Source organism: Muscardinus avellanarius, assembly GCF_963383645.1.
Source record: "Muscardinus avellanarius genome assembly, chromosome: 9".
Taxonomy (NCBI): Eukaryota; Metazoa; Chordata; class Mammalia; order Rodentia; family Gliridae; genus Muscardinus; species Muscardinus avellanarius.
In genome coordinates, this window is record NC_137795.1 from 46,399,973 (window position 1) to 46,544,151 (window position 144,179).

Below are 144,179 nucleotides of genomic sequence, written 5' to 3' on the forward strand. Positions count from 1 at the left end.
AAGACTTGTCATATGTACAATGCTATATACCAAATGAAAAAAGTTGTAAGCAATTATATACGCAAGAGAAATGCAGTATTTACAGTTTGTCAGGAGACATTAGAAATCATCTATACATTAAATTACATTTTGCTTGCAAATAACTGATAAAACAATGAAGCCATGTCCACACCAAACTATAAAAATCTGTATTGCATTTTATACCTAAGATGCACTCACAGAACTGCTGACCAAAAAAGGGGGAAAAAAATTCTCATAGTGCCATTACTTAGCTGTGTGTATTTAATGCATATGTATAAAATATAGAAAACATTCACTAAATGAATTTAACTGCAACAATAAAATTTAAAGGTTGTTTAGAATGAAGTCTACTGCCAGAAAAACAGCTGGAATGTTTACTTATAAAATAAAGATACCTACTACTGGCTTAGCACATTTTTTTAAGGAATTTTTAAAAGCAAAAATGGGAAAAATACAATGAAAGAGCACTGGTGTTTTTTTTATACAAAGTTTCATGTACAAGCTTTAAAAAGTACCCTCATAGGTACATATGAAATATACAGTTTATCTTACAGAACATTTTAAAAAATGTTTTTGGAGTCCATTTTAATGCCACCCTGAACCATGGTAATTGTTCTGAAACGTTGGTGGCACCTGTGCTCTGTGAATTGGAATCTGTCCAGGCACTGGAGATGCCTGCTGAGGTCCCTGCACCCCATGTGGCAGGGCCACAGAGCCAGGATGAGGACAGAACCCTGAAGCAGTAGGTGTTGGAATACTGTTTGGTCCTTGGGGCTGGAGATGAGGACCTGCAACAGGTAATGGACAGTGTGGCCCTGTTCCAGAAGGCTGGTGTTGGGGTCCCGGTCCCAAAGTGGTATGATGTGTAGCTTGTGAGGGATACGGTGGCACAGCTGGGTGAGCACTTGCAGGAAAAAGTGGAGGTCCTTGATGAGGTGGGTGATGTAAGGCTTGACTTGACGTTGTAAGATGCCCAGAAGCCAAAACACTGGAGGGAGGTGGAGGTGGTGGCGGGGGAGGAGGCGGGGGTGCTGAATTGACAACATGCTGGTGTTGTGCTTGTAGACCTTGGAGTCCTGTGGAAGGGTGGGGCGGTGGGTGGTGATGAGGGGCAGGACCAGGAGGTGGAGGTGGTGGTGGTAAATGGTGTCCAGCAGTCTGAGAATGAATATGTGACCCTGGGGTAACAGCGTGAACTGGCCCTACTACGTGTGCTACAGAGTGAGGTTGGTGAGAGTTCGGCTGTTGCACAAGGTGTGGTCCTGGAGCAGGTGGTGGTGGAGGCGGGGGTGGGACGACGACGGCGGCAGCAGTTTGGTGAATGGTAGGGTTCTGAGAGGACAAAAAATGCCCTGGAGTAACATGGTGTCCTGGAACTGATTGCTGGCTTGCTGTGCCAGGAAGTGCTTGATTTGGTCCTGATGTAAACACAGTTTGTTGGGAAAGACTACTTTTGAGCTGATTATAATTCTGAAAGTTTGCAGAGGGCTGCTGGTTCTGATAATAAGATGAAGAAGGGGGCGGAGGGGGAGGAGGGGGTGGTGCCGTGCTGTTCACACTTTGTTGGTTAAACTGACTGTATGTTGCTGAAGATTGTCCTGAGGGTGTCTGTGTAAATAATGCTCCAGAAGTTGCCTGCTGAGTATTGGCTTGAAGGTTCTGTGCTGCTGGATAAAAATTTCGCTGCAGCTCTCGCTGAGTCACTTGAGGTGACTGTGAATGATGAGGCCTGTAGGGGGATCCTAACTGCTGCGCAGGCGGCTTTGGTGAGAGATAACCATGCTGTGCGGGGGTGTGCGGCGTGGATGGCTTCGGAGGGTTCTCTATGTGAGGTGATGGAGGACAGTGCAACTTGGTTGGTGCAGAAGGCAGCTTTTGTGAAAGTTGCTCTGATGAACTGCGGACATGGGACTGTGGAGGGTGGTTCTTTACGAGAGCTTGGGTAGTGGTTGACAGCTGTTTCTGTTGGAGCTCTGTTTTTAGGAGAACACCATTCTCAGCTTCTGATGCAATAACTGTTGCCTCCCAATGGGGATCTGGTTTTGTGAGTATTTTCCCATGTGGTTGGGCAGGAATTCCAGGTCCTGGTGAACCAGGCTGTGAAGACAAAACAAATTGTACAAACTTGATACACTAACAAACAGTTTAGGTACTCCGAGGTTTGGCATTTAATGTTTAATTTTTTTCAAGTTAAAGGAAACAAGTTTTACTAAGTAATTTTTAATATCAGAAAATAAAACTTATGATTCCGGTTTACAGCAAATATGTGTCAGTGCTTTGGCCAACTTAAAATATATGATCTTAAACTTCCCTATGACTTTCCTACATATACGTATATTTAAGGGGTACAGGGAATAACTCATGTTTGATTTTAACTGAATGTCTCAATGTTTACATTTAGAGAATTAACTGAGTATTTCATGAAAAAATACAAATTTCCTAGAAAAATGGAATGTTTGGTCAAAGTTGTCTGACACAGGTCAGTGTAAGAGAACAAATAAAATAGTAAATACAATTGAGTACATTTTACAGGAAGTATACAGTAATCATAGATACTTGATATAGGAGGAAAAATATGCATAGTACCATCAGCTTTTCTGATTGGCCACATTTAAAGGCCCATGCTCTTACCTTGTTCACTTTTGAAGGGCTTTTACAAGTGGTTTGGGAAGTATCTGGGGATGAACATTCATTTATAGGAGTGGGTTCTGGGTTTTCAGAATCAGGGTCTGTAAAGCAGAAGAAACCTAGAGTAAATGTAAAATTACATGGTAAATATTGCCTTTTATTGATATTCAAACCAACTTTTTATAAAAGCTCTCTTTTTTTCTCACTTAAGGGGTTTAAAACAATAGCCATGATAGGTCATCTGCTTACTGACCTTCTATAAGTTCACTGAAAGAAGGGGCTAGGCCTTTAGCTTGCAACTGGGGAATGTGATTTGAATGAGATGAAGGTGAAGACTGAACATGACTCGGTGAGCATGGGACACAAGGTGACTCTCCCCCTAGAGATGAAGCAGAGCAGTAACCAAAGAGAGTATTAGCGCTTTCAACCAGTGTGTGGGATTAGCCAGCTCCACTTATTAATAAAGGAATAAGCTTACTTACCACTGTCTTTATCTTTTCGGTGATCACTGAGAAGCAAAGCTCTCTGATAACTTCTTTCTCTCACTTGTTCCACTGAAGTGGAGGCAGTCCTTTAAAAATATTATTTCAGTTTCAATTCAGAGAACCTACTGACAGCTAGATTATTCTTTGTCTGTTGATGAATATGTTCTCTCAGACCAAGGAATTTCCTCTACTGAGAAAATACTTTGATGGTGAAACTTTGAAAAATAGCTCATCTCTTCTTCTGCTAGCTGTTCCCAAACAGATTTTTATCCCTGTTTATTCGAAGATCTCAGACTAAATTCCTTTGCATCCAGCAATTTCTTGGTAACAGTGTGTTAATATTCAGAATGTCCCTTTAAGTAAACACAGGAACCAAAATATGCCCTATAATTGCTTCGTTTCAGGGTTAGAATGAGACCAAGTAGCAGTGGCTGTGGCTTCTGGCCTCTTTGCCGAGACCCATCTTAAATGCAGCTGCCTATATCCCTACTGAAGAAACACTATTCCTGGCTATTCTCTCCAGGTAAACTGGCCAGGGTTGTAAAGAAACTGCAGGATGCTGACTGTGATAAAAAGTTCTTTGAAAGCCAGGTATGGCTTTTAAATTACACTTGTAATTCCAGCATTTGGGAGGCTGAGCCAGGAGGATTGCGGTTTACAAACAGCCTCAGCTACTTAGACCCTGTTTCAAAATACAGAATAAAAAATGGAGCTGGATTTGTAGCGCGGAGGTGGAATGCCCCAGGGTTCTATCCCAAGTACTGCTCCCCCCAAAAAAAGTTCTTTGAAGAGTAAACTTTGAGTGCAATTATTAAGGAATAAGCAAAATGGGCCCTTAGTGCAGGCAAATAAAGATAGTTTAGAAGCTGACCAACAAAGATCTTTCAAAATTATAACCACAAATCACTATCTCCTCAGTTTGGGGAGAACTAAAGAAAGAAGACAAAAAATAGTTCACTGATAAAAAGCTTTTCTTTCTTGAGTAGAATATTTCAAAACAGGCTTACCATTGAACTTCTGGTTCATTCTTCTCACTGGCAGTAGCTTCTGTAGCAGGACAGTTATTGCTGGTTTCCTCAGGAGGAGCGTTGTAAACTGTAGCTGGAGTTGGCAGAGGCAGGCTCGCGGTGCTTTCTGCCTGCTCCCCACTGTCACTGCTGTGGACACACCCGTCACCACTGTTGCTGCCCAGGCTTACGCTTGCATGAGGCGACACACTAACCACAGGGAAATTTTCTGCCTTAGAACCACTTTTCCTAGCTTCGCGTTGTCTCTTTCGGTATTCTAATAAAGAAACCTTGAACAAAAGAGAAAAAGCAAATTCTTCATTCTTGCTTTACATAGTTGAAATTAATATATTTTTTTCTTTTTCTAAGAAACAGAATTACTATATTTACATTAGGAAAATTATGCAAAATGACTTCTCAAATAATTAAGTTATCAAATGCCTGCTGTATGTCAGGCATCATACTTAAGATGATTTTAACACATTATCTCATTTAATCCTCACAACAATCCTATAAAATAGGTATATCATCATCCCCATTTTACAGATGAGGAAATTGAGTAACTCACTCACTCAAGGTCACACAGCTGGTGAGTGTTGGAGCCGGGATTCGAACCTAGGTCTTACTTGAAAGCCCGTGCTCTTTCCACTATACTACATTGCTTCCCACAAAGTTGCCAACTGGACTCTGTTATAAAAATTAAAAGCACACATCACTAAAATTCTTTGACTTGTAAAGCAATAAGCCTATTAACAAATTAAGTGCTGTAGTTTCTCTCATTCCACTGAAATAAGGCATTCTAATTGTTGCAATATGTCTGCCTACAAAATATATTTGGTAAGTACTTATATTTATCTATTAATATACTTTACAGAGTACTTAAATCCATGGCCTAACTACTATAGGTATTAAGCAATGATAAAAAGGGCATGTATTCGATTCAAGGCTGCCTGTTTAATTTAAAAGAAGGGTAATAACACAAATATTATTGACCTCGTTTTTGGATGGCAGGTGGTGATACTTCAAAGTTACTCATTTGGAAAAGTCATCTGGAGGTTTCTATCTCTGAATGTGGTTTCATATTCAGTCCTTAAAAGGACTTTCCACATTACTAGACCAAGAAAATTCAGCATTTACAAAAGGTTTCAGAATATGTACATTTTAACTTGAATAACTAAATTACAGAATGCCTTACATAATATTTATTATACTACCAATTATCCTCGTTAGTAATAGTTTAAACAAAAACTTATTAAAAGGACTAAAAATTGTTAAATTTGTAACCTTTTTCTTTTGTGGAGGATTCTGGGGTGTGCAATTCCCGTCGATCAAATTGTCATTAACAGTCCGTCCGAAACCAGAGACAAGCCCATCTTCAGTACAAAACACAGCTGTTTCCATAAACATGCCTCTAGTATCATCCTGCATCAGGCACTTTGACTCACTTATTCGGAAGCCTCCTCCAACCTCCAACTGATGTGAGGGTGTCAGGTCCCTCAAGTTGGAGTTCACTGAGAAGTTAACTCCTGTTCTGTCAGGGCTCTTTACCCAGGAAGAATACATTGTGCCCCGTCCAGAGTGAGTCGAGTCCAGCTGGGTGTTAGGCTCAGTCCTGTCATGTGCAGGCGTTTCCATGGTTTTATTTAAGGCAGTTGGCTCAACTGCGTCAAGTCCCAGTTGAAGGTCTGACCCAGGTTCCTTTTCTCCAGGACACTGCCTGTTGACTTCAGTCCTACTCCTGGGGCTAGTATAACCAATCGTTTTTATTTCTTGCAGACCCAGCTCAGTTAAATTGGAATTTCTAAAAGGCCCCAATGTTAGAACGGTTGAAGATCTGTCATATCCCTGGTTTATAGAATTAAAAAAGACAAATAAGGACATCTCAGGACTGTTTATAAGTAAAATAATAGTGTTACAAAAGGAAAATTGGTAACTATTTACCTCTTGACTATAAGTGCGTCTCTTTGTTTCTGGAGAACTTTCTGGGGAAGAAATGTTCTATATAAAAGGAATAATCAGAATTGAAAATTAGAATATAAACCTAAATCCACATTTTTAGAACTAAAAACTCAGAAATTACTATACAGATTAGTTTCACATTTTGTTTCCTATTTCTCTTCCCCAAATACGTACTTTTAAGTTAATTTGATAAGCAGTCATTTAGTCTGCTGTGTATATTAACAAGATGAGTTATGCTTATTTTAGTACAAAAAAATGTCTAAATTCATATAAATGGCCCCAATTATCTTTTAGTTTCTCAAAGCACACTAGTTGTTAAAGGGGGAAAAGATCTCTTAAGTCCCATCCCCAAGAGTTGAAAATTTTTTCATTGAAATTTCTCACCTCAAAGTGCATGGTATTTCCTGGTGTGCCAGGAGTCACTGGGGTAACTGGTGAGTAGATGGGCTTATAACCATTTCTGCAAGTTTCGTCATCTGATTTAACTCGTGGAGGAGTGGCAAATGATGAGTCCAGAGGAGTCATATCTGTATGCGTTGGTGTAGCATATGGTGAAGGAGTAGGTGTGGAGGTTTCTGAGTAAACAGAATCTAATAACTGATAAAGTCTTCGTTTTTTTAGTGGTGTAGTTAAATCTGTTGGTGAAATAATAATCTATAAGAAATTACACTGCTATTTGCTATAAAACAAAATATCAACCATAATAATTTTGATGACTTTCACTCCAAAATTAAACTACCCAGTTTTAGAGAAAATTGTACTATCATATCACTCCAAAATTAAACTACCCAGTTTTAGAGAAAATTGTACTATCATAAAATAAACCTCACTCCCAAAAAAGTTACACTATGAGCAAGCATTGTTTTGCCTGAATACTTATAGGCCTAGAGGTTTAAAAAAAAATCTAATGACTGGTGTGGTAGCACACACTTGTAATCCCAGTATTTGGGAGGCTGAGACAGGAGGATCACAGGTTCGCAGCCAGCCTCAGCTACTTAGTGCAGCCCTCTACAACTTATTGAGACTCATTTTTTAGTATGGGATTGTAGCTCGAAGGTAGAATGCCCCTGGGTTCAATCTCTACTACCACAAAGAAAAAAAAAATCTTATAAATACTATTTAAAATTAGCTAACCTCAAAGCCCAAAGTAATATGATAAATTCAACCACAGCTGGGCATGGCAGTACACATTTGTAATCTGAATACTTGGGAGATGTGAGAAAGGAGAATCATAGGTTTGAGACCAACCACCGCAACTGTGAGACAGTTTCAGAAGTTGAGGTTGTAGCTCAGAGGAACAATGTTTCTGGGTTACATCCCCAGTACAACAAAAAATAATGATAATAAAAAAAGAAATTCAACTATAAACTTCAATCTTACAATGGTTTAGATAACATATGTATATATAACTGTGATTGTCTTGCAAGGTGCCCAGCAGTAATTTACACTATGTCTGTTACAAAGCTATATACAACCTGCCACATTCCTCACATTAAAATATTATAAAGACGACCTACCTGGAAGAGAAAAACTATCATTTAATAGTAGTGGACTTTTATTTTCACCATTCACTGTAGGACTTCTGGATCTTTCTTGACAAGGTGAATTAAACCTATGTAAAATTGCTGAATTTTCTTCTTCCAGAGCTTGTTTCAGCCATCGCTGAAAGAGAAAGAAAATAAATAAAGAGGAACCTCTTCTTAGATGTTTATATTGCCTAGAAGTAGTCCAGAGCCAATTTCAAAAGCATTTCACTACCAGGAATGCTAGTTAATGAAACTGGCCGTTTGGCTCATCTAGATTTTTATATCTAAAGACTTTACCTTTTTGCATGAGCCAGAAATGTTTTCAGTAGCTTCTTTTCTTCTCCTTTTTTCTGAAAGGAATGGTGAAGTAAATCTAATATAATGCTTAGGAGTAGAGTACACATGAGGACTGTACGTGAGCCCTGGTAAAGAATTAAGCTGTGTAGCTAACACTTCTGGGTCTGTAGTTATGCGCAGAGGCCTTTCTGAAAGGCTGTCTGAAGGTCTCCCCGTCTTCTCACTCTTCTCACTTAACCATTCATTCACCAAGTGCTAGAAAAAGAAAAATTTGGGTCACAATTTAACTGCACAAATTCTGCTTTAGAATACTATAAATTAGAAGGTTATGATATATTAGTCATTCATAGATGATATCCAAAAGGTCACTATGCCATTCTACATTCCATTACTTATTTACTGTTAACTCTGAAATTTTTCTTCTGGGTGTGTGTGTTTAACTGGGGATTGAACCCAGGGGCACTCTACCTCTGAACTACATCCCTAGCCCTATTTTATTTTTTATTTTGAAACAGGGTCTAAATTGCTAGCTAAACTTGCAATCTTCCTGTCTCAGCTTTCAAGTACTGAGATTACAAGTGTTCTGAAATTTTATAAATGGTATTTTGTAGGAACAAAATATATTAAAGACACTAATCCCTTTTAATATAGCAAAAACTAGGTGACATTACTATAGAGCACTAAATTTAGGTTTGTTGCCCCCTCTATTATATGTATAAAATGTTCAGTTTTTAGAAAGATCAGATTTATGCGTTGCTTTTCTATCTGAGGTACTTAACCACAATCTCGTAGCAATTCCGTGAGTGCATATACTTTTTTTTGTTTGCCCCTTGGTTCAATCTCCAGTATCAAAACAACCTATTTGCAATAGCTATAAGCCCCACCTCTTTTTATTTTTGGAAAGTGGGTGGTCATGCTGAATTGTTGAGGCTGGCCTTGAACTTGCAGTTCTCAAGTACTTAGGATTACAGGCATATGCCAACTGTACCTGGCTACATTGAAAAAAAAAAAAAAAAACCGGTCATCATTGGCAACTCCTGATTTAAGTGCTTTGAAATACTTCTTAAAAGTGGGGTGTGGCCGGGTATGGTGACGCATGCTTATAATCCCACGCTTGGGAGGCAGAGACAGGAGGATCCACGCAGGTTCAAAGCCAGCCTCACTGGCTTAAGAGACCTTGTTTCCAAATAAAAATATAAAAAAATAGGTCTGGGAGTGTAGCCCAGTGGTAAAAGGGTTTCCAGGAACCCCAGTACCACACACACACAAAAAAGCTGGGTGTGGTTGCACATGCTCGTAATCTCAGCATTTGGGAGGCTGAGACAGGAGGATCACAGGATCACTGCTAGCTTGAGCTGCTTAGTGAGGCCCTATTTCAAAATAAAATAAAAGGTAAAAAAGCTGAGAATGTAGCTTGTAGGTAGAATGCCCCTGGGTTCCATCTCCAGTACCTCTCCTGCAACACCCCCCCCCCAGAACTCTTAAAATTCCCATTCTTTGAAATTTACATGGTCTTTTTTTTTTTAACGGGGGTGGGGGAACTTTGGATTAAACTCAGAAGTACTCTAAACTGAGCTACATCCCCAGTCCTGTTTTATTTTGAAACAGGGTCTTGCCAAGTTGCTCAGGCTAGCCTGAATTAATAATTCTCCTGCTAGTCTCCCAAATCACTGGATTCTAAGTGTATGCCAGGGTGCTTGGTTTACATGATTCTTTTCTAAATTAATTGTTTGTTCTTTGATCTAAAATGTATATATCCCCCCCCCCCCCTTTGTGGGTTTGGGGATGGAACCCGGGGACATTCAGCCTATGAGCTACATCCTCTGCCCTATTTTTTATTCTTTATTTTTGAAACTGGGTCTCACTGAGTTGCAGAGGGCCTCACTAAGTAGCTGAGGCTGTCCACGAACCGCGATCCTCTGGTCTCAGCCTCCCGAATGCTGGGATTACAAGAGTGCGCCACCACGCCTGGCATATTACCCCATTTTTACTGGTTATATGAATAAACCTGATCCTGAGCCAGGCATGGTGGTGCTCGCTTGCAATCCCAGTACTTGGGAGGCGGAGACAGGAGGATCATAGGTTCTAATCTAGCCTCAGTAGCTTAGTGAGGTTCTCAGCAACTTAGACCCTGTTTCCAAATAAAATATAAAAATAGGTCTGGAGGTGTAGCATGGGGGTAGAAGGACCCTGGGTTACATTCCCAGTAAAACACACACACACACACACACACACACACATACACACACTCTCCTGATCCTAACGATGATTACTTTAAAGGGCATTTATATATTTATTATCACTAATCCTTTCATCTCATAAATGTAGATTGTAAGAAATTAGTTTATATATGTGCATTTGCATATGCAAATATATTACATAAAAAAGCATTCACTTTTAGCCGGGCGTGGTGGCGCACGCTTGTAATCCCTGTGCTTGGGAGGCTGAGACAGGAGGATCGCACAGGTTGGAAGCCAGCCTCAGCCACTTAGTGAGGCTTTCAGCAACTTAGTGAGACCCTGTTTCCAAATAAAATATAAAAAAGGTCTGGGAGTATAGCCTGGAGGTAGAAAGCCTCTGGGTTCCACCCCCAGTACCACACACACACACACAAAAAGCATTCACTTAAAAAAAAAATAACCTACCCATCCTCTCTTCCATGGGTAACCACAATAAGCCTTTTGATATCTTCCCCCACCCAGCACTTTTTCTGTATGTATAGAATGGTCTTTGTAGGACAAGCAGTATAGAATGTAGTGGCTAAAGGACACTGGAAGTGTGAAGCCAGACTGTTGGAGGATGGATCCTGGCTTGCCAGTTATACAATGACTGTGAGCTCTGAGCTAATTGTGTGACTTTCACACATCTCTCATTTTCCCCCCTTTTTGGTGACGGGGATTGATCCCAGGGCCATTTTCCTGAAGTATATTCCCAAGCCCTATTTTACTTTTGGACACAGGGTCTTACTAGATTGCTAAAAATGTTGTTAAATTGCTGAGTCTATAGCCAAACCTGTTATTCCTCCTGTGTCAGCCAAGTCCTAGGATTATAGGCGTGAGCCACCATGCCTGTACTTAATTTGTAAAAGGAGGCTAATAATATAACCCAACTTTACAAACAGTGTTGAGAATTAAAAGTTTAAAATATGTATAGAAAGAGGGAGCCAGGCATGGTGGTGCACACTTGAAATCCCAGCATTTGGGAGGCTGACACAGGAGGATCTGGATTTGTGGCCAGCCTCAGCTACAGGCCCTCTGCAACTTAGTGAGACCCTGTTTCAAAATAAAGAATAAAAAATAGGGCTGGGGGTGTAGCTCGGAGGTAGAATGTCCCCTGGGTTCAATCCCCAGTAAAAAAAGAACATGCATGCTCCTCAAATAGTATCTGGCACAGAATAAATGCTATATATTACTAAACTGAATGGGCCTTTTAAGGGCTATCAAATAATGATAGTTTGGCACAGTGATCCTCATACATATAGAAGACATTTTTAAGAGAACTGAATAGGATATAGGAACGCACATATGACACACCAGAGGGTTTGAGGCACCTCTAATCTCAGACAAGAGGTTTAAATACATACTATTATGCTGGGCTTGGAGGTGCATGTCTGTAATCTCAATATACTTGGAAGCTGAGAAAGGAGGTTTGCTAGTTCAAGGACACTTTCTCACTAGCAAACTAGTGAGACCCTGTTTCAAAATGAAAAATAGAAAGGAGCTGGAGTGTAGTTTAGAGAATGCCTTTGGGTTCGACCCTAGAATCACTAAAAAAATAAATACATTGTACTCTAACAACTTAGTCATTTAATAATTATATTTATAATCAAGAAAGTAGTTTCAGATTTTTTTTTTTTTTTGGTGGTACTGGGGATTGGACCTAGAGGTATTCTACCTCTGAGCTACACCCCCAGTCCTATCTTATTTTTATTTTGAAACAGAGTTGTGGAAAGCTTCAGTAAATTCTGGAGGCTGGCCACAAACTTGTGACCTTCATGTTTCAGGCTCCCAAGTACTGGAATTATAGGAGTCTGCCATCACACCTGGCTTTTTCTTTTTACTTTACAAGGAAAAGTTGGAGTTACTTGGGTTAAAATTATTTAAATTAATTAAAATTAGTATGTGTTTGTATGGGAGATTATACATATAAAACCAATGTCAGGAAATGTGAATTTTGTAAATATAAGGCAGGCAAATTTAAATCATGTTAAAATAATGTTCACATTATTGTGAAGATACACAATAATGTGAATATTAGACTTTAAGGTTTTGTACTTCTCGTTCTTAGTTAAAAAAAAAAATCTGCATGTGTAAAAATGCCTTAGCCTAGCATGGTAGCACATATCTGTCCCAGTGCTTTGGGAGGCTGAGAAAGGAGGAAATAGGGCTGGGGGTTTAGCTCAGAAGTAGAATGTTCTTTGGTTCGATCCCCAGTGCCACAATAAATGAGTTGCAAGTGTGTATCACAAGGTGGGGGTTAGGGGGAGCCCTGGGGATTGAACACAGGGCCATTCTATCTCCAAACTATACTCCCAGCCCTCTTTATTTTTTATTTTGAAACAGGGTCTCACCAAGTTGCTGGATTCCTAAATTGCTGAAGCTGGCCAAGAACCTGCAATTCTCCTGTCCTAGCCTCCCAAGGACTGGGATGATAGGCATGCACCACCACACCCAGCTTTGATGGATTAAATTTGTTTTTAGAAGTAGGGATGGAACACTGTTCATTGATCAGCATCCCCAGCCAGCCCTTTTTCCATTTTGTGAGTGTGTGATGTTGGCGCTTGAACCCAGACACTTTCTACCCAGATTTATTTTAAAATAGGGTCTCACTAAGTTGCTGAGGACCTTATTAAATTGGTGAGAGTGGCATCACACCTGTGATGTTTTTGTCAACCTGTATCATATGCTCCACTAAGGAAAGTGGTCTATTTTTTATTTTTTTGCAGTGCCAGAAGTTGAACACATGCTAGAGAAGTGCTGTACTACCCATCTACATACCCCAACCCTTCTTTTGTTATTTTGAAATAGGGTCTTGATAAGTTGGTGAGTGTTATACTCAGTTGCTAAGACTGCCCTAAAACTCACGATCCTCCTTTCTCAGCCTCCCAAACAGTGGGTTTACAGTGGCCTGGCTTCAGATTAAAATTTTAACACACAAATATAACTTTTTGTATATGTTTGTTACAGGGGATTATTACTATTAAAAGGCATTCTATTAAAAGGACATTCTATCTCTGAGCTGCAACCCCAAGCCCTGTATATCTTTTATTTTGAAACAAGATCTCACTAAACTGTGGAGGGCCTTGGTAAATTGCTGAGGCTGGCTGCAAACCTACAATCTTCCAGTCTCAGCCTCCCAAGCACTGGGCTTATGTGTGTGAGCCACCATGCCCAGCTCCAATATAACTACTTAATATTGTTAGACACTTAGTAAGAAACAGTTCTTAGATTCATTAAGAATCATACCTTCTTTGTTTTGGGATACTTTGTAGGACATTTATTAAGTGCTGGAACTTCAGTTTCAGTAATTATTTCTGCTATTGCAGTTTCAGTTTCTGGCTCTATTGTAAGTACATTACTTTCAATTTCATTTTGTTGTGATGTAACTTCTATATCAGGAGAAGATGGCTGAATATCTGAGCACATGCTGACAGTTCTGTGTCTCCGACGCTGCTGTCCAATATGAGTCCTACTGCGAGAAAAACTTTTCCTCTGTTTAGTTCTATTCACTTTGGCAGGAGGTGGCTTGTTAGCAGTTTCTTCTTTTGCTTGTTCCTAGTTTAAAATACAACACAATGGAACTTAAGTAACGTTACAAAATCTATTTATGAGTTCTTAGAACAGATTAACTTGAGTTTTTTCTTAATGACAAAAACACTGTTTTTGTTATGAAATGTAAAGACTATTACATTTCAAGTCTAAATTTCCCATAGGATTTGAAAAACTATTAAAAGGCATAATTTAAAGATCTTTATAGATGTATCTAAGCTGTAGGTTGAGATTATATTTAAATACGAAAATAAAACAAGACCTGACAATACCTGAATAACATCAGCCTCACTGACGTTTGGTGCATCTTTACATTCTGCTTTCACTTCAGTTTTGGCTGTGCTGATCCTTTCCAAAGCTTGTTCTCTTCTCTTCTCTCTTTTTTCAAGTCTGGCAAAAGCTTGTAAAATCGCTTCCATTTTCCTTTCTTCTCTTGTCTACAAAATTTAAAGTGACTTAGTATTAGAAGTAAAAATTAAAATGACAAATGTTCATGGAAAATTTTAAAATACTTGCTATGATACTGTTAGCAAAAAAGTCTGTTATTTGTCGTGGGGGGAAAAACAACTTAAATTCATTCAAGATCTGTAAGAATCCCAAATGTCATCTCAGTAGCCCTGTTACTCGTGACAGGAACACCTGGATGACTGTTGATGATGAATGTGAAGTTAAGCCTCATAAACTACCTTGCTTTATGCCGAATTGAAAGTATCTTTTTTTCTTAATATAGAAGCCAGCCTTTAAAAAAATTCAAAATTACTTAAGGTAATAATAATGTTGAAAAGGTAAATTTTATATGCACTTAAGGAGTCAATGCATTACTATGTTGTAGTAGGTTGTTGTGGGGTAAAGTTTTGGATTCAAGCCATGACTCTAACAGTAGTTTAATAAAGATCTCTGTGACCCTAAACAAATTAATCTTTCTGAGGCTGTAAAATGTGGACAATAATATAATACTTCCACTCCACTGAATTGTTAACTTACTTCAAATAGGAAATGTCTGAGCTTTTTAAACAGTACTTGGAAAATGGTAGGCATTCCGTAAGTGTTAACTATTATTTCTACTTTAGCCCTCTTGCCCTCCATTATAATTCTTATAAGACATTCCTCTACCTTCTGCTCTTCCTTTCTTACACTGACACTTCATGACAGGGACTGAGGGAACAGCAAGAGTTCCTTTGAGCATCAGTTCTCTTTGGATAGAGAACATTAAGAGTAAGACCAGAGCCTTGACCAGAGGGCCTGGCAAATGCTTCAGCTCTCAACCAGAACCAGGAAGCACGTCCATCAACTGTCCAGTTCTCCAAATGAAAAGAACCAGGTCCTGAGGCTCAGATCCATTTGTCTTTCCTCCTTCATTGTCATCGATGTGGGGGAAGAAAGAAAGAAAGATCAGAAACTCAAGGTCTGGCTGCCAACGTGTTGTCAACATTGGCGCTTTAGTTCCAGTAATTAATCAACAGAGATTCAAACATTAAGGCGCCTACACTCTGGAAACTACTATTTACTCTTTCCTGTAGTTTTGTTACAGGAACAAAGTTAAGATGTCAAACAAACCTCATTTAATAATACTTTTAATTCTAATTAATTACAGGAAACGGTCATCCTGGAAATATGACACAAAATGTTATCCTCACATTCTTTATTATTATTATTATTATTATTATTATTATTATTATACTTATTTATTTTTTGTAGTACTGGGAGTGGAACCCAGGGACTTTCTACCTCTGGGCTATACTCTCTCAGACCTATTTTATACTTTATTTGGAAACAGGGTCTCACTAAGTTGCTGAGAGCCTCACTAAGTAGCTGAGGCTGGCTTTGAACTTGTGCGATCCTTCTGTCTCAGCCTCCCAAGCGCGGGGATTACAAGCATGCGCCACCACACCGGGCTCATGCTCTTTATTTATCAGGCAAAGAAACTGAGGTCCAAAGCGGTAAGATTACTTGTTTATGGATACAAATCTGCATCTTAGTTCTCCTGGTCTGGGATAGGTAAATGAACACTAAAAAATTAAAAATTAACACTGGTGAAAGTATTCACAGGGAACAAGAAGCTTTTTGTTTTGTGGGACTGGGGATTAAACCCAGGGGCATTCTTCCTCCAAGCCACACCCTTAGCCCTGTCCCTTTTTCTTTTTTTAAAAAATGTGAAAGTCTCCCTGAGTTGCTGAGGCTGGCCTTGAATCTGAAATCCTCCTGTCTCGGATACTTTCAAGTATTGGGATTACAGGTGTACAACACTCTACCTAGATGGTCTTTTAAATTAGCTTACCACCCTTTTTTCATATGGCTTTTTTTTGTGTGTGTGTGGTACTGGGGGTGGAACCCAGGGGCTTTTCTACCTCTAGGCGGTACTCTCAGACCTATTTTATAATTTATTTAGAAACAGGGTCTCATTAAGTTGATGAGAGCCTCACCAAGTAGCTGAACCTGGCTTGGAAACTATGAGATCCTCCTGTCTCAGCCTTCCAAGTGCTAAGATTACAAGCGTGTGCCCCCACGCCCGGCTCATATGGCTCTCTGTAAAAGCCCTGGCATTTATTTATTTATTTACTTGCAGTATGGGGGATTGAACCAAGGAACATTCTACTTCCAAGCTATACCTCCAGCCCTTTATAATTCTTTATTTTTTGAAACAGCATCTCACTAAGTTGCAGGAGGCCTCACTAAGTAGCTGAGGCTAGCCTCAAACCTGCAATCCTCCTATCTCAACCTCCCAGGAACTGAGATTACAAGTGTATGCCACCACATCTGGCTAAAAAGCCCGGACTTTACATATTCATGTAAAGGTTTTTCCAAACCCCTAAATTAAAAAATCTAGAGTACCATAAAAAACTCTCAGAACTGCCTACCTGTTGAACCTGTTGGCCGGGGTGGTGGTGGTGGTAGGGAGATTAATTGCTGTGGTTGGTTTTCTTTAAAGATTCTAAAACTGAGAAAAGTATTTTCTCAAAGAAACAAACCTGTCTTAGCAAGTATGAAAGAAAAACTTACCCATAGGTAGGCACCCAAGAAAATTTTTTTAATTTTGTGGGTCTGGGAATAGAACCCAGGGTCATTCAATCTCCAAGCTACACCCCCTGCCCTATTTTTTATTCTCTATTTTGAAGCAGGGCCTCACTGAGTTGCGGAGGCTGTCCGTGAACCTTAATCTTCCAGTTTTGGCCTCCCAAATGCTGCGGGGATTACAAGTGCACCACCACGCCGAGCTGAACACAAGAACACTCTACCAACGAGCTACATCCCCAGCCTTTTTGTTTTTTTATTTTGAAACAAGGTCTTGCCAAGTACCCCAGCCTCTAAGTAGGTGGGATCACAGGCTCACTACATTATGCCTGACATATTTTTTAAAGATAGTTATTAATTTATGCCAAAGATATTTCTTTGGCATAGTCTGATGTTCCCTTGGTTTGCGTATTGGGAGTGATGATCTGGGATAAAATTACATAAAGATCCAAATTTGTTCAATTAAAAATAAAACTTGTAAACTGTACAACTAACTGATAATGCAAAATCTTTTATTTAGAGATGGTTCATCCACTTTTCGTGCTGGTTAACAGTTTTAAAAATAATGTATTATTCTGCTGAGGAAACCAAACTCCATGTGTGTTATGCGACTCAGTCAGAGTCCTTGCATAATTATTACTCATTTCCTGGTTCCTAATTTATTCTCCTTTCTAGTTAACAGTCATTGACCACATAAAGCAAAATAATTACAACTGTTAAATACGTAGGAATAAAGCTGAAAGCACTCTTTCCTAATAGCTTTATAAAACTTTATCTTAAAATTTACAAGTGTATGAAATGTAAATATGTCTAATTGTTTGTGTGGGTAAAGTCATTAGTATATGGATGTACTTTTAAATTCCTTTAAAGTTTAGGTTTATGTGTTATTCTGTTTGTATAATTACTATTTCCTCCAATGCATCCTCTGACACAGACCCAGGTATACATTAGCCTCAATGTCTGAAAATTTGCCATCCATTAGAGATGTATCTGAAAAATAAGTGCTATCAAGCTTGAGGAAGTTACAGTTGATAATGAGGGAGATTAAAGGTTGTAAGTTATATACATAGTTAGATTTAAAAGGTTACTACTATAACATGCATATTCTTTAATTCATTTCAAACAATGGCTCTGTGCTGAGCTCAAAGTTATTTTACTCTGAAATTGAAAACAAATAGATTATAATGTGTTTATCACCACACCCTTGTGTGTGTGTGTGTGTGTGTTTCTGTGTGTGTGTGTGTGTGTGTGTGTGTGGTACTGGGGTTTGAACTGAGGAGCATTCTATCTCTGAACTACACCACCTGCAGCCCTATTTTTTACTGAAACCCAGGTACAATCTACCCCCGAGCTATACCCTCAGCTCTATTTTTTATTCTTTATTTTGAAATAGGGTGTCACTGTGTTGCAAAGGGCCTCACTAAGCAGCCAAGGCTGTCTGCGAACCCAGTTCTTCTGTCTCAGTCTCCCAAATGCTGGGATTGCAAACATGCGCCACCACGCCTGGCTCTTATTTTTAAATTTGAAACAGGGTCTTACTAAGTTGCAGAGGGCCTCACAAAGGCATGGCACTGCATGCCTGTAATCCCAGTGCTTGACAGGCAAAAGGATTGCCAGATTCCAGGCCCATATGCAATGATTTAGCAAGGTCTCGTTTTGAAATAAAAAATAACAAGGGCTGGGGGCCTAGTTCAGAGGTAAAATAATCCTGGGTTTAGTCCCCAAGACCAAAAACAAGGGAAAGGGTATATATGATATAAAGCACCTATCACTATTATGTGAAGGCATTTGGGGAATTTTAAATTTATTATAAGAGAGCTAACCCAAAATGGATTCACTCTGCTTGGAAAGAATACCTATAGAAATAAACTGATCCCCTCTTACTATTCAGTAACACCAAGTAACACTTATCTTAGGAAACATAATTCCTAAATTCTTATGATGACAGAAACTTAATTTTCTAATTATACTATGAAGAGAGAACAGTGATAAGATGCTGTCCATCACAGTGTCATCACATGACCTTACCTTCCCCTTGTATCTTATGCATCCCAATTTTTAAATCTCACTTTATAGGGATTAGTGGTAACAGCATAGATTCTGAATAATTGGTTTTACCATAGTGTTTATTCCACTGAATAAAAACCATTGGGTTGCTGAGCATGGTAGCAGATGCTTGTAATCCTAGTACTTGGGAGGCAGACACAAAAGGATCACAGGTTTGTGGCCAGCCTCAGCTACTTAGTGAGGCCCTCTGCAATTTAATTCTTAATTTTTTTAATTCTTTATTTTGAGACAAAGTCGGGTGTGGTAGCACGTTTGTAATCCCAGCATTTGGAGGTCGAGACAGGAGAGGAGGATAGCGGCTTGTGGCCAGCCTCAGCTACGTAATGAGGCCCTTAGCAGTGGTATGTGGCTCGGAGGTAGAATGCTCCTGCGTTCGATCCCAGCACACACACACTTAAAAATAAAGAATAAAAATAAAATAGAGCTGGACGTGTAGCTCGGAGTTATAGTGACCTTGAGCTCAACCCCAGTTCAGGAAAAAATCTGAGATGTCAAAGGTATTACCAAAAACAACAACAAAAGTTGAAAATAGGCCGGGCGTGGTGGCGCGCACTGCAATCCCAGCTCTTGGCAGGCTGAGACAGGTGGATCGCACAGGTTTGAAGCCAGCCTTACCTACTAAGTGAGTCTCTTAGCAACTTAGGCCCTATTTCCAAATAAAATATAAAATAAGTCTGGGAGTATAGCCTGGAGGTAGAAAAGCCCCTGGGTTCCACCCCCAGTACCACACAAAACAAAACAAATAGGAATTTTGGAAATGCTGATCCAGATAAATTCTCAAAAAATTTATTTTTATATTTTTGGTATTGAGGATTGATCCTAGGGTATCCAACAACCAAGCTATGCTCCTACTCGTTTTATTTTGGAAAAGGATTTCACTAAGTTGCTGAGGCTGGCTTCAGAGTTTCAATCTTCCTGCTTTAACCTCCCAAGTACTTGAATTACAGGTGTGTGCCACCATGCCTGTCTCTACTGAAATCTTTGGAACCATCACATATGCTGGGAATCTCAAAGTTTGGGGATAATGGTATATAGTATAATTTTACTGAGCATCTACTTTTTCCAAAAGACAGGCATTTTCTCCCCTAAAGCTGGGGCTATGACAATGAATAAGACTACAAATTCTTCCCCTCAGATTGCACATTCCAGTGATAGGCAAGTAATGCTAGACTATTCTAGCTAATTGGCAAGTCCAATGGTCTTATACCGGGTGATTACACTTTAATATTCCTTCATAGTTCTTATACTTCTGTCCTTTATAAAAAAATGTAAGGACCATTCTCAACCAGTTTCCTTAGAATACTTTGTGCAATCTGACTATAATAAACTAAAAAGTATTGCCAAGGCTGTATTCCCAAATCATATTAAGATGACTGTGGAAGATTATTTCAGTAACACACTAAATACACAATTGGAAAAGAAGATTCTTCTCAGCATTATAAATGTTAAGAATATCTTATTTAAATCTCTACTATCACTTGTTGAATTAAAGGCACACTTTAGTATGTATGTAATTCTGTTTCCATGTGCTCTAAGGAGACTCTGGCTGTCTAACTCTACCTTAACTACTGTGGACAAAGAGGACTGAGTCTCCTCAGTAGTGCCCTGGTTTTGGAATCAGAGGAGTATACAGGATACTAATCCTTCGAAAACAATTCAAAATTCCTGTCAAAGAAGTATCTCATACTAAGTGCAAAGTACACTAACCATCCACTCTGTTTATGCAATTTAGCCAACCTGTTTGCTTTTCTAGGCTTGTAACAACTTGGAGTGAAGACAAAATATAATGGGTGGAAAAAATAAAATGTTATCAAGAGGAAAGGGGAGGGATCTAAGAATTGAAAGGTTTATCTATCCTGACCACCTAATGATTTAAGTATTTTTTCATAAAATCTTTATCAGTGCACATTAACACCTGAAGGCCTTCTCCTGTCCAAAAGGCATATAATCCCAGCCAAGTAGGATTTATCATTACTCTCTCCAGGATATTTCTCCTAGAGAAATAATTCTATACAATTTCCTAATCTATACTTATTATACTACACTCAATAGGTCCTTCATCCCCCCTTCAGGTATCTTTCATATTTATATTTCTTTTACCACTTCTTGACTTTTATTTTTGTAAGTAATCAGAAAGGCAGAAACAGTGTCTTCTTTCACATTCCCATAAAAAAGAATGGAAGCTAGGTGGGTGTGGTGGCAATTCCAGTGCTTGGGAGGCTGAGACAGGAGATCACAAGTTTTGAGGCCAGCTTCAGTAATTTAGCAAGGATACTTTTCAGCCATTTAGCAAGACCTGTTTCAAAATAAAATAAGACTGGCTCAGAAGTAGACTGACTCTGGTTCAATGCCCAGAACCATATAAAAGAAGCCAATAACCAAAAGACACCAATCTATTAATGAAATATTTGGAAAATTAGTAAGATATTAGGTAGTATATGAAATTGTCATTTATATGGGTAAAAACATCAATAATTCTAACATTTAAGCTATACTACAAAAGGAAAGGCTGAAATACATTTGAATTTGAAGATTATGTCCATCTATTTGGGAGTGTTTATTAATCCCAATAGTTTGCAAGCAAGTTTGTCTTGTTACAAGTGAAAATTTATCATCAATCTGACATAAATTTTCATAGGGATAATATGGTGGCCATGCTTTATTTTGTCTGGTTTTAGATCCTTTTTTAAAAAACATTACTGTTTTTTTTTCCCCCTTCTCTTTTTTTTTTTGAAACAGGGTCTCACTAAGTAGCTAAGGCGGTCTCTGAATCCAGAGCCTCCTGTCCCTGCCTCCCAAATGCTGGGGTTACCAGGGTGCACCACCACGCCCAACTTAACGTTGCCGCTTTTTGACTTGAATGGCAAAGACTAGAAAAATAAAGAATGATTCATACCAAAATTTCTCAAAACCTAATACTAATACTTATTTATTTATTTATTTATTTATTTATTTATTTATTTATTTACGGTGGTACTGGGGGTGGAACCCAGAGGCTTTCTACCTCTCAGCTATACTCCCAGACGTATTTTATATTTTATTTGGAAACGGTCTCACTAAGTTGCTGAGAGCCTCACTAAGTAGCTGAGGATGGCTTCGAACCTGTGTGATCCTCCTGTCTCAGCCTCTCAAACGCGGGGATTACAAGCAAGTGGGGATTACAAGTAACACTTTAGGAATAATAAAAAAAAAAAAAACATGCTAAATTGTTAGGAATTCTAGGATGTATGTTCTGTTTATTTGAATATATCCACAACTCTATAATCCAAATATTATAGCAAATGGACCAATTAGCAATAAAATTGAAATGACTTTGAGGACTATGGGGCAAGGAGCCAAAGAAAATATTTGTGAAGTTTTATAAACTTGCAAAAATACCAAATTTTATACATGTAGCCTGTTAACAGTTTCCTTATTTTTCCCCCATGAATAAAATTTGCAGCTTCACATTCATCCTAGTAGTTATTAGGATAAATATGTTAAGATGGATATGAACAAGCAAAATCAGTAGTAAAAATGGATCCCAAATAAGCTTAAAATAGTGTGCACACAAGTGCACACACACAACTGTGTTAACTGCATCAAAAGGGTAACATTTTCTTCTGGGATCTCGAAATTAGGATGTTCTTAGTCCCACACTCTCAGCAAAGATAGAGGAATTTTTAAAATATTTAGAAAGTAGTTCAGAGTCATAAATAACTTTTCAGCTGAATGAAATTATTGCAGGAACATAGGGGATTTTTTAAAAAATAAAACTTGTTTTCTTTTTTCAAAGTAGTTGCTATAGTCCTTACAGTCAGTTGTAAAAGAGGTTCCCTCCTACCTGATACCTGCCTTTTATAAAAACCAGTGATACTTTAAGTTTCCTTTTGCTCCTATGGAAATAATGTGAATATAAGACTGTACCAGCAAAAAACCCTCAGAATAGTAAATGAGGGAGTTTACAAAATAAAGGAAATGGGGAAAATCTACAATAAGTTTATCACGAGATTTGTCATTTTGCAATCTTAAGGCACTCAAAGTAAACACAATATGGGATGCTTATTAGGAGGACATTTCTTGTCCTAGTTTTTTATATTGACAAAACAACTGCAAATAATTTGTATGAGTGATAGAAATCCTAAATTTGTTTTAATGAAAACTTTTGGTACTAGGGATTGAACCCAGACAGGAGCATTCTACCTCCAAACTACATCTCCAGAGTATTTTATTTTTATTTTGAAACAAGGTTTAACTAGGTTGAGAGTCTCACTACTTGCAGAAGGTGCCCTGGAACCTCCAATCCTACTGTTTTAGTTTCCCAAGTACTGGGATTACAGGTGTGCACCACCACTCCCAGTTTGAAAGTTTATTTCATAACAACAGTATAAGAACATGGAAATAATAGCTACCAAATACTGGTGGGTCTATTGTTTTAGCTTTGCCTAAGTTATTTATTTGGTACTATTATAGGGCTTTTAAAGTTTCATTTTTAGCTGAGCATGGTGATGCATGCTTGTAATCCCAGTACTTGGGAGACTGAGATAGGAAGATTACAGGTTTGCAGCCAGTCTCAGCAACTTAGACCGTTTCAAAATAAAAGAATAAAATATTGTTGGGGATGTTGCTCAGAGGTTGAATACCCCATCCCCAATAGCACACACACACAAAAAGATCCATTTTTGTTATACATGAGGACATGTTTTACATAAAGAAAAACAGGGTCTTTCTTTAGGGTGTTTATTTAGCTAATAAAAGACATTTTGAATAGTCATTGTGGTATTAAAATTTATTAACAGATCTTGGCCTCAAAAATTAAAATTATTTCCAAAATGTCATACATTCTTAAATGTCTAATGAACACCAACATAAAATACAAAAGATTCATGGAATTTATTTAAATAATAATGTCAAAGCCAAATAAAATTGTTCAATGGCACATCATATGCCCCATATTTGCTAACTTCAAAGAAAAGTATAAGAAGTCATGTAGAGACGGCAATAGTTAACTGGGAAGAGCAGCTGTCACTAAGGCAGAGTGACAGCACACAGCAACCACTGACTTCCCAACTTACCATTTTCCTTTTCCGTTCTGCAATCTGCTCTTCTGATTCCATTTCTACTTCATTGCTAATTGGATTTTTTTCTTCTATATCATCAATAAAATCTGGTTCCTGAAAGATGGAAATTGCTCCTTTATAGAAACTGTTACTCCTACATACTAGTAGCATCTAACTAAGCCGGGCATGGTGGCCCATGCTTGTAATCCCAGCATTCGGGAGGCTGAGACTGGAGGATCTCAATTCGCGGACAGCCTCAGCTACTTAGTGAGACCTCTGCAACTCAGTGAGACCCAGTTTCAAAATTAAAACATAGGGCAGGAGGTGTAGCTCGGAGTTAGAATGCCCCTGGGTTCCACACCCAGACCCAGAGGAAAAAAAAAACCTATTTATTTATTTATTTTATTTATTTATTTTGCAGGTCTGGGGATGGAACCCAGGGGCATTTGACCTCCAAGCTATACCTCCTGCCGTATTTTTTATTCTTTATTTTGAAACCGGGTTTCACTGAGTTGCAGAGGACCTCATTAAGTAGCTGAGGCTGTCCGCTATCCTCCGGGTCTCAGCCTCCCGAATACTGGGATTACAAGCGTGCACCACCACGCCTGGCTATATCAAACTATTTAAAATCCTTTAACCACAACTAATTCAACATAGAAAAATTACCAGCCTACTTAAAAATGATTTCCTTTTCCAAAGAAAAAATGCAACTGAAAAATACCTTTGCTTTCTAATGTTCTAGTCAATAAAGTTCTTACTAAGGAAGGAGCTTACTGTCAAATAACAGTAGCATGGCACTGTGTTTATATTCATTTCCCAAACATATATATTTTTCATAGACCTGCAAACATAAAATGTTCAATAGATTTTCAACTTAAAATCTAAGGGAAATTATTCTTAGAAGATAATATTAGCAAAACATTACCTTTTTTTTGGGGGGGGTACCCGGGATGAAACCCAGGGGCATTCTACCTCTGAGCTACACCCCCAGCCCTATTTTTTATTCTTTATTTTGAAAGAGGGTCTCACTGATTTGCAAAGGGCCTCAGTAGGTGAGGCTGGCTGCAAACCTCCTTTCTCAGCCTCCCAAATGTGGGATTACAAGCTTGCGCCACCACACCTGGCTTTATTTTCACATTGTAATGGTCTTTCCTAACTTATATTTGTTTGGAGGCCATGTAGTTATTTCCTGGTGTGGCAAAGTACAGGCAAGACTCAACCCCCAAAATTACCTTATGTGGTGTTGAATTTTGTCTCAAAAATTTTAATTGCTATTGATCATGGCACTCTTCTAGAATTGATATGGTTGCTTCTGTCTAAATATTTAATGTAAGAAAATTTTATGGCTTCAGACTTCAAATAATAATTATGAGCATAAGGAGAGTGCTATCTGGACCCTTTTTTAGTTACCCAGTCTTAGGAAAATTTCATCAATTCCACAAGGATTTGTTACTTGAGTTGCTTGATAATTTAAAAAATGAACGTAGGCTAACAATGTGTATTTACCTGTAAATACTTCATTAAATAAGAAAATGCACCCTGAAAACTGTTAAATAATTTTACGTTACATAAAAGAAGTTAAATATGATAAATTATTTTCCTTAATTCTATTTCATTAAGAATCAGTAGAGCTCAATACCTGATTATTTGACACTGATAGTCTCAGTGGAGAAAGCTTTCTCTGTTTTGTTTCTGGGCTCTTTATTTTGTTGGTTGTTCCTTCACAATCCAAAGTAATATTCTGATTTTGTGTATCTTTTTCTTTTGAAATATCTTTGTCTTTTTTTCCTTTTTTTCTTCTGGTTTCATAACCACTATTGATGTTTTCCGTGGACTCAGAACTACGTTTTAGAACAGGGCACTCTGGATTGTCTTTGAGGCATGCACAGTCCACCTTGTACTTACTGGAACAATAACCAGATAAATACTTACTCAAGCTATAAAACAAAACTATGCAATTTATAATCAATTTTAAGCTGTAACTCTAGAACAATTATATGTAATTACTGATTATAAGTAATCCTTGATCTGAACATGGTGATGCACACCTATAATCCCAGTACTTGGGAAGCTGAGGCAGAAGGATCACAGGTTTGAAGCTAGCCTCAGTAATTTAGCAGTGCTCTGAGTGACTTAGACCCTGTTTCCAAATAAAAAATAGGGCAGAGGGTGTAGCTCAGAGGCAGAGCATTCTTAGGTTCAATCCTAGCTACACACACACGTAATCCTTTTTACTAGTTTGCACTTTTTTTTTTTTTTTTTTTTGGTGGTACGGGGGGTGGAACACAGAGGATTTCTACCTCCGGGCCACACTCCCAGACCTATTTTTACATTTTTTTTTGGAAACAGGGTCTCACTAAGTTGCTGAGAGCCTCACTAAGTAGCTGAGGCTGGCTTTGAACCTGTGCGGTCCTCCTGTCTCAGCCTCCCAAGTGCAAGGATTACAAGTGTGCGCCACCACGCCCAGCTAGTTTTCACTTCTGATAACTGTCATAAAATGTTATTTTCTCATAAATACAAAATAATGATTTCTGATCACAAATTTGATCTTAGGATGAATAGGAATATGTCATGAAGAAAAAATGAATAAAGCTTTGAATCTTTAAGTTAAAATGATAACACTGCTTAAACAAAATTACATTAAGGCAAAAACCATCATTTCTTCAGTGATTCCGATCCCAGTGTATGCATTACAAAATACTGACCTGCAATTTCACCTATAGAGAAAAATGCTAGGTATAACCAATGTCAAACTTTAACTAGTTTGTATTATACTTTAACGAATTATTTAACCACGTTTCTCTTTCTTTTTCTTTCCCCCCAGTACTGGGCATGGAACTCAGGGGTGTTTTACTGTCGAGCTATACCCGCAGTCCTATTTTTATTCTTTTTTTTTTTTTGGTGGTACTGGGGTTCCTGGAAGCCCTTCTACCTCCGGGCTACACTCCCAGATCTATTTTATTTTTGGAAACAGGGTCTCCTAAGCCAGCACGGCTGGCTTTGAACCTGTGCAATCCTTCTGTCTCCGCCTCCCAAGCGTGGGGATTACAGGCGTGCGCCACGATGCCCGGCTAATTATTTATTTTTTAAACAGAGTCTCACTGAGTTGCAAAGGGCCCCATTAAGTAGCTGAGGCTGGCCGCGAACCGTAATCCTCTTGTCTCAGTCTCCCAAATGCTGGCATTTAAATCGTGTGCCACCACACCCGGCTTAACCATATTTCTTTAGAAAGCAAACTGAAAATTTCCAATGTGTCTTTTTGTCCCTCTTTCAAATGGTAGCCTGAAAAATAACTGCACTCTCATTCTCACAGTAATTATTATCTAGCATTACCCATTTTACAGATGAAATCAAAGTGCACTGATGGTGAGTATCTTGTTCTAACTCACAGTAAGTGTTAGGAGATGGCATTTAGATAAAGCCTATGACTTTAGATGTATTCTTTGCTTTTAGAATTAAAGATCTGCAAATAATAATGACAGCAATAGTTTGTTTTTTAAGCATTTGTGCTAGGAATTATTCCAAACAGTTCAAGTGTGCCAACTCACTAAATCTTCAAAATTTTCCTATTAGGTAATGGTGGTAAGATTCTCATACTCAGGACAATGAGGCAGAAAGAGATGAAATTAGTCTAAGGTTACATAGCTCAAAAGGGACCAAGATAGGATTTGAAATCAGCCAAATTATTAAAGGCATAATTTTTCACCTCAAGTATTTATTTAGGCCCTCTGCAATTTAGTGAAACCCTGTTTTAAAATAAAATATAAGCCGGGCGTGGTGGCGCATGCTTGTAATCCCTGCGCTTGGGAGGCAGAGACAGGAGGATCGCGCAGGTTCGAGGCCAGTCGCGCTGGCTTAAGAGACCCTGTCCCCCCCCCTTCCCCCCCAAAAAAAAAGATCTGGGAGTGTAGCCCAAAGGTAGAAGGGCTTTCAGGAACCCCAGTACCACCAAATAAATAAATAAATAAATAAATAAATAAATAAATAAATAAATAAATAAAATATTAAAAAATAGGGCTGGGGATGTAGCTTGGAGGTAGAATGCTCCTGGGTTCAATTCCCAGTATCACACACATACACAAAATAACACAAAAACAAAAAACATATTTTCGTAAATATGTATGTATTTTGCATAGGGGAGGTATCCTGGAGATTTAATCCAGGGACATTTTACCTCTGAGATAGACCCAATCTCTTTTTCTTATTTTGCAACTTAGCTAAGTTGCTAAGGCTAGCCTCAAACCTGTGATCCCCACTGCCTAGGTTTCCCAAGTACAGGCCACCATACCTGGCTAAAAAGCTTATATTAATTTCTTTGGGATGCAGTCTCCCAAAGCAGTGAACAGAGATCCATTATGCTAAATTTTCTACTGTGTAAGTAGAAAACGGACTTAAAATGGAAAAACTTAAATTCTTATGATAAATCGTGAGGGGTGGCAGGGGTTACTGGGGATTAAACCCAGAAGCATTCTACCTCCAGTACCAGCCCCAGACCTATTTTTTGTTTTTGAAATAGGGTCTCACTAGATTGCTGACAGTCTAAGTTGCTGAGGCTACTCTCAAATCTGCAATCCTCCTCTCTGAACCACTCAAGTACGGAGACTGCAGGTATGAGCCGCCCTGCCTGGCTTATGACTCTGAGAATTATTAAGACAAACATGCTGCAAGGAAAGGGATTTCACACTAAGAAAACATAATATACATTTAGAAAAATAACTTTTGTGTGGTACTGGGGATTAAATCCTGGGGCATTCTACCTTTGAGCTAAACCACCAGCTCTTTTTATTTTGAAAGAGGGTCTCACTAAGTTGCTGAGACTGTCCTTGAATCTGTGTTCCTCCTGTCTCACTCTTTCAATTACGGGGATTACAGGCATGTGCAATAAAAAAAAACAAAATTGAAGTAAAATACAGGAAAAAATAAACTGAAATTCTTATAATCCAAATGACTACAAAATAAAAGCAACTCACCAAATAATAAATATACAAGATCCTGGGAGGCTGGGGCATGATAGTTCAGTGATAGAGCCCACTCCATGTTAGGACCCTGGCACTAGCCAAAAAAAAATCTTTTGGCTCATAAATAAGGAAAATGGTACGGACTAGTATCAATTTTTAAAATATCAACATTAAAAGATTAGAGAAAAGAACTACATTGCTTGGGGATGTAAACCAGTAGCAAGTTCTTTTGGAGAGTAGTTTACCTTTTGTAAAAAGCTGAGTCTGCACATTGTTTTGTTTTGTTTGCAGTACTGGGGATGGAACCCAAGGACTTTCTACCTCCGGGCTATACTCCCAAGACCTATTTTTATCTTTTATTTGGAAGCAGGGTCTCACTAATGAGAGCCTCACTAAGTAGCTGAGGCTGGCTTCAAACCTGTGCGATCCTCCTGTCTCAGCCTCCCAAGCACAGGGATTACAAGTGTGTGCCACCACGCCCAGTAACTGCACATTTTAAAACCCAGTAATTCTACTCCTATGTCCCTACCATGAACAGAACATTCACACATGCAAACATGCTTGAAAAGCTATAGGAACGTATTTTGTTAAGTAGAAAGAGGTATTAATAGTAGAAAAGGTAATTTGCTGTGAAAATAAATGAACTGGAGCTTCACAAAACAATAGTTTCAACAAATATAATGAGAAAAGATGAACACAAATCTTTTTTGTGTGTGTGTGTGGTACTAGTAGTGGAATCCAGGGGCTTGTCTACCTCCAGGCTATATTCCCAGGCCTATTTTAAACTTTATTTGGAAACAGGGTCTCACTTAGTTGCTGAGAGCCTCACTCAGTAGCTGAGGCTGGCTTTGAACCTGTGTGATCCTCCTGTCTCAGCCTCCCAAGTGCTGGGATTACAAATGTGCACCACCACGCCCGGTGAACACAACTTATAGGTCATGTGTAGACATACAGACACAGTGAAATGTAAAACGTACCAAATTATCCGGGCATCGTGGCACACGCTTGTAATCCCAGAATTTAGGAGGGAGAGACCGGAGGATCGTGGTTTGCGGATGGCCTCAACTACTTGATGAGGTCCTTTGAAACTCATTTGAGACCCTATTTCAAAAATAAACAGACTAAAAAATAGGGCTGGGGGTGTAGTTTGGAGGTACAGTGCCCCTATGTTTCATCACCGGTACCGGAAAAAAAAGGTACCAAATTAAAGAGGAGATAGTGAAGTATGGAAGGGTGATGCAGTGTGACTGCTTCATATAAGGGCTTTAAAGGAGAATGCATAATTTCTTAATTTGGGAAATACATGAACATTTTAACAATTTAAATAATAAGTAGAGCCTGGACACGGTGGCGCACGCTTGTAATCCCAGCATTTGTGAGGCTGAGACCTGAGGATCGCGGTTCGTGGCCAGCCTCAGCTACTTAGTGAGGCCCTCTGTAACTCAGTGAGAACCTGTTTCAAAATAAAGGATAAAAAATAGGGGCAGGGGGTGTAGCTTGGAGGTCGAATGCCCCTGGGTTCCATCCCCTGTACTGCATAAATAAACAGGAAGTCGATTTTTTTGTTTATTTATTTTGGTACTAGGGACTGCTATTTTCGTACTAGGGACTGCAACCTAAGGTATTCTGCCTCCGAACTACACTTCAGTCCTCTTTAATTTTTATTTGGAAAACATGGTTTCAGCTGCCCACATACTGGGATTACAGGCATGCACTATCAAATCCAGTAGAGTAGTTTTTATACTGAGATCATTTCCTCCCCTGGTGTTTCAGAATAATAGTCCTCACAGGTTCAGAATCTCAAAAAAAAAAAAGCCCTTTTACTTTATATGTCAATGAAAATTTGCTTAAGGGGCAAAAAGGAAACTATTCACTCCACTGCTTAACAAAATAAATTGCATAACTAAAATACAAGAAATTGAAGAAAAAAATCCCCATAACAAGGTCAGTTTTGTATGTCTGAATTAACATTACTAATGATATGATATGAACATTTATATTATAATAATTAAGGAAAGTTTAGAAAATATGCATTAGTGATGTAATGGGATCTCATAACAAAATGTTTGTTTACAAAGAACTTTGTCTCATGATGAACAAAATCTAAAAACAATAAAAGGACATGATGGAACTACTTGAAAATAATATATTTACAGACTTGAACTTACCAATTTCCATAGTCAAAATCAAAGGCAATAGTAATTTCAGTACCCTTTGGAATACTTTGTATAGAATAAATGTAAAGATGTATGGTTCCATCTTCAATTTCATGCCTCACCTGTTAGTTAAAATAATAATTTAACTTTTTATCTTTAAAAGCATTTTACCTTACAATTTGGAAAAATATTTTAAAAGTACTTCATGTACCATTAATTATAAAACTTTTAACAATAAATCAGTGATTATCAACTGGAAAGGGTTTTCAAATATACACTGCAGATCATTACTGATCCCCATCCCCATAAACCACCATGTGGTGGTATCCAAAAACACCCCTGGTACTTCATAAATTCTATTTTTTCATCTTTTAGCATCTCTTAAATTAGGCTATGATTAAACTGCTTAGACTTATATCTTAAATTGCTAAGGCTGTCTTACAAGTGATTGTATCCTAGGTTTAAGAACTGCAATGATGGCTGGGCGTGGTGGTGCACGCTTGTAATCCCCGCGCTTGGGAGGCAGAGACAGGAGGATCGTGCAGTTTTGAAGCCAGCCGCGCGCGCTGGCTTAGGAGACCCTGTTTCCAAATAAAAAAGTATAAAAAAATAGGTCTGGGAGTGTAGCCTGGAGGTAGAAGGGCTTCCAGGAACCCCAGTACCACCAAAAAAAAAAAAAAGAAAGAAAGAAAAAAAGAAAAGAAAAAAGAACTGCAATGATGGTACAGCTAACAGTGTAATCTGTGTGACAGACACTGTTATATACATACATTAAATGAAACTCTTTTAGTTCTTAATATTAGCATTTTGCAAATAAAACTGAGGCATAGATAAGGTTACAAAACTAGTGATTCACAGAGTAGAGGTGTAGTAGTGTATCTCCAAAAGCTACACTATTAGCTGCAATGTCATAAATTTTAAAATTTTATTTTGACATATACTCCACACTAAAATATAATTTTATTAAAAATTTAATAGTTGCAACTGGGCATGGAACCACACACTTTTAATCCCAGTTCATGGAAAGCTGAGACAGGCAGATCACAGGTTTGCTACTTAGTAAGACCCTCTTTCAAAATAAAGAATAAAAAATTGGGATGGGGGATAGCACGGAGGTAGAAAGTCCCTGGGTTTCATCCCCAGTAGCACCAAAAAAAAAAAAAAAAAAAAGGCTGGGGGTAAGGCTCAGAGGTAGAATTTCCCTGGGTTCAATCCTCAGTACCACCAAAATAAATAAATAAATAAATGAATAAATAAATTTATCACTGAATATATAAAATCTATTTTATTTTTCTGTTGTTTTGTGATACTGTTTAACCAGTGGTATTTTTATTCTGAGCTACACCTTAGCCCTATTTTATTTTTATTTTGAAACAGAGTCCTACTAGGTTGGTGAGAGTCTTGCTACATTGCCAAGGCTGTCCTCAAGCCTGTAATCCTCCTGTCCATGCCTCCCAAGTACTGAGAACTACAGGTGTGTGCCACCATGTCCAGCAGAAATCTACTTTAGCATTTAGCTTTACCTAACTGATCCACATCATAGCACATAAAGCAGGGCATGGTGGCACACAATGATAATGCCTTGGGGGACTGAAAAAGAAGTTGTAGGTTTGAGGACAGCCTCAACAATTCATCGAGACTCTCAGCAATGTATATCAACTGTTTCAAAATGAAAAGGGGCTGCAGGTATTAAGAGACAGAATGCTTCTGGTTCAATCTCCAGTATTTACACACACACATAAACACACATATCATAACACATATTTGACCCATAGAGTTTACAATGTAAAACAAAAGAATATTCTCACATTTAAAAGGAACATTTCAATTTCTTCAATGTATAAAGTAAGTTTTAAGACCTCACAGACAGTATTACCTAAATTTTTAGATCAGAGAGATGCTGGGCAATATACAACACATCAGCAGTTGAAGAGTGTTTTAAACTACCAGACTTATGTACTAAATACTCAGACTCCCGCAGTAAATCCACTTTTCCAACAAATCTAACAAGCTTACCTCTGCATTGGGTGTACAAGAACGCCTGATGAATCGAGCTTCATTCCCAAAGGTCCTTGCATCAACGCACATTTCTAGCCCATGAAATTTAGAGTAGAATAAAACAAAAGGGTATGGTCTACAAAAAAATAAATATAAGCTCTTAACACTTTAGGTTTTTTTTCAGAGGCAAATTTTAAGAAAAGTTTAAAATATTTCTAAAGAGATTTCACAGTAAGAAATGAAGCATTAAACTGGACGTGGTGGTGCATGCTTGTAATCCCAGCATTCGAGAGGTTTAAGACAGGAGGATTATGGTTCGCAGATAGTCTCAGCTACTTCTTGAGGCTCTTTGCAACTCAGCTAGACCCTGTTTCAAAATAAAAAATAGAGCTGGCTGGGGGTGTAGCTTAGAGGTAGAATGCCCCTGAGTTCCATCCCAGTACCACATAAATAAATAAGTAAGTAAGTAAGTAAGTAAGTAAATAAATAAATAAAAAATAAAAGAGAAATGAAGGATTAGCCAGGCGTGATGGCACACACTTGTAATCCCAGTACTTGGGAGGCTGAGACAGGAGGATTGCAGGTTCTCAGGCAGCTTCAGCTACTTAGTGAGGCCCTCTGCAACTCAGAGATATCCTGTTTCAAAATAAGAATAAAAAATAGTGCTGAGGGTATAGCTTGGAGGTAGAATGCCCCTGGGTTCCATCCATAGTGCCACCAAAAGGAAAAAAAAGTGAAGGTCTGAATATGGGCAGTTTTGACTATAAAACCCACCCTTAAATTACTTTATGCTAATGAGATTTTTTACCTTCCCTTATAACCTTTTCTAAGTCAAAAGGTTCAAAGTCATTAATTTTAGATACTCTAGAGAGATTAAAAAGAATGAACAATGACTTTACAGAAAGATGCTAACTCAGTGTTTTTAATGTCCATATTTCCTGGTGTATTTAAATCCTGGCATATCTCTATTTTTTATCAAATCTACCATATAAATAGGAAAGATCCTTTAGCCATCTTTTAAAACGCAAGTTGTAAATTAGAAAATTGTGTGTGTGTATGTATGTGTGTGTCATTCTACCTCTGAGCTATACCCTCAGCCCTATTTTATTCTTTACTTTGAAACAAGATCTCACTAAATTGCAGGGAACCTCACAAATTGCTGAGGTTGGCTGCACACCTGCGGTCCTCCTGTCTTACCCTCCCAAGTACTGGGATTACAAACCTGCAACACCAGACCTGGATGAAATGTTTTTTCACACACACTGGAAATACTATCCCCCTAAATGTGGGAATATATTTCTAAACCCCAGGCAATGATGGCTATTTGGAGATACCAATTCTCCACAAGAATCCCAAACCAAAGAGGCCTGCAAAGCCCTATCAACAGAGTTGAGAGTGTTGGCAATAAAGTAGGAACAAATCTAATACTTTTTTTTTTTTTTTTGCGGTACTGGGAATGAAATCCAGGGGTATTCTACCTATGAGCTACACCACTAGCCCTATTGTTTATTTTTTATTTTGAAACAGTGTCTGAGTTGCAAAGGTCCTCACTAAGTAGCTGAGGCTGGTCGTGAATGTGGATCCTCTTGTCTCAGCCTCCCAAATGCTGGGATTACAAGCGATTGCCACCACACCCAGCTTCTGATACTTTCTAATAAAGACAAAGGGGGTTTGCCTGTGGCCACATGATCTTTCCAGATGCTAGCATTAATGTTACAAGGAATTAGCACAGGTCCAGAATGAAAAAGGTTTCTGGTAATCTCAGGTAACTGCAATTCCTGCCTGATAGAATGTATATTCAACCTTTATTGCTACTGACTTATGTTTGAGTATATGTGTGGGAGTGGGCTACCTACTGGAGAGTGAACCCAGGGCATTCTATATCTGAACCACATCTCCTGCCCTTTGTATGTACTTATTTGTTTTGGAAACAAGAATCTCTCTAGGTTGACCATAACCTCACTATGCTGCTGCTGCTGCTGTCCTTGAACCTGTAATCCTCCTGTCTCAGCCTCCCAAGTACTAAATTATAGGCATGCAACACCATATCTAGCATGACTTAACTTTGAAGTGGATTATTTTAATATTTTCCACATGACATAAATGAGCAAGAGACTAAGGAATATGCCTTTCCTTCCTTTTGGTTGATGTTATCATAGTCCAAAAATTATCATTAGTAGTTGGTCAACCAAACGCACTTAAATACTGAAATAATCATGTCCACAAGAAGCACATGAAATCACAGCACCCAGGTAAAATATTAATAAATTTATTATTTAACTACTGAACATGAATAAAGGAAAATAAAGTAACATACCTTTTAAAGAAGTATCCATTTGCTTCAAACTGTTCTCTCAGCATAAACTTCCCTCTATATTCAATGATAAGTGCATCAGGAGGCAAATCTTTGGCAGACTTCAGAATTTTTTTATTCTTTTGTATATGGCTCTACAGTAAGAAGAAATGCTTACATTAATTAAACTTGGCTGCTTTAAGATTAAAGGTACACAATATAACAAATGTGTTATTTTATAATCATTTTTGGCATACTTACCTCAACAGGAGGTTTGAAGAGCACATTGTTAGTATTCAATTCCGATTTATTTGGGTCTTTTTTGTCATTTCCATTGCCTAATCGCAGAGCTATTCTTTGTGCCTCCCTCTGAACACCTTCACTGTACTGGTTATTATTTGCCTCTTCATATCGATCCATCCACGCTTTGATTTTTGTCTCCCATCCAAAATTTGAACCATCAGATGAAGGATCAATTTCTGGAGCTGAACCCTAAAATTACAGCAAAGCAAACATTATTATTTGAAATGAAGTACAACACACACACACACACACACACACACACACGTTAATGGTAACTTATGTAAAAGAACATAATATAAACTGGAAATAGTATTTGGCTTTACATGTTGACTCTACTACTTTTTTTTTTTTTTTTTTTTTTTCCAGTACTGGGAATGAAACCCAGGGACATTCTACCTCCATTCTATACCCCTATCCCTAATTTTTATTCTTTATTTTGAAGCAGGGTCTCACTGATTTGCAAAGGGCCTCACTTAATAGTAACTGAAGCTCTCCTTGAACCGCAATCCTCTCTCTAAGCCTCCCAAATGCTGGGATTACTAGTGTGTGCCTGATATATATACTCACAGTTCTTTTAAACTAGAATAGACCACTAATTATATGAATTACATGTTAGGTAAAAATTTATTTCTGATAGATAATTCTTATTATGTTTCATAATGAAACTAATTTGCTACCTTCATCCAGTGAAATACCAAGATATATAATAATTTTTCAAGACGAATTCAGCTGTAAATGCTGTTCATATTTCCTTTGTTTGCTTAATTGCCCAAGCTGGGCTCACACTAGAGATCCTCCTGCCTTTGCCTCCCAAGTAAATCACAGGTGGGATCACAGGTGGGTAGCACAACATTCAGCTGTTCATAAGTTCTTTCTATACTGAACATCTTGATGACAAAACAAATTATTTCCACATGTACAATCAACATTTGAAATTTTAATATCATATACAGATTAAGATTTTCACACATATTAGATATGTGCATAAAAATCACTGCACCATGTAATAAAATATTAGCTATAATAAGCTACTCAATTACTTAATGGGAATAGCCTCATTTTGCCAATTGATATTTTTATGTATACATATTCTACATTATAATGACCAGATGATAAGAGTTTTAAGTGGTACTAGGAATTGAAATAGCCCTATTTTATTTTTTATTTTGAAACAGGGTTTCATGGTTTCATTAAGTTGCAGAGGACCTCGCTAAACTGCTGAAGCTGGCTGTGAACCTGCAATCCTCCTGCCTCAGCTTCCCCAAGTATTGGGATTACAGGCACACACCATCACACCTGGCTGAAGAAGAGATTTTATGAGCCACTACTTCATCTTAAGGGTTTCCTCTGCTTTACTGGAGTTGTGATAATTTTAAAGAGCTATCTTCAAGTTAAAGAAGTGTATTTTTAAGATGCACAAAGAATTTTTTGCATCCCTAAGTCCCTCTTTATAATAGTATTTCAGTTAAGTAAAAGATGTTCCTTCCTCATGAATCCCAGTATTGAGGCTATGCTTAGATAAATTGGGAAGAAAGGAAGAAGGCTGGAGTGTTAATAATAATTCCAATAACTTAGCCGGGCGTGGTGGCGCACGCTTGTAATCCCCGCGCTTGGGAGGCTGAGACAGGAGGCTCGCACAGGTTCGAAGCCAGCCTCAGCTACTTAGTGAGGCTCTTAGCAACTTAGTGAGACCCTGTTTCCAAATAAAATATAAAATAGGTCTGGGAGTATAGCCCGTAGGTAGAAAGCCTCTGGGTTCCACCCCCAGTACCACCAAAAAAAAAAAAAAAAAAATAATAATTCCAATAACTTAAAAACCTCTTTGTGCCGGGCATGGTGGCGCACGCTTGTGATCCCCACCCCCCCCCCCCCCCCGCTTGGGAGGTGGAGACAGGAGGATCGTGCAGGTTCGAAGCCAGCTGGCTTAAGAGACCCTGTTTCCAAATTTTAAAAAGTATAAAATAGGTCTCGGTGTGTAGCCCAGAGGTAGAAGGGCTTCCAGGAACCGCAGTACCACCACCACCACCACCAAAAAAAAAAACCTCTTTGTGTCAAATTTTATAAGTCCAACTTAGCATAGTAATGATAAAACTACCAACTTTACATATAAAGATGATTTATGAAACTGGACTCGCAGTATGCTGAATGGCACCATGCAGTAACCTTGAGAAAGAATTTCAAAACTATGCAAGAATAATCTGGAGTGCTGGTTAATGGTTTGTTTTCCAAAAATATGGCTTAATTATTATGCTTTATACTATAGAGATAAAAATATACTATGAAAACCCTCTTCCTAGCCTATTTAATGTCTGACAGGGTCTCACAAAGTTGCGGGCCTCACTAAGTAGCTGAGGCTGTCCACGAACTGCAATCCTCCGGTCTCAGCCTCCCAAATGCTGGGATTACAAGCATGCGCCACCATATCTGGCTAATGTCTGACAATTTAAGAAATTTATTTAAAAATTTTATATTCTCTAAACACCTAACACAGAGAGCTATAATAACACTATCCAGGTACCTCTATGACCCAGTATAAATCACTGGTTTAGGAAAGAGAGGTGGAGAGCATTTGTTCTCAGCAATTATACCATCTAAAAATTGAGGATGTTTCAGTTAATTCAAGCTAAAAGTAACTAGTTTTTACATAGTGAGTCTGTGGTGATATAACAGTACTACTGACAACTACTACTGAGGGTCACAAGTGTACGGCTAGCCTCAGCTACTTAGTGAGGTCCTCCACAACTCAGTGAGACACTGTCTCAAAATAAAGACTAAAAATATGGTTGGGGTTATAGCTCAGAGGTAGAATGCTCCTGGGTTCAATTCCTAGTACTGCAAAATGGGAGGAGGGTCAGGGGTATAGTTCAGAAGTAGAATGACCCTATGTTCAATCCTCAATAACACACACACACACACACACACACACACACACACACACACACACACATTAATTAATTAATATGATTCTGTATTCATGTGTATAGGATAATAATATAAAGTGTTGTCAGAGCCAGGTGTGGTGGTACACATTTGTAATTCCAGCAATTGGGAGGTTTGACAAGAGGATCAAAACCAGCCTCAGCAACTTAGTGAGGCCCTCTGCAACTTAGACACTGTTTCAAAATAAAATAAAAAGCTGGGCCTGGTGATGCATGCTTGTTATCCCAGCATTTGGGAGGCTGAGACAGGAGGATCACAGTTCATGGACAGACTCGGCTACTACTTAGTGAGGCCATTCGCAACGCTCTGAGATCCTGTTTGAAAATAAAGAATAAAAAATAGGGCTGAGGGTATAGCTTGGAGGTAGAATGCCCCTGGGTTCTATCCCCAGTACCATAAAATAATAAAATAAATAGGGCTGAGGCTATAGCTCAGAGGTAAAAAGCCCCTGTGTCAGAGACACTGAATGTAGTGATAAAGTTCTAATTACCACAGCTTTAACATTAGAAATTGTTTATTCACCTCCTCTTTTAATATTTTAATACTGTTAATAAACTATAAGACTTACAAATCCAAGTAGAATGCTAAGCTCCCAGTTCTTGTAAAGATAATAAGCAATGGCACACAAGAGAGCATAAGATGTGGAGAATCAGACACACAGTAAGCTCCTTAATGTATTTACCTTAACTCTTGATGACTTCCTAGATCCTTCACGGAAGGCCTAAAATAAGCATGGAATTCTGAGTTAGTTGTTTTAAATGCTAAAAAATCAATTCATTCATTGAAGCTTTTTAATCAAGTTTCATAAAAAAAACTGATAACCACTAAGGCTCAAACTAGTGGAATATGAATAAAGGTATCTACTACAATATGCTTCTTTAAAACATAGACACTTAATATGAAAGTATGTACATAATATGATGCAAAGAGAAAATTTTCCAGACATATAATGCAAAGACTAAACTTTCTAGATAATCTATGTGTTGAATATTACAACCATAACTCTTATACAGTACAACTACGGACAGCAATTATGTACTATATATTAAAAGTTAGAAGAGAAGATTTTTAAGTTATTACCACAAAGAAGTTAAAAATGTTTGAGGAGAGCTGGGTGTGGTGGTGCACACTTGTAATCCCAGCACTTGGGAGGCGGAGACAGGAGGATCACACAGGTTCGAAGCCAGCCTCAGCTACTGAGTGAGGCTCTCAGCAACTTAGTGAGACCCTATTTCCAAATAAAATATAAAATATGTCTGGGAGTATAACCTGGAGGTAGGAAAGCCCCTGGTTTCCATCCCCAGTACCACAAAAAAAAAAAAAGAAAAAAAAAGTATTTATTGAATTGACACTAATCTTAAGATCCACAGACTTAATGTTTATCACCTTACTTCCCTTCAAAGTGTAAACAGAGAGAGAGAGATAGAAATACAGATCCAAGCTGGGTGTGGTGGTGCACACTTATAATCCCCGTGCTTGGGAGGCAGAGACAGGAGGATCACGTACGTTCGAAGCCAGCCTCACTGGTTTAAGAGACCCTGCTTCGAAATAAAAATATAAAAAAATAGGTGTCTGGGAGTGTAGCCCAGAGGTAGAAGGGTTTCCAGAAACCCCAGTACCACCCCCCCCCAAAAAAAAAGGAGAAGAAGAAAAAGAAATACAGTTCCAAACATCGTTAAGTTCTAAATTTGTGTCCAGATGATATATTAAAAGATAGTAAGCTCTAACCTGGAGTTAGAATGCCCTTGGGCCCAACCCCCAGTACCACACACAAATTAATTAATTAGTTAATTAGTTAAATGCACTATTGTTTAAGAAATTTCTTAAATATTTCTGGTTTTTGCTGTCTTAAATACATCCAATGAGTGTTTATCTCCAAATATCTGCTTTCAGTATGATTTTATCACTTGAGTAATCACAATAAACAGTTTAAAATAGGTGAATAAAAAAGACAGTAAGCTCTTTTTTTCTTAAGGGAAGAAAAGAATATTTAGGTAAAATGGGGTGAAAACTAGGAGGACTTTGGAGACTGTATATCCAGTTAAGACAAATGAAAGGGATCTTGGGAGTACAAAGAACTATGAAAGAATGCATGAAACAAAGTATGTCAAATTCAAGGAATGTACCACTGCTTATACCTTTATATTTACAGGATATCCAAATTCAGAATGGATTGAAGAGGAAAGACTTGATAAGATAGAGCAAAGATAAATAGATAAATACTGGGTTACTATGAGGTAAGGAGGACTTAGGTTAATTTTATAGCAGTCAAAAGAGGAAAATAATGTGAGAGACATTTCAAAGAAAAAAATCAATAAAGCTTGAGAATAAATCTGGTGTCACAAAAAATTATTTAAAGACTTTAGAGCCTTGGAGATTGGCCGTACTGATGAAATGGAGACGGGGGGGTGGGGGGTTGTGACAAATTTGGTATACAGAAAGAAAATGGTACTTGTTGATTATGCCTTATGCCAAAATGCATGAGACCAGGAGTTTTTCAGACCAGAGTTATTTGGGGATATTTGCAAAAACTGTAAATTGAGAGTTGAACATCCTAATCTGAAATCCTCTAAGATATGAAACTTTTTGAGTATCATTTTAGATATCATTTAAGATATCAAGATTTCAAACTGAGCCGGGCGTGGTGGCGCATGCTCGTAATCCCAGCATTTCGGAGGCTGAGACTAGAGCATTGCGATTCGTGGCCAGCCTCAGCTACTTAGTGAGGTCCCTTGCAACTCGGTGAGACCCTGTCTCAAAATAAAGAAGAAAAAAAAGTAGGGCTGGAGCTGGAGCTCGGAGGTATAATGCCCCTGGGTTCCATACCCACTGCCAAAAAAAAAAAAAGATTTCAAACTGTAAAAGTACATTTATAAGTAATATTTGCTGAAAATAGTTTTGTGAGCTAAAATAATAAAATTAATTATTAATTTATTGGAACTGAGGATTGAATCCAAGGGCATTCTACCTCTGGGCTGTACCCCCAGCCCTTCTCGTTTTTTATTTTGAAAGAGAGTCTCACTAAGATGCTGAAGGTCTGCTAAGTTTCTAAGGCAGGCCTCAAACCTATGATACTCCTGTCTCACTCTCCAAAGTACTGGTATTACAAGTACACACAAGCCCTTTTTCCTTTCCTTTCTTTTCTTTGTGATACTGGGGATTGAGCCTAGGGTATTCTACCTCCAAGCTACACCCTAAGCTCAGCCCTGTTTTTATTTTAAAACAGGGTCTTACTAATTAGCTGAGGCTGATGCAAACCTGTGATCCTCCTATCTCAGCCTCCCAAGTTCAGGGATTACAAGCATATACCACCACACCTGGCTGTGCTCTCTCTTTTTATACTTTATTTTGCCTTATTAATAATTAATGTCAAAGCCATGAATTGCTAAAACACTAAGAATATCTTTTTTTTTTTTTTTTTTTTTGCGGGTCTAGGGATAGAACCCAGGGGCATTCAACCTACGAGCTACACCCCCTGCCCTGTTTTTTTTTTCTTTATTTTGAAACAGGGTCTCACTAAGTTACAGAGGGCTTAAGTAGCTGAGTCTGTCCGCGAACCGCGATCCTCCAGTCTCAGCCTCCTGAATGCTGGGATTACAAGCATGTGCCACCACACCCAGCTAAAGAATATCTTAATAAGATTTCATGAATATTTAAAAACTGTCATCTGTCCAAAATACTTGCAGTTGGCAAAGGAGTAGGCTAATTAAAAAGCAAAAATCTCTCCTTCTACTATATATTTTATATTACATATTGCCTCCCTAATAATAATGAAAATTTAACAAAAGAACAAACCAGTTATATTATACGCCCAATTTCTGGATTCTAATATCTGTTAAGTATTACAAACTTATGTCTGAGAAAAAGCTCTTCCCTTTTAAATACACAATGATATTCTGAAATAAGTATGACACAATAGAGACCTATGGTTCATTCATTCCTCCTAGAGAAAATGCATAATCTATGCTTTATTCAAACCAAATGATGTAAACAAATAAATATACAAGAATCAAACTTCCAAGTAACTTTTACACAATAAAAAAGAAATAATCTGAAAGCAACAAACAAAAAGTCAACATTTATACATGTTTTAAGCTGTAAAAGCATTTAACTTCTCTGTGCAAATTTTAAACTATAAGAGAGATGAAGAAAAATTACTCAAGGAATGCCTTTGTTTTGAAGCTTTGAGTTCATATCTATGTAGTTTTACTCTAACAGTATGGTCATTGTGAAAAGCATTTTTTACTCTATATGACAAAGAATCTTACTACTAATCAAAGTCACATCTTATTTAATGACAAGGATTCATTTTGATAAATGGATCACCGAAATATTTCGTCTTTTCCACAAACATCATAGTGTGCTTGTATAACCTATGAGACATGACATTCTACAAACCTACATTATATGGTATGGCCCACTGATCCTATGCTACAAACCAGCATGCCATGTTCCTCTAGGCCACTGCAACATAATGGTAAGTATTTATCTAAACATAGAAAATGTATAGTAAAAAGACCAAGTGATGGGAAGTTTTTAACTTATATTCTTAAGACACTACTTCTCATGTTTGGTTTTACTCTCAAATTTCATTAACAAATTCAATTTAAAAAAAAAAAAACTTGCTAATAGTTTTCTCCCATCATCTCCTAGGGATAATTTACCAAACACAATTTCAGTGAAAAAAATTTATGTGATAAGAAATTCAACAATTAGGAAGCATTATTAAAATGATCAGGCTGGGCATGGTGATACACACCTGTAATCCCAGTAGTTGGGAGGTTGAGACAGGAGGATCACAAGAGGATCACAGGGGTGAGAACAGCCTCAGTAACTTAATGAGACCCTGCTTAAAAATTAAAAAACAAGAGTTGGACGTGAAGGTTCAAGCTTGTAATCCCAGCATTTGGGAGGCTGAGACAGGAATATCACAGTTGGCGGAGAGCCTCAGTTACTACTTAGTGAAGCCCTGTGCAACTTAGTGAGACCCTGTTTCAAAATAAAGAATAAAAAACCAGGCTCGGGGTATAGCTTGGAGATAGAATGACCCTGGGTTCCATCCCCAGTACTACAAAAAATGAAAAATAAAAAATAAGGCTGGGTATTATGGGACACACTTATAATGCCAGCATGTGGGAGGCTGAGACAGGAGGATTCCAGGTTCACAGCTGGCCTCAGGAACTTATGCCCTCCGCAACTTAGTGAGACCCTGTTTCGAAATAAAAGAATAAAAGAGGGTTGGGAGTGTAGCTCAGAGGTAGATGCCCCTACAGTTTCATCCTCAGTATCACAAAAAAATAAAATTGGGCTGGAAGTATAGCTCAGAGGTAGAATATCTTGTATTCAATCCCCAGCACCACACATACATCATGAAAATTTTTAAATAAAATGATTAAATATTCAAGCAGAGAATAGCTATAAACATCAATTATATGCTGTTACCTATTAATGAATTATTAAAAATTTAGGAATGTTATTTTTATTTTCTAAATTAGCATTCTTTTCTCTTTCAGATTTTACATTTCTATCACAAGTCTCACAGCAACAACTTCAAAGCAGTTTGCAAAGTTTCTTTTCTACACATTAAAATTTTGAAATAAGTTTAAAATTAAAAAGAAAAAACGCTTTTTGTTAGATCCCAATATCTGTTTAGCTACTATGCACTACTCGCACTCTCCTGGCCTTACCCATAAAACTTCTCTATCTACTATCTTATCTACTTATTTTAAATTAAGCAAAAACGTACTTTTTTACATTTTGAAATGTTTTGTTCTTTCTCCCCACTTTTTTTCCTTCTTTTGTCATTAACCTTGGAAACTCTTGAAGCAGTTAAAGTGATAGAAGTTGGAGTATGCTGAAACGCAGTGTATAATTCCACAGGAACTTCATCACCACTCTCAGTTGCACTGGTATCACCATCTTCAAATGCAAAATGAAATGATTCCACATTTAATACTTCTATTTCAAACAGAAAAAAACAGCATTCCACATCACAATGTATTGTTACCTCCTTCTTTTTAAAGAATAAGCATACTTTTTTGCTTCTTCAATCACCTCACTCATAAATTACACTTAAATGTGAACTACAATGTCATTTCTCACACAATAAACAGCAAAGGATGCAAAAGTCTGGGAATGAAACTGGTATAGTAACTGTGGGAAACAGGCACTATCATACATAACTGGCAAAATTCAAAATTCCCTATGGAGAAGAATTTAGCCATTGTTAATAAAATTATATATGCAGTTCCTCTTTGACCTAGCCATCCCATTTCCAGAGATCTAGCCAAAAATGAAATAGCAAAGTATAAAAAGACTTATGCAAAAGATTTCACTAAAGGTACTATTTGTAGTAACGAAAATAAAATTAACATACTGGAAACAATCTAAAATGTCCATCAAAGAGAAATGATTGAATAAACTATGAATATTTATTGATTGATTGATTGATTGATTGATTGTACTGGGGGTGGAACCCAGAGGCTTTCTACGTCCAGGCTATACTCCCATACCTATTTTTTTATGTTTTATTTGGAAACAGGGTCTCACTAAGTTGCTGAGAGCCTCACTAAGTAGCTGAGGCTGGCTTTGAACCTGTGCGATCCTCCCATCTCAGCCTCCCAAGTGCGGGTATTACAAGCGTGTGCCACCACACCTGGCTAAAATATGAATATTTAAAACCAGGTGTATTAGTTTTAAGCCAAGATGAAAGCTGTGGTATATCTTACATAGCATTTAGAACATTCTGCCTCTAAAAATGAATGAAATACGATTGCACATGATAAACTAATGAATTGGCATCTTTCTGAAGAATGTATTTTGCTTTAAATTATAAGTACATACTTATTCTATAATCCATTAAGAATATTTAAAATCTATCACAGATTATAAAACAATAAATACAATGAAAATTCATCTACAGAGTTTTTACCTCGAAGTAAAACTACAGGACACTTAGTTTCTTGATCATACTAATCTTAATATACTGTAGGTCCTTTTTAACATACCTGACATGTTTTCTCTTTTCCGGCGTTGTAGTAGCACTGCCCTTTCTTTATCCAAACTCCTACATTAAAAATTAATAGTTATTATCAAACTTTCATAAACCCAGGTCTGAAGCAAATCTATCTTAAATATAATGAACTTTATAATTTCTTTAATATTCTTCGTGAAAAACAATATAAAATATATAGAACATCCCCCGTGGCTTGACCTTAAGATATGATCTAGTTTTATAGCAGTAGATACCAGTCCAGTTACTCCATTTCTATTTAGAAAATAAATCTTTACCTAGGAAATGAACACTTTTTTTTCCAAATTCAATATTATGGCAAAAAGAGAAACCTCTGAAAAAAACCATAATGCTACCATTAGAATTTAAATCTCAAATTTCTCAAAGCAAATGTATGATACTGAATTAGTATCTACTGAACATTCCAGTATGCCTCAAATTATGTTCACCTGTGAAATAATAAACTCTAGACATTTACAATGTGTCATTAAACTCCCTAGACTCCACTTGTGAAGTATATCATCCACAGTAATTATACTTTTCCCAACTTTTTCATTGTATATACTTACTAAAGACCAAATAATCATTCTTAAATGAAAGAACAAAGACCCTAAACTAAAATGCCTACAACTCAGTAACATACTTGACTTCATGTCTACTAGGACATGTAATTATCATCCTAGCTTTAAAGATAGCACCATTACCAAAGAATGATAATTTCTCAGTTGACTGCCCTCATAATGGTCAGTTTTTAACCAACTCTCAACTGAATTCATCAATGGACATTTATTCCATCAAAAACTGTCTAGCAAGCCCGGGTGTGGCACTTGTAATTCCAGCATTTGCTTGTAATCCCAGCATTCAGGAGGGTAAGACCAGAGGATCACGGTTCACAGACCAGCCTCAGCTACTTAGTGAGGCCCTTTGCAACTTAGTGAGACCCTGTTTCAAAATAAAGAATAAAAAATGGGCAGGAGGAGTAGCCTGGTGGTCAAATGTTCCATCCCCAGACCCCCCACACACACACACAAAAAAATAACTAGCAAAAGATTCATAACTATCATAATGTAAAACCAAAAGAAAAAAATAGAAAAATCTGACTGAAAGTAAGAGAAATGCAGTTTTGGAGGGAGGGGTTACTGGAAGCTGAATCCAAGGGCAGCTTTGAGCTCCAGCTGTAGCCCTATTTTTTATTTTGAAAGAGGGTCCAGTTAAATTAATGAGGCTGGCCTTGAACCTGTGATCCTTCTGCCTAAGCCTCCCAGGTATTGGGATTATATATGAGCACTACCACATCTGGTTAAAAAATGCAATTTTAACTATAGCAAGATTACTATTTCTCATTTTATTAAACTGGCAACCCCAAGTCTGCCAAATACAGTATTGTGAGGCTTGAGAAAACAGGCATCCGTATCCACTGCTGGTGGGAATAAAAACTGCACAGCTCCTACTGTAGATAGATCTGGCAAAATCTTATATACATATGTCCACCCAAAAGGGACAGGATGAATAAACCCTGGTACATGGAAAGAAGTTACAGAAAGTAGTATTATAGATCTATAAGATGATCCTCTGTGTGTGTGTGTGTGTTGCTGGAGAATGAATCTAGAACTTGGGTGTACCCCAACCTTATTTAGTTTTTATTTTTTGTTTGTTTTTTTTTTGTTTTGTTTTATATTTTTGGTGTGGTACTGAGGACCCCAGGGCATTCTACCTCCTACCTACACCCCCAGCCCTATTTTATTATTTATTTTGTAGCAGGTACTAAGTTGATGGGGTTGGCCTTAAACCTGAGATTCTCTTGTCTCAACCTCCCAAATACTAGGATTATAAATTTACACCACCACTCCAAGTCTTGGGAAATAATTTTTTTTAAATCCTTATTCAAATAAACCTTTGTGTATCACCATATCCAGCTCAGCATATCTTTTTAGGAGACAAAAAAATAAATGTGACAAGTAGTCCATATAACATGCTCTGCATACTTAAAGAGGGGAATATAAATATACAGGTACATATTTGTGTATAAGAAAATAGCAATACAGCCAGGCATGGTGGCTATAATTCCAGTAAATGAGAGACTGAGAAAAGAGGATAACAGGTTGAAGCCCAGCATCAGCACGTTGCCAAGACCCTCAGCAACTTAGACCTTGTTTCAAAATGAAAAATAAAATATGGCTGGGAGTGTAGCTCAGACTGTACCTGGATTCCATCCATAGTACCACAGAAAGAAAGGCAAAAAAAACCAATTTTTTTTAAAGTTATTCCTGGGATATATGGAACAAGGATAGAAGCTAGACTTATTTGAGAACACTCTTATATTTTACTTTAGAATGTCAGAAGTACTTCTCATTTAATTATAAAATATAGGCCGGGTGTGGTGGTGCACACTTGTAATCCCCGCGCTTTGAAGGTGGAGACAGGAGGATTGTGCAGGTTTGAAGCCAGCCGTGCTGGCTTAAGAGACCCTGTTTCCAAAAATTAAAAAATAGGTCTGGGAGTGTAGCCCGGATATAGAAAGGCTTCCTGGAACCCCAGTACCACCACCAAAAAAATAATAATTATTATAAAATATATAATTATTAAAATAAAAATTAAAAAGGTTTTAAATTTAAAAAACAACTGGATGGTACATATATTTATGCTAGGACTATAAAGCAGTACTTAGAGCTACTACAGAAAATCATTTCCTCCCCAAGAAACCCAAGTGATTGCATTGTATTAATATGAAAAATAATTTTACAATTTCCTATAACACTTAACATGCAGCTACTGTCCATCTGAGCTATCATACTCTTGGGCATGAATCTCAGAGGAAGAAACAAATAGGCTCACATAAAAACCTGTATATGAATGTTCATAGCAATTTATTTGTAATAGTCAACAAACTAGAAACAACCCAAATGTCCCTCCGTGGGTCAATGGTTCAACAAACTGTGGTACATATATACCATGGAATACTACTTAGCAATAAAAAAAAAGAATGCAATGGTGAGACAGGCAACAAATGTAATGGCTCTTCAAGGAATTGTGCTAAACGAAAAAGTCAATCCCAAAAGGGCACACATTGGGTCATATACTACATTATTTCATTGAGGTAACATTCTTGAAATGACAAAATTAAAGAAATGGAAGACAGATTAGTGGGTGCCAAAGGTTACAGATGAGAGGAGCAAAGAGCAGAGGTGGCTATATGAATTATGTGCAGCTGGGAGTGGTGGCGCACGCTTGTAATCCCCGCGTTTGGGAGGCAGAGACAGGAGGATCGCGCAGGTTCCAAGCCAGCCGCGCATGCTGGCTTAGGAGACCCTGTTTCCAAATTTTAAAAAATGTAAATATAGGTCTGGGAGTGTATCCCGGAGGTAGAAGGGCTTCCAGGAACCCCAGTACCACCAAAAAAAAAAAAAAAGTATTATGTGCAAGGGGTCCTTGCAAAGACAGAAGTGTTCTATACTTTTATTCCTTGGCTGTATCAATGTCAAAATCCTAATTATAAAATTGTATTAATAATTTATATAGCTATTACCATGAGGAGAAAATAGGTAAGGATACGTAAAGTTTCTATTATTTTAAAACTGCATGTGAATCTACCATACCATTAACTCAAAAAGCTTAACTTATAAAAATAAAACCAATAATCTAAACATAAGTGTATTATGGTTGGTGTTATAACCACATAGTGAAATCCTTTCAAGAGACTTTATTTTTTCATTTTTTGGTGGTACTGGGGGTGGAACCCAGGGGCTTTCTACCTCTGGGCTATACTTCCAGACCTACTTTTTATATTTTATTTGGAAACAGGGTCTCACTAAATTGCTGAGAGCCTCACTAAGTAGCTGAGGCTGGCTTTGAACCTCTGTGGTCCTCCTGTCTCAGCCTCCCAAGCACGGGGATTACAAGTGTGCACCATTACACCTGGCTCAAGAGACTTTAAACAGTGAACTGACTTTACAAGCGGGGCATGGTGGCACACACCTGTAATCCCAAGAGTTGGGAGGCTGAGGCTGCTGGATTGCAGGTCTGAAGCCAGCCAACTCAGTAGCTTAGTGAGACCCTATTTCAAAATGAAAAAGTAAAAAGAACTGGAGTGAATATAGCTTAGAGGTAGAATAATCCTGGATTCAACCCCCAGTACCAAAAATAAAAAGTTGACTCTATATCTGTTATGGTCTGTACCCTTACTAAGGGGGAAAAAGTTCTAAACTACATTACATAATCCTACCAATGATACTAGTGTTTCTATTACTTTGAGATGGTGCTAGTGTTGGTGGTTTTAAATTGAGACTGTTGTATTCTTCTGTAAGATTAAGCAATTAATTAATTATGTGATTCTCATTACATTGTTCTATGATAAAGGAGATAACGGATGCAATATAAAAAGGTTGAATAAGAAATTGTATTTCTAAATTTGAACTACAATTATAAGTATAAATTCATATATTTTCATTTTAAAACTAAACAAATAAAAGTTGTTAATAATAATTGAAGGTGATGAAAATGTGAATTCAATATTTTTATACAGGTTTTATTTACTTTTATATAGGTTTAAGATGCCCACTATAAAATTTAAAAACAAGAAAAAATGGGGAGGGACCCCTCTCCATTTTTGGAATGACAGACCTACCAAATTCTGTATGAAACCAAGGGAGTGTTGTAGTAACTTTTTTTTTTTTTTTTGGTACAGGGGATGGAACCCAGGGCCATTCTACCTCTGAGTTACACCTCCAGCCCTATTTTTGATTCTTTATTTTTTTTGAAACAGGGTCTAAGTTGCGGAGGGCCTCACTAAAGTAGCTGAGCCTGTCCACAATCCTCCTTTCTCAGCCTCTCAAATGATGGGATTACAAGCCTGCGCCACCACACCTGGCTTGTAGTAACTCTTTAACATAGTATATTACAGTGAAAAACGATGCCAACACTTAGAAGATGCACTATTATTCCATATATCACTAATAAGGTAAAATTTCTACAAAGTAAACCATGATATATTCTCAGTGGAAAAAAATCTTCCTGATTTTAGAAGTGTCCAGACACTAAATAATAACAAACATTAAAATGAAAAAGTACATCTTAAAATTTTATTTTATTTAATTAATTAATTTTTTGATGGTTTGGTACTGGGGATTGAGCTCAGGGACATTCTACCTGGCATTTACACTCCCAAGCCCCTTTTATTTTTATTTTAAAGGAGGGTCATGTTGGAAGATCCTCATGTCTCAGCCTCCCAAGTACTGGAATCACCATGCCCAGATTCATTAATTAATTTAGAATTCATAAATAAATTACTATTATTTTCTCAATAAAATTTCTGGAAATATTATCAGGTATGTGTAACTTACCTAGGCTGACAACGTTCACATAGATATGTATCAGGAATATGCTGCCTGTCAATCCCCATGCAATCAATATGCTGCCAAACACTTTAAAAAGGGGGAAAAAAGAACATGTGAAATATTAAAACTATCCATATATTAATATTTAATGTTCTGTTTAATACCATTTAACGAACACCACCTTTGAGTACAGCACTCTAAAAGGTGCTATGACAAATTCATAGAAATGTTACCTAAGGGAGATAAGATTTTAAAGTCTAAAATCAAGAGGGCAAATAAAGTATACATAAAATAAACCTGTAAAGCACAGTTTTCAAATGTAAAAGGCAAAAGGTTACAAATATTAGAAATCACAAAGTAGAGCTGTCCACACTTCTTGGAGTTAATAGGGAAAGTACTCTGGAGAATAATGGGTGTAAACACAACCTCATTTTGGTAAACAGAAAAAAAGGGAATCATTGTAGTATTAATCAATTAACAGAGAAGGTGGCTGGATGGTGGCCAATATATATAAAAAGGACTATTCATTCCTGTAAAAAGGAGGGGAGGGGTTAAGACTGGATTCATGTAATACAGCCAAATTAAAAAGGACTTGGAATGCTGGGATATCTATAGATTTCCTTTGTCAATATATAACAATTTTAGTGGCATACAGTATTAATTAAAGAAGCTAAGTAAATGGAAGCAGAAATACCAATTAAGAGGCTTTTCCAACATTTTAGACTTGAGTTTCAAAAGGACTGAACTAGCATAATGGTAAAGAAAAATTAAAGAATCCAAAAGGGATTTGGGAAGAAAAATTAAACCTAATTACTTTTTTTTTTTTTGATGGTACTGGGGTTCCTGGAAGCCCTTCTACCTCCGGGCTACACTCCTAGACCTATTTTTACATTTTTATTTGGAAACTGGGTCTCCTAAGCCAGCGCGCGCGGCTGGCTTTGAACCTGCGCCATCCTCCTGTCTCTGCCTCCCAAGCGCGGGGATTACAAACGTGCGCCACCACGCCCGGCTCAAACCTAATTACTTTTAATGGAATATCTGGACTACCTTGAGACAAACTTCTCAATTTGTTGTTATAATCATAATTTACTGCTAAAATTTCAATTGTCTGAAGTCAGTCTATATGTTTATTAAAAAAATAAAGCCTTAGCTATTCTTTACACAATAATTAGCCACTTCCAAACTAACGTTTTTCTTTGCTTCTCAATTGAGAATGTTGGGACAAGAACTGGTAGAATATGGAGATATACTTATAAAAGAAGTAAGATGAAAAGCAGGGCAAATGACAAGAAATGTTAGAATAAAAAATTATATTTCAGAAAAAAGTAATGATACCTTGCAGATAAAAGAAAAGAAAAGAAGCTAGAAAAATGAAAAAATGCCGGGCGTGGTGGCTCACACTTGTAATCCCTGAGCTTGGGAAGCGGAGACAGGAGGATCGCGCTGGTTCGAAGCCAGCGTGTTTCCAAATTTTAAAAAAAGTATAAAATAGGTCTGGGAGTGTAGCCCAGAGGTAGAAGGGCTTCCAGGAACCCCTGTACCACCAAAAAAAAAAAAAAAAAAAAAAAAGAAGAAGAAGAAGAAAAAGAAAAAAAGAAAAAAAAAGATCAAAGAGATGAGTATGGGCAGAAAGAACATTGAAAAAATGGTAATGTATAGAAAAGAGGTTAAAAGATTATATTTTGGGCTGGGGATGTAGCCAAGTGGTAGAGCACTTGCCTAACACGCAAAGGGCTCTAGGTTTGATCTCCAAGATCATAAAAGGGGAGAAAAAAAGAGAGATTGAGATTAATTCATGCAGTACCGCTACATGATGAACAACAAAAAATAACAAGCAGAGAGAGATTGACTCGTGACATAAGAAGCAATCACTGGAGAAGCAAATACCTTGAATAATTCAAAACTGTAAAGTGGTTCTTCCAGAATATGTAAATGGATATAACAATTTCACTATCTCTAGCAGAGATAGATGTATAACATTTATAGATCATTATAATTAGAGCAAAAGAAGAAACTACTACATAGGTTATGCACTAAAAACACTGTCAAATGGTATAATATGTGTCACATTAGACAAATTCAGTCAAGAAAAAGCTTTTATATAACAATGGGTTACAATGAGAATTGATACTAATGTAAGGAAAGCAAAGTCACTACAGTTATTTTTTGTTTTTAAATTTACCACAAGAATGATTTTACTGAGGTCATTTACTCATGGTAATGATATATGCAATAAGTAAGGAGAATTTATTTTTAAACTTGAAAAGATATTATAGTACATTTTTCTTATTAAAATAAACTCAGAGAATTCATATTCAACCTTAAATAAACAGTATCAACTTTCACATTCTAATACACTTTAATTTCCCACTTTTTGTCAAAAATAGAGATTTTAAGAATATAACCTTAACTACTAAATCAATAATATGCAACTCCTTAATCTACTAGGCAGGAACAATATTATAAGTAATATAAACTAGTTTGTATTTTGGCTCTAGGATGCATTTTTATACTCACATTCAAGCTCAAAGCCAAGTAATAAAGCTATACAAGGACCTATAAATTCTATAAAGCTACCAAACTTTCTTGACCTGAACAATGTACTACTTAAATGTGTAGGGGATGGACTCAGTAACTTTTAAGGCTGAACTCCTACTGTTCCCTCTCCATCCTCCCCAAATCCCTCCCACATAAGTAAAAAACAAAAAAAAGTCCCTAAACAAAAGATGAAACAAAACCCCACTTTCTGTCCCAATCACACCTTCTCTAGGGGAGGAGGCCTTTCTTGGTGGCTGAACCAGGATTGGGGGAGGGGACACTGTGGTTCTGGTACAAGAAGACTCCAGAGTGCTGCAAGGTTCAAGTCAAAAGGAGGTGAGAGTCAGGTCAAATAAACATCAATCAAAATGTTTAATTCCCCCAAACTGGAAAATCACAGTTGGCTACACAGCACAAATGATTCCAAAGGAAATACAAAAGACTAAGTTCTCCTCTATCTTGTCTTCTCCTATATATGTACTTGCATTACTATTGAACTAAGTAAAAAGAGATGATCCTACATAAATATAGTTCAGAATTGATTAATACTCAATTCACAATAAGGGTTTCTAATAAACTCAAAGATAGCTTTTTGTGATGGGGCTTTTTCTGGGAACAAAACAGATTGCATTAATAGTATTAGAAGTTTCAGTTAAAAATATTTTCATCAATTCCTTAAAAAATGACTTAGTCATCCCTTCCAAATTAATAGTCAAAGGTTAGAAGCATTCAAAAAAATATAAACTAATGGTGTAAAATAGTTTACCTGCATTTGTCACAACAGATCATGTATCCATCATCATGTGTAAAACCACATATGCACCTAGTTACATCAGTACCATAACTTCCATCCTCAGAAGTGCTGATTGTAGTAGCACTGGAAGTTTCATCAAAATTGGGAGTGGTAAATATGCCTACTTCATTTTTGCTAATAAGAACTGATGGAGGAGGAGAAGCTGGAGGTGTTGGAGGAGGACGAGCACCATAATTATGGTCCTGAATAATGGAACACAAATAGAGCACAATGTAATTTCAACAATATAAACTAAGCAACTTAAAAAAAATTCAATACTTAATACTCGAGATAGCTGGCATGGTGGTGAAGGATTGTAATCCTAGTACTTGGGAGGCTGAGACAGGAGGATGGTGGGTTGGAAGCCGGTCTTAGCAATTTAGTAAGGCTGTCAGCAACTTAGTGAGATCCTATTTCCAAATACTAAAATTTTAAAAATTAAAAATAATTAAGTAAATAAAAGGCTGGGGCTGTATCTCAGAGGTAGAATGCCCCTGAGTTCAATCCCTAGTATTTTCCCCTCCCCCCTATACAAAGTACTGAAGAGATATTAAAATTGACCCATTTAATTCCTTACTATCTTTAAAATATTGACTTGATGAATCTAGATATTAAAACAGTCATAGCTGGGCATGGCAGTGCATTCCTGTAATTCTAATACTTAGAAGGCTGAGATAGGAGGATTACAGGTGTGAGGATAACCTCAGGAACTTAGTGATACTCTCAGCAACCTAGTGAGGCCTTGTTTAAAAATTTAAAAATGAAACAAAATAGGGCTGGGGGTATAGCTCAGAGGTAGAACGCCCCTGGGTTTAATTCCGAGCAACACAAAAATAAATAAAGCACAGTAGTAAGTGAATATAGTTATCTATGAGGTGAGGGTGATCCTCTTCAAATCAATGTCATCCCCACCCTCCAAATCATAGTTCTCTGTCACACAGCTTCACCTTTAAGATGAAAACAGGTGCATACTGTGAGAGTTAAAGAAAAACCCTCAGGAACACAGAGACTAAAAAAAAAAAAACAACAACAAAGAACAGAAGATAGCTATCACTGTAAAAGTATGTAATATGGGATTTTTAAAAATTTGGTAATCTTTATTCTGGTCCAAATAATAAAATCTCTGATAAATGTACTTTCATAGTATCACAAACAGTACTGAAACTGTTTGGATCTAATATCTACCTCTTAGTGAGGTATGCAATACTCAGTAAATCAACTTAGATAAGCTTTCATTTTCTCAGTTACCAAAGAGGGATCCAAACTATATCTTATAAGGTTATTTTTGAGGATTAAGTGAAATACTCTGTGTAAAAATGCTTAGCATAAAAAGTCTGACACATAATAATTATTCAATAAATGATAATTATATAATTCACTATATAATTTGGAATTAATAGTAGCACAATACAAAGTCATCCATAGTTGAGAGGGCAAAGAAATATAACATTAAACTATTGTGGAGGTAGGGTACTGAGGACTGAACCCAGGGGCATCTACTTCTGAGATACACCCCCAGCCCTTTTCATTTTTTATTTTGAAACAGGGTCCCACTAAATTGCTGAGGCTGGTTTCAAACTTGCGATCTTCCTGTCTCAGCCTCCCAATTACTGGGATTACAGGTGCATGCCTCCCCATCTGGCAAACATCAAACTATCAGTTGCATAAATTGTAAAATAATAATAACAAAGCCTCTGGAGAGTTCTTCTTATAGGATTTTAATTCCTTAGTTAATATGATTAAACTATATATTATATATATTTAGATAACATGAAACAACTGTGCTTTTAAGATATTCAGTTTAAAGCACAAAACCACAAACATCTAAATTTTAGAAGTCTCTAAATTTTAAAAATATCTTTCCAGAGAAATGTTTGACACTTACCGCATAGGGCAAACCAATGTAACTGTGTGAATGATGTGAGCTGCTGGTATATAACTGGTGGGGATAACTGTTGGATTTCTCAACTACCACAGGGCTAGCTTCTACGGATTCTGGTCTGGAGAAAAAAAGTTGCATCAATGAGAAGTCTATTTTTTTCTTTTAATCAATTTAGAATGGTAAGTACTTAAATATTCACAATACAAATACAATGTCTACATAGTAGGTAGATACCTTATGATAAGATCTATGCTATATAGATTCTATGTCCTAAACAAAAATCTTGTTTAAGTAAATAATTGTCCCACTTCATGCGGAAATAATGATCCTATCATTAAAAAAAAATACTAGTGGGGAATGGTGGTGCACACCTGTAATCCCAGTACTTACGAGGCTAAAACAGGAGGAACCCAGGTTCAATGACAGCCTCAGCAAGTAGTGAGATTCTCATCAACCTAGCAAGACTCTGTTTCAAAGTAAAAAATTTAAAAATAGGACTGAGGGTATAGCTTTAACGTAGAACACCTCTGGGTTCACTCCCCGGTACCACAAAACAAACAAACAAACAAAAAAAAACTAGAGACCAAAGATTATGTAATATATCCATTGGTAGCCATGATGCATACTTAGAATACTAACAACTTGAGAGGCAATGGCAGAAGTATTACAAATTCAGCTACAGCCTTGGCAATACGACTTAGTGACTATCTCAAAAATTTAAAAATAGGGTGATGGAAATGTGGTAAAGTGACTCTGGGTTCAATTCCCAGATCTTCTCTGGCCCCCCACAAAAAAACCCAAAGCTCCCCCCCACCCCACACACACACACACTGAACACACCAAGCACATGGGTGGAGAGAAGCAGTAGAGCTCAAGACACTGGATCTCTAAACCTTGGCCTGCAAGGGTCAATCATATCAGCATGTTCAAAACTACGTATGTATTGAGGAAGCGGAGACAGACAAAGCCTTGCAAATGTCAGTAGAGCTCGAAAGCATAATCGGAAAGCACTATGCCCTGGATTTAATCTCCAATACCAAAATAAAAAGCACAATGCAGTAAATATATAAACCAGTGACATTCATTTGTCAAATATTATGTATCAAACATATGTGCTATACTTTTATATGACTGGCAGTGTGGTAAGTTTGTTCACACAAGATCACCACAAACCCAGAAGCAATACATTGTAATGATGTTGCTAAGCATTAGGAATTTTTCACCTCCATTATAATCTTATGAGATCACCTCTGTATATGGTTGTATATGTAATCAGTCATTGACCAAAACATCATCGTTATATGGCACCTAACAGTATAGTACATTACTATAGAGTTTTTTATTTTTTATTATTTTTTGCGGGTCTAGGGATGGAACCCAGGGGCATTCGACCTCCAAGCTACACCCCCACCCCTATTTTTTTATTATTTTGAAACAGGTCTTACTAAATTGCTGAGGGCCTCACTAAGTAGCTGAGGCTGACCATGAACCTGTGATCCTCCTGCCTCCCAAGTACTGGGATTACAAGAATGTGCCACTACGCCTGGCTTACTATATAGTGTTTTGTTTTGTTTTGTTTTGTGGTACTGGGGATGGAACTCAGGGGCATTCTACCTCCAAGCTACATGCCCAGCCCTATTTTTTTACTATTTATTTTGAAACAGGGTCTCACTGAGTTGCAGAGGACCTCATTAAGTAGCTAAGGCTGTCGGTGAACCATATCCTCCTGTCTCAGCCTCCCGAATGCTGGGATTACAAGTATGCGCCACCATGCCTGGCTTACTATGTGTGTGTGTGTGGGGGGGGGAGGGGGGTGCTGGGGATTGAACCCAGGAGCATTCTATCACCAAGCAACATCCCCAGCCCCATTTCTTTTAAAATTCTTTATTTTGAAACAGGGTCTTACTAAGTTGCAGAGAGCCTCAGTAAGTAGCTGAGGCTGGCCACGAACCTGCAATCTTCCTGGTCTCAGACTCCCAAATACTGGGATTACAAGTGTGTGCCACCGCGCCTGGCTACTACAGAGTTTGGATAGAGGGATTTTTGGTACTGGGGATTGAACCCAAGGGCATTGTACCTCTGAGCTATACCCTCAGCTCTTTTTTATTTTGAAATAGGGCCTAAGTTGCTGAGGGCCTCAATAAATTGTTGAGGTTAGCCTTAAATCTTCAATCGTCCTGTCTCAGACTCTTAAATCCTGGGATTAAAGAGGAATGCCATCATGTCCAGTTGAAGAGATCTTTATAAAAACTATAGAGAAGATAAAATAAAATGTAAAACTTTTCCATTTTGAGACAGTCTCACTAAGTGGTTTAGGCTTACCCTGAATCTAAAATTCTCAAGCCGGGCGTGGTGCCGCACGCTTGTAATCCCAGCATTCGGGAGGCTGAGACTGGAGGATCGTGGTTCACGGACAGCCTCAGCTACTTAGTGAGGCCCTCTGCAACTCAGTGAGACCCAATTTCAAAATAAAGAATAAAAAATAGGGCAGGGGGTGTAGCTTGGAGGTTGAATGCCCCTGGGTTCCATCCCTAGACCTGCAAAAAAATAAAAATAAAATAATCCTGCCTTAGGTTCCCCAAAAGCTAGGATTATAGATATGTACCACCCCACCTGGCGTTAAAACCTTTCACAGAGAATTAATATCCTCTCTCCCTCCTTCTGCATCCTATATATCCTACTATGATAAGAACACAGTCAGATCATTTTTTTTCCAGCGCTAGGGATTGAACTCTCGGGCATTTGACCTCCAAGCTATACCCTGAGTCCTATTTTTTTTTTAATTATTCTTTTTTTTGTATGTGTGTGTGTGGTACTGAGGGCGGAACCCAGGGGTTTTCCTACCTCCAGGATATATTCCCAGATCTAATTTTTTAAATATATTTTATTTGGAAACAAAGTCTCACTAAGTACCTGAGGCTGGCTTCGCACCTGTGCAATCCTCCTATATCAGCCTCCCAAGCACTAGGATTACAAAAGTGTGCCACCACGCTGGCACATTATTTGTTATTTTAAAACAGGGTCTCACTAAATTGTGGAGGGCCTCACTAAGTAGCTGAGATTAGTCTCAAACCCACGATCCTCCTGTCTCAGCATCCTAAGTACCGGGATTACAAGTGTGCAACCACACTCGACCAGTGAGATGATTTAAATAGTAAATTCAATCTCCCTCTAGTGGCTATTTTAATTGTTAGTTTCCTAATGCCTTTCAATATTTTATAGTTTCCCAAAATAGATACTAACCAAATCTGCTATATTAGCAATCTGTAGCATTTAATACAATTTCATAAAGTTTTTATATACAAAAGACTTTTGAGTGTATATGTGTGGTACTGGAGATTGAATCCAGAGGCATTCTACCTCTGAACTATACCACCAGACCTATTTTTATCCTTTTTTTTATTTTGAAAGAGGGTCTAAGTTGCAGAGGGCTTCACTAAGTAGCTGAGGCTGGCCTTGAACCCAAGTCCTCCTGTCTCAGTCTCCCAAGTACTGGGATTACAAGCATGTACCACCACACCCAGATTACAAAGGACTTTTTTTTTTATCTATAGCCCCTTTCATTCTACAATTAAAAAATGAAATATTTCTAGGTTTAGTTCCTTCTCTTCTTAAAAATGAGCATGCTTAGCCGAGCATGGTGGTGCATGCTTGTAATTCCAGCATTCAGGAGGCTGAGACCGAAGGACCATGGTTCTCAGACAGCCTCAGCTATTTAGGCCTCCCACAACCCAGTGAGACTGTTTCAAAATACCGCAAAAAATGACCATATTATACTTTTAGAAAATTTAGCAAATTACCATTTACACCATATTTAATATTCCAGTCCAGATATTGCATTTTATTTATGTGCTTTTATTGGTACATTATAATCCAACATCATAATAGAAATTTTATTTTATTTTTTGTGGTATTGGGGATGGAACCCAGGGACATCTGAACTATACCCCCAACCCTACTTTTTATTCTTTTTATTTTGAAACAGGATCTAAGCTGGGTGTTTTATGTATGCTTGTAATCTCAGCGCTTGGGAGGCTGAGACAGGAGGATCACACAGGTTCGAAGCCAGCCTCAGCTACTTAGTGAGACCCTGTTTCCATATAAAGTATAAAAATAGGTCTGGGAGTATAGCCCAGAGGTAGAAAAGCCTTTGTACCCCAGTACTCCCAGTACCACCAAAATAAATAAATAAATAAATAAATGGAACAGGGTCTAACTGAGCTGCAATAGGCCCAAGTAGCTGAAGCTGTCTGTGAACCGTGATCCTCCTGTCTCAGCCTCCCGAATGCTGGGATTACAAGTGTGTTACCACCATGCCCGGCTAGCCTAGAAATTTTATTAATATGGTACTGGAGATTAAATCCAGGAGCATTATGCCTCTAAGCTACACTCCATCCCTTTTTATGCTTTTGTTTTGAAACAGGGACTCACTAGCTTACTAAGGCTGGTCTTGAACCTGCAATCCTTTTCTCAGCCTCCCAAATACTGGGATTACTGGTGTGAAACCTAGGGGCCTACTATCTTCAGACTGTATCTCCAGATGTGTGTGTATGTGTGTGTGGTACTGGGGATGGAACACAGGGGCATTCTACCCCTGAGCTACACCTCCAGCCCTATTTTTAGCTCTTTACTTTGAAACATGGTCTCATTGAGTTGAAAAGGGCCTCACTAAGTAGCTGAGGCTGGCCATGAACTGGGATCCTCCTGTCTCAGCCTCCCAAAATGTTGGGATTACAAGCATGTGCCACCACACCTGGTTTTTTTTTGTTGTTGTTTGTTTGGAAACAAGGTCTCATTAAGTTGTTAAAACCCTCACTAAATAGCTGGGGCTGGATTGAACCTACAATCCTCCATCCTCCTGTCTCAGCCTTCCAAGTAGTGGGGTTACAAGCATGTACCACCATGCCCTGGGTCAGGCAAGTTTTTATGAGAAATTCATACCACTGTCTCAGGTAAAACTTCTAAACTGGGGATGGTACCACTACCTATAATCCCAATAATTAGGGGGTTAAAATAGGAGAATTGTAGGCTTGGGACCAGACTCGACAATTTAGTGAGACTCTCAGCAACCTAGCAATATTTTGTTTCAAACCAAAATAAAAAGGAGTGAGGATGTAGCTTGGAAGCTGAGTGATCCTGGGCTCAGTCCTCAGTAGGAAAAGAAAAACTGAAGAAAAAAAAAGACCCAAACCTCAAAATTTCCTTTTCAGTATTAAAATGGTCAATAATACATACTGAAGGCTAAGACAAGAGGATCACAGGTTCAAGGTCAGCCTCCCCAGCTTAGCAAGGTCCCTCCCCTACGAACTGAGACCCTATTTCAAAATAAAAAATAAGCCAGGCATGGTGGCACAGGGCTGTAATTTCAGCACTTGGGAAGCTGAGACAGAAAGACAGCAGGTTTAAGGACAGTCTCAGCAAGTAGTAATACTCTCAGTAACCTAGTGGGATCCCGTTTCAAAATAAAAATAAAATAGGGCTGGGGGTGTAGCTCAGAGGTAAAATGCCAAGTTCAATCTCAAGTATCAAAAAAAGTAAATAAGTAAATAAAAATAAAGTAGGGCTAGGGTGTAGAGCTTGGTAGTAGAATACCTCCGTTGTACCTAATAATAATAATAATAATAATAATAATAATAATAATATACATTGGGTATCAGTAGTGGCACATTGATTACACTAATTATTGAATTTGTAATTGTTGTAAGCCGGGCATGGTGGCGCACACTTGTAATCCCTGCGCTTGGGAGGCAGAGACAGGAGGATCATGTCGGTTCGAAGCCAGCCACACTGGCTTAAGAAACCCTGTTTCCAAAAACAAAAAAATAGGTCTGGGAGTGTAGCCCGGAGGTAGAAGGGCTTCCAGGAACCCCAGTACCACACACACACAAAAAAAAATGTAATTTTTTTTGTAATGACTCTAAAATATTTCTAAGTGTTCTTGATATGGTCCTGATAAAAACTTGTCCATTTCTTTCATCCCTGTTATAACCTATTGTTTTAAAAAGACATACTAAAATTATATACATTATAATTTGATACAAGAAATTTGAAGTGGAGAATAGTTTGTTATGACAAGGGTCCTCAACTTATTATGTGGCATTTTATTTCACTTAACTCATTCATTTAAAAAAAAAAAAACAAAAAAACAGCACGTCTCACCAATGTGGTAGCATTGATCTAGGGCTATATAGCCCAAAGTTCAACCTAGCTACTTTGTATTAATTATATGGCCATAAGTATATTTGTTAATCTCCTTTTTTCTTCTCCACCCCCCTCTCTCCCCAGTATGGCGGATGGAACCCAGGGGCCCTTCACTTGAGCACTGTGCTACATCCCCATCTCTTACTTGTTATTTTCAGACAGGGTCTTGCTAAGTTGCCAAGACCAGCCTCAAACTTGTGATCCTTCTGCCTCAGCCTCCTGAGTCTTGGGGTTACAAGCAAGTTCCAGTATAGCTGGCTTTCTGCATCTCCTGGAGTGGTATTTCTTTTGTAAAATGGAAATAATGGCTACCTGCTATTTTGCTTTGATGGTTAAGAGATAGCTTATACAAAAAGACCTTGTTCAAAAGAGAGCTACTTAACACTGTATTACTAATAGTTGTACAGATACAGAACTTTACGCAATACCACAAGTAAAAAATACTAGAAAAAACTGTGTTTACAGTAAAGTAAGAAATAAATTAAAAACTCGGCATCATTCTAAGAATTTTTTGTTTACTTCTTTTGTTGGTTTTTTTTTTTCTTGTACTGGGAATAAACCCCAAGTGGCAAACTACCACTGATCTATATCCCTAGCCCTTTATAGGTGTGTGTGCACACACACATGTGCATACAAGCACAAACACAATACTATAGCCTCAGCCTCCTGAGTCACTGGGACTACCAAACCCAGCTCTAAGAGTTCTAAGCAATAATTAGGATAGTACTTTGAAAGAGGCTTTTGAATATTAAAAAACAACACATACACACTTAAATGAAAGCACTTCCAAATAAGAATAAGCAAATCAACATTCACTTTAAGAGCAGCAGCAAATATTAGTTTCTTGATACTGGAATAACTATAAAGAAATCGTAAGAAAGTTAAGCACTAGTGGAAAACAGACAAGTATAAAGATACTAAAAACATTTCATTAGCCGGGCGTGGTGGCGCACACTTGTAATCCCCGCGCTTGGGAGGCAGAGACAGGAGGATCGCGCAGGTTCGAAGCCAGCCGCGCGCGCTGGCTTAGGAGACCCTGTTTCCAAATAAAAATGTAAAAATAGGTCTGGGAGTGTAGCCCGGAGGTAGAAGGGCTTCCAGGAACCCCAGTACCACCAAAAAAAAAAAAAAAAAAAGAAAAAAAAAAAAGAAAAAAACATTTCATTAAATAAAAAACACCTTAGCATCTTCAGCTATACAATTCAAATTAAAAATACACAAACAATTAATGAATTTTATCAGCATGTGTCTCTAGCAACACTGAAATAACAATATCATATACTGCAGCAAAGTATATGAGGTAAAATACAGTTAAAAATAAGTACTATCAGCCAGGCGTGGTGGTGCACACTTGTAATCCCAGCATTTGGGAGGCTGAGACAGGAGGATCACAGTTCGTGGACAGTCTCAGCTACTTAGTGAGGCCCTTTGCAACTCAGCGAGACCCTGTTTCAAAATAAAGAATAAAAAAGAAGGGCTGGGGGTGTTGCTCAGAGGTAGAATGCCCCTGGGTTCCATCCCCAGTACCGCAAAAATAAATAAATAAATAAATAAATAAATAAATAGTCATATGAGCTGAGTGTGGTGACACATGCTTGTAATCCCAGTACTTGGGAAGCTGATACAAGAGGATTGCACAAGTTCGAAGCCAGCCTCAGCTACTTACTAAGGTGCTTAGCAACTTAGTGAGATCTTGTTTCCAAATAAAATAGAAAATACATCTGGGAGTATAGCCCAGAAGTAGAAAGCCCGTGGGTTCCACAAAAACAAAACAAAAGGAAAAAAAAAACAGTCATATCTATACTTCAAACCTTTCCAAGTGAAGATGGAATTTTCCTCTAAAACAACTCATTTATAACTCATTTGTCACACTTGGTAATCTATTTACTTCATCCAAAAATATGAATAACTACATAATAGCTCAATAGTATGTGTGTGTGTGTGCGCGCGCGTGCACGTCACGTGTGTGTGTGTGTGTGTGTGTGTGTGTGTGTGTGTGTTTATTGGTAATTGAAAGAGGGGTGTTCTACTTTCAAGCTAAACTCATTTCCAGGCTTTTTTTTTTATTCTGAAACAAAGTCTTACTATTATGGAAGGCCTCACTAAGTTTCTGAAGTTGGCCACAAACCTGTGATCCTCCAGTCTCAGCCTCCCAAGTACTGGGTTTCCAGGCATGTGCAACCGCACCTGGCCCTTAATCACCCACTATAATGATTTCTGGTGGTACTAAGGAAATTTGGTAATAATAATTCATGCTTCCAGTATCTGAGAATGAAAAGCAACTTGGCATTTTTTCCACTTGTACCTCTTCCTTGTCTCCTATTTTTCAACTCCCAGTAGAGTTTTTTAGTTTTTGTTTTGGCTTAGGTAATTAATCTAGGATTTGGATGGTTGAGATGATATAGACAGAAGATTAAAAAAAAAGGAATACAAGTTCTTCTTTTTTTTTTAAGGTACTGAGAATGGAACCCAGGGGCATTCTACTTCCAAGCAACATGCCCAGCCCTATTTTTTTATTTTGAAACAGGGCCTCACTGAGTTGCAAAGGACCTCACTAAATAGCTGAGGCTGGCCGCAAACTAAGATCCTCCTTTCTCGGCCTCCTGAATGCTGGAATTACAAGCACGCGCCACCACACCCAGTTAGAGGTTCTATTATGATAAAAACATAATTCTAACAACTGAATTCTGGCTCCGTTTTCCTATCTAACTAATGATAACAGGGTCTAGGTTCTTTCCTTTTACATTTTCTTATCCTTGGCAAAGCCCTGAGACTTCCTTTGTTGAATGCAGTCATATATTAATTTCCTGCCACTAAACTTAAGCTACTACTTACATGAACTGTGTGCCCAAAAAGTAGTTATATTATAAAAATCATTTTTCTAATATTACTAAGGTGTTGTGACAGAAAAAGCCTAAATTCGACACATGACTAAGGTTCTACTCTGGCCTTTATTTGACTTCAGTTTCCTTATTCTATAAAATGAGAAGAGCTACCTTATATTTACTCCCTTGTAGAACGTACGTGTGTGTGTGTGTGTGTGTGTGTGTGTGTGTCTGTGTGTTACTAGGGATTGAACTACCTCTGAGCTATATCAGCACCTCCAGCACTGTTTTGTATTTTGAAACAGGGTCTCCCTAAGTTACCCTGCACTGACTTGAACCTGAAATCTTCAGTCTCCCAAGTACTGAGTAGCAGAGACTACAAGTACCACCATACCCAATAATCTCTTGTATCTAATAAAATTTAAGTATATTTTGATTTTGTATTGAGAGTAAAAAGGAAGCAACATGCCATATCAAAATATCTTATAAAAAGATATTTCTAAAAGTTTATGTGTCTACAGAAAGGGAGAATATAACTTGAAGGTCTTTTTAAACTTTACAGGTCTTATACTTAAAAAGGAAACTATTTGAATATTAAGAAAAAAAATTGCGATGGTTGTCCCATGACAAACTTGGCACCATCTACACTTTGTGTCTTCTGAGTATACAAATTATGCCTGAGGGACATATGCCATTATGAGCAACAATAAAAAGGTCATTTCTTTTTTTTTTTTTAATGTGGTACTAGCAACTGAAGCAGGTGGTGCTCTACCTGCTGAAGTGGTGCTCTACCACTGAAATATATTCCCAGCCCTTTTTATTTTTTTATTTTGAAACAGGGTCAAAATAAGTTGAAATGGTTGGGCTTGAACTTCTGTTCCTCCTGTCTCGGCCTCCTGAACCGCTGAGTGCCACTGTGTCTAAGAAAAAATTAATTTCTTGAAATAGAAGTACTTCCTAAAGATTTGACTCCGCACTATTAGTTATCCTATAAATATTCTGTACATGCATTAAACAATGAAAAGAAGCAGATACTACCCCCTCTACTACCTTCTTTCAGTAGGTTATTCATTTCTTTTCTTTTCTTTTTTTTTTTTTTTTTGGTGCTGGGGTTTGAGCCCAGGGGCATTGTGCCTCTAAAAGCTACTTCCAGGTCTTTTCTTTCTTTCTTTCTTTCTTTCCTTCCTTCCTTCCTTCTTTCTTTCTTTTTTCGGGTCTGGAGATGGAACACAGGGGCATTTGACCTCCTAGTTACACACCCTGCCCTAGTTTTTATTCTTTATTTTGAAACCGGGTCTCACTGAGTTGCAGAGGGCCTCACTAAGTAGCTGAGGCTGCCGACAAACTGCGATCCTCCAGGTCTCAGCCTCCCGAATGCTGGGATTACAAGCGTGCACCACCACGCCCGGCTCAGGTCTTTTATTTCTAATTTAGAAACAGGGTTTCATCCCTGCTAATCACTGCTTCTAGGTTTCCTTTCATTAGTAGTGCCCATATTTGGACAGAATTAGTGGAAGTCAAGTAACTTGTTTGGGAATCTATTATTTTACCAAAAACAAAACAAAACATAAAACAGTACAAAGGAAGTATCTATTTCATTTATCTTTATGAAATTAAGTTGTGTTGTTTTGTTACACCTTGCTATGAGACTTATAATGGCTTTTAAAAAACCATGTAGTAGAGCAGAGTGCAGCTAGGCATTCAAGCACATGCTTTTAATCCCAGTACAGGGAGACTGAGACAGGAGGATGTCAGGTTTGAGGACAGCCTCAGCAAAGTAGTGAGACTCTCATCCTAGCAAGACCCCATTTTAAAATTTAAAAAAGTGTGTGTGTGTGTGTGTGTGTGTGTGTGTGTGTGTGTATATATACATATGTGTATATATATTTGGGGTGTGTGTGTGTGTGTGTGTGTGTATTGACTGTGTGGGATATTACCCGAATATTAAAGAGTATCTCTGGGTCTTTCCTAATTACTGACACAGGAGTAGAATGAAATGTCAACAAAGAATAACAGCGTTTTCTTGCTTCCTCTATGGCAGTTTCTGGAGTTCTAAAATAAATAATTTTTCCCTTTTTTTAATTTAAATTTCATTAGGTTCAGCTTTCTGGCTGATGAAAGTCCCATAAAATACAAGTATAAGCCAGGCACGGTGGCACACGCTTGTAATCCGAGCATTCAGGAGGCAGAGACCAGACGATCGTGGTTCATAGACAGCCTCTGCTCCTCAGCAAGGCCCTTCCTACTCAAGCACCTCAAAGGGAAAAAAAATTAAAAGTTTCAAAAAATAAAAAATAAAAATAAAAAATTAGGGAGCTGGGCATGGTGGCGCACGCATGTAATCCCAGCATTCAGGAGGTAAAGACCAGAGGATCGCAGTGCATGGACAACCTCAGCTACTTAGCAAGGCCCTCTGCCATTCAGTGAGACCCCATTTCAAAAAAAAAAAAAAAAAAAAAAGACTAAAGATACATGTATACACTGAACCAGAGAACAAAAATGCTTAGAAAAAACATATTTAACTTTATCCCTCAGCTTCAATACTTAATTGAACTGAAATTTCCAAAAACAATCTTAACAGCAAAAACTTATGTCACAAACGTGGCTGGTGGTTCAAAAACAAAAAATAATTAAATCTATCCACACAAGTGCCTTGTCCAAACATTCTAGAGGCAAGGTAAAAATCTTTCACTAAGTCCATCAGAATGACTTCAAATAAAAACAAAAGTTGTCAGAAGAATCATCTAGCAAGAACTATTCCCTCTATTTAAAAATAGATTATTTTTCAACTCAAATTTCTTTTTTAAAAAGCAAATTCTGAGCCAGGCATGGTTGTGCATGCCTGTAGTCCTAGTACATACATGAGAGAATGAGACAGGAGAACAGCCTCGTCGCCAGTGGCAATTTAGTGAGACCTTCCACAACTTTGTGAGACCCTATTTCAATATAAGAAATAAAATCAAGCTGGAGGTGTAGGTCAGAGACTGAATCTCCTTGGTTTCAATCCCCAGTACCACATACATGTTACATACAAAAAAAGCAAATTCTGTACCGGGTGTGGTGGCACACACTTGTAATCCCAGCATTTGGGAGGCTGAGACAGAAGGATAGCGGTTCATGGCCAAACTCAGCTGCTCAGTGAGGCCCTTTTCAACTTAGTGAGACCCTGTTTCAAAATAGAGTATAAAAAAAAAAATAGGGCTGGGGGTGTAGCTCGGAGGTAGAATGCCCCTGGGTTCCATCCCCAGTACAAAAAAAAAAAAAAAAAAAAAAAAAAATCTGTGCTTAAATAAATATTATAATATAGCCTTATATTGTCAGGATTAAAATTTAAAAGGCAGGGCTGGGGGTGCTCAGTGGTAGAATACTTGACACTTATCTAGCATGTGGAAAGCCCAGGGTTTGATTCCCTAGCACCTCAAGGGAAAAAAAAATTAAAAGTTAGTTCAGATTAACATTTAAAACCAAATTACTTTCCAATTTAAACACAATCTTACGCTAAAAACAATAGCCTATTATCTCCTTTTGTTGTGGTGGTGGTACTGAGAATTAAACATGGGCACTTTACTACTAAGCTACATTTGCAACTCTTATTTATTTGTGTGTGTTTCACGTGTGTGTGTTTCACGTGTGTGTGTGTGTGTGTGTGTGTGTGTGTGTGTGTGTGTGTTTCACTTGGGATTGAACTCAGAAGAATTCTACCTCAGAGCTACCCCAACCTTTTTAAATTTTTGCTTTGAAACATGGTTTTGCTAGACTGCTGAGAGTTTCACTAAGTTGCTGAGGCTGTTCTCCAACTTCTGATCCTCCTGTCTCAGCCTCATAAGAACTGGAAATTACAGGCATGGGCCCAGCTTTAATTTTTTTATTTTAAGGCAAGGTTCTCTTTAAGTTGCCCTATCTGGCCTTGAACTTCTTATCCTCCAGACTTTCAGCCTCCTAAATAGCTGGGATTACAGGTATATGCTACCTCAACCAACATTTTGGCTCAAAAGTTATTTATGAAAGTAATCTTGATTGGGAATGGTGGCACACATCTATAATCACAGTGCTTGGGAGGCTGAGACAGGGATCATAGGTTCAAGACCAGTGTCAGCAATGTAGCAAAACTCAGCAACCTAGGGAGACCCCATTTCAAAATAAAAACATAAAAAGGGCTGAGGATGTAGCTTGGAGGTAGCATGCCCCTGGGCTCAATCACTAATACCATCACACACACACAAAAAAAGCAATCTTAGACAGGGCATAGTGGCACACGCTTGTAAATCCCAGCATCTAAAAGGCTGAGACAGGAGGATCATGGTTCCCGGACAGCCTCAGCTACTTCTTAGTGACGCCCTTTGCAACTCAGGGAGACCCTATTTCAAAATAAAGAATAAAAAGTAGGGCTGGGGTTGAAGCTCAGAGGTAGAATGTCCCTGGGTTCCATCCACAGTACTGAAAAAAAAAAGTAATCTTGGGTAATGGAACTTCTGCTTTTAAATTTCTGATTTTTAGCCGGGCGTGTTGGCGCACGCTTATAATCCCCGCACTTGGGAGGCGGAGACAGGAGGATCGCGCAGGTTCAAAGCCAGCCCCGCTGGCTTAAGAGACCCTGTTTCCAAAAAATAAAATAGGTCTGGGAGTGTAGCCCAGAGATAGAAGGGCTTCCAGGAACCCCAGTACCACACACACACACACACACACAAAAAAAAAATTCTTATTTTTAGCCAGGCAAGGTAATGCATGCCTGTAATCCCAATACTTTGGTGCTGGAACAGGAGAATTGAAGGTGAGATAGATGTACGGTAACTTAGCAACACCCTAATTCAAAATAAAAAATAAAAAGGGCTGGGCATGTAGTTCACTGGTAGAATGCCCCTTGTTTTAAACCTCAGTACCCGCCCCCACATACACTTCTGATATTTTAGTCAAGAGTCCAAAATGAAAAAATATATAAATGCGAATTAAGCACTAGTTGGTTGTGCTAAAATAACAAAGAAATATTTCACCCATGCTGTGGCTGTGAATGTACCTGAGTAACACTTGCCTGGTGTTCACGAGGCCCTGGGTTTGATCCTCAGCACAACTAACTAAATAAATAAAAATAAAAAGGGCTAGGGATGTAGCTCAGTGGTAGAGTACTTGCCAGCATGCTTAAATTCCTGGGTTCAATGTCCAGTACAGCATGAAAAAAAAAAAAGTATTACACTCTTCCCTATACAAAACACCTTTCACTTAAATACTTACTCTGAGCCTGCAGCCATTTCCAAGTATGACGTTTCTGCTGTATCAACCCCCAACGGGATCGCTATGCTCATGACGTTCGCCTCTGGTAAATTCGATTACTATGGAGTCCTATGCATTGGTATCCAAAACACTGGGGCATGCCAGCCACAGTGCTCATTGCAAACATCTAAGTGCATCCACAAACCCTGCATAAAAGAAACAGGAAAGCAGTTAAGAACCATCTTTAATCAGCAACAATCATGCTATAATAGCACTAAGTAAAATACATGAAGAAAGCATTCTTCATTGCAATCTCAATATAAATGAAAATGTCCTCGGAGTATCTATTTCATTTATTTTCCTGAATTTAAGTTATATGATTATTGCCATACATGGTGGCATTCAAAGTCAGCCTCAGCAACTTACAATGAGGCCCTCTGTAACTGTTTCAAAATTTAAAATCTAAAATAGGGCTGGGGGTGTAGCTCAGACATAGAATGTCCCTGCATTCAATCCTCAGTACCAAGGAAGAAAGAAAGAAAGAAAGAAAGAGAAAGGAAGGAAGGAAGGAAGGAAGGGAAGGAAAGAAAGAAAGAAAAGTAGAGAAAAGAAAAGAAAAAATAAGGGCTGGTGGTATAGCTCCAAGGTAAAATGCCCTGAGTTCAATTCCCAGCACAGGGAAAATAAAAAATTAGCACCATAAAAAACTTTTGTATGAATGATCTATTTAATATAATTCTGAGGTGTAGGTACCTCCATTTTACCACTAAAGAGCACAAAACTAAGAAAGGCTAAACCAGGTGTGATAGCACACGCTTGTAATCCCAGCGCTTGGGAAGCTGAGACAGGAGGATCACACAGGTTCAAAGCCAGCCTCAGCTACTTAGTGAGGCTCTCAGCAACTTAGTGAGACCCTGTTTCCAAATAAAGTATAAAACAGGTCTGGGAGTATAGCCCAGAGGTAGAAAAGCTCCTGGGTTCCACCCCCAGTACCACACACACACACAAAACAATAAAACTCTTCAAAGAAAATTTGGAGAACACATTTTATGATCATTAGATAAGGAATAAACATAATTAAAAAGCACAATTCATGAAAGAAAGGATTGATCAACCTGATATAAAAAATTAAAATTTCCATATGATTAAAAGAACCCCATAAACAAAATAGAAAACAAACAAACAAACAAAAAAGAAAGGCTAAATAACTGCCAGGTGTGGTGGAATACAGTTGTAATCCCTGTACTTCCAAGGATGGGACATGAGGATCACAGGTTCAAGGACAGTCTCAGCAAGTAATGAAACTCTCAACAACCTAGCCAGACCATTTCAAAATAAAAATAAGGGGCTAGGGTATAGCTGAGTGGTAGAGCACTTGTCTAGCATTCATGAGGCCCAAAATTCAAACCCCAACATTGCCAAAATAAACTATATATATATATATGTATATATATATATATACACATACATATACACAGACACATACACACATATATATACACACATATGTGTGTATATATACATATAAAATTATGCATACATATGCTGAGCATGATGACATATATAACACGTTATATATATATATATATATATATATATATATATATATTATATATAAATATATTTATTTATGCTGAGCATGGTAGCGCATACCTGTAATCCCGATACTTGGGAGGCTGAGAGGAGGCTCACAGTGTCAAGGCCTTAGCAACTTATTGAGACCATATTCGAAAAATATTTTAAATTTATAAAATGGGTTGGGGGTGTAGCTCAGGCATAGAATGTCCCTTGGTCCAATCCCCAGTACCAAAATAAATATAAAACAACTAGTTAAAAAGCTAATACACAGTTTTTTTAACAAGTGTGATAGTAAATGAAGGATATTCAACTTTAGTATTAATTTAATAACCTAAATTCATTTTATAACATTTGCCAAATGTTATAAAATGTCTACTTGAAAGGTGTGTGTGTGTGTGTGTGTGTGTGTGTGTGTTACTGGAGACTGAACTTCATTCTATATCTGAGCTACTCCTCCAGCACTTTTTTATTTTTATTTTGAAACAGGGTCCCCCTAAGTTGCACAGGGCCTTTTAAGTTGCTAGGGCTGGCCTCAAACCTGTGATTCTCCTGTCTCAGCCTCCTCAAGTATTGAGATTACAAGTGTGTGCCACCATACCCGGCTTTGAAGTCTTTTTAATAATGATATTAATACAATTTAGGAACAAAACAGATATAGATAATCCTATAAACCAGAAAACAGCAATAGCCAATACTGTCCCTATCCTTATTTGAGTATTACTCAAATAAGTAAGATAATAATAAATAAATATAAAGATAAAATATAAATAAATAATAATAAATAAATATAAAAATATAAAAAATAAATATAAAGATAAAATATAAATAAATATAAAGATAAAAATAAATAAGTAAGAGCAATATTTCTTTAAATAGTAGTTCTTATATTTACCTTCTATTTTAACAGTTAAACTGGAAAATACCTACTCAAGCAAATTTCAAGGTTACAGACTGTGACTTCATACCTTTTTGGGGAAAATTACCAAAACGGGGAAATAAGGTGTTTTGCTGTTGTTGTTGTTTTGGTGGTACTGGGGGGTGGAACCCTGAGGCTTTCTACCTCCGGGCTATACTCCCAAACCCATTTTATATTTTATTTGGAAACAGGGTCTCACTAAGTTGCTGAGAGCCTCACTAAGTAGTTGAGGCTGGCTTCGAACCTGTGCAATCCTCCTGTCTTAGCCTCCCAAGCGCAGGGTTTACAAGCGTGCGCCACCACGCCTGGCTCGAAATAAAGTGTTAAAAGTGGCTTGATGCAACTCTATCAGACCCTGTTTCAAAATAAAGAATAAAAAATAGGCCTGGGGTTGTAATTCGGAGGTAGAATGCCCCTGGGTTCCATCCCTAGCACGGTAAAAAAAAAAAAAAAGTGGCTTGAATTCTATAAGAAAATTACCCTTTACTTTTAAACCATTTAACCATTTGTAACTGGGAGAAAGATACTAGATTACATGTTGTTATAATATAAAAAAATACACAGTAAGCCAGACATGATACATGCATGTAAGTCACACCTACGTAGGAGGCGGAGACAGGAGGATCAATTAAGCCCAAGAGCTTAAGACCAGCTTGAAAAACACACTCAGCCTCAAAAATAAAATAAACACACATACAGACATACACAACTATAAAAGATCTGATGGGATATTATATCTAAAAATTAGGAACATTAACTTCATTTGTATGGGGGAGTACTGGGGATTGAACCCAAGGGCATTCTATCTCTGAGCTACACCTCCAGCCCTATTTTTATGTTTTATTTTAAAACAGGGTCCCCCTAAGTTGTGGAGAGCCTCACGAAGCTGCTGAGGCTGGCCACGAATCTGTGATCCTCCTGCCTCAGCCTCCCAAGTTCTGGGATTACAAGTGTGTGCCACCACACCTTTAACTTTAAAAACCTTTAACAACCTTTAACAACCTTTAACTTTAGTGCCTGACTCTACCACTTACTAGATATGTGAAGTTAAACAAGTTACTTGACCTCTTCTCTCTAAAACCTGGGAGCAGAAACTCATGCCTATAATCTCAATGTAAGGGTTTGGATTTAGAATGTCACTGTCGCCACCATTGAAATAGGGCAGCAATATTGGAAGCAGGACTTGGTTGCTACTAAAGAGTCCCTGGGGTTATGGTCTCAGATTATACAAGGTCCTTCCTCCCCATGCTCCCTCTTGCTTCCAGCCTCTCTGATGTGAGAACAGAGCACTTGTTCTCTCCTTCTCTGTGCCTCCTGCCACCATGCCCTAAGCGTCACAGATCTGGCCTGACAAAGACTAAACCTCTGAAATCTCCAAAAACTGTGAGAAAATAAATCTTCTTTCTCTAAGTTGTGTGGTCAGGTTTATTGTGTACAGCAATGGAGAATGCTATCTGAAACACCCAGCTACTCAGTAGGCTGAAGCAGAAAAATTCCAACTTCAAGGCCAGATTAGGCAATTTATCAAGACCCTGCCTCAACATAAAGTAAAAAGAGCTGGGGATGTAGCTCAGTGGTAGAGGACTTGCTCTGCATATGTGAGAACCTGTGTTCAATTGCAAGTATGGTAAAAGCAAAACAAACAAAACCCCAAACCCCTAAGTATCAGGTTCCATGCTTATAAAATGGGAATTTATCCCTATAGAGTTTCTGTGAAGACAACAAATTAGTGAATTTTGTAAAGCATTCCAAAGAACACATCATTTATATTAATCAATACATATACAGGTCGTACATCCTTAATTTGAAAATCTCAAACAAAAAATGCTAAAAACTCCATTCAGATTTCAGATTTTTGGATTGAGGATGTTCAATTTGTAAACTCTATGCAAATATCCCCAAATCTGGAACACTTCTAATCCCAAGCACTTCAGATACAGGATACTCAACCTGTCATAATGAAAAGTGTCCTTATTTCATCACAAATCAGTGTGTGGACAGAAAAAAAACACTGTAGTTCTCATCTAAGGAGAATCTTCCAATAGCTTTTAAAAATAAAATAATTAGCTTGGCATGGTGGTGCACACTTGTAATCCCTGCGCTTGGGAGGCCGAGACAGGAGGATTGCACGGGTTCAAAGCCAGCCTCAGCTACTTAGTAAAGTAAGGCTCTCAGCAACTTAGTGAGACCCTGTTTCCAAATAAAATAGAAAATAGGTCTGGGGCATAGCCCAAAGGTAGAAAGCCCCTGGGTTCCACCCCCAGTACAATAATAATAATAATAATAATAATAATAATAATAATAATAATATTATTATTATTATTATTATGGTTTTCTAAGTAACATATTTTTGTGGTTTGATTCACAAATTAAAATCACTTCCCTGAAATGACTGAAGCAGAATGAACTAAAAGAACTTTCTTTTTTATACCCTGAACTATAGTAGTTACTTCACAAATGCTGTATTTATTAATTAGCACATTATAAATATAAAAATATAAAATTCTAAAATAAATTATAAACTATTAATAATAAATTATGTTATAAATTATAAATTTTCCATGTGGCAAAACACAAGCATTGTACAAAATTGCACTTTGTTCTATTCAAATGCTACGTTATTCTGTATTTCATTAAAATGCTGAAAATTTGGTCATAACAATTTTATTTTCTTCCTTGTTGATAGTTTTAATTGGTAGGTATTTTCTTCAGCTCAGTTTATCTTTGTATTAGAATTTTTAAAAGTCTTATATTTCAGATATGTGTTATATCTAGTTGTGCATTTATTTACCAGAGGCAGAAACTGAAAAGCAGAAAGCAAGTCATTATGTATTATTTTAAGAAATTGAATATGTTTAATGTAAAAGGATCTACTTGGGCACATATTTAATAGGATGCCCCTTTTTTTAAAAGTACATACTCCTCAATAAATACTGCCCTTAAACTGTTTTTAAACCACAGTAAAGAGCCTATGATAGGTCTATTTTAAACAATGATGTATATTTGTGTGACTGTCTTCAAATTCTGTAATATGCCTGGAACACAACAGTACTCTACAAAGGATTGGTAAATAGTGTTTCTGGAATGAACCTGCAGCTTTGGCCTCACTAAGCAAATGAACTCTCAACCTAGACACTGAGCGCTATAAAACTACATGACACCTCCAGAACTGCATCTCTCTAAAACACAGAAGCTCATCATCAGGATAAAGGCACATCACCACATCTGAAACAGAACACTCCGGGTTTGACTTAATAGGAAAGATGGTATGAGTAATTTACTCAAAACAAGTCAAAGAGGTCATATCTACCGAGATCATGAAATGGCAAATATTTTACTATTTCCATTAATATCAAAAACACTATTGCCAGAAAACTCATACTGCTTAAAATATCTGGTTAGTACCTAATAAAATCATTAATTCATCAGGGTCAAATCATCATCTTTAGACAAGGCATAGGGGTCCATGCATACAACCCAGCTTACTCTGGAAGGCAAGGCAGGAAAATTGAAACTTTAAAGTGAGCCTGGGCAACTTTGCAATACCCTATCTCAAAATGGAAATTTCTAAATGGCAGGGTATATATAGCTCAATGGTAGAATGCTTGCCTGGCATGTGTTAGGCCCTGGGTTCAATCCCCCAGTACAATAAGAAAAAAATAATAATGATGATTGCTTCTGAAAATAAATTTTAAAAGTGAGAAAGCCAATGTATTAAGCAGAAAAGCAGCTTATAACATAGGCATAAATGAAGAGAGGAAATTTCAACACAATCCAAACAATTACCACAAACGTTTTCATATGTAAATAAAAATATGGTCAGCCATTAAAGAAATAATATAAAAGGAAATACCATGAGATGTCTGGGAAATCTGAGGTCCAAGAAAGAATAAATGTCTTCACAAAACCTGCTATCCAGAATAGACCTAGAAACCAAGTGAACATAGGTGTATTGAGCTATTTTTAAGTGGCATTGAATTCTAGGTACTTCTGACTATAATGGCACCTAAAACCAAAAGACTCAAGGAAGCAGAAAATTCCTCAAATGGTAAATTTACTTTTCACTTTTTTATACAAATGAACAACAATAAAAAGGAAACGAAAACAAATCAAACTGAAAAGAAATTGGGAAAATATAGACAGATTTAGTAAAGCAACAGTAACAATAACAAAAGCAAAACAATTAAAAACAAGATAAAAAAGCAATCAAAGGCCGGGCGTGGTGGCGCACACTTGTAATCCCTGAGCTTGGGAGGCGGAGACAGGAGGATGGCGGCAGGTTCGAAGCCAGCCGCGCTGGCGTAAAAGACCCTGTTTCAAAAATATAAAATAGGTCTGGGAGTGTGGCCCGGAGGTAGAAGGGCTTCCAGGAACCCCAGTACCACCAAAAAAAAGAAAAAAAAAAAAAAAAGCAATCAAAGTGGAAAACAATCTATCAGAAAAACTGGAAGACTGAAGCTACTTCCCCCCCCACCCCCCAAGAACTGGGGAATGAACTCAGGAGCATTCTACCTCAGCCCTATTTTTTTTTTTAATTTTTTATTTTCAAACAGTCTCACTACTTTGTGTTGGGCCTCATTAAGCAGCTGAAGCTAGCTACAAACCTGTAATCCTCCTGTCTTAGCCTCCAAGTACTAAGATTACAAGTGTGCATCACCATGCTCGGCATGAGGATATTTTTAAATGATTAATATATTAATGTTTAAACCTTTAAGACATGTTTTTAAAGAAAGCAAAAAATAACTGAAAAGATGAATGATACCCAAAAGGCAAAAGGAGTGAAAACATGAGGAAAATTTTTTTCCTAAAATTACAAATAAAAATGCCCAATCTAGCAATCTCTTTGGTGAAAGGGCTATTCATTATCTTTCTTATCTTAGTACTCAACACAAATTTTAAATGATGTTTATATTTCATATTTTGAATGTATATCATGTTAAGATATACATGTTTACATTTTGTTATATACATGTTTAAATGTATGTTTATAATTTGAATGTATATCTCTAAGAAACCAGTCAGATATATTTTTTGGCCTAATTAATAATGAAAATGAAATAAACCATTAAAGAAGCTGGATATGTGGTGCATGCCTGTAATCCCAGTTAATACTTGGGAGGCTTAACACAGAACTGAAGTCTTGAGGCCAGCCTCGGCAATGCAGTGAGATTCTCAGCAACCTAGCAAGATGAGATCCTGTTTCAAAATAAAAATAAAAATGGCTGGAGGTGTAGAACAGAGGTAAATTGTCCCTGGGTTCAATCTCCTGTATCACACACACACACACACACAAATTTTTTTGTATTCACAGCAGTTGACTAATGTGTAATAAAATGAATACTGGCCAGTCAAGATTCATTACAAATAGCCAGGTGCGGTGGTGCACACATGTTATCCCAGTATTTAAAAGGCTGAAACAGGAAGTTGCAAGATTGAAACAAACCTCAGAAACCCAGCAAAACCCTGTTTCAAAAGAAAAAAGAAAAAGGGGGAAAGAGGGTGTTGGAGGTTTAGCTTGAAGGTAGAATGACCCCAGGTTCAATTCCCAGTATCACACAGACACAAACAAAAAGGTCCATTACAAATTAATACTTATGCAACATTGGGCACGTTATTTTACTGCTTCAGGTTTCAACTATAAATAAACACTGGTTAAGGTTGATGATCTTTTAACTTAAATCTTATCACAAATATATTAAAAGATTATTTCTGGTAGATAATACAATAGGATAAATATCAGATTCTGTTTTTTTTTTTTTAAAGCGGTACTGGGGATGGAACCCAGGGGCATTCTACCTCCAAGCTGCACCCCCAGCCCTATTTTTTATTCTTTATTTTGAAAAAAGATTTCACTAGTTGCAGAGGGCCTCACTAAGTAGCTGAGGTCGGCAGCAAACCTACAATACTCATGTCTCTGTCTCCCAAATACTGGGATTACAAGCATGTGCCACCATGCCTAGCTTAAATATAGGATTCTTTAAATTTATAAAATACATATTTAATAAGAGAACTGCATTTTTCCAGCTGGGTTGATATTAATACCAGACTACTCTAAAAGCTCTACTATGTGAACCTCCCCCAACCAGTGGTTACAATAATGACAGCAAATACAGAATGCTTACAATGCTTACTCCTCAGATACATAAGGTATAGAAATATATTTTCTCCCAATTAACAGACAAGGCACAGAGATTTAACTTGTCCAAAGCTCATAACTTAGAACAAACAGACAAATCAGGATTTCAACCCTAGTATTTTGGCTCCAGAATATTAGTTTGCCTGAAATTAAAATTTGCACCTGAGCATGATGGTGCATGCTTGTAATCCGAGTAGTTTGAGGAGGATCCTGGATTTGAAGCCAGCTCCAGCAACTTAGTGTTATTCTGTTTCAAAATAAAAAATAAAAAGGACTTGGGGGCATACTTAAAGGAAGAATACCCCTAGGTTCAACTCCCAGTACTAAATTAAAAAAAAAAAAAAAAGCAAGCCAGATGATTGGTAAATAATTTAGAGTTTAAACTTAGAGGAAAAATTGACAGCTGCCTCTCTTAAAAAAATTAATACAGAAATATCTCACTCAAGAATCTGGACTTCATTTACTCTGGCATATTAAAGCACAGTAACAAAACCCATCCTGCTCCTCTGCTAAACCTGATCCAGTTAGTAAACTTACATCCATTCCACAGCAATGTATTAGGATATCACAAAAGTGGAGTACTTCAAAGTCTAAAGTTTATGTTTAAAATATTTCAGGGAAAGTGCAAAGCACACAAGGGATAAAGATAAATTCCCCATTATTTTCAGGACTAAGCACATACTGCCCTAGAGAACTGAGAAAGTAACTCATAAGAAGAGAACAGTCGCCGGGCGTGGTGGCGCACGCTTGTAATCCCCGCGCTTGGGAGGCAGAGACAGGAGGATCGCGCAGGTTCGAAGCCAGCCGCACGCGCTGGCTTAGGAGACCCTGTTTCCAAATAAAAATGTAAAAATAGGTCTGGGAGTGTAGCCCGGAGGTAGAAGGGCTTCCAGGAACCCCAGTACCACCAAAAAAAAAAAAAAAAAAAAAGAAGAGAACAGTCAAATCTGATAATTACTAATGTATGCATAAGTATAATCACAATGCCTTATAAATCATTTAAGCATCACCTTTTATAAGACCAACTAGTTGCGTGTTTGTGTGTGTGTGTGTGGTACTGGGGATAGAACCCAGCGGCATTCTACCTCTGCCTCCGGGATTTACTCCCATATCTATTTTATACTTTATTTGGAAACAGGGTCTCACTAAGTTGCTGAGAGCTTCACTAAGCAGCCGAGACTGGCTTCAAACCTGAGCAATCCTCCTGTCTCAGCCTCCCAAGGACTGGGATTACAAGCGTGTGCCACCATGCCTGGCTTAGTCTCTTTATTTTTTGAAACAGGGTCTCACTAAGCTGTAAAACTGTCAAACCAAACCAGGCGACTGAGATCCTTGGGTTTCTGCCTCCCAATGCTTTTTATTTTGTATTTTGAAAACTGGGGCTCAGCTGCTGAGGGTCTCATACATTCATGCACTCTATTCATAAGGGTCAGTTCACATTCATTCATGTAATGTACTTACTGAACACATCCAATGTTGTGGATACTGCTCTAAATGCTTGGGAATCCAAAATAAACAAAATTAAGGTCATTTGAAGGCTCCTAAAATGAGTTTGGGCATTTCAATATCATTAACGATAGTTCCCTCAAGCAACTGACTTTGATTAGTGGTGTGTGTGTGTGTGTGTGTGTGTGTGTGTGTGTGTGTGTTACTGGGGGTGGAACCCAGAGGCTTTCTACATCTGAGCTATACTCCCAGACCTATTTTTATATCTTATTTGGAAACAGGGTCTCACTAAGTTGCTAAGAGCCTAAGTAGCTGAGGCTGGCTTCGAACCTGTGCGATCCTCCTGTCTCAGCCTCCCAAGCACGGGGATTACAAGCGTGCACCACCACGACCGGCTGATTAGTGATGTTTTTATTGTCATGATCTTGTCAAGAATGAGCTCTTTGCAGACACACGCATGTAATCTCAACAACTGGGAAGCTGAGACAGGAGGATCTGGGATTGAGGACAGCCTCAACTACTTACTGATGCTCTTTGCAACTCGGTGAGACCCTGTTTCAAAACAAATAATAAAAAATAGGACTGAGGGGTGTAGCTCAGAGGTAGAATGCCCCTGGGTTCCATCCCCAGTACCCAAAAAAAAAAAAAAAAAAAATCTCTTTATATAAAGATCAATAGAAAGCTACAAAGATTTTCAAATAATTCAAATCCTTGATTGGTCCATTGGTCGTGTGTGTGTGTGTGTGTGTGTGTGTGTGTGTGTGTGTAGGCGTGTAGTACAAGGGATTCTACCTCTGAGGTATGTGCCCTCCACCCTATTTTATTTTTTATTTTTGAAATAGGGTCTAAGTTGCTGAGAGCCCCACTAAGTCTCTGCGGCTGGACTTGAACCTGTGATCCTTCTGTCTCAGCCTCCAAAGTACTGAGATTACAGGTGTGCACCACCACACCCAGACAACTGATCATCCTTTTGTTTTGTTTTTGTGGTGCTGGAGGTTGAACCCACAGGCATTCTACTATAACCCCAGCCCTGTTTTTATTTTTTGTTTTGAAACAGTGTCTCACTAGGTTACTGAGAATCTCACTATACTGCTGAGGCTGTCCTTTAACCTGCAATCCTCCCACCTCAGCCTTCAAGTACTGGAATAGAAGGCATGCATCACCCACCACACCTGGCTCCAATAGATTATCTTAAATTGGGGTGTACAGAAGCAGTGAACATAAGTGTTTGTCACATGACATTGCACAAGAACCAGTATTCCCTCATTCAGCAACTCCAAAAATAGTGGCCTGCCTTCTGATGAAAAACATCCAGCATTTCTTGTTATAAAGCACTAAACATCATCCCTAGTACAACAACACACAGAAAAATAAATAAATAAATGAATAAAATAGGGCTGAGAGTATTGATCAGAGGTAGAATGCCTCTAGGTTCAATTCAATCCTCAGTACCACAAAAAAAGAAAGAAAGAAAGAAAGAAAGAAAGAAAGAAAGAAAGAAAGAAAGAAAATTTAAAAGAGCTGAGGGTATAAATAGAGGTAGAGTACTCCTGGGTTCAAGAGAAAAAGAAATGGCTGAGAATGTAGCTCAGTGGTATAGCAGCCCTGGGTTCCATTCCCAATACCACAATGGAAGAAAAAAAAACTCCATGTAAATGATACATGAGGAAATCAATCAGAGATATTTAACTGAAAGACCTCACACATCACTTTTAAAAGCACTAGTTTCTATATTTCAGCCAACAGAATGCTATTTTACATGTCCTGCATCAGAGTTCTGGCCTAACAGAAAATCTAGCTCATCATGGAGCCGCTGTCCCCCTCCACCTTTTTTGGAGGAGGGGAACATCTTTCACCATGTACTTCATTTAAAGACTCAGATGTTTTGGTCACAGCTAGGCAGTGACCCAGGCCTATAATCCCAGTACTTGGGAGGCTAGGAAAGGAGGATCCCAATTTTTAGGTCAGCGTAGACCCTGTTTCAAAACAAAGAAAAAAAATAGAGCAGTGAGTGTAGCTCAGAGGTAGAACATCTCTCGATTCAACAATCCTTGGGAGGAAGGGAGGAAGGAAGGAAGGAAGGATGGAAGATTTGATAGTACCACTAAACTTTCATTCATCTCTTTAGATATATTTGGACATTTTTAATTCAAATCAATTTTTAAATAACCTACAAAATGCTAAGTATCCACTGGATCATGGATGATCTCATTAATCCTCACTAGTGTGAAATATCTTAATTTTCTTATCTTTTTATTTTTTTCATGTGTGAAAGACACACACATGTGTGTGCACACACATGGATATAAAGAGTAATGTGAAAACATAACAAACCTATTTTTCCCAGTACCACTTTAAAAAAAAATTTTTTTTTTAATTCTTCGCGCGTGGGAGGCTGAGGCAAGAGGTTTGCAAGTCAAGGTGAGCCTGAACAATTTAGGAAGATCTTGTCTCAAAATAAAAAATGAAGAAAAGGCTGGAGATGCAGCTCAGTGGTAGAGTCCTTGCCTAACACGTGTGAGACCCTGGGTTCATTCTACTATGGCAAAAGGGAAAAAAAATCTCCAAGAGAAGTTTTAGTGACATCACCATGCCTTCTAAACAAAATCAAATAGATTATGAAGAAAATAAAAATCTCTAATGGTGCATGTCTGTATTTCCAGTACTTGGGAGGCTGAGACAGAATAGCAGGTTAGAGACCAGCCTCAATTTAGGAAGACTCACAGTAACTTAGTGAGACCCTATTAAAAAAAAAATAGCCAAGCATGGTGGTGCACACTTGTAATCCCAGCATTTGGGAGGCAGAGACAGGTGGATCATGGTTCTCGGACATCCTCAGCTACTGGTGAGGCCCTTTGCAACTCAGATCCTGTTTCAAAATAAAAAAAATACGGGTGATGGTATAGCTCAGAGGTAGACTGTCCCTGGGTTCAATCCCTAGCACCACAAAATAAACAAACACAGAATACAGTAATTTTATTTTCTGGATGAGCTTTACAAATATAGTAGACTAACCTCAGATTCCCCATTTCCATCAATTTTAGAGGGGGGATACTGGGGATTAAACGCAGGAGCATTATACCTCAGAGCCAATCTCCCAGACCTTTTATGTTTTTATTTTGAAATAGGGTCTAAAGGCAGGCGTGGTGGTGCATGTTTGTAAACCCAGCATTTGGGAGGCTGAGACAAAAGGATCGGGATTCACGGACAGCCTCAGCTACTTAGCTGAGGCCTTTTGCAACTCAGTGAGACCATGTTTCAAAATAAAGAATAAAAAAAAAAAAAAAATAGGTCTGGGGGTGTAGCTAGAAGGTAGAATGCCCCTGGGTCCACCCCCAGTACCACAAAAAAAAAAAAAAAAAAAAGAATGAATGAATGAATGTGGGTCTAACTACATTGAGGAAAGTCCTGTTAAATTACTGATCAACTCAAACTTGTGACCCTCCAGTCTATTTCCCAAGTACTAGGATTACAGGCATGCACCAAGACAACCAGGTTTTATTACATTTATTAATGTGTGGGGAAAAACCACAAAAATACCAGAAAGTCCTCTTTCTCATATATATTCTCCTTATCTATGAACCTTTGAAAAACCAGTGCTGCATTTTCCTGACAACATCCTAAGTGATAATGGTTTTCGCCATATCCCTCTTTTTGTTAAAAATCATGACCCTCTTCTTAGCCCAAACACTGTGAAACATAATTTTTTTTTTCCAGTACTGGAGATGAAACCCAGGGGCATTTTACCTTCAAGCTACCCCCCCAGACCTATTTTTTAGTCTTTATTTTGAAACAGGGTCTCTTAAGTAGCTGAGACTGTGCACCGCGATCCTCTGGTCTTAGCCTCCGGAATGCTGAGATTACAAGCATGCACCACCGCGCCCTCTTACATATTTTTAAACTTAAGTTTAAAATAATTTATCATAGAAAATTTTGTCTTTAAAAATAATTGTTTCTAAATACTCTATTTAAAAGCCAAGCATGGCCGGGAATGGTGGTACACACTTGTAATCCCAGGGTTTAGGAGGCTGAAACAGGAGGATAGCACAGGTTGAGAGCCAGCCTCAGCTAATAAGAAAGGCTCTCAGCAACTTAGTGAAACCCTGTTTCCAAATCAAGTATAAAATAGGTCTGGGAGTATAGTCCGGAGGTAGAAAAGCCCCTGGGTTCCACGCCCAGTACAATAAATAAATCACAATATATAAATAAACAAACAAACAAATAAATAAATGCCAAGCATGGTGGCACATCCTTGTAATCCCAGCATTCGATAGCTGAGACCAGAGGATCGTGATTCCTGGACAGCCTCAGCTACTTAGTGAGGCCCTCTGAAACTTAGTGAGACCCTGTTTCAAAAGAAAGAAAACAAAATAGGGCAGGGGGTGTAGTTTGGAGATCAAATGCCCTAGGGTTTCATAACCAGACCCACAAAAAATAAATACTCTTTTAAAACAAGAAAAATAGATCTTAGATTTCTTGGTCTCAGATAAAAATGTCAGACAACATAATGTATAATTTAAAATTATCTTTTAGGCCAGGAGTAGTGGCACACACTTATAATTCAAGTACTTGGGAGGCTGAGACAGGAAGATCTCAGGTTCTAGGCCAGCCTCAACTATGGTAGTGAGACCTTTGGCAACTTAGTGAAACCTTATTTCAAAATAAAGAATAAAGCCAGGCATGGTGGTCCATGCTTGTAATCCCAACAATCCGATGCTGAGACAGGAGGATCATGGTTTGCAGCCAGCCTTACCTACTTAGTGAGGTCCTTTGCAACTCAGACCCTATTTCAAAATAAAGAATGAAAAATAAGGCTGGAGGTGTAGTTCGAGGTAGAATACCCTGGATTCCATCCCTAATACCGAAAATAAATAAATAAATAAATAAATGGGCTAGGGAAGTAGATCAGAGATTGAATGCATCTGGATTCAATCCCTGGTATGAACAACAACAACAAAACAGCTTTTAAATACTATTGTTATATCTTCTTTTTGCCATAGGCTCAGATCTTAAATGCTGTAACCAAGTTTAGCTATGACACAGGTGTCATTACTCAATATCGTCTTTCTCAATAGTAAATTTCAGTAACAAGAGTGTTCCTATCTTTGAATAAACTCTAAATTAAACAATATAAGAGTTGCTAGGAAATTACCTTGCTTCCCCAACTGTAAAAATATAATTTTTTTAGCCAGGTATGCAGTGCAGGCCCGTAATCCCAGTACTTGGGAGACTGAGACAAGGAAGATAGCATGTTCATGACAACCTCAGCAACTTAGCAAGACCCTGTCTCCAAACAAAAAGTAAAAACAGGTCTGAGGGTAGAGCCCAGAGGTAGAAGGCCCCTGGGTTCTACCCCCAGTACCATTCATATGCATGTGTGGGTGCACCAAAAAAAAAAAAAAAAACAACAGCGTGTGTGTGTGTGTGCGTGTGTGTGTATGTGTGTGTGTGTGAGAGACAGAGAGAGACAGAGAGAGACAGAGAGAGAGAGAGAGAGATCAATCGATCGATCAAGGATGGAACCTAGTACAACCTTCTACCTCTGAGCTATACCCCGTCTTATTTTATTTTGAAATAGGTTTCACTAGGTTAATGAGAGTCTCATTACTTGCTGAGGCTGCCCTTGAATTTGTAATCCTCCTGTCTCAGGTAAAAATAAAACTTTAAAAAGCTACACTAAGCAAGGCATGGTGGCACACATTTGTAATCCCAGCATTTGGGAGGCTGAGACAGGAGGATCTCAGTTCAAGGACAGCCTCAGCTACTACTTAATGCGGCTCTTGGCAACTCAGTGAGACTCTGTTTCAAAATAAAGAATAAAAAATAGGGCAGGTGGTATAACTCAGAGGTAGAACATCCCTGGGTGCCATCCCCAGTACTGCAAAAAAAAAAAAAAAAAAAAAAAAAAAAAAAAAAAGCTACACGAAGCTGGACATTTGTAATCACAGCATTTGAGAGGCTGAGGCAAAAGGATAGCAGTTCACGGACAGCCTCAGCTCTTAGTGAGGCCCTTTGCAACTCAGTGAGACCTTGTTTCAAAATAAATAAAAAGCCAGGCGTGTGGTGATGCACGCTTGTAATCCCAGTATTTGGAAGGCTGAGATAGGAGGATTTCGGTTCGTGGACAGTCTCAGTTACTTAGTGAGGCACTTTGTAACTCAGTAAGACTCTGCTTCAAAATAAAGAATAGAAATAGGGCTGGAAGGGTGTATCTCGGAGGTAGAATGCCCCTGGGTTCAATCCCCAGTACTGCAAAAAAAAAAAAAAAAAGTTCACCATAGTTCATTTGAATAATAATAGAATCAATTCTTAACTCTTTATAAAATACAAAATACTCCTCATTGTTTAATAGCAATAGCTATTTTTAGTTAAATAGCTACTTCAGATTTAGTGTAGAAAGCAATTTTCAACCACAAATATTGCTCTTCCATTTTAAATAAAATTTTAGATAATAAAAAATAATCAGTTCAATATTAAGAAAATAAGGTTCCTGCCACCATTTCTACATTGTATGACAGTGAGTTTGAACTGTTTCAACTTTTATTTTGGTACTGGGGATTGAAGCAGTGGTCATTTGACCATGGTGCAATCCTCCTAGCCCCATCACCCACAACCCCCCCCCCTTTTTTTGAAACAAGGTCTCATTAAGCTGCTGAGGCTGGTTTCAAACCAGTGATCCTCTTGCCTCAGCCTCCCAAGTACTGGGTTTCAAGCCACTCAAATTTCCAATTCAGACTAAAAGCTAGTAACATTCATATAGCAATATGATCTATATGATTCAAATAGATCCCTCTTAGTATTTGCCAGTAACCCAAAAACTAATTTTACCACAAAGGAAAAAGAATTTTGTACCCAATAATAAAAAGCCTCATAGAAAGCATGTATTTAACATTTATTCTAATATCCAACAGGGAATAGTGCCTCATCACTCAGAATGAGTTATAAATGTATTCACTTAAATGAAAGCTTTAAATGCACAAATAATTAAATACCTACCATCTTCTAAGAAAAATCCTTTAGAGATAACGGCTACTATGCTTTATTAAACTATTCTTTAAGAGCCAGGCATGGGAGCACACCCCTGTAAAAACAGCACTTGGGAACCTGTCTCAGAAAAAAAAAAAAAAACTAAAAAGGGCTAGAGGTGGAGCTGGGAGATAGAATTCCCCTGAGTTGAATCCCAGTACCCAAAACAAAATAAAACAAAACAGAAGGCTGGGGATGCAGCTCAGAGGCAGAACACCCCTGAACCAAACCCCAATATCTATGTACAAATATATATATATATATATTTGGATGTGGTGATGCTTGCCTGTAATCCCAGTACTTGGGAGGCTGAGACAAGAGAATCACGGAGTTCAGTGTCAGCCTAAGCAGCTCAGTGAGTCTAAGTAAATAAAAAATTCTGGGTGTGTAGCTCAGAGGTATAATGCCCTTGGGTTTAAATGTCAGTGAGAGAGAGATATGGGGAACGGAAAGAGGTGTGTAGGTAGAGGTAGATATTAATGTGAGAGTGAGACTCTCTTAATTTTGGGAAATTAAGATATCAATTTAAGAAGTTATAATTTCCTAAAGCCTCTAAAGTATGTATTGAGGAGAAGAATTTCTCCCCCTTAATCATTGGTTTTTCTCCCTACTTCCTCATTTTTAGATCCAAGCAGTCCTATAATTTACTATGAAATTATGTGGAAAATTCTCTGGTTGGAAGCTGTGAGAAGTCAGACAAGTCAATATTGTAGGAGAGTTATCAGAGTCCTATAGAAGAGTTGAAGGGAACTGTAAAGCTGTAAAGGTTCTAAACTTAAAAGAAAACTGGGCGTGGCGGCACAGGCTTGTAATCCCAGCATTCAGGAAGCTGAGACTGGAGGATTGCAGTTAGCAGACAGCCTCGGCTACTTAAGCTACTTAAGCAAGGCCCTTCACAACTCAGTAAGACCTGTCTCAAAAATAAAAAAAGACTAAAAAAATAGGGCTAGGGGTGTAACTCAGAGGTAGAATGCCCCTGGGTTCCATCCTCAGTACCACAAATAAAAAAGAAAAAGAAAAGGAAAAAGAAAAGAAAAGAAAAGATAAAGCCCAGGCCTGGTGACGCTCGCTTGTAATCCCAACATTTGGAGGCTGACACAGGAGGATTATGGTTCACGGACAGGCTCAGCTACTACTTAGTGAGGCCCTTTGCAACTCAATGAGACCCTGTTTAAAAATAAAGAATAAAAAAAATGGGCCAGGAGTGTAGTTCGAAGGTAAAATGCCCCTGGGTTCCATTATCAGTACCAAAAAAAAAAAAAAAAAAAAAAAGGAAAGCAAAGAGATAGATCCTTTATACTGACAACAAAAACCCAAGTATGATCAAAATGTAGTCCTTTTGCCTGGTGTGGTGGCACATGTCTGTAATCCATGTACTTGGGAGGCTGAGACAGGGGGATAGCAGGTTCAAAGACAGCCTCAGCAAATAGACTCTCAGAAACCTAGCAACTCTGTTTCCAAATAAGAAATAAAGTTGGGCCAGGCATGGTGGTACAAGCTTGTAATCCTAGTACTTGGGAAGCTAAAACAGGAGGATCACACATTCACAGCCATCCTCAGCTACTTAATGAGGTCCTCCTCAATTTAGTGAGACCCTGTTTCAAAATAAAGAATTAAAAATAGGGCTGTGAAAGCCAGGGCATGGTGATGCATACTTGTAATCCCAGTATTTGGGAGGCTGAGACAGGAGGATCTCAGTGCTGGTACAGCCTCAGCTGCTACTTTGCAACTCAGTAAGAATTTGTTTCAAAAATAAAGAATAGAAAATAGGGCTGGGGTGTAGCTCTACTTTGCAACTCAGTAAGAACTTGTTTCAAAATAAAGAATAGAATATAGGGCTGGGGTGTAGCTGGGAGGTAGGATGCCCCTGTGTTCCATCCCTAGTACCGCCAAAAATTAAATAAATAAATAAATAAATAAATAAATAAATAAATAAAATAATAGAGTTGGGAACGTAGCTTGAAGGTAGAATGCCCCTGGATTCTGTTCCCAAGGGGGGGGGGGGGAGACAACTAAACTAAAACAAAATAAAATCAGGCTGGGGGTATAACTCCGAGGTAGAATTCCTCTGGGTTTAATCTCAATACCACGAGAGAGAGAGAGAGAGAGAGAGAGAGAGAGAGAGAAGAAGAAGAAGAAGAAGAAGAAGAAGAAGAAGAGAGGAGAGGAGGAGGAGGAGGAGGAGGAGGAGGAGGAGGAGGAGGAGGAGGAGGAGGAGGAGTTGTTGTTGTTGTTGTTGCTGGAGTTTTTTGGTGTGGGGGGGGCTCTGAGGATTGAATCCAGAGACAGAGGCATTCTACCTCTGAGCTATACTCCCAGCCCTATTTTGATTTTGAAACAGGGTTTCACTAGGTTAATGAAAGCCTCACTATTTGCTGAGGCAGTCCTCAAACCTAGAATCTTCCTGTCTCAGCCTCCCAAGTACTAGAATTACAAGCATGCACCGCCATGCCCAGGTCATTTTAGTCCTTAAAAATAAAGCCGGGCGTGGTGGCGCACGCTTGTAATCCCAGCATTGAGGTCCTCCACAACTCAGTGAGACCCTGTTTCAAAATAAAGAATAAAAAAATTGGGCAGGGGGTGTAGCTCAGAGGTCAAATGCCTCTGGGTTCCATCCCCAGACCCGCCCAAATATATATATTCTAATAGCATTACCATTTTCTACAAATTTACTTGAAACAGATAAACAAGTAATCTGTCAAATTCAGCTATCCTAAAAACAAAGACTATCTGACTAGTTCTCTCCCAAGAGATCAAATGTTTCAAAACTCTCTTGGAACAAAAATTACAAGCCAGAGTAGTGGCCCACAAATGTAACCCCAACACTTGGGAGGCTGAGACAGGAGGATCATGGTTCATGGACAGCCTCAGCTACTTAGTGAGACCCTGTTTCAAAATAAAGAATAAAAATTAGGGCTGAGGTATAGCTCAGAGGTAGAATGTCCCTGGGTTCCATCCCCAGTACCAAAAAAAAAAAAAAAAAAAAAAAAAAAAAAATCACACATAATTTTAAAATAAATTTGCCTCCAAGCGGGTATGGTTGTACAGGCCTATAAACCCAGTACTTGGGAGGCTAAATCAGGATGATGGCAGGTTCAAGGCCAGCCCCAGCAATTAAGCTAGACCTTGTTTCAAAAAAATAATAAGCTGAGTGTGGTGACCCATGCCTGTAATCCCAATACCAGGAAGGCTGAGACAGAAGGATCAAAGGCTTGAGACAAGCCTCAGCAACTTAGTGAGACCCAGTTTCAAAATAAAAAATAAAATAGGGATGAGGGTGTAGCTTGGAGATAGAATGCACCAGGGCTCAATCCCCAGCACGACAAAAAAGAAGAGGAGGGGATAAAACTCAGTGGTAGAATGCCCCTGGATTCAATCCCCAGCATCAATAATAAATAAATAAATTGTTCTACAATCCTAATTTAACCATGTACAGACAATTGATTAAAAACAAACATTTGTAGCCATGTTATTTATAAAGTAACTTTAAAATACGGCACAATACTTTTTTTTTAAAAAGTCTCAATTTTTTCCGGAAGTGGTGGCGCACACTCATCCCAGCACTTGGGAGGCTGAGACAGGAGGATCACGGTTCGCAGATAGCCTCAGCTACTTACTGAGGCCCTTTGCAACTAACTCTGTGAGACCCTGTTTCAAAGTAAAGAATAAAAATAGGGCTGGGTGTGTAGCTCGGAGGTAGAGTGCCCCTGGGTTCCATCCCCAGTAAAGCAAAAAATAAAGTCTCATTTTACAGAAGGCAAAACATTAAAACGCAGCAAAAACAAACAACATCCAAAGCAATGAAGAAAACCTCAGGTGGAGGCTTTTTTTCAAATCATTTCTAACAGGATAGTTTTTGCTTGAAGTCAAGTGAGTTCAATTGCTTTGTGTATCTAAGATCTGATCAAAGACATTACCAAGAAAACCATGAGTATACAGTGTTCTCTTCTATGGCTACATGTATGACATTTATAATACACTGACTTCACACACTGAATATTAAGTTTCAAGTGCAAACATTCTTCTAAATCACAGATGTTGGGGGCTTCTACTTCTGAGCTACACTTCAGCCCTATTTTTTATTTTATTTATTTGGGTTTTTGTTGTTGTTTTATTTCATAGTACTGGTGATTGTACCCAAAGACATTCTATCTCCAAGCTACATCCCTCGCCCCATATTTTATTCTTTATTTTGAAACAGGGTCTAGTTGAGCTGGCGGGAACCTGCCATCCTCCTGTCTCAGCCTGCCAAGTATTGGGATTACAAGTGTGGATCACCAACCATGCCTCATGCTATTTTTTATTTTGAACATGGTTTCACTAAGTTACCTCACTAAATTGCTGAGGCTAGCCTCAAACCTGAGATCCTCCTGTCTCAGCCTCCCAAGAACTGAGATTACCGGTGTGCGCCAGTGTCTGGATCAACCAAAGATCTTAACCATGTTATTAGCCCACGATAAACGCATAGTGTTTTACAAAGAAGTGAAGGATCTAGATTTATATACTCAGTCAAGAGCACAATACAAATGAGCACTGAATCCAAATCCCTATCCAAACACTTCTACTACCCACCAACATGTAACTACGTAATAAAATATTTCACAGATTCTAAGGTGTGTTCTCAACCATCAAGGATAACACTGGTATGTTAGAAAAATTCCTACGCCAGTTAAATCTATAATTATTTTGTAGAATAGAACTTTATCAGCAGCCTTGTTTGTATATTCACTATATGAAATAAATCCTACTCTAAAATATTTATAATGAGAGAATCACAAAAAGAGTTGCATGCACTCTAGCCTTTCAAGTTCTACCATACTGAAAGGCACTCATCTTTTACACGCCCCACAATCACAATGGTCACTGGATGCCACTAATGGCCCACTGGTCTGTTCAGCCCAAAAGAAGATGGACTTCCCACTATGGAAATGAATTCTACTCACTCACACTTTAAAAATACATTTACATGACACCTGACACCACTCAACTCTCAGTCTTATTCTATAATATTCTGAAAATGGCATAAAACGTTCAAGACCCTATTATGGTAATACTTTAATCAAAGCTCTGTTAAAACAGACTCAGTTCCTATTAGTTCCTTAATAGGTAAATGGGTTTGTTTGGGGCTGGGGGGAAGGGGGTCAAGAACCAAAGCCTTATTTTACTTACATAATGATAGTTATAAGACAAATTTTAAAAAGCAGCAAAGTATGGAGCTTCACTTTATCAAATACCCAATCACTTTGAAAATTCACAAGGAAAGCTTTAAATACATTGGAAACCAGATGCAATATGTAACAGTGGGAAGAACTGCATCCCTATACCTAGGTGAAGTAACAGGTTTAGGCTTGTTTATACAGCACCCTACATTTTATTCTGAAAACAGACTGCGAAAGCAAAAAAGCATAAAATTGGTCAAGATGGGAAATGTTAGTATAGATTAAAATACTCAATCGTACAAAGTAGGTTACAAACACTTAAAAATTTTTACTTTGACATATTGAAGATGGCTGAATAAACGCCAACGTAAACTAAATGCATTTCTTTAATGTTTAGAAGCATCCATCCTGACCACTGAAATATATCCAAGGCTGAGTATTTTTTTCAAAAGTGTTGTTCAATTTGTTTCTCAGGAAAATTAAAAAAATAATAACCAACTAAGACACAGCATTGTAATTTGCAGTAAAACCAACACATTTTTGTAAATGTCTTGGGGAAGAAAAAAAAAATCCCAGTCCTTTCATGTAAACATAATAAGCTGGTAATATGCTGCAGACAAACGCACTGCATGGGGTGTGGAGGACCCGAGCTGATTAGATTACCACAACATCAGCCTGGGGCCGCCATTTTTAGAATCTGTAAAGGACAAAAGAGGGAAATTACAGTTTTTACTCCCCACCTCAGAAACTGAAAGAAAAAAAGGACTATTTTCCAATTAGGTATCGATGTCTCCTGCCTAGAGTTGAATGCACCTCACTCAAACCCTCTCCAAGGTCTCCAGAACTCAACCCCTTACGTTATTCATATCTCCAAAAGGTGAATAAAATAGGCAACACCAGGTTTACTCTTGAGCTAATACTAGCGGTTTCTCTTTGACCTTAAATTGTACCGTTCCTGAGAGAGTCCAGCTAGGACGTATCTCCACGGAACTAAGGCCAGGGGAAGCGAGCACTCCGGATTGTTGTTTTTTTTTCCTCTCCCTCCTCCCCGGGTTAGCACAGGGAACCGTTTGTTTCTCGCCCGTATCTTCTGCCACGACGTTTGTGCCAATCCTTCGGTCAAAATAAGCTTTTCTGAAACGAGCCATATTGTGGGCGCTAAGGCTCCGGCCCGTAGAGGCCGGCGGTAATGCGAGTGGGGGGAGGAGACTGGGCGGCTGGGTACGGGGGTGACCACCTCGGGGGCGGGTTTACCCTCTCCCGGCGAGGGAGGCGAGCGGTCCCGCTCTCCTACAAAGAGCTGCCGGCGTCCCCGGCCCCTCCGCGCCGGGCGCTGCCAGCCGGGCGGGCGCGGAGGACGCCGGGCCTCGGCGGCCCGTGCCGGCGCCGGGCGGCAGCGCCGCGCGCTCGGCGCGCCCCCGGCCCGCTCCCGCCGCGCCCCCTCCAACTCCCACCCCAGGGGGTTAACTGCCAGTTCCCCGCCAGCCCCCCGAAACGCGCCAGGGCGCCCACCGCCCGGGACCCGCGGGGAGGGCGTGCGGGCTCGGCCGGCGGCGTCGGGCCGGCCCCGCCACCTGCGCGCCCGCGGCGGCCCCCGCCCCGAGACGCCGGCCCCGCACTGACCTGAGCGGCTCACGCACCCGACACCCGCGCCCCGTTATCGGGCGGCCCGGCGACCGACGGCAGCCGCCGCAGGCAGCGCCGCTCCACACGCCCTCCCGGCAGCCGCGCAGCTCTGCACCCCAGCCGGGCCGGGGAGGGGGCGCCGGGCGGGCGGCGGGCGGCGGCGGGGACGCGCGGGCGACGGCGAGGCTGCTCGGCGTGTCAGGGCCCCCTCGGCGGCCGCTCGGCGCTCAGGCTGCGTCTCCGGCTCGGCCCCCTGCGCCCGCTCAGTGTCACTGCTGCTCGCTCTGGGAAAATGGCGGCGACGGCGGCGGCGGCCGCGGCGGCGACGGCGGCGGCGGCGGCGGCGGCGGCGGCAAGTGCACGGGGCCCGCCCGCCCCGCTCCGCAGGGGCAGGGGGGAGGGGACGGCGCCGCCCGCCGCCATTTTGCTTGTGGGCTGCCGCCCGCCGTCCCCCCTCGGCACCGAGGCGCCAAGGTAACAGGCCGACGGCAGTGAGCGGGGCAGTCTGCGCCTTTTGCACAACAGAGGCGTGGGGCGGTTCGCCGAGGTTCGGGGCGGTTTCGGTGTGTGGGGGGACCGGGCCTCCACCCGCCGGCCGGGGCGGGGAGCCGGCGGGCGCGGAGCCGGTGGGTGCGGGCCGAGCGCCGCGGGCCGGGCGACCCTCCGCGCCCTCCGCGCCCGGCCGGCGGCCAGCGCGGGCGTCCCCGACGCCCACTGGGGCCGACGGGCTCCAGTGCGCAGGCTCCGGGCGCCGGATAAAAGCGGAGCTGGCGCGTCCGGCGCCGACCCGATGGAGGAGCGAGAAACTGAAGAGGTCGGGGGGAGAAGCCGCAGCAAAAGCGCAGCCACCGCCAGCGCCGCCTCCCTGCACCGTGTATCGGGGTAAAAGCCGCCGTTGCCGCCGGTGCAGTCGCCGTCGCCGCCTCCTATACTTCTCTTGGCCCCGGGGAGAGAAATCTTTTTTTTTTTTTCTCCTACCCCTGCCGCGGGACAATGTGCGGGGAGGGGAGCGGGAGTTCCTTAACGTGGCGGTGATTCAATGAGGGAGGGGCAGAAAGACGGCTATCTCCGAGAAAGGAAGGGGGAGGCCAAATAAAGCAAGGTTCCCCGCACTAAAGTGACACGGAGATTCTGGCCCTTGTTTTCGGGGTCTCTTCCCCGAAATGGCGGTTTCCGTCTTCTTGCCCCGCAGCGACCCGGAGCGCTGGGTAAAGTGAGTGGGGAGAGGCAGAGGCGGCCCCGGCAGCCAATCGGTGCCTGGTGTGCCCTGTCGGGCGCGTCGCGATTGGCTAGCGATGACCTCATGCTGCAGCAGCGGGTGGGGCCAAAGCCGCCGGGGGAGGCTGTGGCAAACGCAGAGAGGGAGAAGTGACGATGGTGATCGTTGCTGCCGCGGCCGAAATGGAACCCAAGCAGTGGCGAAGGGAATCGCCAGGCTCTTCCCTGACCATTTGCTCCTGTCCCTGCGCGAGGTGAGGGCCCCGGCTCGGCCTCTGCGAGACTTTGGGGCGCTGGCGCGGACGAGGAGACACGATTGCTCCTGTGACTTTTGTAACTGCGTCAGGGCAAGATGGCGCTGGGTCTCCTTGGGGCGCGGGGGGAGAGGCACGTCCACCGCCGCCGCAGCGCATGTGACCGGCTGCATTCCTGTGGGGTTTGGCACCGACCCAGGCTGGGGCGGGGGAGGGGAGAGGGCTGGGGCGGAGGAGACTGTGGTGCGGTCGGCGTTGGCGGCCTGAAGAGGAAGAGATGACTGTTTGAAAGCTTCCCCTCCCCCGTGCCGCACGACAGCTGCGCCTCCCCGGGGAAAGCCCGGGAGGGACACTCCTTTTAGGTGTGACGGCTGTTGGTGGAGGAGAAGGTTTGGCGCCCTAATTCTTATCTGCCTTTCTCCCTGCAAAGAGTTCTTACGTAAGGTGGCAGGTCCTTCCGTGGAAGTGGGAATCGGCTATGAGTCCTTGAAGGCCTCTTGAATGCGTGTCACGGAGAGGCTAGCCCCTCCCTTGGGGGCCTACGTCGAGGAGTATCGATTATTTTCTCAGAAAAGGTGAAGTTTCTGAGATCTGAATAGAAAAATTGAGTATTCCCAAGGTTTAGAAGCAAATATAAAGGTGTAAATAACACCCAGGAACACTCATTTTATGAAAGATACAAGCAGATAAGGCCCCTTTGCGAACTATTACTTCCATTTGTACGCCCTGTTTTTCCTTTCAGTACTCTCCCTCCCTCTTTGTACATCCCGTAAGAATGTGTAATCGTATCAGTGGGGTTTGCCCTTTTAAAATATAGCCATCGTTAGTAATACAGAATAAAAGCTGCTAGTGTTTTAATCTGTATGAAATTGTAAGGTTATTTCCTATGTACTTTGAGTCTGTTGCCTTTCTTTCACGCTTATTCTGACGTTTAAAAATAAAAGATGGAATTGTAAGCACTTCTGGTAAATATTCCATAAGGTCCCTGAACCATTGCAAAAAGTTTGCTTGTTTAAAGCACTTCTGTAGTATTATGAACTATTAGTTTTTGAAACTTTGAATAGATGGAACTATCCTGCAGTTCAAGACTTATGAAGGGCTATTTTGTATTTCATTATTTCCACTTGGCCATAGTAGCCAAAGACTAGTGAAGATTTATAGGCATTCTCTCCTTGAATGGTATCCAGAATGGAGAGTTGTTCAACAAAGAGATTTGTAACAAAAATCTTACTAGCTTTTTGACAGAACACTCTTAGGTGATAGGGGGAAATGCTTACTGGACCTAAAAAAGCTGACTTTAACCCGGGGTCAAGGTTGTTTTGTTTCCTTTCATTGTAGGTTCTTGGTAATTTGAAAACAAGATAGGGTTTTTTTATTTGCATATCCCTCAATTCTTATTAGGTTTTGTGGGTTTCTTCTGAGTTAAGTAACAATGTTACTGTACTGAAAAGCCAGTAATTGGATTGTAAATAGTTACTTAGTACAAGAAATTTAACATCACACTATTAAAATGGTTATTTTGTATAAGAACTCTTGAATAAGAGTTACTTTGTTATGTGTAAGTTCCTGTCTCCATTTCCTTCCTCATAGCAACTTTTCTTACTTAAAAAAAAGGTACTAAGTATGAAGCCAGTAGATTATATAAGGTAATTTCAGAATGTTCCCAGCGTCGCTGTGCCTTAATAAGGAAAAGAGGCCATTTTCTAAGCTAATGGAAACAGCCTTTTGTTTTATACTTTTAATCAGCATGTACTCTGGTTTTCCCTTGATGGATTGCCAAACCCATGAAGCTCTTAATTTTTCTTGACTTTTCTATGACATTTTAAATACTATTTGGGATTACTTGGGTTGCCTACCTTAGTTTTATGTTCTCCCTAGGCAACATAATTTATTATTTAATATTGTTTAGTTTTATTTTCTGTTAACTCCAATTTTCTCTTCACCTTAAGTTTTAAGATTCAGAGCTGTAGATGTAATGTTTAAGGTCAGGGATGAAGTGGAGGGCGTGCTTCCTGTTCTCATAAATAACAAAGCTTGGCAGTTGATTCTCAAGAACTTTCTTCCGTTATCCGCTCAAAAAAATTGAGTAAATTATACTCCTACCTTCCTTGTTTTTGTTAGATCATTTCTTCATTTCTTGTAAAATTCCCCTTGTGTTCTAAGATACCTATTTCATACTTTGGTGCCTTTGACCTTATCTGGGATGCTTTTTCCTACTTCTGGGTAACACATTTTTCTTGAAATTTGGTTTTTGGTTGGCTTGTTTCCGAATTTAGGATTGAACCCAGGGGCAATTTACCTCCGAACTATACCCCCAGGCCTATGTTTTTATTCTTTGTTTTGAAACAGGGTGGTACTAGGTTGCAGAAAGCCTCACTAAGTAGCTGAGGCTGGCCCAAATCCTGTCATCCTCCTGCCTGGCTCTTGGTGAGCTGTGTGTGTGTATATGTGTGTTTACTGGGGTTTGACCCCAGGGGCTTTCTAAATCAGAGCTACAGCCCCAAACCATTTTATCTTTTATTTCAATACAGGGTCTAAGTTGTTGAGGCTGGCCATGAATGTGCAATCCTCCTATCTTGGCCGCTCAAGTCCTGGGATTACGAGGGTGTGCCACCATGCCTGGCTCTTCGTGTTAGGTGTTAAACAAAATTAAACACTTTTCTAATAGATCATATAAGCCAAGCATGATGGCACACACTTGTAATCCCAGCATTTGAGAAGCTGAAACAGGAGGATTGTGGTTGCCAGAGAGCCTCAGCTACTACTTAGTGAGGTCCTTTGCAACTCAGTGAGATGCTGTTTCAAAATAAAGAATAAAGCCGGGCGTGGTGGCATAAGCTTGTAATCCCCAAGCTTGGGAGGTGGAGACAGTATCACACAGGTTCAAAGCCAGCCTTACTGGCTTAAGAGACCCTGTTTCCAAATAAAAATATAAAATAGGTCTGGGAGTGTAGCCCAGAGAAAGAAAGAGAGAGAGAGAAAGAGAGAACATACTGGGGGTAGCCTGGAGAAAGAAAGAAAGAAAGAAAGGAAAGGAAGAAAGAAAGAAAGAAAGAAAGAAAGAACAGACTGGGGGTGTAGCTGTAAGGTATAATACCCCTGGGTTCCATCCCCAGTACCACAAAAAAAAAAAAAAAAAAAAAAGGCCATATAAGTCTAAACTCCAAAATATTTGCCTTTAATACTGTGTGTGTGTGTGTGTGAGTGAGAGAGAGAGGGAGAGGGAGAGAGAGAGAGATACTGGGAATTGAACTCAGGGGCGGTCTACCTCTAAGCTACATCCCTAGCCTTTTTTTTTTTTTTTTTTTTTTTTCCAGTACTAGGGAAGGAGCCCAGGGGTATTCTACTTCTGAGCTACACTCCCAGTTCTATTTTTTATTCTTTTATTTTGAAACAGGGTCTCACTGATTTCCAAAGGGCCTCACTAAGTAGCTGAGGCTATCTGCAAACCGTGATCTTTCTGTCTCAGCCTCTCAAATGCAGGGATTATTACAAGCATGCACCACCATGCCCGGTCCCTGCCCTATTTTTTATTCTTTATTTTGAAACAGGCTCCCACTAAGTTGCAGAGTGCCTCACTAAGTAGCTGAGGCTGGCCACAAACGTGGATGCTCCTGTGTCAGCCTCCCAAGTACTGGGATTACAAGCATATGCTACCACTCCCAGCTCCTTACAACTTTTTGCAAGAGTTCTTTTGACCAACAGAGTTTGGATAAGAAAGAAAAAGATTACTCAAGTGAGAGTGAGGCAGGGGCAGTTGGTGGGCCAGAGATATGTTGCAAAAAGGTGGGGGAGGGAACACCCTGTTGTGTATATATATTTGTATATCATGTTCCTTGAATCTAGAAAATGAATTCACCTATAAACTTCAGTGATTAAATGAGTTTATGACTCCTTATGCCTGAAGTTTAATAAGGTATTTAGCACTACTTCCTCTGATATTGGAGGACCTAATTTGCTGTGACCTCAAGTTTAGTTTTTGTTACTTGATGTCAATTATTTATGAATGTTATTGTGCTAACTATATGTTTCATATTGGGCTTTCAATAAGGGCATATTTGTATATATAATATGGAACTAAAAATTCTTTGTGAATCAAGTTTAAATATTGATTACCCATTGTCTGCTTTTAAAGCTTTATGTTATTTTCAAAATAGTCATATGTATTGCTTTACCATTTTATGTATTTATTGAAACTTATATTCAAAGTAAGAAAACATCCGGACATAACATGACTCACTAAACTTTGTTTCCACCTGAAATTTTCCTTTATCCAGGTCCCACCTCTGATGTGTCCACTTGTAAATGTGGAAGAATGCCTCACATAGGTTTCTTTTTTTTTTTTTTTTTTTTAATGTCACTGAATGGCTAAAGGACAGAACCAGATAAGAATTATACTTAACATAAGCTAAGAAGCATTTGTGTTATTGTTAGCTCCTTGATGTCCCTTATAGAAATCAGGATTTCTTTAAGCCAGGCTTGTAATCCCAGCATTTGGGAGGCTGAGACAGGAAGATCACAGGTTTTTGGACAGCCTTAGCCACTATTTAGTGAGGCCATTCGCAAAATTCCCAGTACTGCAGAAGAAAAGAAAGCGGGTGTGGTGGCACATGCTTGTAATCCCTGAGTTTGGGAGGTGGAGACTGGAGGATCATGCAGGTTCGAAGCCAGCCTGCCTTGCTGGCTTAAGAGACCCTGTTTCCAATATATATATATATATATATATATATATATATATATATATTAGGGCTGGGAGTGTAGCCCAGAGGTAGAAGGGTTTCCAGGAACCCCAGTACCACCAAAAAAAAAAAGAAAGGAAAAAAAATTGGGATTTTTTTTTGATAGAACAAACTTAATTTCTTAATTTCTCTCTGCCCCCCCCCTCTCTCCAAATAGAGGATTGAACTAGGGGGACATTCTACCTCCAAGATACACCCCCCAGCCCTATTATTCTTAATTTTGAAATAGGGTCTCAGAGCCTTGCTAAGTTGATAGGGTGACCTCAAGCCTGTGATCCCCATCTCAGCCTCTCAAGTACAAGGATTACAGACATATACTGTCAGACTTGGTTTACTTGTATTTGTTGTTTTTGTTTTTCCTGGACTAGGGGTTGAACAAGGTGCATTCTACCTCTGAGCTACACCCCAACCCTATTTTTTATTTTATTTATTATTTATTTTTGCGGGTCTGGGGATGGAACCCAGGGGCATTTGACTTCTGAACCACACCTCCTGCCCTATTTTTTATTCTTTATCTTGAAACAGGGTTTCACTAAGTAGCTGAGGCTGTCCGCAAACTGCGATCCTCCAGTATCCACCACCATGCCTGGCTCCTATTTTTTTATTTTTAACTTTGAAACAAGGTCTAAGTTGCAGAAGGCCTCACTAAGTAGCTGAGGCTGACCGCTAAGTAGCTAAGAGTGGCTGTGATCCTTCCATCTCAGCTTCCTAGGTACTGGGATTACAAACATACACTACCACAACCCGGCCATCTCAATTCTTCAGTGTCGAGAAAGAACCTAATTTTTAGTTCCAATTGCTTACCATTCTTTCCCCTTTTTCTGTCTAGTTTCTGTATACTTTTAGATCAACTATCCAATTTCTGTTAATGTAACAGTATATACCCTTTTGCAGATACACAAATATCAAAGTGTTCTAAATTTGTTTTTCTTAATCCAGGAAAAATGAGTTTTCTTTCTAACACAATCCAACTCTGGTACTGTAGGAAGCCCTCAGCTACTGTAAAGATAACTAGAGGTTAGTAAAGGCAAATTGAGGGGGAAATAAAGGCTTTCTTAAGCTGGGCACTGGGGCATGTGCTTGTAATCCCAGCATTCAGGAGGCTGAAAACAGGATCACAGTTCAGGAACAGCCTCAGCTACTTAGGCTCTACACAACTTATTGAGACTCTGTTTCAAAATAAAGAATTTAAAAAAAGGGCAGGGAGTGTAGCTTGGAGGTTGAATGCCCCCTGGGTTTCATCCCCAGACCCCCCCAAAAAAAGGCTTTCTTATATTTAGCCACAAAGTAAAGTGACTTTAAGTTGCACTTGGTTGGTAGACTACTTCCTAATTCATAGCTTTGTATCCAGATAGCCTTTTGTGAAATTTTTTAAAAGCTGGGACGGGTGTGGTGCCATAAACCTGTAATCCCAGCATTTGGTAGGCTGAGACAGGAGGATCTGGGTTCTCAGACAGCCTCAGCTACTACTTAGGCCCTTCGCAACTCAGTGAGACTCTATTTTATTTATTTAGTTAGTTAGTTAGTTTGGTGGTACTGAGGTTCCTGGAAACCCTGCCTCCTGGCTACACTACCAGACCTATTTTATATATTTTTTAATGTGGAAACAGGGTCTCAAGCCAGCAAAGCTGGCTCAAACCTGCGTGATCCTCCTGTCTCCGCCTCCCAAGGGCGGGGATTACAAGCTTGCATGCCCAGCAAGACCCTATTTTAAAATAAAAAATAGGGCTGGGGTGTGGCTTGGAGGTAGAATGTCCCTGGGTTCCAGCCCCAGTACCTTTAAAAAAAAAAAAAAAAAAAACTGGCTGGGCATGGTGGTGCATGCTGGTAATCCCAGTACTTGGAAGGCTGAAACCAGGACGATCAAAGGTTTACAGCCACACTCGGCTACTTAGTGAGGCCCTCTGCAACTTAAGAGACCCTGTTTCAAAACAAAGAATAAAAAAATAGGGCTAGAAGTGTAGCTCAGAGGTAGAATACCCCTGGGTTCAATCTCCAGTACTACAATGAATTTAAAAAATTACCAGCCGGGCGTAGTAGCGCACACTTGTAATCCTAGCATTTGGAAGGCTGAGACCTGAAGATCGCAGTTCGCAGACAGCCTCAGCTACCTAGTGAGGCCCTCTGCAACTCAATAAGACCCTGTCTCAAAATATAGAATAAAAAATAGGGCAGGGGGTGTAGCTCAGAGGTCAGATGCCATGGGTTCCATCTCCAGACCCACCAAAAAAAATACCAGTGAGAGAATATCTTCTCAACGGTCATAAAGTATGGTGTCTAAAGCTCAGTAAATACAGTCCATATAACTTTTTAAATTTGAGTCTCCAGAATATTCAGATGAAGATAAATACAGGGTTTAGGCCCTCTTTAGATTGAGAGAAGAGTTTTTGACATCACAAGCTATGTGAACTTAGAGTTATAAAATTGAAAGTAAGTTGTTTATTCATGCATTTTGGGACCTTGCTCACTAGCAAAACTGATTTCCTTCCTTGCTTGTTCTGATTAGTATGGTGCATCAAGAGAGGCATTCTATACCAAAAGGCTTTGAGCTACTTAGGGGAAAATGGGTGCTTATAAGAGCAGGGTACATATTAATCATAACAAATAGTCTTTGTGGAATTATATAACTTCCTTTTATTTTTGTAGCAGTCAGCAGCTAGATAGCTTCCCAACAAACAGGTTAGATTTGTTCCTTCTATATCAAGGACTTACTTCATAAACTAGGTCTTGTCTTACAAATTAAGTGGCTACTATAGGAAAGGCACATTCTGTATTCCTGAAATACAGAACCATTGTTTGAAGATAAGACAATATTCTCAAGGACTTAGTACAAATCAATATGTCTTATATGTATGATATGAAATAACATAGCAAAATATAAACTTTTACCAGTTTTGTAGTAGGATTTAATACAGATCCAGTGTCTACATAAAAAGAGTTATAGCCGGGCATGATGGCACATGCTTATAAATCTCAGCATTTGGGAGGCTGAGACCAGCTACTTAGGCCCTTTGCAACTCAGCGAGACCCTGTCTCAAAATAAAGACTAAAAATAAGGGCTGGGGTATAGCTCAGAAATAGAATGCCCCTGGTCTATCCCCAGTAATTTGTTTGTTTGTTTGTTTGTTTGTTTGTTTTTGGCAGAGCCAGGTGCAGTTTATCATGCCTACAATCCTAGTGGTGGGCGACTGAGAAAGGAGAAGCTCACGCTTGAGGCAATAGCACGATAACTTAGACCCTGTTTTAAAAATTAAAATTGGTAGCACACATTCATAATCCCAGTATTTGGGAGGATGAGACAGGAGGATCACAGGTTCAAAGCCAGACTTGCAACCTTGCAAGGCTCTCAGCAACCTAATGAGACCCTGTATCCAAATAAGAAATAAAATCAGGCAGAGGGAGATAGAATGCCTCTGAGTTCAATCTCCAGGGCCCCCCCCCCACACACACACACACATACACAATGATAAAGGGCTGGGGGTGTAGCTCAGAGGTAAAACATCCCTGGATTCAATTTTCACCGGATGTGGTGATGCACGCTTGTAATATCAGTACTTGGGAGGTTAAGACAGGAGGATCATAAGTTCGTGGTCAGCATCAGCTACTGAGGCCCTCCGCAACTTAGTGAAACCTGTTTCAAAAAAAAAGAATAAAATAAATAGGGCTGGGGTGTGGCTCAGGTAGAATGCCCCTGGGTTCAACCCTCAGTTCTATAAATAAAAGAATTTAAAAATAATAAAGTGGGTATGGTGGTGCACACTTGTAATCTTAGTATTTGGGAAGCTAAGACTGGAAGATTGCAGTTCGTGGGCAGCTTCAGCTACTTAAGACTAGGAGTGTAGCCAGGGTGTGCCCCTGGGCTCCACCCCCAGTATCACACACAAAAGAAGCCGGGCATGGTGGCACCATTCAGGAGGGAGGCTGAGATGGGTGGATCGCAGTTCGGGGACAACCTCAGCTTGTTTAGTGAGGCTCTTTGCAACTCAGTGAGACCCTGTTTCACAATAAAGAATAAAAAATAGGGCTGGGGGTATAACTCGGAGGTAGAACACTCCTGGATTCAATTTCCATTACAACCAAGAAAAAAAGTATGGGGAAAAAATGGTGCAAAGACTGTGTGTGTGTGTGTGTGTGTAGTGTTACTGTATTATATTATTCAACCTGAGGAAATTGGAAGTATTGCAATTACCTTAATTCAGAAGTTACCTGATAACAAAATGTTTGAGATTGGGAAAGCCTTAGTTAGGTAACAGTCATGGATTTACCTTATAATTCAGAACAAATTAAGTTGATGTTTGCTTCAGGTTGCCATTAAAAGTTATATCATTAGCTGGGCGTGGTGGTGCACACTTGTAAACCCCACGCTTGGGAGGCTGAGACAGGAGGGTCGCACAAGTTCAAAGCCAGCCTCAGTTACTTAGTGAGGCTCTCAGCAACTTAGTGAGACCCTGTTTCCAAATAAAATATAAAATAGGTCTGGGAGTATAGCCCAGAGGTAGAAAATCCCCTGGGTTCCACCCCCAGTACCACCAAAAAAAAAAAAAAAATTATATCATTGTATTTATCCACAAACTTTTTTTTTACCTCTAAGCTATACTCACAGCCATTTTTTTTTAAAAAACAGGGTTTCCCTAAGTTGCTGAGTCCAGTCTTGAATTTCCTGTCTTTGCCTCCTAAGTACTGGGATTACAAGTGTGCACCACCATGCAAGGCTTATTTTACAATACTTGTCACTCCTAGTGTATGATATAAAATTTAAGATTCACTCCAGAAATGTATGGAAATTTTTCTTTTTTTTGTGTGTGGTATTGGGCATTCTACCTCCAAACTACACCCCTAACCTCATTTTTTTATCCTTTATTTTGAAATAGGGTCTCACCAAGTTGCAGAGGTCCATACTTAAGTAGCTGAAGCTGGCCACGAACCTGGATCCTCTGGTCTCAGCCTCCCAAATGTTGGGTTACAAGTGTGCACCACCACATATGACAGAAATTTTTCTTCATAAAACTTGTGGTCTTAATAGAACTTAAGTAGGACCTTAATAGGTCCCTACTGCCTCAGCCTCCTGAGAAGCAGGGATTACAGGCACACACTTAACCTTTTATTACCTGGCTGACTGCTAATAAAGTTAATCACAATGGGCACAGTAAAGATTTTCTTTGACTGCAATAGATTCTTCAGTGATGTTTAAGCATTTTATAAAGAATTAACAAAGCTGCTGGGCTTGGTGGAACATGCCTGTTATTTAGATACTCAGGAGACTTACTGGTTAAGGTAGGAGGCTTACTCTCAGCAATGTGACAAAACCCCACTTCAAAACAAAAAATAAAAAGGGCTGGGGCTCTAGCTTGGAGGTAGAATACACCTGTGCTCCATCCCCAGTACAACGCCCCCTAAAAATTAAGACAGCTATATTGGATATAAAAGTTGGTCATTAAGTATACATACATTCCACAGGGCCTTCCGTGGGCAGCCTTTATTTGACTCCTATCCTAAATATTTGGGGGGTCTACTAGGGATTGAACCTTAGGGGCATTGTACCTCTAAGCTATACCTCCAGCCCTATTTTGTTTTTATTTTGAAACTGGGTTTCTCTAGGTTGGTGAGTCTCACTACTTGCTGAGGCTGAGGCTGCCTGTGAATCTGTGATCCTGTCTCAGCCTCCCAAGTACTGTGATTACAGATGTGCGCCACCATGCCCAGCAGCTTTGTTCTTTATAAAATGCTTAAACATCACTGAAGAATCTATCCTAAATTTATTTTTTTTAGTGTGTGTGTGTGTGTGTGTGTTACTGGGGGTGGAACGCAGGGGCTTTTCTACCTCAGTGCTCTACTCCCAGGCCTATTTTATACTTTATTTGGGAAGTGGGGGAGGGGTTTGGGGATTTTTTTGTTTTGTTTTGTGGTACTGGGGGTGGGACCAAGGGGCATTCTACCTCCAAGCTACACCCCCAGCCCTACATTTTTACTCTTTATTTTGGAACAGGGTCTCGCTGAGTTGCAAAGGAAATCACTAAGTAGCTGAGGCTGGCCATGAACCTGGATCCTCCTGTGTCAGCCTCCCAAATGCTAGAATAAGTGTGTGCCACTATGCCCAGCTTTATATCATGACTTTTTTTTTTTTTTTTTTTTTTTTTTTTTTTTGGTGGTACTGGGGATGGAACCCAGGAGCTTTTCTACCTCCAGGCTATACTCCCAGATCTATTTTATACTTTATTTGGAAACAGGGTCTCTTAAGTCGGCTGAGGCTGGCTTTGAACCTGCGGGATCCTCCTGTCTCAGCCTTCCAAGCGCGGGGATTACAAGCGCCCGTCACCACGCCTGGCTACTCTCCTAAATTTTAAACATGAGCCTTGTATTTATAATCACACACTCCAAAAGGAGAATTTATTTCATGTGGTACTAATGAATAATGTTTTTTTTTTTCCACAAAGTCTCTTGCAGTTGTCTCCTAAGTTTGTGCATGTGATAAAATGGTTTTTAAATAAAGAAAAACAATGACGTCTACATTTTTGTTGTACAGGGGAATGAATTTAGGGCCTCACATATGCTTGGCAAATGCTCTACCACTAAGCTATACCCCAGCCCATGAAATCTACTTTATTAACATTTTTTCAGTGTATAGTGCAGTATTTTTCTTTAGCTGCCCAGTCTCTCTAAAAATTTCTTTCTTTACGTCTTCTTATGTAGAACAACTTAGCAGTTGGAGACAGTATACAAACTTAGCATGTTCTTATATGTGCTCAGGAAATAGAATCTGATTCTCCTTCCCTCTACCCTCTTTGCATATCAGTTGCACTGATGCACAAAGTCCCACTAGGTCCAGAACTGATAGGTATCACAGAAGGACACAGCCACATATAAAGCAGAATATGGGTTTCATATCTTCAAAGAGCTAAATATTTAGCCAACTAATTTTACTAGATATTTAGTAAAATGTGACTTCAATTCAGGGTCTTTTCTTAGACTTGATTCCAGCCGTGTCTGGACCTGCAAATCCTCTTTGCTAACTCTAGCACCTTCCTTCAACCTAGCTCTGAGCCAACATAACTGGGATAATAAAGAATTGAAAAAAGAAAAAGGAATGTAAACTGGACACAGCAGTACGCACCTTGTAATACCAGCATCGCAGGAAGCTAAGGCAAGAGAATTGCAAAGGCCATCTTAGATAACTTAGTGAGATCCTGTCTCAAGACTGGGGGATGTAGCTCAGTGGTAGAGTGCCCGTGGATTCAATCCCCAGTATCACTAAATATTTAATTGTACATTTTAATCATAAATATATGAACTAAAACTGGCTTTATAAACTTGGAATACATTATTTCAGAATCTCAATGTCTTAGTAATAAAGCATTTTCTAAAGTAGGTTTTTCTATGGAAAGACCAGTTTCTTTCCAGCACACCGTTTGGCTGTGTTCCTTTTTCATAATATAATAAAACTCAAAGAATTCCAAAGCACATCTGCACTTTTGCACAGATTGTTCACTCTGGGGATAATCATGCATCCATATAAATCTCCCAGCTGATTCTATAAATTGATAGGTTACAGAATAACCTGAGATCACTGAAACTATTATTCTAAGCTGGGTGTGGTGGCTTGTGCTTGGGAGGCGGAGACAGGAGGATTGCGCAGGTTCGAAGCCAGCCGAGCTGGCTTAAGAGACCCTGTTTACAAAAATAAAGTAGGTCTGGGAGTGTAGCCCGAGGTAGAAGGGCTTCCAGGAACCCGAGTACCACCAAAAATATAAAAATAAAAAAGCATATTTGCCGGGCGAGACAGGAGGATCATGCAGGTTCAAAGCCAGCCTTGCTGGCTTAAGAGACCCTGTTTCCAAGTAAAAATATAAAAAATAGGTGCCTGGGAGTGTAGCCCAGAGGTAGAAGGGTTTCCAGAAACCCCAGTACCATATATATATTTGTGAGCAGTCATTGCTTTTTTCTTTTAAGAGTACTGTTATTTATAGTATAACCCTGTAGAGGAAAGGAGAGAGGGAGAAAGAGCAGTGCTATTTTGGGCTGCTGCACACAGAATTGCATCACAGCTGAGAATTGATAGTCCCTCTCCTCTTCCTGTAAAACACAAAAACTACATAAAGGTAACCTTTTGTTTTTCTTTTTTAAACAGTCTTACTGATAGCCTCACTACATTGCTGAAGCTGCCTGGAATCTATGACCCTCCTGTCTCAGCCTCCCAAGTACTGGTATTACAAGCCTGTGCCTCCATTCCCGATTTGAATACTTTTTAACATCCCCAAATTAATGGATTAAGACAATGATTGTTCAGAATCCTTCCCCCTTTTTTATGTTTTCATGTAACCAAATTATTTGCCATGAACAACATCTGATTGCTAATAGAAGTTAGGTCTGCGTTATTTCTGGAATTTTTCCTGTCCAAGACAATAAATTTCATTGATTTGAGGTTCCTAGAAAATAAACTTAGATGGCCTTAACGTAAATTACTTACGGAGATGCTTTCCTTACCCCCAGGTACACAGAAGTTGTGTGCGATAGATTTTGACAGCCCTCAGCCTGTGGTTCCCTTCTCAGGACGTTTTTTCAGTGTTATATAACAAGCACACTCAGTTCTTTCTAGGGTCTTCTGGTTAGGAATCGCTTGCAAGACATTAAGATTCTGAGAGAAGACTGATTAGTTATGAAGCTTGGAAGTTACTGTATTTCTGTACGCTGTTCAGGTTGTTTGTTAGGTCTAGTTTCCAATGTTATTTTATCCTCCAAGTGAACTGACCCTTTCTGTCACTACACCTTGGAAAAATTAGCCTACCTATATTTATCTTAGGGGAAAAAAAAAAACTAAGCAAGCCAGGCATGGTGGCGCACACTTGTAGTCCCAGTACTTGGGAGGCTGAGACAGGAGGATCTAGGTTCGCGGCCACCCTCAGCTATTTAGTGAGGCTGTCAGCAACTTAGTGAGACCTGTTTCAAAAAATAAAAGATTGGGAAGGGGGAGGTAGTGCAGAGGTAGAATACCCCTGAGTTTATTTATTTTATTTTATTTTTGCGGGTCTGGGGATGGAACCCAGGGGCATTTGACCTCTGAGCTACACCCCCTCCCCTATTTTTTATTCTTTATTTTGAAACCGGGTCTCACTGAGTTGCAGAGGGCCTCACTAAGTAGCTGAGGCTGTCCGCGAACCGGGATCCTCCAGGTCTCAGCCTCCCGAATGCTGGGATTACAAGCGTGCGCCACCACGCCCGGCTACCCCTGAGTTTAATCCCCAGTACCACACACACAAATATTAGGCAAAAACATGAAATCAGTCTGATGTGAGAAGTTCCCGGTTTGGGCCCTTTCACTCTGTCTTAAACTGCAGTGTCGTAACTATGGAGATACCCAAGTTGCCCAGCGGGGCCTGCCAGCCATTTTGCTTTCAAGGGGGAAACCTCTTCGTAGAATCGCAGAGCGCTGCCTCGCTTTTGGTGGGATGGTACTTTGCCCACGTAAACCCAACTAAGCCTTCCCACCTTCGCCGCCCCTCTGGAGGGGTGCCTGGGGCTGGCGGCCTGAGCTGGGCGGGCGGAGCACCCGCTGCCGCGTCGCGTCACGGCTGCAGAGGGAGGCCAAGCCCCGCCCGCGCCGGCCACGCTGGGGTCAGGGCCGGCCCCACCCCCCGCCGGGTAACCCGAGACGCCCCCCCCCTCCCTTAATTCTTCCGAAAGTGCGGCGCGCTGCCACTCCGGGCTCTCGGTTGTCTGGACCAGGCTCGCTGGAGCCTGGCACCGCCGCCATCTTCCAGAGTTGCCGCTGGCCCCTGGCCCTGTGTGCGCGGCCCAGCTGTGGGACCCGCCTGAACGCTCGAATTCTAACTTTCTGCCCCGCCTTACCAGCCGTGCATTTGTTGAAAAGGTTACTGAACCTCCCCAAACGTCTTTTTGCTAAATTAGGTTAATGGATCGAATATTGCCTGCCATGCAATATCTGACAGGAAGGCTAAATAAAGGGGACTGCGTGTGTGGTTCACCTCATATGGAGAAAGCATAAGAATCGCCCTCTCCCACCAGGAGCAGGTGCTTGTCTCACAGCCCTTTGGTATTTTGGCATCTCCCTAGAAGCCTTTCAGGGCTCTTATTTCTAAGGAAGTTTCCTTGTCCCTTTTTGCAAGGCTTTGTGCTGGCTGAATGATTATATTCTAGGGGCTGTGGTTAAGCCAAAGTTTGGCGTCATCAGGTTTTTCTTTCCCAGAGAGAAAACATGAAAAGATAAGGCTACCCTCGACATTTTAGGCTCTTGCCTGACAGCGAGCCATCTTTTTTTAAATTTTCCTCGTTTACTGGACAGCTAGGTAGGTTTGTAATCGGGTACAGAAAACTGGAGCTCTTAAAGAAGTGCACTAACAACTATAAGTAGTTGCCTGTGCTTCTGAGAATTTATAGGCAATGATGACGATATAAACATACAAAAGAGTTATTTTCCACAGGAAATAAGTGGGCAAACCTGTGACTCATTCATGATCCACTGAGTCTTGAGCTATTGAATAATAGAACGTACATGTATGTATGATTTTGTAGTGCAGGGGGTTGAACCCAGGAACATTCTACCTCTGAGCTATACTCCGAGCCCTTTTGGGTTTTTGTTTTGAAACAGGGTCTCACTGGATTAGTCAGTCTTACTACTTGCTGAGGCTGTCCTCAAACTTGCCATCTTCCTGTCTCAGCCTTCCAAGTACTGAGGTTACAGGTGTGCACCACCAGGCCCAGCTATAACAGAACTTTTAGAATAATAGAATTTGAGCTGAGTGTCCTGGCACACGCCTGTAATCCCAGTACTTGGAATGTTAAAACAGGAGGATCAGAAATTCATGGGTAGCCCCTGTTTCAAAATAAAACAGGGCTGGGGGTATAGCTCAAAGGTAGAATGTTCCCGGGTTCGATCCAAAGTACCACCCAAAAAAGAATAATAGAACTTTTCCCTTCCAAACTGTTAATTTTGTTTGCAGTTGCTTTCTACAAATCCCTGCAGGGCTTCAAATCCTTCAAATTCTGTTCTCTGGCCCATAACTGACACCAAATGATATCAGTAACCACACTATAGAGAAAAATTATTAGATTCTCCCACCAGTTGAACAGCTGGAGTTTCCTTGTACTTTGGAACATTTAACTTTTAATCTTTTTGAGATTGAAATAGAAAAGTTTATATGAAGTTTAAAAATATAATCTGTGGTAATAGAGATTAGAGAAACACTTAGGTTGGAAGTGGCACAGATTGGGAGTAATGGGGCATAGTTAAACATTTCTATATACTGTAAAAATTCATCTATTATAAGCTTGAGATTTGTGTGTTTGTTTTGCAGTACTGGATGGAACCTAGGGTCATTCTACCTCTGAGCCACACCCCTAGCCCTATTTTTTCTTCTTTATTTTAAAACAGGGTCTCACTGAGTTGCAGAGGGCCTCACTAAGTAACTGAGGCTGTCCTCAAACCACAATCCTCCTGTCTCAGCCTCCCAGATTTTGGGAATACAAGCGTACGCCACCATGCCCAACTGAGTTTTGTGTATTTTATGCCACAATAAAAACGTAAAAAAAAAAAAAATGAAAAGAGGGCGGGGGTAGCTGGGCAAGGTGGCACACTCTTGTAGTCCCAGCATTTGGGAGGCTGAGACAGGAGGATCAGCCTCAGCTATTTAGTGAAGCCCTCCACAACTTAGACCCTGTCTCAAAATAAAGAATAAAAAATAGGGCTGGGGATGTCGCTCTGAGGTAGAATACCATCCCCAGTACAGCCCCCCCCCCAAAAAAAAAAGAGGGTTGGGTGTATAGCTCAGTGTACAGCATTTGCTTGGCATTCAAGAGGCCCTGACTTCAGTCCCTAGCACTAAAAAAAAAAAAAAAGGAAATAGAATATTTATTAATGTAGGGTGATAATGATGTGCCTTGTTTGATGAAATAACATATATATATGGCCAGCCCATTTTGCAAGAAACATTTTACTTTTGTGTGTGTATGTGTATGTGCATCAAAATAATTTCCTCTGCCTATTCAAAGTTATTGGAATAATGAAGGTTTCTTCTTCCTCCTGCTGCTCTTCTTGTCTTGTTTTTCAGAAGGGGCCATGCTATGTTGTCCCAGGCTGGCTTCAAACTTGTGCTCCTCCCACCTCAGCCAGCCAAAGAGCTAGGATAACAAGTGTGGGCCACCATGCCTGGCTAATTTCTAATATGTTCTGCAGTAATAATATGTTGCTTTTGTACTAATAGAAAACAATAAAAGCTATTTTGTAAACCTTCATTATAAGAAATTGGTAACCTATTAGCTAGTTTCTCAACTTCCATAGAGGAAACGGTGTCACTGTCATACGTTGCAGCTAAAAGATATTGCCTCTGGAATTTTAAATTGAGATGTGACCTTAATTCATTTCCATTTTAATCTCTTGCATATGAGTTTTTCTTCCTTATTAAAAATGTATTCATGTTTTATTTTCCTAAAATAAATATTAAAAATAAAAATGTGTCTCTGTGTAATTTTTAAAATTATTTTTATTGTAGTTGCCTTGCCCTTTCCCTGTGGCCACTCAGCAGGCCGAGCAAAGAAAACACCTAAGCAGGAAGACAGTTTGAATAACAATCATTATCAAGTAGGAACAAATATGAATTGCTCAATATAAGACATGAGCTTTCATTGTTTGTTTTGAGGGGATAAGAATACAGCTCGGTTTTCATAAACTGCATCATATGCTCTTCGAGAGAGCCTTTTTGGCTTGAATCCATTAGTGATTATATATCTTGTACCACTGTGGGAACTGGATTATCAAAACAGTTTGTATGTTCAGCGCCCTCTAGTGTGTGGTTAATAAATTACAAAAGTGTAGTGTATACTCTCTGAGCTGTTCACTAAAAGAAATGTAAATTTCAGTCTACTGCTCCAATGTGGCGTGTGTGTGTGTGTGTGTGTGTGCGTGTGTGCGTTACTGGGATTGAACCCAGGAGCATGCTACCTCAGAGGTACACTTCCAGCTCCATTCTGTTGTTTTTGTGGTACCAGGGATTGAACCCAGAGGCATTCTACCTCTGAACTACACCCCAGTCCTTTTTTTTTTTTTTTTTTTTTTTTTTTTGCGGTACTGGGGGTGGAACACAGGAGGATTCAACCTCCAAGCGACACCCCCAGCCCCATTTTTTATTCTTTATTTTGAAACAGGGTCTCACTGAGTTGCAAAGGCCCTCACTAAGTAGTAGCTGAGGCTGTCCTGAACCGCAATCCTCCTGTCTCAGCCTCCTGAATGCTGGGATTACAAGCATGCACCACCATGCCCGGCTCACCCCAGCCCTATTTTAAAATCTTTATTTACTTATTTAGTGGGTCTGAGGATGAAACCCAGGGGCATTCGATCTCCGAGCTACACCCCCTGCCCTGTTTTTTATTCTTTATTTTGAAACCGGGCCTCCTCACGAATGCTGGGATTACAAGAGTGCGTCACCACGCCCGGCTTAAATTCTTTGTTTTGAAGCAGGCCTCATTAAGTAGTTGAAGCTGGCCACAAATCTGTGATCCTCTTGTCTCAGCCTCCCAAGTATTGGGAGTATTGCTCAGCCCCACTTTGTGTGTGTGTGTGGGGGTACTGATGATGGAATCCAGGGGCATTCTCCCTTCAAGCTACACCCCCAGCCCTATTTTTTAGTCTTTTATTTTTTGAAACAGGGTCTCACTGAATTGTGAAGGGCCTCACTTAAGTAGCTGAGTCTGTCTCCGGTCTCTGCCTCCCAAATGCTGGGATTACAAGCGTGCACCACCACACCAGATTTTTTTTTTTTTCTTTTTTTTTGGTAGTACTGAGGATGGAACCCGGAGGCTTTCTACCTCCAGGCTATACTCCCAGACCTATTTTTATGTGTTATTAGGAAACATCTCACTAAGTTGCTGAGAGCCTCACTAAGTACCTGAAGCTGGCTTCGAGCCTGTGCGATCCTCCTGTCTCAGCCTCCCAAGCGCGGAGATTACAAGTGTGCGCCACCATCCCTGGCTCATTTCTTATTTGGATACAGGGTCTCACTAGGTTGCCAAGAGCATCACTAAATTGCTAAAGCTGTCCTCACACCTGGGATTCTACTGTCTCAGACTCCCAAATACTAGGATTACAAGTGTGCACCACCACACCTGGCTAAATGCTAACGTGTGTGTGTGTGTGTGTGTGTGTGTGTGTGTGTGTACGCACATGTTGCTGGGGATGGAAACCAGGGCCTTGGTTATGCTAGGCAAGCTTTCTGCTGAGCTACACCCCAAGCCCCTAGCTATTTTTTGCACATAAATAGTACTGGCTGGGAAGCCAGCCGCACTGGCTTAAGAGACCCTGCTTCCAAATAAAAATATGAAATAGGTCTGGGAGTGTAGCCCGGAGGTAGAAGGGCTTCCAGGAACCCCAGTACCACCATAAATAAATACATACATACATAACGTAAATAAATAAATAGTACTACTCCTGATTGAAGGCACAGAATACTTCTAGTTGGGGAATATAAGGAATGTTAGAGTGACCACATTAGTCATTCTAATCCTTAGTCCCATCACACTGACTCAATTCATGCCAATTTTGAAATCTGAGATCATGTTACATTTATTTGCATCTTCCACAGTGCCTGTAGTTATACACTCAAACTTTTGTCTTTTTGTGGGTCTGGGGGTGGAACCCAGGGGCATTCGACCTCTGAGCTACACCTCCTGCCCTATTTTTTATTCTTTATTTTGAAACCAGGTCTCACTGAGTTGCAGAGGGCCTCACTAAGTAGCTGAGGCTGTCTGCGAACCGTGATCCTCCGGTCTCAGCCTCCCGAATGCTGGGATTACAAGGTGCGCCACCACGCCCGGCCAAACTTTTGTCTTGCTTTATGTTAGCTAAGCAGTTAATGGTAAATCTTAGAAAATAGAAGATGGATGGTAAAAAGGTTAACAGGCTGTGAACGGGATTTTTTTTTAGCAGTGTGCAAGTGTAAAAGCATAACTGACTGGAACCTCTATGAATCATGACTTACAAATGGAGAATCACAGCACCTGAGTCCTGTAATCATTCATTCCCACTCATTTCCAGCATTGCTTAGGCCATATAGCTAGTATGTATCTCTTCTGACATAGTCCAAAAGATGACTTCTCCACACATTCTAGGAGATAAACTATTTCTTCTCCTACATTGATAGTCATGGATTTTGCTGCTTAACAGGACTACCATTAGATTCTTGGGGAAATTTACCTTAGTTTTTTTGTTGTTAATGGTTTTTTTGTTTTTGTTTTTTTGAAACAGGATCTCACTGAGTTACAAAGGGCTCAGCTAAGTAGCTAGCTGAGGCTGTCCAATCGACATGATCCTCTGGTCTCAGCCTCCCAAATACTCTGCCGCCTGGCCCAGAAAGTTACCTTAGGAAAGTATTGGTTACTTCTGACCCATGAGCCTTTGGTTGGCCATATGTATAATAAAAGCCTCCACGCTTACTTTTCATATACCTTATGTGTTTGACATGTCATAGTGTTTTGTCTCTCTATTGCCTCAGAGCTACACCAGATTAATTTTCTCATGAACAACTACCAGTTAACATTGTTTTGAGCTGTATTCTTTGGACATTATATTAAGAATTTTACATACCTGACTTTCTAAGAGGGAACTGTCCCTATTTTTTCAGAGAAACTGGGTTAGGTGACACTGATAATAAGTGGCAATCAGACTTCCAGCTGAAGCAGCCAGGAGAACCTATGGCTTCGAAATTATTTCAGAAACATTCCAAAGGGAAAACTTTAAGCAGTTTTCACAAGTATGTGAAAGCCAGGTGTGGTGGCACACACTTGTAATCCCAGTACTTGGGAGGCTGTGATAGGAGGATCACAGGTTTGTTGCCAGCCTCAGCTGCTTAGGCCCTCCAAAACTTACTCTGCTTCAAAATAAAGAGTAAATAGGGCTGCAGTTGGAGCTTAGACGCAGAATGCTCCTGAGTTCGATCCCCAGTACGGCAAAAATAAAGAATAAAATAGAGTTTGGGGTGTAGCTAGGAGGTAGAATGCCCCTGGATTCCATCTTCAGTACCACAAAAAAAAAAAGAAAGAAAGAAAGAAAGAAAGAAAGAAAGAAAGAAAGAAAGAAAGAAAGAAAGAAAGGAAGGAAGGAAGGAAGGAAGGAAAGAAAGAAAGAAAAAAAGCCGGGCGTGTTGGCGCATGCTTGTAATCCTAGCATATGGGAAGATCGCTGTTTGTAGACAGCTTCAGCTACTTAGTGAGGCCCTCCACAACTCAGTGAGACCCTGTTTCAAAATAAAGAATAAAAATAGGGCTGGGAGTGTAGCTCGGAGGTTGAGTGCCCCTGGGTTCTATCCCCAGACCCGTGAAAGAAAGAAAGAAAGAAAAAGAAAGAAAGAAAGAAAGAAAGAAAGAAAGAAAGAAAGAAAGAAAGAAAGAAAGAAATGGCTCACATTCACTTGGCACCTCAGTTTTCAAAGGTTGGTGTCTCATTTTCTCATGCAGAAAGCCTTTTGCATTTGTCATCAACTAAGTCCGAGCTGGGGAAGCAAGTTCTTTCCTGGCAGAAGACTGCAGCTGCTATTATTTACCCCCCAGGGGATACACAGCAAATCCCAAGCCACAGCTGGGAACACGGAGATCTGGCTGTGCAAAGCTTATAAAAGAAATGTAGACAAAGGGGGAGGGAAGAGGAGGCTCACAAGCTGGCTGTTCTGGTTCCAGTGCGTTGGGCAATGAGCTCTCCTACTGGAAGCTGTGCAGCAGAACCAAAGGCTATCTTGGCAGGCACAGCCACATTCGGCAGTCTTCCACTGGCCAGGGCCTCCCCTACCCTGGTGCTCATTCTCTCGAGCCAAACATATGACCTCCTTTCATTACTTTCTCTCTTAACTCCTCCTAACCTCCCCCCACCCTGAACCCTAACCTTTTCTTGTCCTTTAAGGCTTCCTGCTGGTTTACACCTTAACCTCTTTGAAGGATTCCAATGAATGCCCAGGTTTGTATGGGTGGAAGGTTATAAACCAAAGGATGCCCTAGGCTGGGGGAGGAGCCACTCAGAGGGTGGAGAGGCAGCAACTTGAAAACAAATGCGCGGCTTTGATCCCAGTAGGATTGTGTTGGTTTTTTAAAGTCTGCTGCTGTGGAAAGGCACTTCATCAGAAGCTATGTTCCTAGAACTTTTAAAAGGAGCAAGCAGGAATTAAGAGAGTTACCCATATGTCCTCTGTAACAGTTTCAACTGTTAAAATTCTGGGGCCTAAAGAAGGCCTGTTTCTTTATTTTAATATGGGGGGGGGTAATTAGGGATAGAACCACACCACTCCATCCCCAGCCCTTTTTATTCTTTTATTTTTGAATTGGGGTTTTGCTAAGTTACTGAGAATCTCACTAAGTTGCCAGGCATGGTGGCCCACACTTGTAATCCCAGTACTTGGGAGGCTGAGACAGGAGGATCGCAGGTTACCAGCCAGACTCAGCTATTTAATGAGGTCTTGCAACTTATTAAGACCCTGTTTCAAAATAAAGAATGAAAAATAGGTCTGCAAGTATAGCTTGGAGGTAGAACGTCCCTGGGTTCAATCCCCAGTACTACCCCCCCCCAAAAAAATAAGAATTTCCACTAAGTTGCTAAGATTGGCCTGGAACTTGAGGTGCTCCTATCTCAGTTTCCCAAGTACTAGGAATTGTGGGTGTGTACCACCACACCCAACAAGTCCTAAAACCTTTTCCCTTTTTTTTTTTTTTTTTTTTTTGTTGTTGTTTTTGGGTTATTTTTGGTTTTGGTTTTTTGGTGGTACCTGGGATTAAATCCAAGGGCATTCTACCTCTGAGCAACATCCCTGTGCTGGTATTGGGAAAGGGCTTCAAAATATATTAATGTGCTGGTATGTTTTGGGAAATGGCTTCGAAAATAACTTTGGTATTAGAAAGCCAGAGCTTGGAAACAGGGCAGGCATTCATACAGGGAAAAGACCCTGCAAAGCTCCTGGCACCAAAGGTGATTAGCAAGAAAATAGAGGAAGCCCAGCGTCTTTTACTTTTCTTTTTCTTTCTTTCTTTTCTTTTTTTTTTTTTTTTTTTTTTTTGTGTGTGTGTGTGTATGTGTGTTACTGGGGTTCCTGGAAGCCCTTCTACCTCCAGGCTACATACACTCCCACCAGACCTATTTTATACTTTTTATTTGGAAACAGGGTCTCTTAAGCCAGCCTGGCTGGCTTCGAACCTGCTCGATCCTACTGTCTCTGCCTCCCAAGCAGAGATTACAAGTGTGGGCCACCACACATGGCTTTCTTTTACATTTCTAAGACAAACATACTCCCCCAAGGATGTGGGGGAATGCCATGGGCCTTCAAGAGATCCCAGACTCAGATAATCAAATAACACATTTTGGGGTGTAACAAAAGGCTTGGGGTCTGTACCAGAGATAGAGCAGGCCTACAGGAAGGAATCCCCACGTCAAAAGACCTGCCCCAGAGAAGGGGCAGATCTAGTCGGGTCAAAAGACTTTGTATAAAACTGTTCTGTATCCAAAATACTTGAGTAACTTCTTTTCAAGTCACCCCACCATGCCACTTTATGGTGTAGTGCTTTACTCTAAGCTATGTCCTATCTTTCCGTCTTTGTAATAATAAAATCGCTTAAACTTACAGCAAAAGAGTCAGGTATTGTTTTCTACACATAGCTCAGAACAAGAACCCACTGCTAAATTTCAATGTTACTGTTACAGTTTGGGAGCCCAACAGGACTCCTGTAACAGTCCCACTGTAACAACTCCCAATATTATTTTTCATTCTTTATTTTGAAACAGAGTCTCAATAAATAAGTTGCAGAGGGCCTCACTAAGTAGCTAAGGCTGGCCACGAACCTGTGATCCTCCTGTCCCAGTCTCCCAAATACTGGAATTAAAAGTGTGCGCCACCACATCCGACAAGGCCTGCAATTTAAACAAGTCTGTTTTTCTTCAGGTTTCACATTTTGAAAGCAGTTTAACGCATAGCATCAACCACCACCATTTTCCCCTTAACTGAGATGTTTCACAAAATAACAAGAAGTTCAGATTTGAAAGATCTGGCTAACTGGCAGTTTTCAGTTGTCTGTGGTAGTGAAGAAGATCCACCGAGATAGAATTCTGCTGGGACTTTATTTCACTGCTCATTTGCATTTGGCATTATGATGCATTTTAGTAATTAACATTTTAATATGGGTGTGCCCATCGTTCTGGAAATTTACAGCTGTTTACAGCCAATACAAAGCTACTCTTTGAAGATGTTGAGGGGCCTGGAATACTGTCAGATGATTTCTCCAGTCTTTGTACCAACTCTGCTTACTGAGGCTTGGGAACAATGGGCTTTGGCTTTAGACAGAGGGAGGTTTAAATCCTGATGCTGCCTTGCAACTTTTCCAATTCCTCATTTAAAAAACAGGAAATAAGCTGGGCGTGGTGGTGCACATTTGTAATCCTAGCACTTGGGAGGTTGAGAAAGGAGGACTGCTAGGTTCAAAGCCAGCCTCAGCTACTGAGTGAGGCTCCCAGCAACTTAGTGAGACCCTGTTTCCAAATAAAATATAAAATAGGTCAGGGGTGTAGCCCAGAGGTAGAAGGCCCCTGGGTTCTATCCCCAGTACCACAAAAAAAAATTTTAAAATTTTAAAAATTGAAAAAGGGAATAAACCAGGCTTGGTGGCACATGCTTATAACACTAGTACTTGGGAAGCTGAGATAGGAGAATCACTGGTTCACAGCCAAACTCAGCTACTTAGTGAGGGCTTCCCCAACTTAGTGAGACCCTGTTTTCAAATAAAAGAATAAAATAAATCTGAGAGTATAGCTCAGAGGTAGAATGCCCCTGGGTTCCATCCCCAGTACAACCACCAAAAGAAAAGAAAAGCAGGGAATAGTTTGTGTGCGTTTGTGTGTCTAAAGATTGAACCTAGGAATTTGCATATGTTCGGCAAGCACTACCACTGAGCTATACCTTGATAAGTTGGGTCCCTCCCCCACGTGATCTCGCAGCAGAACCTTGGAAGTCAGAAGCGGAGATATCGCGAGATTCCAGGTGCCTCGAGACTCCAAACATCGCGAGACTACTGATGTCGCTAGAGAATTGGCATGGCTATAAAACAGCAGTGCCTCTGATCTGCCACATGACTCAGCCGGTCGATCAGGACTATGCGCAACTCTCCAGATGTGTGGCCCATTGGTCCCTTCCCTCACAGCCAGCTGACTCTCCGGAGGGTATGAATCAGTGGTCTCTGATAACCTAGTTGGTGTTTTTACCTCCCTCCTAAACCCCCTAACTATTTTCAACCTAACATACCTCATCCCTATTTTATTTTATTTAATTAATTTATTTAGTGTTACTGGGGCTTGAACCCAGGGGCATCCTACCTCCAAGGTATACCCCCAGCCCTATTTCATTCTTTATTTTGAAACAGGGTCTCACTAAGTTGCAGAGGACCTCGCTAAGTAGCTGAGGCTGACCGTGAACCTGCAATCTTCCTGTGTCAGCCTCCCAAGTACTGGGATTACAAGTATGTGCTACCACACCCAGTTTATTTTATTTTTTTTAATTTATTTATTTTTTATTTTTTTAATTGGTGCATTGTAGTCATATATCACATTGGAGTACAAGACTTGAGAGGATATACAAACACACATCATCCATTTAGCCCTCATCCAGCCCCCATCCCATTCCCTCCCCCTCCCTCAATCCCATACTTGTTTGGTGATTAACTTTGATACATTTGTTTATGTACCTCCTGAATTTTTAAGAGGCTCCATCCTCCCCTATTCCATACCCTCTGATTGGTCACCTTAGTTGCTTCACTATAGGGCCCTTTCTATAACTTGACCTCTTCCTGTTGCCCCTTTCCTCCTAGTTATTGCTGATTAGGGGAAGCATCTGATTTTTATTTTCTGCAATATTTCTCTGTGCATGCCGCGTTGCAAGTACCGATCCCACTCTTGACGACCCCAGTAGTGGCCTGGCTACCCAGTGGACTGATCCAGACCTCGCTGGCTCAAGCAGCGGCCTTGCCTCATGGGAGGCCCCGATTCTGGTCTCGCTGGCCCCGACACCAGCCTAACCCCTCAGCTGGCTCCGATCCCGGCCTCAGAGGCCCCAGTAGCGGCCTTGCCTCACGGAAGGCTCTGATGCCGGCCATTGGCTCCGGCACCGGCCTAACCCCTCGGCAGGCTCTGATCCCAGCCTCGGAGGCCCCAGTAGCGGCCTTGCCTCCTGTCAGGCTCCAATGCCGGCCGTTGGCCCCGGCATCAGCCTAACCCCTCGGCAGGCTCCGATCCTGGCCTCGGAGGCCCCAGCACCAGCCTTGCCTCACGGCAGGCTCCGATGCTGGCCACGCTGGCCCTGGCACTGGCCTAACCCCTCGGCAGGCTCTGATCACGGCCTCGGAGGCCCCAGCACCGGCCTTGCCTCATGGCAGGCTCTGATGCTGGCTGCTGGCCCCGGCATCGGCCTAACCCCTTGGCAGGCTCCGATCCCGGCCTCGGAGGCCCCAGTAGTGGCTTTGCCTCACAGCAGGCTCCAATGCCGGCCTCGCTGGCCCCAGCACCGGCCTAACCCCTCAGCAGACTCCGATTAGTTTACTTTTTGAGACAAGCTGGATAGCTCGGGTCTCACCCCACGTGACCTGGGGGGGGGTGCAGGAGGCAGAACTCTGGAAGTCAGAATCCAAGTGCCCTGAAAACCTAGGCATCGCAAGACCCCAGGCATGGGGAGGCAGATCCCAGGCATCCTGATGCTCCAGATGTTGCGAGAGAATCAGTGTTCCCACACTTAGCCCCATCCGCCAAAACCCCCGCTTAAAACAAGGGTACTGCCCGGCGTGGTGGCGCACGCTTGTAATCCCAGCATTTGGGAAGCTGAGACTGGAGGATCGCAGTTCGCAGACAGCCTCAGCTTCTTATGCCCTCCGCAACTCAGTGAGACACTTTCAAAATAAAGAATAATAAAAAAAAATTGGGCAAGGGGTGTAGCTTGGAGATCAAATGCCCCTGGGTTATATCTCCAGACCCATAAATAAATAAATAAATAAATAAATAAATAAATAAATAAATAAATAAATAAATAAATGAAAAATAATCCCTATACTTGGGAGGCTGAGGAAGGAGGATCTCAGGAAGATAGCCTCAGCAACATAGTGAGACTCAGCAATTTAGCAAGACTTGCAAAATAAAAATTAAATAGGGCTGGGAGTGTAGTTTGGAGGTAGAATTCCCCCTGGGTTCAACCCCCAGTACCACCAAAAAGAAGGAAAAAAAAAAAAGCCGGGCATGGTGGTGCATGCTTGTAATCCCAGTCTTGGGAGACTGAGACAGGAGGACTGCAGGTTCAAAGCCAGCCTTGGCAATTTAGCAAGGCTCTCAGCAACTTAGGACCTTGTTTTCAAATAAGAAATAAAATCGGTCCAGGGGTATAGCTTGGAGTTAGAATGCCTCTGGGTTCAATCCTCAGTACAAAAAAAAAAAAAAAAAAGACCCTAGTTCAATACCTTGATTACAACCTGGTGACAGAGAGACCCTGAGTTACATATAACCAGATTAGCTGTACCCCAGATTCCTGACCCACAGAAACTGTGAGATGCTAATTGTTTGTTTTAAACTAGTTAAAAAAAGAAGTGCCTCCATGGTTTGTCCTTAGTCATTTTAACTTATCCTACATGCTGATACATGAGCAACTGTAATTTTCAGTAGTTCATTTAAATCTGCGTGTGGCCTTGCATCCTCCACACTGCCCTAGAGGCCAGATGGCGAGAGCTCATTTGGGCATTCTCCTGCCTGAAACCCTGAATGCCACAAGCTCAAATCCTGAATTGTGTGGAGGGGATGGTGAGAATCAGAAGCAACTGGAAACCAAGGGCTTAAGCATACATGGTCTTAAAAATACGAGATAGGCCGGGTGTGGTGGTGCACACTTGTTACTCCAGCATTCACATTTGGGAGGCTGAGAAAGGAGGATCACAGTTTGATGACAGCCTCAGCTACTTCTGAGGCCCTTTGCAACTCAGTGAGAGCCTGTTTCAAAAAATAAAGAATGAAAAATAGGCTGGAGGTGTCATTCATAGGTAGAATGTCACTGGGTTCCATCCCCAGTATACACAAAAAAAAAATTTAAATTAAAAATAAAAATATGAGATAAATTTCTGCAGATTTGTTACCATTCCTATTGTGTCATCTACCCAGGATTGAGAAGCTATGTACGTGTGTATGTGTGTATGTGTGTGTGTGTGTGTGTGTGTGTTGCTGGGGACTGAACTCAAAGGCATTACCTTCAAGCTATAACCCCAGCCCGATTTTATTTAGAATCAAGGTCTGTTTAGATTGATGAGAGAGTCTCCCTACTTGCTGAGGCTGGTAGTGAGAAACTGCCATCCTCCTGTCTCAGCCTCCCAAGAACAGGGATTACAGGTGTGCACCACCAGACCCAGTTTAAGAAGTCACTTTTGATCACTGAGATAGAATTGGGTACTCATCCCCCAAAACAAAAGAAAACTTGGTTAATTGACCCAGGAGCATTCTACCTCCGAGCTATCTACCTAGCCCTAGCTTTTATTCTTTATTTTGAAACAGGGTTTTACTAAGTGGCAGAGGCTGGCCATGAAACTGTGGTCCTCCTGTCTCAGCCTCCCAATTACTGGGATTACAAGTGTGTTCTACCACTCTTGGCTTAGTACATTCTTTCCAAAGAACGTGTGTGTTTTCAAGACAGGAAGTGAGAGCACTATTCTGCTAAATGTTTAGTTTAGGTCTGGCATTACTTAGGATACAGATTCAATGACTATTACAAACAGAGGCCAAAATATGGTGCCAGTTCAGCAAAGTCAGGGGCCTGATTTTCCCTTGTGCCATAGCACATAGCTTCCATCACAGTCCAAGATAGCTGCTCCAGCTGCCACCCTCACTTCTGCATTCCAGCAGAAAGGGAGGAGATGAAGACAGTCTTCACTTCTTTTCTTCTCTTTTGCAGTACTGGGGATGGAACACAGGGGCATTCTACCTCTAAGCTACACCCCCAGTCCTATTTTTTATTCTTTATTTTGAAACAGAGTCTCACTGAGTTGCAAAGGGCCTCACTAAGTAGCTGAGGCTGTCCACGAACTGTGATCCTCCTGTCTCAGCCTCCCAAATGCTGGGATTACAAGCGTGCGCCACCACGGTTAGTTTAGTCTTCACTTTTTAAAGGCAATAGTCTGGCTGGGACATGGTGGCGCACGCTTGTAATCCCTGCGCTTGGGAGGCAGAGACAGGAGGATCGTGCAGGTTCGAAGCCAGCCTGGCTTAAGAGACCCTGTTTTCAAATAAAAAATATAAAATAGGTCTGGGAGTGTAGCCCGGAGGTAGAGGGTTTCCAGGAACCCCAGTATCACATATATATATATATGCAATAGTCTGAATATTGCATACATCACTTATCAGCCACATCTAATTGTAAAAGAATCTGTCCGGAAAACTTGGCCATATATCCAGCTAAAATTTCTTTCTTTCTTTTTTTTTTTTTTTTTTTTGTGGTACTGGGGTTCCTGGAAGCCCTTCTACCTCCGGGCTACACTCCCAGACCTATATTTACATTTTTATTTGGAAACAGGGTCTCCTAAGCCAGTGCGCGCGGCTGGCTTCGAACCTGCGCGATCCTCCTGTCTCTGCCTCCCAAGCGCAGGGATTACAAGCGTGTGCCACCACGCCTGGCTAAAATTTCTATTATATAAGAAGAGAAGGACCTGGCTGTGGTCGCACAGACTTGTAATCCCAAAACTTGGGAGTCTGAGACAAGAAGTTTCCAGGTTCAAGATTAGCCTTAGCAATTTAGAGAGGCTCTCAGAAACTTAGCAAGTCCTTGTTTCCAAGGAAAAAATAAGGGCATGGTGGTGCGTTCCTCTTATCTCAGTATTTGGGAGGCTGTGAAGAAGAATCACAGGTTTGAAGGCAGCCTCAACAACTTAGAGAGGCTCTCAGAAACTTAGCAAGACCCTGTTTCCAAGTAAAAAACAAAATAGGACTGGGGGAGTAGCTCTGAAGTAGAATCTCCCTGTCCCTAGCACCACAAAAATAAAATAAATAGAAATGGAAAATGGAAAGGACTGTGAGTGTAAGTAGGAGGCATAATGCCCCTGGGTTCAATTCCCAGTATCACCAAAAAAAAAAAAAAAAAAAATGGGGCTGGGGAGGTAAGGCTGTGATGACACCCACCTGTAGTTCCTGTTTGGGAGGCAGAAGTGGGAGAATCACTTGAACTAAGAAGTTCAAGACCAATCAGGGCAACACATGACTCCATGCCCCCCCCCCGCCAAAAAAAGTTCAGATTGAAAAATAGTTTCTGCCACAGTTCTCTTCCTCAAATGTACAGATTAATAATGCAAAGCACGAAACTGGAAGCCCACTAACTTGCTTACATAAAGAAAATGTTAGCTAGGTGTGGCGGTGCGTGCTTTAGTATCAGTACTTGAGAAATTTAAGACAGGAAGATTGCAGGTTCATAGCCAAACTCAGCAACTTGGGCCCTCTGCAACTTAGTGAGACCCTGTTACAAAGTAAAAGAATAAAATAAGCCGGGCCTGGTGAGTATGCTTGTAATCCCTGTGCTTGGAAGGCTGAGACAGGAGGGTCACACATGTTCAAAGCCAGTCTCAGCTACTTAGTGAGGCTCTCAGCAACTTAGTGAGACCCTGTTTCCAAATAAAATATAAAATAGGTCTGGGAGTATAACCCGGAGCTAGAAAGCCCCTGGGCTCCACCCCCAGTACCACCAAAATATAAAAATAAAAATAAAATAAAAAGACTAAAAAAAATAGGACTGGGAATATAGGTCGGAGGTAGAATGCCCCTGGTTCCATCCCCAGTAACACACACACAAATTAAATTAAATTAAATGTCTCTCATATGTGCTGTAGAAAGCCATGTTTGGAGCAGATGCAGGGCTGGGGAGAGGATGTGTCCCAAGTACTATAATTACAGGCATGTGCCACCACATGAGACTGTAACTCAATTTTTTTTTTTTTTTTTTTTTTTTGCAGTGCTGGGGATGGAACCCAGGGGGCATTTGACCTCCGATCTATACCCTAGCCCTATTTTATTTATTTATTTATTTTATTTTGAAACAGAGTCTCACTGAGTTTCAAAAGGCCTCACTAAATACCTGAGGCTGTCCGTGAACCGTGATCCTCCTGTTTCAGCCTCCCGAATGCTGGGATTACCAGTGTGCGCCACCTAGCCCGGCTATAACTCAAATTCTTAATGTTTCCATTGCCCCTTTGGTAAAAATGGAAATTGCTTTTGGTAATTGGGAGTATAACCCGGAGCTAGAAAGCCCCTGGGTTCCACCCCCAGTGTGTGTGTGGGGGGTAGAGGGTATATAGTCATACACTGCCATGCCCAGCTCAGAAATTAATTACATTTGATTCTCCCAATTATTCCCTCCTGTATCCTTTTGAGGGCTCTTTAGGGCCAGAATTGAGAACAAGACACATGCTCTATGCCCCCATGGAGCTGACTCTAATGGGCAGGCATACCAAAATGTCTAAGAAATACCAGCTGGGTACATAGAGTGGAAGGGTTACTATCGAGGAATGGCCGCCAAGTGTCCATAGCATTCCTGTTTTGTTTTGTTTTCTTTGTGGGGGGGTACTGGGAGTGGGATCTAGGGCCTCACTCATGCTGAGCAAGTGCTCTACACTGAGCTACGTCCCCAGCCCCTGCCTCAGGTCTCCCTTCATACCTCCTTCCCAGAGCCAAAAGGAGGAGGTAAAAGACAAAGTAGGCTGGGCATGGTGGCGCACGCTCTCGTAATCCCAGCATTCGGGAGGTTGCGATCTGAGGAAATAATTAAAAAAAAAAAAAAAAAATAGGGCTGGGGATCCATCCCCAGTACTGAAAAAAAAAAAAAAAAAAAAAAAAAAGACAAAGTAGTCTGGTGGGAGGACTTCTCTGGCAAGGTCCAACAGCCATTTTAGCCTCCTCCCGTTCCTCACTCTGTTGGCCCTAGCTCTTCTGCAGCATTTACTGGTCATCTCTTTTAGTTGCCCCACCCTCGGAGAGGGAAGTAGGTAAAAGGAGATTTGCAGAAGTTGGTAAAAATTAGTGTCAGAAGGCAGAGCCATTTCTAGATCCAAGATAAACTTCCTGTTTTGTTAAGACCCTTCTTAGGAGTGGAAACCAGCTCTCTCAGATGAAAACCACAATGAATTTCACTGATGTGTACTGTGTGGTTAGCAAGCCTGAAATCCCAAGAGGAGGTTGGTGAATAAGAAGAGAAACTACCAGCTGTCTGCCCCAACCCAGCAGGGCTCTCCCTCACTTCCTCCTCCTCTTCCCTGAGGAACAGGGACAAACCCAGGAGTGGAAAAGTATTAAAAACAACCTGGCAAAGCTAACCCTGCAAAGCCTCCATGGCTCACTAAAGGACTGTGTGATTCAGATCGCTCAGCCTTTCTCCAGATGGAGTTAACCTTTTCTGTGTGTGTGGAGGGGGAAGGTGCTGGAGATTGAACCCAGAGGCATTCTATCTCTGAGCTACACCCTCAGCCCTTTTTAAATTTTCTTATGTTAAAAGAGTCTAAGTTGCTGAGGCTGGCTTCAAACCTCTGATCTTCCAGTCCCGGCCTCCCAAGTGTGGGGATAACAGACACGTACCACCACACCCAACTTGGCATAATTCTTTCTCCCTCCCTCCCTCCCTCCCTCCCTCTCTCCCGCCTTTCTTTCTTTCTTTCTTTCTTCCTTTCTTTCTTTCTTTCTTTCTTTCTTTCTTTCTTTCTTTCTTTCTTTCTTTCTTTCTTTCTTTCTTTCTTTCTGGTACCAGGGATGGAACCCAGGGGCATTCAACCCCTGAGCGACACCCTCAGCCCTTTTTTTCTTTATTCTTTTTTCTTTTTCTTTTGCTGATCTGGGGATGGAACTCAGGGGCATTTGACCTCTGTGCTATGCCTCCTGCCCTATTTTTTATTCTTCATATTGAAACAGGGTCTCACTAAGTTGTAGATGACCTCACTAAGTAGCTGAGGCTGTCCGTGAACCGTGATCCTCCGGTCTCAGCCTCCCAAATGCTGGGATTACAAACATGGACCACCACGCCCAGCGGCATAATTCTTTTTACAAGATCTAAGAAAGTTGCTGTGTTGGCCTGTTCTTTGCTGCAGTAACAAATGACCCCAGAAGTATAGTTAATACATCAATTTTTTCTTCCTTTCTTCCTTCTTTCCTTTTTCTTCTTTCTTTTCTTTTTTTTTTTTTTTTGTGGTACTGGGGTTATAACCCAGGGGCATTCTACCTCCAAGCTACACCCCCAGACCTCTTTTTTATTCTTTATTTTGAAACAGGTTCTCACTGAGTTGCAAAGGGCCTCACTAAGTAGCTGAGGCTGTCTGTGAATCGTGATCTTCCTGTCTCAGCCTCCCAAATGCTGGGATTACAAACCTGCACCACCACACCTGGCTTAATAATGGAGTTTTAAGCTGTTTTTATTTTTTCTTATAATGAGGATTGAACCCAGGTATATTCTATCTCTAAGATATACCCCTAGCCCTTTCAGTTTTCATTTTGAAGCAGGTCTCACTAAATTGCTGAGGCTGGCTATGAACCTGCAATCCTCCTGTCTTAGCCTCGCAAGAAATGAGATTACAGGCCTGTGCCACCTTGCCCAGCTATGCCACTTATATTTAATTCCACAGAAATGACAACATTAAACTGAAGAATTGTTCTCTGAAGGATTTTTGACCAAAATTGTCTAAAATACATTATGATTCAAGCTTTGTATTGCAGTTGACTCATATTTGGTTGTAGGCCAGTCATTTTATACCTGGGGGATGTTCTGTATTCAGTGTCCTTATCAACTAAATAAACATATAGTCCATATGCATGTGATGGCATTCTCATGAATGAACTTGTATACCCTTGCCAGGAGGAGGAGAGGAAATCACTTTCTAAGTGAGAATTTATCCAGGTCTTATATTTTCTGCTCCCCCCTCTTGTTCCTTGCTTTGGGGACATTTTATCATTCACCAAAAAGGCAAGCCAGAGTAAGGGAAGTACAGATGAGTTTTAAGCTGACATACTTTACAGGGTGGCTCTCAGTCATTTTGTTTTACTTGGCCTGCTTCAGAGCTGTTTGGGGACACATGAGGTTCTCCAGCCATGAGGCCCTTTCCAGACCTGATTTCCCCTTGGAATGACACATTACCCTCCCTTCAAATGTGGCAATTGTAAATTTCTGCCCAGGGAGTAGCAATTGCTTTGAATTACACACTATTTGAATAAACCATTATAGGATTAACAAGGCCTTGTTGTTCTGCAGTCCTTTATTGAATCCTGCTATAATGATTTCTGCTGACATTATATTCCCCTGCCTAGCATTTGACTATGCAAAGGAACACTTTTTCCACACTTTAATTGGTTCTTTTTAGTTGTATGTAATAAGAACCTCTTTTAACCATTTTTATCAATACTGAACAGGAAGAAATAATACTATCAGGGTTTTTCAGCTCACTTTTTTTTTTTCTCTCTCTCCTGTTTCATCTCTTTGGCATCTGATACGATCCCATGCATTAAAAGTTTCTCAGAGCTGGGCATGCTGGCACACACTTATAATCCCAGTATTCAGGAGGCTGAGACAGGAGGATTGTGGTTTGCAGACAGCCTCAGCTACTTAGTAAGGCCTTCTGCAAGTTAGTGAGACCTTGTTTCAAAATAAAGAATAAAAATATATATATAAAGGGCGTGGGGTGTAACTCAGAGGTAGAATGCCTCTAGGTTTCATCCCCAGTACCAAAAAATAGTTTCTCAGATTTCAGGTACACAGTTCATGGACAGTCTCAGCTATTTAGTGAGGCCCTTTGCAATTCAGTGAAACCCTGTTTGAAAATAAAGAATAAAAAAGTAGGTCTAGGAGTATAGCTCAGAGGTAGAATGCCCTTGGGTTCCATTCCCAGTACCAAAGAAAAGAAAAGTTTTGTTTCAAAGAATGTGAAACCAATAATATTTGAGCTGTCATGGAGTCTTTTCTAGCTGGTTTTAGGCCAGTTAAATCTAACAAAGGTCATGAAGATAGAAAGCCAACTAAAAGCCAAAATAACTACTGAGAACATTCTGTATTCCATTAATAGATAATGAAATTAAATCTGTGCACCACTGAATAAAAATACAAATTCTACTTACTTATTTATATAAAACTTTAGGCCTTCATTGCTATCACTCCTCCAAAATAACAGCATAATGGCACAATATTTTTTAAAACCGCTTTTGATGAAATCAACAAAGGAATAATATTAACCCATTTGTCCCCAAACCACCCTCTTAGATCTTGTGTCTAAGTTGAAACTTGTGCTGGAAGAGAGTTGGAAGAAATTTCAGATATACTGATACTATCAGAAGTATAATACATTAATTTTTTTCAGTACTGGGGATTGAACCCAGGGACACTTTACCATTGAGCCACATCTCCAGCCCGTGTGTGTGTGTGTGTGTGTGTGTGTGTGTGTGTGTGTGTGTGTGTGTTACTGGGAGTTGAACCCTGGGGCATTCTACCTCTGAGTAACAACCTCAACCCTTTTTATTTTATTCTCACTAAGTTTCTGACAGCCTCACTAAGTTCCTCAGGCTGGCTTTGAACCTGCATTCTCCTGTCTTAGCATCCCAAGTACTGAGATTACAAGCATGTGCCACCATGCCTATTAGAAAAAAGAAAAAGAAAGAGAGAGAGAGAAAGGAAGGAAGAAAGAAAGAAAAGTAAAGCAAAAAAAAAACAAAAACAAAAGAAAGAAGCTGGGTGTGGTGGCGCACGCTTGCAATCCCAACATTTGGGAGGCTGAGATAGGAGGATCTGGGTTTGTGGCCAGCCTAAGCTACTTAGTGAGGCCTTCGTTAACTCAGTGAGACCCTGTTTCAAAATAAAGAATATAAAATAAGCTGGGTGAGGTGGTGCATGCTTGTAATTCCAGCATTCGGGAGGCTGAGACTGGAGTATCACAGTTCTTGGACAACCTCAGCTACTTAGTGAGGCCCTTTGCAACTTAGGTGAGACCCTGTTTCAAAATAAAGAATAAAAAATAGGTAGGGGTTGTAGCTCGGAGGTTGAATGCCCCTGGGTTCCATCCCCAGACCCGTTAAAAAAATATAGGGCTGGGGGGTGTAGCTCAGAGGTAGGATGCCCTGGGTTCAATCCCCAGTACCACAAAAGAAAAAAAAAAAAAAAAAAAAGGAAGGAAGGAAGAAAGAAAGAAAGAAAGAAAAAAAGAAAGAAAGAAAAGAAAGAAAGAAACATTGCTGCTGTTAACAATATTTTTTTTTTTCATTTTAAGCAAGGAAATAGAGCTAATTCCTTTGCGGAACTTGTTTCAAAGCTAAGGTATAACTGAAATCTTAAGACACACAAATGAAAATAGGTGCGTCTTTTATAGACACTTGACTGCAGAGCAACATGAACAAAAAGCCCACTAAAATCAGTAAAAAACTGGAACCAAAATCAAATAGCACTGTATTGGAAAGCAATAGATATTTTAATTTATACCCTAAAGAGATGTTAAATAAAAATCTTATAAGCAGATAGAAAAGCCTCTATGATGTAATCCCAGTACTTGGGAGGCAAAGACAGAAGGGTCACAGTTTCCAGGCCAGCGTAACTTAGTAAGATCATGTTTGAAAATAAATTTTAGCCGGGTGTGGTGGCGCACTCTTGTAATCACAGTTTTTGGGAAGCTGAGACAGGAGTATTATGGTTCGTGGCCAGCCTCAGCTACTTAGTGTGGCCCTTTGCAACTCAGTGAAACCCCATTTCAAAATAAAGAATAAAAAATAAGTCTGAGTGTGTAGCTCGGAAGTAGAATGCCCCTGTGTTCCATCCCCAGTACTTTAAAAAAAAAGAAGAAAGAAAAGAATTTATGTATTTATTTATTTATTTATTTATTGGTGGTACTGGGAATGGAACCCAGAGGCTTTCTACCTCCGGGCTATACTCCCAAACCTACTTTTTATATTTTATTTGGAAACAGGGTCTCACTAAGTTGCTGAGAGCCTCACTAAATAGCTGAGGTTGGCTTCGAACCTGTGCAATCCTCCTGTTTCAGCCTCCCAAGCGTGGGGATTACAAGCATGCGCCACTACGCCCAGCAAGAAAAGAAATTTTAAAAAGGGCTGTGGGGCTGTGGGTGAAGCTCAGTGGTAAAGCTCCCCTGGGGTGAATCCCTAGTAACACACACACACACACACACACACACACACACACACACACACACCCAAAAACAAAAACACTTCTATGAAACTTAGAAAAACTGCCATCCATCACATATACTGTTTTTCTTTCTGTAGTTGCTTTTTGTTTGTTTTTACCTCATTTGAGTAATGCATATCTACAAAGACATGAATATGACAGGAAATTTGAAATATCAACTTCCAGGCATCTGATAACAATTTATAACAGGGTATTCAGGGTTGTTTCTAAAAAAAAAAAAAAATCCAAACTGAGCCCAAAGCATTTCATATTTGGTAAACTATTTGGGGAAATTCCACAAAATCTGCAGGCCAAGTTATTTTATTTACTCTAACACTTCAACCTTTCCATTTCGTTTTGCTTCAGCAGTTGTTATAAAACTGAAGAGACAGCTGGAATAAACCTAGGCGCTCTCTTCTGAGAACAAATTACGTGTGCATCCTAGGCAAATAAGCAAAATGACTTTCTTCCAAGTACAGTCCCTTTCACTGTTGAGAAATGTTCTCTATGTTCCTGTCTGCCTCAGATCGCCACGTCTGGACCGCTCTCACCTCCCTGGACACTGGATCATCACACTGTTAGGAGCCACCCTTTGGCACAGGATGGCTCGCACTCTGAGCCACAGGCCGCCATGGCCGCTCCAGCCAGGACTTCGGCTCAACCCAGCCAGGCTGGTCGTTACCTACGGGGCTGCAGCAGATCTCTGAACCTGCAAGGTCTCTCCCATCACAGCTTTTGCTCTCTTCCTTCTGTTCCAGCTCCCCGCTCCAGTGACCTAGCTCAACACCCTGCCCTTGGGCCTCAGGCTAGCTGGGGTTCAATTAACCTGCCTTGCTCTTTGTCCGCCACACACTTTCCTATCTATGCTCCTACAGACCCACTGTCTGAGGCTCTGCTGGGTAAAGTCAATTGATCCAGAGCCACAACTTAATAACTTTTAGTCTACTTAGACTCTCACAGTCATTCCTGCGGCTTACTTTGCTCCCTGAAAATACTGATAATCTCCTAACCCAGATCCTAGTTTCCCCTATCTGCTCAACCCAGTTGGTTACCCTTCCCAGAGCCAGTTTAGCCAGCTAGGTTAGTCTTCTTGCTCTGACCCACCTACCGATCCTGGATCCTCCCCTTTCTCATCAGTAGGTGCTGCCAAACTGTTGGTGAAAGCAGTAATTAATGCTAATTAATTAGTTTGGCTAGGAGAGATGGTGGACACATGTAATCCCAGTGACTGAGCAGGCTGAGAAAGGAAAATCCCAAATTTGAATCTGAGAAATTTAGCAAGACCCTGATTCCACATAAAAAGGGTTGCGGGGTGTGGTGGCACATGCTTGTAATCCCAGCATTTGGGAGGCTGAGACAGGACAGCCTCAGTTACTTAGTGAAGCCCTCTGCAACTTAGTGCGACCCTGTTTCAAAATAAAGAATAAAAAAATAGGGCTGAGCTGGGAGTGGTGGCGCATGCTTGTAATCCCCGCTTGGGAGGCAGAGACAGGAGGATCGCACAGGTTCGAAGCCAGCCGCGCTGGCTTAAGAGACCCTGTTTCCAAATTTAAAAAGTATAAAAATTGGTCTGGGAGTGTAGCCTGGAGGTAGAAGGGTTTCCAGGAACCCCAGTACCACAAAAAAAAAAAAAAAAAAATAGGGCTGAGGGTGTAGTTCAGAGGTAGAATACCCCTGGGTTCAATCCCCAGCACCACAAATAAAATAAAATAAAACTAATAAAAATAAAAAGGGCTGAGCTGGGCATGGTGGCGCACACTTGTAATTGTAGTACTTGGTAGTCTGAGACAAGAGGATCTGTGTTTGCGGACAGCCTCAGCTACTTAGTGAGGCCCTCTGCAACTTAGTGAGACCTTGTTTCAAAATAAAGAATAAAAAGTAGGGCTGGGGGTATATCTCAGAGGTAGAATGTCCCTAGATTCCATCCCTACTACCACAAACAACAACAAAAACAAATAAATAAAATAAAAAATAAAACATTCTTCTGAGACAGGAGGATAGGACAAGTTTGAAGCCAGGCTCAGCTACTTAGTGATATTCTCAGCAATGTAGTGAGACACTGTTTCTAAATAAAATATAAAACAGTTCTGGGAATGTATCCCAGAGGTAGTAAGACCCTGGGTTCTATCCCCAGTACCACAAAATAAAATAAAAGCCAGGCATGGTGGCACAAGCTTATAATCCCAGCATTTGAAAGGCTGAGACTAGAGGATCACAGTTCGTGGACAGCCTCAGCTACTTAGTGAGGTCCTTGGCAACTTACTGAGATCCTGTTTCAAAATAAATAATAAAATATAAGGCATCAGGTGTAGCTCAGAGGTTGGATGCCCCTGGGTTCCACCCCCAGACCTGCAAAATAAATAAATAAATAAATAAATAAATAAATAAATAAATAAAACAAAACAGGGCTGGGGTTATAGTTCAGCAGAAGAATGCTCCTAGCTTCAATTCCCAGTATCACCCTCCTACACACACACACACACACACACACACACACACACACGCACGCACGCACTCACACACATCTGAAAATTCCTATCTCAGATGAAGAGCAAAGAACCAGTTATCACAGCATCCATACTCCTAGGTTCAAAGCTTACATACCCACTGAGGACTATGTAGGATCTTGGTGGCCTAGAGCAACCTTTACAGGACTCGTCACTTTGCTCTAGGAAACTGTTATCCAGACCTATGTATGTAGTTTCTGGGCTTTCTCAGAGTGCTTTGATTCATGATTTTAAAGTTTAGAGCAAATAAGGTTCATAGAAACATAGGCAAGGGAAGCCGGGTGTGATGGCACATGCTTGTAATCCCAGTACTGAGACAGGCAGATGGCAGGTTTGTGGCCAGCCTCAGCTACTTAGTGAGGCCCTCTGCAATTTAGTGAGACTGTTTCAAAATAAAAATAAAATAGGAAGCCAAGTGTGGTGGCGCACACTTACAATCCCAGCATTCAGGAGGCTGAGACAGGAGGATCATGGTTTGTGGCCAGCCTCAGCTACTTAGTGAGGTGCCTTGCAACTCATTGACACCCTGTCTCAAAATAAAGAATAAAAAATAGTGTTGGGAGCCGGGCGTGGTGGTGCACGCTTGTAATTCCAGCATTCGGGAGGCTGAGACCAGAGGATCACGGTTCGCGGACAGCCTCAGCTACTTAGTGAGGCCTCTGCAACTCAGTGAGACCCAGTTTCAAAATAAAGAATAAAAAATAGGGCAGGGGGTGTAGCTCGGAGGTCGAATGACCCTGGGTGCCATCCCCAGACCCGCCCCCCCCAAAAAAAAAATAGTGTTGGAGTGAGCTCAGGAGTAGAATGCCCCTGGGTTCCATCCCCAGTACTACAAACATAAATAAAATAAAATAGGGCTGGGGGGGTAGCTCGGAGGTAGAATGCCCCTGAATTCAATCTCCAGTACCACAAAAAAAAAAAAAGAAAGAAAGAAAGAAAGAAGGAAAGAAAGAAAGAAAGAAAGAAAAGAAACATAGACAAGGAACCAAATAAAACTAACAATAAAATAAACTTGGGAAATTTTCAAATGTTATTGCCTAAGTCCTTGCTTGGGAAGAAAAGCTAAAAAAATCAACAAAAGGAGGAAAAAACAGGATGTTAAGAGCACTTTTGTTATTATGTTTTTAGAAATTTACTGACAGACTCAGACTATTTCTGCCAAAAATAACACATCTCTTCCCTACATCCTACACAATTTTTGGTTTGGTGGGATTTTTCAGGGTAAAACCCAAGTTCTCACTAAGCTCATTTTCAAAAAGAATGTCCCTGAGCCACACAGGGAAGGCGCCCTGGGAAGCGGTAGTTCTGCAGCCCACTGGCTGTGAGTGCACCCACCATTATTATGGTTATCCATCTGAAGGGTCTGTCTTGAGGGCCAGGGAAGCAAATGACACTAGACCATGAAGACGAGGGCAAGGGCTGGAACTGACAGCCAAACAAAGCTGGGCTCAGATCCTGGGCTTACCAATTCCTAGTGGTGTGGTCTCTCCAACCCTCTGCCTCCTCTGTGAAGTAAGAGCTAAAGTTAGTATTCTGCAGTACTGCCATGAGGATGCAATGAGGTATTGCATGAACACTGCTCAGTACAGTGTCTGAAAGTCATAGCGTAAGTCCCTCAACTTGGAAAAAAGACTGGCTGGACACAAATGACGGGCAGCAAGACTGAAGAGCAAGCAGGGAATTTAGGAGAGAGGGCTAGTGTGACAACCCAGCCAGGGGTGGGGATACACGCCTGTAATCCCAATACTTGGGAGGCTGCGACAGGAGGGTTGCTGGTTCGTAGCCAGCCTCAGCAACTTACCGAGGCCCTCTACAATTTAGCATGACCCTGCTAAAAAATAAAATGGGAGCGGGCGTGGTGACGCACATTTGTGATTCCAATACTTGGGAGGCTGAGACAGGAGGATCGCAGGTTCGTGGTCAGCTTCAACCACTTAATGAGGCCCTCTGCAACTCAGTGTGACCCTGTTTCAAAGTAAAGAATAAGCCGGGTGTGATGGCGCACACTTGTAATCCCAGCATTTGAGAGGCAGAGACAGGAGGACTTGAATTTACGCACAGCCTCAGCCACTTAGTGAGGCCCTTTGTACTCAGTGAGACCCTGTTTCAAAAACAAAGAATAAAAAATAGGGCTAGGGGTATAGATTGGAGGTAGAATACCTTTGGGTTCCATCCCCAGTACCACACACACACAAAAGGAAAAAATAAAAAAATAGGGGTAGGGGTGTAGCTCGAAGGTAGAATGCCCCTGAGTTCTAGCCTCAGTACCACATACACAAAAATGTTTGAAAACCAAGCCAGGCATGGTGCACACCTGTAATCCCAATACTTAGGAGGCCCTGACAGGAGGATTGCAAGTTTGGGGCCAGCTTAAGCGAGACTCTCAGTAACCGAGTGAGACCTTGTGTCAAAATAAATTTAAAAAATTAAATAAATACCTAGGCATGGTGGCACATACTTGTAATCCTGGTATTTGGGAGGCTGAGACAAGGATCATAAGTTTGAGGCCAGCCTCAGCATCTCAGTGAGACTCTGTTTCAAAATAAAAATTTAAAAAGCTGGGTGTGAGCCGGGCGTTGTGGTGCATGCTTGTAATCCCAGCATTTGCAAGGCTAAATCAGGAGGACTGTGGTTCACAAACGGCCTCAGCTACTACTTAGTGAGGCCCTTTGCAACTCAGTGAGACCCTGTTTCAAAATAAAGAAGAAAAAATAGGGCTGGGGCGTAACTCAGAGGTAGAATCTCCCTGGGTTCCATCCCCAGTAACACACACACACACACACACACACACACACACACACACACACACACACACGTTTGAAGCCTGGCGGTGGCGCACGCTTGTAATCCCCAGCATTTGGGAGCCTAAGACAGGAGGATCGTGGTTCGCAGAGAGCCTCGGCCCTTTGCAACAAAGTGAGGCCCTGTTTCAAAATAAAGAATAAGCCGGGCGTGGTGGCGCACGTTTGTAATCCCCGCGCTTGGGAGGCAGACAGGAGGATCGCGCAGGTTCGAAGCCAGCTGCGCGCGCTGGCTTAGGAGACCCTGTTTCCAAATAAAAATGTAAAAATAGGTCTGGGAGTGTAGCCCGGAGGTAGAAGGGCTTCCAGGAACCCCAGTACCACCAAAAAAAAAAAAAAAAAAAAAAAAAAAGAATAAAAAATAGGGCTGGAGGAGTAGCTCATAGGTAGAATGCCCCTGAGTTCCATCCCCAGTACCACATACACACAGAAAGAAAAGTTTGAAAAGCACGGGTCCAGGTCCTTAGTGGACAGGAGGAGAGGACTGATGAACAGAAGATTTAGGAGAGAGCAGGAGGAGGAGCCAGAACAATATTCTCCAGGCTGGGGAAGGGGACGCGTTGAGGCAGATAGGTGGTGGGACAGGAGGGAAGGGCTGCATTTGCGTGCCCACCTACATCTGCCTAAACCCTTTTCTGTTGCTGAGGGTCCTCCTGCAGGGTGGGGGTGTCAGCCTTTTGTTCTCTTCAGGCCGTCCACCAGTTGGACGAGGCCAGGACAATGTCTGACCAAATGTCTGGGCACTGTGGCCTAGCCACAGTGACACACAGTTTGCCACCTCAGGGCCCTGGTTACCAAGCGACAGGGGAGAAGTGCCTCGTGTCCTCTCTAGTGCAGCCACCTCGCCACTGATGCCCTTCTCCAGATCTCCCTCCCCTGACTTTGAAGACCTGGCGTGGGAGGATCGTGTGTGGGAGAGATGGCTAGAAGAAGGGTGCTAGGCTAACAGTTCCTTAGAGGAATGCTGGGCTCCAAATCTTTCCTTACAGATTCCCAGCTGGTCTCTGTCTCCTGGCCAAACCAGAGAACTCTCTTTTCCCTCTGGGTTACTCCACAAAATCTTTCTTCCATCCCCAAGTCTGGGGATGATATTTTCCCAGCCTTCTCCAGCATCTTAGAACTCTGGAGCCCAAGTCTAGTCAACCACTGTCTCTCTAGTCGGTCAGCCCAGCACATGCCCCAAGCTCCCCGAATCCACGTGTGTGGTTGAGTTGATCCACAGTGACCTAAGTCATGTTTACTGTTGATGGAAAACAAGGGCACGCTGTAACCAAGGCCTCACTGTGGCTTTTGACTTAACAGTTGCTCACTATAACAACTATGAAAAAGATCAAAATAGAAACTGTGTATATAGTAAGAGTACAAGGGATAGGAGACCAGACACTTCAGGACTACAAGGTGGCTTGTTTCCTTTATAGCAATGAAGCGCACACCGTGTGCGGGTCTTCCTCAAAGTCACTTGGCACTTTCTCTTTTGTTTTAATGTCAGATACAATTCACATTTCATTCAAGCTACCCATTTAAAGCCTACAATTCAGTGGTACAATCCAATAGCCACAGAGTTGTGTAACGATCACCACAAACAATTTTAGGACATTTTCATCACCATCATAAGAGATCTTATATCCAAAAGCCAGCACACCATTACCCTCCCAGGCCCTAGGCAAACACCGATCTACTTTCTGTCCCTATGGATTTACCTATCGTAGACATTTATTTACTGGGTATTGAACCCAAGGGCATGCTATCTCTGAACTATACCCCCAGCTCTATTTTATTTTTTATTTGAAAAAAGGATCTCACTAAGTTGCTGAGAGTCTCACTAAGTTACTGAGGCGGGGCTTGAACCTGTGATCCTCCTGTCTCAGGCCTCCCAAGTACTGGGATTACAAGTGTGTGCTACTATACCTGGCTCAGATATTCCATTTAAATGGAATTATACAGCCAGGCGTGGTTTCTCACGCTTGTAATCGGAGCATTTGGGAGGCTGAGACAGGAGGATCATGGTTTGCTGACAGCCTCAGCTACTTAGTGAGGCCCTTTGCAACTCATTAAGACCTTGTTTCAAAATAAAGAATAAAAAACAGGGCTGGGAGAGGGGTGTAGCTTGGAGGTAGAATGCTCCTGGGTTCCATCCTGAGTACTGAAAAAAAAAAAAGTATATATATATATCATGTGATCCAGCAATCCCATTACTGGGAAATTAAATCAACACACTTAAATCAAATAGTCCTCCCAATCACAGGGTAAACACTCATATTCACACTGTAAGAAAACACTGAAACTTTCTTAGAGAGGTCAAGTAATAGACCCAGGTGTACATCCAATAAGGGCAGATATGCCGGGCATGGTGGCACACGCTTTGCAATCCCAGTACTTGGGAGGCTGGAACAGGAGGATTGCTGGTTTGCAGCCAGCCTCAGCAACTTAGTGAGGCTCTCTGCAGCTTAGTGAGACCCTGATCAAAAATAAAAAATAGGGCTGGGGGTATAGCTTGGAGGTAGAATGCCCCTGAGTTAAATCCTCAGTAACACACACACACACACACACACACACACACACACACACACACACACACCAGATACAACAGAGAATTTAAAATGATACAGGTAAAAGAGTCTCTGGTATAATTAATAAGCTATAGCTAGAATAATAATAGTAATAGTTAACTTTTATTTAGCACTTCTGTTGTGGTAGGCAGTAAAAGCTTTAAGTATATTTATTAAGATGGAAAAAGATCCTCTCTCAGTCTTCCTGTTTGCTTCATGTGGAAGCTCCCTGGGCATGACATTTCTGACCTCTTCCAGCTCTGTGACTCACTTCTCCCCAGGAGGAGGGGTGGTGGTGAAAAGGGTGGGGCCCACAGAGGAGCAATTTCTCAATACTGACTTTGGGGTCTTCATCCCATGACAACAGCCCCCTGCAGAGCAAGTTTTGGGCTCTGTTCTCCTCTGTCTACTGATCACAGAGATAATTTCCAACTGGGAGGCCTGCCTGAGCTGGTGTGAGTGCTCTGACTAGTTCTGGGGTTCGCTTACTCACAAACATAATCCACTGACTCCAATATAAAGTGTATCCGTGACAAAATTGATATTTTGGTACCATTTGTTTTTATTTCTTCTTGCCCATCCCTTAAATGACTCAGAGCTTGGGAGGGGAAAGATGTACCCTTTATTATAGTCTCTTGAATCCCAGAACGTTTAGCTCATTTATTCCTAACAAGAATTCCATTAGACAAGTACTCTTATTATCCTCCCAGCGGAGGAGACTGAACAGTTCTCATTTGGCCTTTCTGCTGAAAATAAATATTTGCTTTCAGCCCAGCAGCAGATGAAATTAAAGCAGCAAGAGTGTTTGCAAACTGCTAGAGCTGTACCTACAGAAGCTCCTAAGGGTGGTGCTTCCGGCCGGAGCATCCTGATCCTTTCCGGACTTCCGGTTCCTGTATCAGCAACGTGAAGGGTCGGACTGGCTGATCCTGGCAGGTCCGTCCTGCGGTGACGTCCTGACTGAATCAACGGTGACTAGCAGTCCGCTGCTTCCTCCTGGCTTCCTCTGCGTCGCCGGGGCTTTTGGATGCCTGTTTCCCCCCGATGGCTGGGCTCGGTCCCTGGGGCTGCTCTAAACTCCCCTGTGAACCCGCTCGGCTCTGAGGTCTGAGATCTGCTCGCTCTTGCTCGGCAACACAACACACCCCACGCTTCCGCTTCTTGTGATTGCGGAGGAACGCTGGCCGACCCGGCTCTTGTTGGAGGGGCTGGCCGTGGCCCAGCAGCTCTGTGCGCCCTTGCTTTCTTGCAAGGGCCAGATGAAGGGGAAGAAACCCACTAGTCTCTCCTAGGAAGCTGTGAGGACTAAAGTAATACTCTCCCATCTCCATTGGGCCAGCATTGGGGGAGGAGGGGACAGGAATGCCAAGAGACGCAGACTCAGAACAGTGAGTTTATGGTTATTTGTGAACTGTCATTGCCGCTTGCTGACGCTCTTGGAAAAGCCTGTCCTATGAACATTTCCAGCCCCATGGGACATGGAATCAGGTTTAATCACCAGGTTATGGGGTTGACAAAGACCTTGGGGCAGGCCTTTGGTAAGTTTCATCTGATTCTGAAACTCCCGTGGTTTCACACTAGAACACGGCAAAATAGCTCAGAACAGGAAGTGAAAAAAAAAAAAAAAAAAAACAAACATTTGACTTACTGAAAAGTATCTTTCCTTCACCTGTGTTCTTCCAAAACAGTCAAATTAGCCCAGATACCTACCCTTCTAGGGAGTGTCCCCAGATGGCGTGTCCCCCAAAGGGACTTTGCCGACGAATTTCATGCCCCAGTTACTCAGAAGAGAGTTCTAAAGGCACTGTTAGGGAAACTTGAGGTTGTGTCTCCCTTCCTCCACAACAAAATAGCTCGCTCTCCTTTGCCTGAAAAAAGAAACTGCATTGAGGCAGGGAAGTAAGTTCAGAGCCAGAACAAAGTTCTGAGCCAGTGCAAGAAAATGTTTAAAGGCAGTTGCTGAGATCCCTCCTCTGTAGGAGGATCAGAGCTGCGTGTTGGCTCTGGTATGTCAGTGTGTACCAAAGGGAGAAGACAGGCAGCCTGGATGAGGACTCCTCTGGCCTTCCCAGGCTTTGCCCTCACAGAACCGGCCCTTCCAGGTCTGCAGATCCTGCCTCACTTAGAAGGGGGAGGGTTACTGTGGCCCTTGGTGGCGCAGTTCCCAGAATGGAAAATGTGGGTGTTGGCAACCATTTCAAAGGTCTCCGATTGTTTACACCTCTGATCACCAGACCACAGAGCTCAAGGGCTGTTCAAGGCCGGTGGAAACTTCAGAACAATAAACTTGGCCTCTCGCCTATCTGCTTGCCTGGCTTTCTGAAAGAAAGCTGCACTATGCTCCACACCAATCGTGAACTACCATCCTTCAAGGGGGTTCTCACACACTGTTGGTGCTGAAGCCGGTTAGAGAAGGGATCTGAGATAATGCACTCCTTAGCTACTAGAGGTAGAATAAGGTAGAGAGACTCAATCAGGGTACAGTATTTAAAGGGGTTCCAAAGTCGGGCGTGGTGGCACACTCTTGTAATCCCAGCATTTGGGAGGCTGAAACAGGAGGGTCACTCAGGTTTGAAGCCAGCCTCAGCTACTTAATGAGGCCCTTTGCAACTCAATGAGACCCTGTTTCAAAATAAAGAATAAAAAATAGGGCTGGGAATGTAGCTCTGAGGTAGAATGCCTTTGGGTTCTATTCCCAATACCACAAAAAGGGGGTTTCAAAATATTCAGTAACTATGATAAAAATGTTATTTTATTTACATTATTATTATTATTATTATTATTATTATTATTATTATTACTACTACTACTACTACAACTACTACTATTGTTTTGTGGTGCTGGGGATTGAACCCAGAGTCATACTACCTCTGAGTCATACACCTAGTCCTATTTTCTTTTTTATTTAGAAACAGGGCCTCTCTAAGTTGCTGAGACTGGATTTGACACTCCTGTGTCAATCTCCCGAGTACTGGGATTACAGGTGTGCACCACTGTAAACCAGTATATATTATATATATATAATTATTTTTTGCGCGGTACTGGGGATGGAACCCAGCAGAATTCTACCTCCGAGCTACACTCTCAGCCCTATTTTTTTTTTTATTCTTTATTTTGAAACAGGGTCTCACTGAGTTGCAAAGGGCCTCACTAAGTAGTATCTGAGGCTACCTGCGAACCGCAATCCTCCTGTCTCAGCCTCCCAAATGCTGGCATTACAAGCATGTGACACCATACCCGGCTCCATAAATAATAATTAATGCTATCATTTTATTTTATTTTTGTGGCACTGGGAATTGAGCCCAGGGACACTCTATCTCCTAGCTACACCATCAGCCTTTTTAAAAATTTTTATTTTGAAACAAGGTCTCGCTAGGTTGATGAGAGTCTCACTACTTGCTGAGACTGTTGTCCTTGAACCTATGATTCTCATGTCTCAGGCTCCTAAGTACTAGGATTACAGGTGTAACCTGTAACCTGTGACATTAGGCCACTATTTGAAAAAGTAAAATTTAAGCTGGGTGCGGTGGCGCACGCTTGTAATTCCAGTACTTGGGAGACTGAGACAGGAGGATTGTGCAAGGTTCAACGCTAGCCTCAGCAACTTAGGCTCTCAGCAACTTAGTGAGACCCTGTTTCCAAATAAGATATAAAAAATAGGCCTGGAGGTAGAAGACCCCTAGATTCCATGCCCAGTACCACACACACACACACACACAGCCAGGGGTGGTGGCACACACTTGTATTCCCAGTATTGGGGGCTGAGACAGGAGGATCACAAGTTTGCAGCCAGACTCAGCAACT

The 144,179-nt window shown here is 40.4% G+C and overlaps 1 protein-coding gene across 2 annotated transcripts; it reads right to left on the reverse strand.

The window, feature by feature from the left end:
- Window positions 1-606: 606 nt before the first annotated feature.
- On the reverse strand, window positions 607-70,341 carry KMT2E (lysine methyltransferase 2E (inactive); the record flags this gene model as incomplete). 2 transcript variants are annotated; one of them, XM_080701884.1, is made up of 25 exons in its annotated part: window positions 607-2,118; window positions 2,653-2,750; window positions 2,903-3,028; window positions 3,132-3,220; window positions 4,142-4,431; window positions 5,426-5,986; window positions 6,083-6,139; window positions 6,485-6,735; window positions 7,618-7,762; window positions 7,924-8,178; window positions 13,389-13,697; window positions 13,964-14,128; window positions 23,825-23,923; window positions 25,449-25,713; window positions 30,936-31,045; window positions 32,940-33,057; window positions 35,239-35,369; window positions 35,476-35,706; window positions 39,140-39,178; window positions 44,204-44,376; window positions 45,465-45,523; window positions 50,809-50,889; window positions 54,107-54,336; window positions 56,019-56,133; window positions 70,271-70,341. In XM_080701884.1, 25 exons carry the CDS (start codon window positions 70,339-70,341, stop codon window positions 607-609), a joined length of 5,580 nt encoding a protein of 1,859 aa, XP_080558010.1. The 2 variants fall into 2 exon arrangements, with proteins under 2 accessions (XP_080558010.1, XP_080558011.1); XM_080701885.1 differs by lacking the exon at window positions 2,903-3,028.
- Window positions 70,342-144,179: the final 73,838 nt, after the last annotated feature.